This window comes from Tachysurus fulvidraco, chromosome 13 (assembly GCF_022655615.1).
Source record: "Tachysurus fulvidraco isolate hzauxx_2018 chromosome 13, HZAU_PFXX_2.0, whole genome shotgun sequence".
NCBI lineage: Eukaryota > Metazoa > Chordata > Actinopteri > Siluriformes > Bagridae > Tachysurus > Tachysurus fulvidraco.
The window spans coordinates 11,489,995-11,634,173 of NC_062530.1; the positions used below are offsets into that span (position 1 = coordinate 11,489,995).

Here is a 144,179-nt window from a genome sequence, read left to right on the forward strand (position 1 = left end):
GGGGCTACACGTGACGTCATGTGACGTGACCAGAATACCCGTGGGGCAGTTCCCCTCAATGTGCTGAGTGTTTTGATATGTCACATGTCCATGTTGTGCAAATTTTTGATTTCGCTGGTTTTGGGGGCGGGGCTATACGTGACGTCACGTGACGTGACTATAATACCCGTGGGGCAGTTCCCCTCATTGTGCTGAATGGAGTGTTTTGATATGTCACATGTCCATGTTGTGCAAGTTTTTGATTTCGCTTGTTTTGGGGGCGGGGCTACACGTGACGTCACGTGACATGACCAGAATACCCCTGGGGCAGTTCCCCTCATTGTGCTGAGTGTTTTGATATGTCATATGTCCATGTTGTGCAAATTTTTGATTTTGCTTGTTTTGGTAGCGGGGCTACACGTGACGTCACGTGGTGTCGAGTGACGTCACCAGAATACCCGGTGGGTTGCCAATACTTTTGGCAAAAAGTGGCTACTGAGGGTTTGGACATTTCATGTCAATACTGCAGTCATTATGGGATTCTACTTTTTATACTGCATAGAACAGTACATGCAATTCTTTATGTTGGATGTATTGTGTGTGAGAGCTTAGAGGACTTTTCAGAATTCCCCATTCAAGTCTATGGGATGTTCGACCGTTGACTATGGGAAAACCGAAAATTCCGTCGGAAGTCCGAAATAAAAAGTTCGTCCGGAGTAAGGTCCTAAAGAACCTGTCCGAGTTCGGTGTAAATCGCTCGAAAACTTGCCGAGTAATAAACCTCAAAATTTTATAATGGAAGTCTATGGGAAAAAAGGCCACTTTGAGCTTCTGTACCGGGAATGCCGGAATTCCGATCGCTTAGAAAAATAGAAGCAACAAACATCAGACCAGGGTCTACGACATATCCGAATTTGGTGCATGTGGCTCGATAATAATAAGCTTATAACGGAAATCAGAATGTTGAGTTCTACAAAGCCAACATAATAATAATAATAAGCTTATAACGGAAATCAGAATGTTGGCTTCTACAAAGCCAACATAATAAATAGTCACCCATACACTGCAACAACCTTCAACTGAAATTGGCAGGAAGTAGGGTCAACAGGGTCACAACAGCTGGCAGGAACCAGGGACAACAGCAGGAAGTGGGTTCACCACCAGCAGCAGGTCAACAGATATTCTGCAAAAAGAAGTGGAAAATAAATAACCAAACATTCATGCACATTCAGAGGTCCATTCTGTTGTCATTTTAGTTTGCCCCATTAGTTGGCTGTATATGGAGTTCATTTTGTGTGTTTGAAATAAATTAATAAAATTCACATGCAGAATATTATCATAAAAAATAAAAAATCACAAACATAAACAATAAGAATCAAATCAATATTATATTTAGTCTCTGCCTAATTACTTTTTGATGCTGGTTATGAAGACATTACTGTAGATTTTTTTTAAAAATAAAGGTCCACTAAAACATTGTTATAATAATGGCAAGAAATTATTACATTTGCTTGAATCTGATCTCAAATTCCATGAGCATGGGCCCATTATTATTATTATTATTATTATTATTATTATTATTATTATTATTATTATAATTATTATTATTGTTGTTGTTATTATTATATAACATTTAAACTTCTTCAGAAAATTATTAAACATTATTTTTTACACACTTATATTCAGTTTTTTTTCAGTTGTATACGGAATAGGTGTAATAGGGCACTTTATGGCGCCATCTACTGGCACAAGCTTGCTGGACCTATTAAGGTAGAACATGCAAATTTGCAAAAGATAAAAGGAAAGAAAAAAAAAACTCGTTCCTTGCAAATACATTATGGATCTCTTACAGGATGCATGTTGGCTTTGTTACATTGCTCCTTGATTGATGTATATATCAACTGCGCTAATATATCCCACCATATCCTGACAGAAATGATCCTAAATTAGCAGAATTTTTAAGTTAAAGATGGACTTGTTTGTGTGTGTTTCAACAAGGAATTATTTGGGGAATTATTAAAAAAAAATATACATAAATATTTTTATTATATATTTAATAACATAAAATTATTTACAACATTAATGCTGTCAGACAAATTTTCACAAGTCAGACATTCAGTTTTTAGAATTAAACTTTTCAGTGCTTTTTTGTTTTCAGTTGTGTTCCAAAAGATATACATACATATATACATACATATATACATACATACATACATACATACATACATACATACATACATACATACATACATACGTATGTATATGTATGTATATATATATAATATATATATATATATATATATATATATATATATATATATATATATTGTTTACATTTTAAAAATAAAAAGCATAAAAATATAAAACATATTAAAATAAATTATAAAAAATATAAAATAGAATATTTTAAAAAATATAATCAATTACATGATTTCTATTAAAAAACCCAGCTATTAGTTTATACAATAATACAATACAATAAAATAAATAAATAAAATACAATAAAATTTAAATACAGTATTGACACTTTATGTACACAACTGATCAGTCATATTCTATATTCATATTTAATCATTCTGTCTATATTGTATATCATCGTCTGCATCGTCTTGTATAGTATACTATAGTGTTATTTATGTCCGTACTTTTGAGAGTCACAAACAGCTGGAACCAAATTCCTTGTGCGTGTCAACAAACTTGATTCTGATTCTGATAAAGAAAACCTGCTTTTTTGCATAAATGTAGAATCATTAATTAAGAGAGTTCATTAAATGTAACATGGCACTCTGAAATTTGGTCAAGATTTCTTGGGTGAACTGGCAATTGACATTTTTGAAGAATGTCCGTATATGACATTAAATAGTCATTTGAATCAACTGCATTACTACAACAATCTGTTAATTTATCTAAGTATGATCAAACAATCTTTTTTAAAAAGTATGTCTTTGCTGTTCCATATGAAATAACTGTGTGGTGAGAAATTGTGCTTGTAGATTGTAGATAGCTTGTTTGTGAAAATTTACAAATTTTATAGGAATTCTGTCAAGAATTTTTTTTTTTTTTTACAAAATTTGTATTAAATATATCATTCAGAAATAAATATATAATTGAACATATATAATTAGTAAATATGTTTCAATTACTTTTCATACTTTTACTAAAATGTTCAACCATTTAATTAGTTTGTCAATAATTGTTTCAAATTCTAAGGCTTTGATCCCTTTTAGTGTAACAAATCAACTCTTTTTTAACATACATTATATATATATATATATATATATATATATATATATATATATATATATATATATATATATATATAATGTATGTTTGTGATCTTTCATATAAAACCTCTTGTGAATATTATGGTAATGCATGAAAGCAAACGTAATTAAAACGCCCAAACAAGTAAGTCCCGTGTTCACTGTTTGCTCATTAAAATATCATTAACAATTAAAGTAAAATAATTTTTAAGAAAGCGCCTATAGGAAGGTTATAGACCATCATATTACTGACATCCCAGTCATAATAACAGGCTTTAATAATAATAATAATTTTGTTTTAAGTTAAGATAAACATTTATATCGCTCGGTTTGTGTCGCATTTATATATTATAAAGTTGGATCCTGAAATTTCGCAACTTCTTCTTTTAGCACGGAACAGCGAAAAGCATTCTATTGGACAAGCATTGTGCTTCGTTTTCCTCGTTCGGTGGAAACAATACTCAGCAACGATTGTTCCGCCGTCATGTATAATATCTTACTACATGATCAAATATATACAGGATTCGTTTTTTAAAAACCTTTGACATTTTTGGTCTTCTGGGACACTTCTTTAAATCCATAATCAACATATAATATTGCATTAACACTGTAAAGTGTGTAAAATTGTCTACATAATGGTGACCTAAGTAGCATTCTATAATTAATTTCCTACAGCAATAAGAACAGTAACATCGTAACATGTCATACAGTAAATCTAAATATTTTCCAAATACAGAATTAACATCTTTGTAAAAGTAATTATGAAAAGATTATCACTAAACGGTAAGTAACATTTTACAATCTAATTCCCAGCTATGTGATTTTGCAGAATATTAGAATAGTGTTTAATAATTTATTTGCTTGTCTGTTATTGTGAGAAAGGGGTTCTGTACAGCCTCCTTACCCGGACATTTATGTGAAGTATATGAGAGATTGTTGTCATGTCATTAAAAAGCTTTGTTCTTGTCTTCTTGTGATTTTTTTGGTCCTTTTATTATTAAAGCCACTGTGGTGGCCCATTTTATTTTAAATGATGATGACGACGATGATATTAGATCTAATCAGATTCAGTGGTACAGCCAATTTGTGGAAATTCTATTGTACCCTTCTCCTGATCTGTACCTATTGCATCCAACATCTAAAAACATCAAACCACCTAGACTGTAAAGGCAACCAAATGACACCCTATCAACCAGCCAAGTATCTTTCAAACCATCTATCAAGCCAACATTAAACTTCATTCAGATCTATTAAGAAAACATTCAGCACACCATAACACAGTGGTGTCCAATCTTATCCACAAAGGGCCGATGTGGGTGATGGTTTTCATTCCAACCAAGCAGAAGCCACACTTGATTCCACCTATTTAATCAGTTGTTCTTGGCTTTTAACTGACTCTGGTGTGGCTTCTGCTTGATTGAAATGACAACCTGCACCCACAACGGCCCTTTCCGGATAAGATTCGACACTGCTGCCATAACACCACCTACACCAGCCTGGACTGTTAACACAAGGCAAGTCTTTGTGCTTCAGCAGAAACTGAGATTCGGTTCTTGGAAAAGTCAAGAGATAGGTGTGTGTGAAAATCCCAGGAGATCAGCTGTTAAAGATATGATCAAATCAGCCCATTTGGCACAAGCAATCATGCCACATTTCTCCCCATTATGATTATTGGCTCCGACTGCACTGCTGCCACATGACTGACTAATTGCATGACTGAAAAGGGGTACAGGTGTTCCTAATAAAATGTTCGGTTAGTATACCGAAATTCCATGGCCCATACTTTCGACTAAACTTAAACAGAGTAAAAAGTAGCCCATCGTTGCAGTGAAACAGGCAAAACCCGGCTGCCTTGTGAAACTGGCAGATCTGGTGACAAACCGCCTGATTTTTATTTTATTTTTATGGATACGGAATTAAAAGTACAAGTGACTATTAACGTCCTCTGTTGAATGAGTCGCTGTTGCGCCATTTTAGGCAACTAGTCCAACAGGAACTGACGTGTCTGAGACTAGGTGAGAAAATTTTCCGGCCTTAAGGAAATATCCAGCTCGGAAACCTCGGAAAGTTTGAAGGTGGGAGCCTTTATTCACTAATACGTAGGCAAACTAAAGACGCTTTGGCTTCGTCGTTTTTTGTTGGTCAAAATGTTTTCTGTTTTTTTTTTCTTCGAAAACATTGTAGAAAGGTCATGCAACCAATGTCCACAAGTTGTTATTTTTTGTCTTAGTTTGAAGTGGTTTAGATTAGTATCTGTTCCATGTGTTGATATATCTACATGTTCCATGTAATCTATCAACGTCTTATATTTGAGTGTTTTGCTGTTTGTTGGCTTGCTGTGGCATCGGTTTCAGAGGAACTTTTATTAGCTTTTCTCTTGCTCGTTAATCTAGAAACGATACGTTTCTGATTTATAGTCTACCTCGTTTTTAAATTATACCGGTTTTTAATTCTACTTGGTTTGATCTTCCTGAAGCGTTGTTGGAGATACATATAATAATGAATGGATTTTGAGTTACAGGTGGGGAAACGGCCAGTCTGCTAAAACTAACATTAGAGTTAAACTGTAGCGCAGTGTTGTATTCTTCTCTATTGTAACATTGTTCGCCTACCACTTAATGGTACCTTTCCGTTAGGTTCTTGTTGGGTTCAGATCTAGGAACAAAGACACACGTCCTTAAGGGTGGGGGATGGTGCGAGTAAGTTTTGCCCTCAGTTCTGCACTTTAAATTACTCTGTACAGTACTGAATTTCAGGTGTAGACGTTTGGTAAACTGAACCCTGCTAGACCTTCACAATAAGCCCATACGGGCCTCATTATGCATGTTGGTGCTCCTTTAAAGTGTGTTTTAGTTATATTGCACTATGCCATACTCGGCTTGAACCTAGGATTCTCTGTACAAGTTGTCCAGTTATGTAATTCTTTCTCTTTGTTTCCTCGGATTGTGTGTGCAGACGTGAAGAAGCTATGGCCTGGTAACATCAGCCTAATGACTGCTGTATGTAAGCTTTTGTAATATTAAGTACAAGACACTTTTTTTTTTTTATATCTAAATCATAAAGCAAGGTAAACACATTGTCACAAATATTGTGTACAGGTGTGCAGCAAACTGTTGTATAAAATTAGCGCTACTGTTTAAAATGAATAAAACACTCAAACTCTGGGTTTGTGCTGTTGTAGGGAAAATGAGCTACAGGGTTGTAGGTTATAATATCCTGTACTTAAAATACTTTGAGTAGAAAAGTTGTTGCATTTTAATTCTTGTATCGGGAGCCTGGATATACTAGTGCATCTCAATCAAATAGAATGTCGTGGAAAAGTTTCCATTTATTTCAGTAATTTAACTCAAATGGTGAAATATAACTCTTATATTTGAGTACATATATGTATGTACTCAAATATAAATTCAGTACACACAGATTGAAGTAATTTTTGAAGAAGTCTTTGCAGTCTTCCCCATGATTGTGTAGCCTAGTGAACCAAATTGAGAGACCATATTGATGGCTCAGGAAACATGTGCAGGTCTTTTGAGTTGATTAGCTGATTGGTGTGTCACCATAGTCTAATTTCAGAATTAGAATCAGAATCAGAGAGCGCTTTATTGCCAGGTACGTTTTCACATGTGAGGAATTTATTTTAGTGACAGAAGTTCCACTGTATAACACGGGGGTCTGCAACCTTAAACACTCAAAGAGCCATTTTGACCACAGAAAAAAAACCCAGGGAGCCACAAAACCCTTTTGACATCTAAAATGAAGATAACTGCATATATCGTTTTTAACCTTTATGGAAAGTAGAGAAAAAACTGTAGTGTTGCATTTATGAAATCAATGAACTGCTACCGAGTAAAGAATTTTATTTCTGCAGGCGAACATAAATATTTTGAACAGTTTGAACTAACCTTAAGTAAAAAGATGCTGGGTTGAAGGTTACTTTCAAATAAAATGTTCAATGTCTAATTGAGTCCTCTTCGGCTCTCAAGTTTTGAAGACAGGCAAGCGTGACATCTCCAACCCCCCCGCAACCCCAATTTTTTTCATTGGTTGTTGGGTTAAATCTTTCCCAGATATTGCTATTTTCTGATTGGCTATTGTGTAGCCTCTTTTTTTGATTGGCTGATAAGTGTCAGGCTCGACTAATAACTTCAGGGGAGATGCGCTTGATTCCTGCGCGGTTCCAGACAGCGGTGCGGACTGATACATTTTGTGTGCGCTGCAGCTTATTAAATATATGATTAAATAGTCAAAGATTAAATAGTCAAAGCATGATAAAAGACCCAAATGCGTGACTATCACTCTCAATACGTGACCCTTGACAGCCCTGCATGACATCAAAATTTTTTACTTGCCGGCTGCAGCAAACCAAAAATGAGTCTTCTGTGTGTCGGATTTCACAAGTCGGCAGTTATGACGCATATTTTGAGCGACAAAAAAATTAAACACGGTTTATTTTAATGTTACAAGGGCATCATAATCTTAGGATTTACAATTACTTTTTTTTAACTAACTAATTAAAATAAATTTAAATAAAATTTTTATTTTCCAAATCTACAGGGAGATGCAAGAGCCACTTGCGGCTCCAGAGCCGCGGGTTGCCGACCCCTGGTATAACAGAATGATATACAATATAGACAAATTGTATGTACAAGTGTGAAATATGCAAATGAAATTATACATAGTATGTGTTTTAAGTAAATAATGTGTAAGAATAGTGTTTGTTCCGTGTATGTTAAGTGTTCATTAGACGGGTTGACTGAGGGAAGAAACTGTTCCTGTGTGTGGTTGTTCTGGTGCTCAGGGCTCTGTAGCTTTGACAAGATGGCAACAGTTCAAAGAGGTAGTGTGCTGGATGTGAGGGGTCCAGAGTGATTGTCTTTGCCCTTTTGCTCACTCTGGAGAAGTACAGATCTTGGAGAGAGGTGAGAGGTGCCAATGGTTTGCTCAGCAGTCTGGACTACCCTCTGTAGTCTTCTGAGATCAGATTTGGTAGCTGAGCTGAACCAAACAGTAATTGAGGTGCTGGGAATGGATTCGGTGATGGCAGAGTAGAACTGTTTCAGCAGATTCTGAGGCAGGTTGAACTTCAACCTCAACAGGTTAAGGAAGTACAACCTCTGCTAGGCCTTTTTCACAATACTCTATGTGAATGTCCAACTTCAGGTCCTGGTAGATTGTGGTTCCCAGGAATCTGAATGACTCCAATGCTGTCCATGATTGCAAGTGGGGGTACAGCAGGGGGTTTCTCCTGAAATCCACGATCGTCTCCACTGTCCGGGAATTTTCCAGGCTGAAAACTTTCCATGGGAAATAAACTGAGAATTACAAAAAACCCAAAAATGCAGAGTTGCCTATAACAAGGAACTTGAATGTAGTATCTTGCAGCATAATTCTGTTTAAAACAACAAGATTTAATGCAATTTAAGTTCATACCTTGGTCACTTGCACACTGCTTACTGGAGGGCCATTGAGGCCACACCCCCTGCATGTACTTGCATTCTTCCATAACATGCACAGTAACACTATTTTAGGTTCATTTAACTAGTTGCTTATTAGCATGAAAATTAATAGAATATTGGCTATGTATTAGTACTTATTAAGCGCATATTAATGCCTTATTCTGCATTACCTTATTGTACATTCTTAATGGTACCCAATACCTAAATTTAATAACTACCTTACTAACTCTTAATAAGCAGTACATTAGGAATGTTACCACATGCATAGATAATTTGATGACCCTCCCCCACACACTCACTCCCCCCGAAATAAAAAAATGACCTCCGTATATCACTTAAGGGGGGATTCACCTCCATTTTCCAAGCCTTGACTACCACAGAAGCAGAGACCTAATAAGCTTGAGAAAAAATGCTTCATTTTACATTTTGATTGGGACTTTTTTTTAGAAGGGCAAGGGTGGGGATGCTTTCATTTTACAGCAATCATGGGAAAAGCCAAAAGTAGACGTTATTTGCATTGCTGATTGAATATAAATAAATTGTTTATTTGTATGTACTGTATATTTACACTATAGTTCAGTATGTATTTCTAAACCGTTAATGCAGTATTTGTTAAACCTCTTTCAATAACGGCATGATTTCTTCATTTAAAATTCATTGTGGTGGTATACAGAGTGGTGTTAATCTCGTCACCTATTTTTAATTTAGTCTTAGTCTTGGGCCAAATGTCCTTGTTAGTTTTAGTCATATTTAGTCATTCACATCTTTTTTTGTTAGTCAAGTTTTAGTCAACTAAAAGTCTTGTAATTTTAGTCTAGTTTTAGTCCAAAAATTGTAGTCCTTTTTAAAATAACACATTAATGCTGATTAATGAAAAGCCTAAGATCGAAACTGTGTTTTTTTATATATATATATATATATATATATATAATATAAAAAAACACACAGTTTCGATATATATATATATATAACACATACCATTATTGATGATATTTGGAGCAATATTACATGTAATTTTTAAACTTGATTTCCTTACATATACATTTTCTTTTAAGCCTAATTATTAATTTTGATTATGATGTGATTGTGACAGGGGCATGGGAAGAGGTTTCAGGTTGGGGGTGCTGAGTTTTTTCTGTTACCACTTTTGAATAAGAAACAATATCACTCAAAAACACTCAAACTTGACTGCACATCACACTTTTTACTTTATTGATACTGCTTTTAATCGTAATGTAAAGACCGGTCATCGGGACATAAGCTGTCATGTACAATAAAAGCGCCTGCGCAGCGATAGGAAATATAATTTAACACAAAAAGCCGCCTAGATGGTAGACTTGCGTTCAGGATTTTTTATTTTTGAGTGGCGTGTGGACGAATTCTTTCTACACAACACACTATTTTGTTTCTTGATAACAGACTGCTGCTAACTATAACACACCCTTGCCATGAAAAACAAAGCATTGCCATGGACACACAGGATTCTAACCGTAGAGACGGAGTGCACTATTTTCTTTAGCGGAACCAATACAATTGTTCAGCGGTTTTGTGTTGCAGCCACAGGCGTATGAGACCTGTAACTTGAGCAACAGCGCGAAGCCGCAAACTCTTTCTGCGTAACAGCTGATGAAAAAGCAGAGACAATTGTAGACGAAAATGAAGAGAGATTTTATCTTGGTTTTTATTTTATACAAAACATTTTCGTCTCGTCTTTTTTCGTCAACGATAATGCATGTTAATTTAGTCTTGGTCAGCGTTTTTGGACAGTGGTGCAGTCTTGTCATCGTCTCGTCTTGGTCACGAAAAAAAAGGTTTACGAACATATTTCGTCTTGTCTGACGAAATTAACACTAATACAGAGGCAAAATTTATCAGAATTGTCTGTTCAAATGGGGCCCGACTGTGTCACATTGTCGCTTTTAACCTTCCTATTTTCCCTGGGTCTTTTTGACCTGGCTGGAAGGTTTTAATGTGTCATTATATATATATATATATATATATATGTCAACTTGTTAACTTATAACACATTTGCCTGAAATTGACCAGGATTGTTCCAAATTATGAACTTTGCAAGTAAAATTAATTTTGTCTATTTTCTTTGAACTATGTGTTCAGACCTATATAATGAGTTTTGGATCAGCTTGGGTCATTTTGACCCGGGCATATTTAGTGGGGCAATAGGTCACACTTTTGCCCCTTTCAGCACAATGAACATGCATACAGACAAAATGTGCACACACAATGCCCACTTAACACACGCACCCAAAACACACACGCGCATATATTGGGCATTGCATTTCATTAGGCCTCGGGGTTTGGGGGGGGGGGGCATTTGTAAATAATTCACACTTTTGATATGCCTTCGCCTAGCAGAGGGCAAAATATGATCTACCGAAATGATGGCACACGCACACACACTGTTCAAAGTATTGGGCATTGCAATTCAGCTGGCCTCCAGACAAAACAAAAGAGACACAATTGTAAACATTTCACACATGCGCGCACACCATTGGGCATTGCATTTCATTAGCCCTCCAGGAAAAAAAAAGCTACACATTTGTAAATATTTCTCACTTTTGATGTACCTTTGCCTAGCAGAGGGCAAGATATGATGCTACTGTACACACACACAAACACTGGGCATAGCAATTCATTAGGCCTCCAGAAAAAACAAAGCTACTCATTTGTAAATATTTCATACTTGTTATATGCATTTGTCCAGCTGGGGGCAAAATATGATCTACCAACAAGCTACACAGACACACACACACACGCACACACACAAACACTGGGCATAGCAATTCATTTGGCCTCCAGAAAAAACAAAGCTACTCATTTGTAAATATTTCACACATGTTATATGCATTTGTTCAGCTGGGGACAATATCTTCTCTTCTACCAACAATCTTATACACACACGTTGTGTTTTCATATTGAAATCATATTTGTTTCCTCTTTTATAAATTTAGTTGCATCAGTCAGCTTTGGTCTGGAGATATGCTGAGTAATGTTTGACATTTATCAGTCAGTGGTTATCCAAAATAATATTTAATAATTTCTGCTTATTTTACTCAAGACAGGTTTATCATTCATAAATTAAGTATAATAAAGAGTTAAACGAAGTTTTATTCACATGAAATTATGGCATGTTTTTGTGCGTGTGTGTGTAGCCTGTTGGTTGATCAGATGACATCAGGTGGGCAAAATAGATATTACAAGTGCAAAATAGATGTTACACACAGAGTGGTGATCATTGTAGAGTTTTTGATTTATAAGCATTCTAGTCAATTTGACCTGGAAAAATACAGGTTTTATTATTTGCTGACATTAAAAATGGTCAAAATGGTTTCAAAACGATCTCCTGCCCTTGAAATATACCAGCCTGTAATTGTGCATCAACTATTGTGCCTCTTTAGTGAAAACAATTCAATTTTTTTTTTTTTTTTTTTTTACTAAAAATGAGGCATTTTTGTATATACTGTAAATAAGGGTTATTATACCAAATATAATTTTTTTTTTTTTTTTTTTGCAAAATATGTTTGTTGGAAACAAGTTAGACTAAAAAGGTGAAAAAGAAAAGGCTATCATGTATACTTAATTTTTTTCTAAGCAGTCAAAACAGACAAGGTCAAGTTGACTCAGCGCTCCTAATTTGTATAGGAGGACTAGGAGGGTTAAATGCAGTCCATTTTTATAATTTGCTTTATGTAAACTTTTCACACTCTCAATGTTCTTTTTTATCTTTTTTTTTGTATAACCATCCCTCTTATTACTTCTCTCTCTCTCTTTGTAGGCATTGTATCCAATAAGAATCGATCTATTTTAATTATCGTCCTTGTTCATGGCATAGCGACATTTACTATGGACCAGATGTCCAGTGGCAGTGGGTATGAGCCAGACAATACAGCCACTTCCCTAGAGGTTCGGCCCAAGACATTAGTGGGTAAGGATGAGGCTTTGCGCATGGAGGCAGATGCACTGAATAAAATGCAACATGAATGGAGACACAAAAGTCAAGTCTGTTCATCCCATATGAAGGCACACCATGATACACAAGCATCTGTAACATCTTTCAGCCAGCTGGAGAAAGATCTCATTGTCTTCCCTGAATCAGAACCCAAGAAGAAGTCTGAGAAGGACACATTTGCAGACATCAATGTGGAGACGTTGACAAATGAGGAGCTGGAGAAGGTGCTTTTGGATAATAATTTTGGCAGGCCCCCATCTCTGTTGCATCACAGCCTCAGTGCATCAAACACATGTGGACAAACTTTCAGCCCGTATCCGTTACATTTCGCATCCATGCTCTCCAATTCAAATTCCGCTATGCCTACTCTGACACACAGGCCAAGCCCAGTTTTTCCGTTCCAGGCTGTCCAACTCCCTGTCCAACAGAGCCACTTTTTCCCTTTTGTGTCAGTCCAGCCAGTCACTCCTCAGGTCTTTCATCAGCCAGTGATTAACCCAGAAATGGCAAGGCTCTTTGACAAGATTGCCAGCACTTCAGAATACTTAAAGAATGGCAGGTCTTTGATCATAGATGAAAACTCTGTTAGGGTCAAGTCCCTGGAGCCTGTACTCTACCCTACTGATTCTCCTAGCTTTAACTGCGTTGACTGGCTGGATTTGGACCCTCTTAGCAAGAGTCAAGTGGAGGTAGATGATGTTCCTGGTGCACTATGTGGACCTGTAATAGTGGAGTCTGTGTCTGCAAGTGACCCCTGGGATGCAGTGTTGCAAGAGGACACCGAAGTCATGACAATCAACAGTTCTTTAGCACAGGAAAAAGAGAAGTGCTCTATAACTCCTCAACCCAGAAGGGCATCAACTGGAATGGCAGTTACCAGGGAAAAAGTGCCTATAATCTCCTTCCTAAACAGCCAAAGTAAAGTAAGTAGAGAATGAGAACTACATCTACTACATCCTGTGCAATATTTGTTCAAATGTTAAATGACTAAAACTGCAGCATGCAGTATATAACAAATATTGATATGATTAATTTATCAAATACATAATAGATTTACTATAACACTTTATTATATTTTTAACTTTAAAACCATGCATAAAATTAAATGTAAAATATTTTAACCTAGATTCTCAGGCCAGTAAGAGTGTTCTTCACACCGTTTAGACATGCAAAACTGCTTGTGTTCTTGCTTGCTTGGAGTTGCTCTTTTTATGTTCCACAATATTTATTTGACTTTGACTTCCATAATGTTGCATTTTCTTAATTTTAATTGTTTTCTTAACCATCTAGACTTACTTGTGTGTACCTAGTGTCCTTGTCCTGCTTTGTGGCCCTTATGGTTAAGCTTCAGTTCATAGACAGATACCATGATAACTTGGTCTTTGCTGGGTCAGTACAGAATTTCAGTCCATCAATAATTGCAAGCCATTATGGACCCAAATCATAAAACTTGGCAAAACACTTAAGAAATGGTTTTCTAATCTCTACATTGATGTAGCAATAGAAATGACACCCAGAGAACGTTTGGTTTAAAATGAGAATTATTAAGTTTGGAAAAACACAAATACTGAATTCCAGCATAAGAACCTTATACCTTCTGTGAAACATGGTGGTAGTATCATGCATTGGGCCTGTATTGCTGCACCTGGGACAGCACAGCTTGCTATCATTTATAGAACAATGAATTCAGAATTATGCCGATGAACTCTAATTGGAAATTAGAGTTTCGAATGGCCAAGTCAATGTCCTGACTTGAATCCAAAAGGAAAAATTGTGGAAGTACTTGAAGCAAGCAATCTATGTGAGGACACCCATTAAAATCCAGTGTTTAAGCTCTTCTGAACTGCTGAATTCTTCTTGGCTGTGGTGCAGGACTGATCAAAAGTCACTGGAAACTTTACTTAGTTATTGCTGTACAAGGGCTTACAACAGATACTGAAAGCAAAGGTTCACATACTTTTGCAAGTCACATGTAATGCTGGATCATTTTTCTCATTAATTAGAAAAAAGTATAATATTTTTGACTTATTTGTGTTCACTTTGTTTACTTTTAAAACTTGTCTGAAAATCTGATTAGGTCATATTTGTAGAGAAATATAGCAATTTCTAAAGAGTTCATGAAATTTCAATTGACTGTGTGTATGTAAGTATGTTTGACCAGAACTACCCTGCCTATGTTTTACAGGTCACTCATAAAAGTGGGAAAGCACTAGGAATGAATACCATTTTACAAGAAAATTGGGACCAGAACCTAGAAATCTTAACATTCTGTGAAGACATTGCAAAGTAGGTCTGGTTGGAATATACAAGCTCTTGAAATAGTTTTAGCTTTTGTGATGTCATGAGTTATAGTGCTGTCTTACCATGTTAGCAATGTTGTACGTTGTGTTTTAAATCAAAGCCAAGATTTGATTTCTTTAAATGCTTATTCTAAGTATGCATCTGTCTATTCTTTTTACAGACTAAAATCAATGTTTGTGCATGATGATCATTCTACCAACCCTGGATATGTTTTGAACCCTGTGATCTCGCACAGGGATATAGTGGGAGACGGTAGTTGCAGTGTGAAAGTTTCCATTGAAATTTTGGATTCCCAGCAGCCTGTGACTTTCACATGTGATGGTAATTTTTTATCAACAATTCTTTTTGTTTCTCACAAGCAAGTAAGGTCTCTTGTGTTTTGATAGGGTTACAGTGTTGTCAATACCTTCATAGACCCAAATGTAACCTTTTTTTAATAATATTGTTTCAGTTAATTTTTCAAGAGAAATTAGTAAGATTTTTAGCTTCTTCAATTAGCTTTCTTGAGTTTTTGCATATGTTAAACATAAGTTTGCCCTCTGAATGACAGAGAGCTGAGCAGTCACATGCAATATTACTAATTATGTTACTGTATGTTGTAGACCTTGTTTTCATGTTGGGTGCAGCCATGACTTTGTTATTGCCATGCTCCCATCGTGGAAAGTTGGTCATGGAATATACAGCTTCCCAAGTTGTAATGTGTGGAGAATATCAAGTTCTTTCTCAATATTCTCCATCGTGGCTTCAATGTCAGTACTGTTTATGGCATAGGACATAAAAAAATCCTTATGTTGAGACAAAAATAATGTCAGCTAGTCTGTTTTAGCTGTGTGTTGCATGTGTGAACGTCAACAACCAGACATTTGCAGAACAAGATTCTGGCATCGGGTGGAAATATTGCTTTTAATAATGGCATTGTGAGTTTATTTAGAGCTTGACATGGTAGTAAAAATACATCAAGTGTGGGAAATCTGTCATATAACCATCCCTCTTATTCAGCACCAATGTTTCTGGGTCTGTAGTTAAGTTTCCTTTGTTAATTGCCCCAGATGAGGTCAAGAGCAAACTATATTTTGATTTAGTGTTTGGATGCAATTTGCATTTTACCTCATTGTACCTAGAATAGTCTCTGCTAACAAAAAGTGTCTGGTTTAACTTCAACATCTGTAATAGGTAAATTAATCTGGGAATTCTATTAATCCTAAGTATACAAATATTGCCCAGCCACATGGTTTGCTTGCTTCCCCTTTAAGCAACTTGTGTTCAATGTTTGCACAAATTGGACTATAGTTACATGTTTTTAGAGAGGTGCCAGTTTTTGGAAAACCTCTGACTGCAAAAAAAAAAAAAAAAAAAAAGATTGCGGCACTATGTTTATGCTTTATGTGGCCTGTAATCTCTTAATCCATAATCTGTTGCCACAAACTTGGAAGCACACAATTGTCTGTAATCGCTTCATATGGTATAGAATTAAGACTTCCATTCACTGGAATAGGGTCTAGCCCAAACCTGTTCTAGCATGTGGCAAACCTGTTTCAGCATTCCATACATTGGGTACAAGGCAAGGTCTGTGGTTTGCCAAGATGTGTGTATGGACAAAAGTAGCATTCACAGAGGTCCGACTTCAACCATACTGAAATCTTTTGGAATGAACTGGAATACTATCTTTGCACTAGCCTTTTTTTTTTGTCTGATTCCAATAAAGCTCTTTCAACTGTGTAAAAATGCATATCCAATGCATATTTTCCAGAGCAATGCCTTCTTTGAAGTGAGGTGATGCTTGCAGCTTAACAAATAAATGTTGTGTGCATGTACAGTATGTGTGTACACACATATACAGTATTCAAAATATTAGCAGTACAATGTGACTAACAGAATAACCTAGGTTTTTAGTATATATTTTTTGCTACATGGCAAACAAGTTACCAGTAGGTGCAGTAGATTCTCAGAAAACAAACAAGACCCAGCATTCATGATATGCACAGTCTTAAGGCTGTGCAATTGGGCAACTAGATTTGTAAAGTTCGTAAAATTCGCAAAGGCCGGTGCATTTTGGAAGCAAGTGGACATAAGGGTCAGTGTTACTTTTGGAGGCAAGAGACCGAAAGATTGTGAAAGCTAATGGACCGCTAGGGTGCCAATACTTTTGGAGGTGAGCAGACATGAGCATGTGGTGTGGCCAGAATACACATGAGGCAGTTCCCCTCATTGTGCTGAGTGTTTTGAGATATGACATGTCCATGTTGTGCTAATTTTTGATTTTGCTTATTCTGGGGGCGGGGCTACATGTGACATCACGTAATGTCACCAGAATACCCGGTTGGGTGCCAATACTTTTGGCCAAAAGTGGCTACTGAGGGTTTGGACATTTCATGTCAATACTGCAGTCATTATGGGATTCTACTTATTATACTGCATAGAACACCGAGAGAGAAGCAGTGCCTGATCTCTGCGCACGCTGCGTGTCTTAAGACAAAAGCTGCGGGACAAGTTACATGCCAAAAAAGTGTCCGGAAGAAGAAGAATGTGCTTTAGCAAGCACATTAATAATAATAATAATAATAATTATGCAGAATAACAATGATGCTTTGCAAGCGCCATTATTAATAATAATAATAAGCTTATAACGGAAAACAGAATGTTGGCTTCTACAAAGCCAACGTAATAACTAGATTTGTAAAGTTTGTCGCTTTGTTTTTGTTGGCTTTGACGAGGCAAGTATTCGCAAAGGTCGGTCCTTTTTGGAGGCGAGTGGACAGAAAGATAGGGTGCCAAAACATTTGGAGGCAAGTGGAGACGAGCATGTGACATCATCCGAATACTCCTGAGGATGTTCCCCTCATTGTGCTGAGTGTTTTGATGTGTCACATGTCCATGTTTTTTGATTTTGCATATTTTGGGGGCAGGGCTGTGGCACAACCGGAAGGCCAGTCAGTACACCAATTTAAAACTTTGTTCAGAGTATCACCCTAAAGGAGCTGGCTGAGTTTAGTGTAGACAGTTCGAAAACTTGCCGAGTTATAAACCTCCAAATTTTATAATGGGAGTCTATGGGCAAAAAAGGCCATTTTGAGACCCGGTACCAGAAGTAACGGTACTAGGATCACTTGGAAAAGTAACAGCAACAAACTTCAGACCAGGGTCTACAATATATGAGCATGTGGCTCGAAAGCCCTAGGCCGCATTAAATTTTATACATTTTTGTCTAAGCTGAAATAGGAAAACAGAATGTTGGCTTCTACAAAGCCACATAATAACTAGATTTGTAAGGTTTGTCGCAACAAACTTTGCGAATACTTGCACCGTCAAAGCCAACATCAAATACAAATCTAGTTATGTTGGCTTTGTAGAAGCCAACATTCTGTTTTCTGTTATAAGCTTATTATTATTATTATTATTATTAATGGTGCTTGCAAAGCATCATTATTGTTAATCTGCATAATTAATGTGCTTGCAAAGCACATTCTTATTCTCTTGCATACTTCTTCCGGACACTTTTTCAGCACATAACTTGTCCCGCAGCTTTTGTCCTAGACCCATAAATGAGGTGTCAAATCGACCGGCTCATTGAGGAGAGGTGTGCTATAGGTTTTATAAGCGATCAGAATTCCCAGTATGGAAGCTCAAAGGGGTGTTTTTTCCCCATAGACTTGAATGGGGAATCTCTCTGTAGATGTGCTAACATCCAAAAGAGGGCAGCAGACACCAGTGAATCTGTGTAAAGGTCTTTAAAGCTTGTTGCTATATTTCAGTGAGCTTCAGTTTCATTTCATATATACAGTTTTCATTTCATGATTTTCGTTTGATTCGTTAGGCCCTGGACTACAAATCTGATGGCTCAGTGTAGTTTTTTAAGCCTCCTAGGACAAGTGAGAGCCAAAAACAAAGGACATAAGTGAACTGCTGTGTGTTTTGGTCAGAAACGCGTTTTGGATTAAAGCGTTTTGGATTAAAAGGCTTACATATTCCAGTTCCTTCGACTCTTGGGGATCTTTTACAAGCATTTGTTTTGGAAAACATTACCCCAGTGACGAAAGGTAAGCGCCGCCTATTTCTGGTGACTATCAACTTGGATTAAATTAGTATGATGGCTATAAATCGCATTATGCTTTGTGTGTGGGCTTAATAAAATCCCGAGAGTCTAAGCTTTCAAACAATATAAAATTCAACCGTGTATTTAGAGGTTTAATGCTTAAAACTAGTGGTGGCGTGCCTTGGACAGCACGGTGGTCACATACGTTGTTGTTTCTGCCATTTGTATAACTTTGTTTTCAACTATCAGTGTAGTTTTTATAATTTATTTCAGTTTAAACTGTCCTTTTAAGAGCAGCAACGGCTCTTTTTAAGAGCCACCCATTAATTCAGCGCATTTTTTCTTTGTCTCCTCACATTACATAATTATTTTTAAACATATGACACGTATATCACAAAGAATGATAAGAATGACTTTAATATAATAAAGCTTGGGTACTGTTAGACTCGCTATTCTTCACATTAGTGAATTAATACATAAAACCGCAGAAACGTTCTTGTGTTCCTGAATGGCCTAGGGGATAGCGATTCTGTTTAGCATGCAAGAGTTTCACGGTTGGAATCCACCCTTGGACAGTATTTTTTTTTTTTTCTAACACCTTATAATAAAGGTTCATTAGTTGACATTAGTTACCACATTACTTAACATGAACTAATAATGAACTGCACTTCTACAGCATTTATTCATTTTCATGTTAATTTCAACATTTACTAATACATTATTAACACCGTGTTAACATTACTTAATATACTGTGAACTAACAAAGATTACTAAATACAACTAGAACGGTACATTTCCTAAAGAAAATGTGAATGTGCTTGCATGTGGCAAGTTCCCGTCATCGTGCTGAGTGTTTTGATGTGTCACATGTCCATGTTGTGCTAAATTTTTGATTTCGCTAATTTTGGGGGCAGGGCTACACGTGACGACAGTTCCCCTCAGCGTGCTGAGTGTTTTGATATATGACATGTCCATGTTGTGCAAATTTTTTTTTGATTTCGTTTGAATTTTAGGAATTTCCCATCTGCTGTGCGAACATCGTTGGTCGGATTACTTACAAAATACATAGCACACCTCTCCTCGATGAGGTTTGACACCTAATTTATGGGTCTAGGACAACAGCTGCGGGACAAGGTACGCATGGAAAAAGTGACCGGAGGAAGAAGAAGAAGAACTAGAACGGTACATTTCCTAAAGAAAATGTGAATGTGCTTGCACGTGACGTCAGTTCCCCTCATCATGCTGAGTGTTTTGATATATGACATGTCCATGTTGTGCTAAATTTTTCTTCTTCTTCTTCTACCGCTTATCCGGGGCCGGGTCGCGGGGGCAGCAGTCTAAGCAGGGATGCCCAGACTTCCCTCTTCCCAGACACTTCCTCCAGCTCTTCCGGGGGAATACTGAGGCGTTCCCAGGCCAGCTGAGAGACATGGTCCCTCCAGCGTGTCCTAGGTCTTCCCCGGGGCCTCCTCCCGGTTGGACATGCCCAGAACACCTCCCCAGGGAGGCGTCCAGGAGGCATCCAAAACAGATGCCCGAGCCACCTCAGCTGACTCCTCTCAATGTGGAGGAGCAGCGGCTCTACTCTGAGCTCCTCCCGAGTGACCGAGCTCCTCACCCTATCTCTAAGGGAGCACCCAGCCACCCTGCGGAGGAAACTCATTTCGGCCGCCTGTATCCGGGATCTCATCCTTTCGGTCATGACCCAAAGCTCATGACCATAGGTGAGGGTAGGAACTTGCGGCTCAGCTCTTTCTTCACCACAACAGCTCGGTATATCGACCGCATCACTGCAGAAGATACACCAATCCGCCTGTCGATCTCCCGCTCCATCCTTCCCTCACTCGTAAACGAGACCCCAAGATACTTAAACTCCTCCACTTGAGGCAGGAGCTCTCCACCAACCTGAAGGGGGCAAGCCACCCTTTTCCGACTGAGAACCATGTCCTCGGACTTGGAGGTGCTGATTCTCATCCCCGCCGCTTCACATTTGGCTGCAAACCGTCCCAGTGCACGCTGAAGGTCCTGGTTTGAGGAAGCCAACAGGACAACATCATCTGCAAAAAGCAGAGACGAAATCCTGTGGTCCCCAATCCAGACCCCCTCCGGCCCCATACTGAAATACATATAGAAATCCTGTCCATATAAGTAATGAACAGGACCGGTGACAAAGGGCAGCCCTGTCGGAGTCCAACATGCACCGGGAATAAGTCTGACTTACTGCCGGCAATGCGAAGCAAACTCCTGCTCCGGTTATATAGGGACCGGACAGCCCTTAACAGAGGGCCCCGGGCCCCATACTCCCAGAGCACCCCCCACAGGTCACCATGAGGGACACAGTCGAAAGCCTTCTCCAAATCCACAAAACACATGTAAACTGGTTGGGCAAACTCCCATCGACTATCGGCCGAATTCTCCTCTCCAGTACCCTGGCATAGACTTTCCCGTGGAGGCTGAGGACTGTGATCCCCCTATAGTTGGAACACACCCTCCGGTCCCCCTTCTTAAACAGAGGGACCACCACCCCAGTCTGCCAGTCCAGAGGCACTGTCCCCAACCTCCGTGCGATGTTGCAGGGGCGTGTCAACCAAGACAGCCCCACAACATCCAGAGACTTGAGGTACTCAGGGTGGATCTCATCTACCCCCGGTGCCTTGCCACTGAGGAGCTTCTCAACTACCTCAGTGACCTCAGCTTGGGGAATCAACGAGTCCACAACTGCTAAATTTTTGATTCCGCTTATTTTGCGGGGCGGGGCTACACGTGACATCAGTTCCCCTCATCGTGCTGAGTGTTTTATGTTGTGTAACTGAGATATGGCTTCTTTATATTGCAATACGGTTCGTACGGTGCACTACATGGTTGCTAGGGTATGGCTGCACAGTTACTATGGTTTTGTTGCAGGTGAGAAACTAGTCTGCAAATATAAGAGCACACCTGAAAATCCATTTATCTTTTCCTGAAACAAGCTCCATGAAGATCTTGAACTAAAGCATCAATCAGTGATTTTACTGGGGAAAAAATATAATCACGTTACAATAAGGATCATTAGTTCAAATGTAATGTATTAACTAACATTTACTAACCATGAGCAATAAATTATTGTATTTAGTAATCTTTGTTAAAATAAAGTTTATTCTTTGTTCATGTTAGTTCACAGTATATTATGTAATGTTAACACAGTGTTAATAATGTATTAGTAAATGTTGAAATTAACATGAACAAAATTAATAAATGCTGTAGAAGTGCAGTTCATTATTAGTTCATGTTAAGTAATGTGGTAACTAATGTCAACTAATGAACCTTTTATTATAAAGTTTTAGGAAAAAAAAAACTGTCCAAGGGTGGATTCGAACCCTGAATCTCTGCATGCTAAACGGATTCGCTATCCCCTAGGCCATCCAGGAACACGAGAAAGCCTTTGCGGTTTTATGTATTAATTCACTAATGTGAAGAATGGTGCGTCTAACAATACCCAAGCTTTATTAAAGTCATTCTTATCATTCTTTGTGATATACGTGTCATATGTCAAAAAATAATTATGTAATGTGAGGAGACAAAGAAAAAATGCGCTTAATTTTAATTAATGGGTGGCTCTTAAAAGAGCCGTTGCTGTTCTTAAAAGGACATTAGTTTAAACTGAAATAAAAAAATTATAAAAACTACACTGATAGTTGAAAACAACAAAAAGTTATACAAATGGCAGAAACAACAACATATGTGACCGCCGTGCTGTCCAAGGCACGCAACCACTAGTTTTAAGCATTAAATACACGGTTAAATGTTATATTGTTTGAAAGCTTAGACTCTCGGGATTTTATTAAGCCCACACACACAGCATAATATGATTTATAGCAATCATACTACTGTAATCCAAGTTGATAGTCACCGGAAATAGGAGACGCTTACCTTTCTTCACTTGGGTAATATTTTCCAAAACAAATGCTTGTAAAAAATCCCCAAGAGTCTAAGGAACTGGAATATGTAAGCCTTTTAATCCAAAACGCTTTAATCCAAAACGCGTTTCTGACCGAAAACTGTACTTCCTCCTTGATCTTTTTCTTCCAACATTGTGTGATCTGACAGATTCACTGGTGTCTGCTGCCCTCTTTTGGATGTTAGCACATCTACAGAGAGATTTTAAGAATTCCCCATTCAAGTCTATGGGGAAAAAACACCCCTTTGAGCTTCCATACTGGGAATTCTGGAATTCTGATCGCTTATAAAATCCATAGCACACCTCTCCTCAATGAGCCGGTCGATTTGACACCTCATTTATGGGTCTAGGACAAAAGCTGCGGGACAAGTTATGCGCCGAAAAAGTGTCCGGAAGAAGAAGAAGAATAAGTATGCAAGAGAATAAGAGTGTGCTTTGCAAGCACATTAATAATAAGCTTATAACGGAAATCAGAATGTTTGCTTCTACAAAGCCAACATAATTAGTTGAAGGGGGTGTGTTTAAAAAAAATCAGTGTTGCATTCAATCACTGAGGACATCAATTTTATGAAAAAACAGGTGTGAATCAGGTGGCCCGTATTTAAGGCTGAAGCCAGCACTTGTTGAACATGCATTTGAAAGAGTTAAATGGGCCGTTCAAGACATTGTTCAGAAGAACAGCTTACTTTGATTAAAAAGTTGATTGGAGAGGGGAAAACCTATAAAGAGGTGCAAAAAATTATAGGCTGTTCAGCTAAAATGATCTCCAATGCCTTAAAATAGAGAGCAAAACCAGAGAGACGTGGAAGAAAATGGAAGACAACCATCAAAATGGATCAAAGAATAACCAGAATGGCAAAGGCTCAGCCGATGATCAAAGATGGTCTGGAGTTACCTGTAAGTACTGTGACCGTTAGAAGACGTCTGTGTGAAGCTAATCTATTTTCAAGAATCCCCCACAAAGTCCCTCTGTTAAAAAAAAAAAAAAAAGGCATGTGCAGAAGAGGTTACAATTTGCCAAAGAATACATCAACTGGCCTAAGGAGAAATGGAGGAACGTTTTGTGGACTGATGAGAGCAAAATTGTTCTTTTTGGGTCCAAGGGCCACATGGTTTGTGAGACGACCCCCAAACTCTGAATTCAAGCCACAGTACACAGTGATGACAGTGAAGCATGGTGGTGCAAGTGTCATGATATGGGCATGTTTCTCCTACTATGGTGTTGGGCCTATTTATTGTATACCAGGGATCATGGATGAGTTTGCATATGTCAGAATACTTGAAGAGGTCATGTTGCCTTATGCTGAAGAGGACATGCCCTTGAAATGGTTATTTCAATAACACAATGACCCCAAACACTCTAGTAAACAAAGTCTTGGTTCCAAACCAACAAAATTAATGTTATGGAGTGGCCAGCCCAATCCCCAGACCTTAATCCAATCTAGAAATTGTGGGGTGATATCAAAAATGCTGTTTCTGAAGCAAAACCAAGAAATGTAAATGAATTGTGAAATGTTGTTAAAGAATCGTGGAGTGGAATAACAGCTGAGAAGTGCCACAAGTTGGTTGACTCCGTGCCACACAGATGTGAAGCAGTTTTAAAAAACTGTGGTCATACAACTAAATATTAGTTTAGTGATTCACAGGATTGCTAAATCCTAGAAACAAAAACGTTTGTACAAAATAGTTTTGAATTTGTACAGTCAACGGCAGACACTGCAATTTTTTTAACACACCCCTTTCAACTAATTGCCCAATTGCACAGCCTTAAGAGCGTGCATATCATGAATGCTGGGTCTTGTTTTTATTCTGAGAATCTACTGTACCTACTGGTAACTTGTTTGCCACATAGCAATAAAAAGTATACTAAAAACCTGGATTATTCTGGTTAGTCACATTGTACTGCTATTATTTTGTACAATACTTATATATATATATATATATATATAATCATAACTCTATGGTTCAAAGAGATTTGTACCTTTAACCATTTAAAATGGTACCATATTACTGTACAAAGAATGATTGTCTGAAAATGAAAAGAGAATGGATTTAGTTCAGGTTTAATATAGCCCTGTGGATAGCAAGTGTTAATAATTCTCTTGACTTTAAATTATAGTATAGAAAGAGTGACGAGAGATGCCAGACTATCGGTCTGTGCATAGGCCTGTTAAGATGTTAAATAATATAATTAGATAATTTGCTGTTTAATTAATGTAACCTTGATTACCCTACAATTTTGCTATTTACATGCCAGTCAAGTTGTTCCTGTCTTTTTTTTTTTTTTTTTAAACCTTTTAGTGAGTTCACCAGTTGAGTTGCTGATAATGCAGGCACTCTGCTGGGCCCATGATGATCTGAGCCAAGTGGACATCAGCAGCTATGTCTTGAAGGTTTGTGGCCAGGAGCAGGTCCTACAAAAGTGAGTGAGTTGTTATTTCTCTGGAAATAGTAAGGTTCCCCTTGGCTCTTTAATCTGAAAAATGCTTGTTTTTGATAGCATTTAGAGCAAGTTAGCACTTCTTTCGATTTCAAATTTTATTTCACATACACAGTATAATGTGAAAATCTATAAGAAGAAAAGGGAATAAAAATGTACAAAAATATGTATGAAAAGAATTACAATAAAGATATTATAGAATTTAACTATGCAGGTGGAAAAAACAAATATGAATGTTTATAAAAAAAATATAGTGAATGCAGATTGGTGGCAGAACAGGATGAGTACAGGATGTCCTGATGTATGAAATTATAGTGCAAAAAATATGCTTAGTGGCGGTAGTGTGTGTTGAGTAGCTAAATCCAAAAAAAAGTCCAGTTTCTATGTATTGTCCTTTTTGAGGGAAGAATGGCCTGTGGGAAGAAGACCCTCCTTATTCCCTCTCTGCTGTAGTCAGCACTTCTGCTTCTTGAACAAAGAGAAAGGTCCAATGTTTGGTTGGCTGAGGCCTTGGTTTAGCATCGTTTGCTGTAGATCAACTGCAGGTTAGGGAGCTCAGTGTGGATAGAGCACTCAGCTGATTAACCCACTCTATTTATAGCATTTTGCACAAGAATCATATACAGCTAAGTAGTTGAGAGGTTCAGCAAGGGCAGCTTGGTGATGCACGGATTTGAACTCAGAACCTTTAACATCAGTAGGCAAAGATCTTGACCACTGAGCTACCACTTTGCCTGATGGAGAAGACCGTGTTAGACATTCATGCAATAACAAAATCTAACTTGTAAAGTACTATTTTAAAAGTAAATTATGAATCTGACCGAGCCCTTATGTCCAGCTTCATACTGTTCCTGAATCAGGCAGTGATTCTTCTCATCAGGATGCATTCAGTGGTGCAGGTATAAAAGGTCTTTACCAACTTAAATGCTTGAGAGAATTTAAACCACCTTTTTAAGGTACTAAAGACACTGGGCCTTCCTCACCCGGGTGTTAATGTCAGGGCCATGACCGGTCCTCTATGATGTGGATACCAAAGAATTGTAAACTGTCCACAGGGGTCCCATTGACGCCAAGTAAACTTTGAACAACTTTGTCTTCTTTTTAATCTCCTAGTTTTAAGCCTTTTCATTGTCTGAGATTAAACCTAAGATTGTTTTATACATATGGCCAATTGTTAGGAAGCAGTCTGTTTATGGATTTGTGAATTGTCATCTGCCACTTTCAAATAAATCCTACAACCACTTCTGTATACACTGTCATTAGAGCTGTACCTGAACATCAAATTTGATATCCAGAACATTTTGAAAACTGTCCCCCCGTTTCAGCCTTTGTGTGGATCCAGGGTTCAGCTAGATGACAGAATAAATGTAACCTTTGGTGGGACAGGTGCACAGTTGTTTTAAGGCCTTGATAAATAAAGCATAGAAATGAAGGGTGGCGTTTGACAAAACCCCCCCCCCCCCCATGATTGTATATGCACATACTTCTAAAATGATTCTAAACTTGGCTCCAAGTCAACACATGTCTCCTGTAATTAATTTCACAGAGACACTACATTCATGTGGCTTCATCATGAAAAATGATACACAGACCACAGCTTCATCTGCCCCGCACTAATTTGCTCACTGTCTCACTCAATTGACAGCTGGTCACGCTTCATGGGTAAACATGGTTCCTTGTGATGGATGAGCATGGTACATAAAATAACCTGCCACAAGGCGGTTTCTTCCTCACTGTTGAGCTTTAAATGTATATCTGTTAGATCCCAAGAGTTGGTGCAGAACAATTAAAACAGGACATGAACTTGAAAACCATTCATGTGTTTATCAACTTCATACATAACTTAATACATCACCAATGTTCACCAAAAATAAGGTTATTGGGGTTGATTTTGCCCATATAACTTGCTAATTACAGACTTGTTTGCTTCTGTTGTTCTTGGTTGCCTTAAACAGTTAAGCTGTAGTGAATGTATGTGATGGACAAAAGTTATTTGGAAGTAAACTTTTCAGATGTTAATGAGACTACAAATAGCACAAACAGTACCAAGAAAATAATTTTCACCTTTTGCCTTCATGGAGCAGAAGTGCTTCCTTGACCGCAAGTCCGATGTTCAAACACTGAGCGAATTATGAGGGGCTTCTTCTCCCAGGCCATTTGGGCCCTCAACCATGAGAACATCTATAGCTTATAACTCTAGACTTCAAAAATTTGGTCTCATCACTCCAAAAGTCTCCGTTCCAAAATGTGTGAGGCTTGTCTAGGTGCTGTCTGTCTGGCATACTGGGTCTTTTTGTTGCATGAATGCAGCAATGTCTTTCTCCTGGCAACTCAACCATGCAGATAATTTGTGTTGTGTAGTATCTCCTTATTGTGCTCCTTGAGACAACACTTTTTTTTTTCTCAAGAGCAGCTTGTATTTTTATTGAAGTTGATAGTGTCCCGAATAATTCTTCTGGCAGTAGTGGGTGAAATCTTTCCTGGTCTACCTTTTTTTTTTTTGCTTTTTAGTTCAACTACCGTATTACACGGGTTCATTGGCAGTTATTTTGTCTTCCCCATGGTGCAGTATCCAGCCAAGTCAGTGCATCACCTCATGAGCTGAGAAATTCATTACCTATTTTCACACAGGCACTAATTACTATTACAGTGAGTCACAGGTGTGGAAACTTTCCTTTAGTAGCCAATAAAACCTCTGTCATCCTGTGTTTATAATGTGGCTGAACATTCAAGGATATGTAATCACTATTCTTAAAGAAAAAATATTTTGCATTATCAGCCATATTTTTCAAATAAATGCAATGTTTAATAATTTCTTTCAAGGTATGCAATGTTTTGAGCACTGTATTGCAAACTGTATTTATCTTTTCTAATAAAAATATAACAATATATACAAAAATTGAAATGCAAACTCTATTAATTACTTTACAATTAACAAACTAATTTATTTTGACGTTATTGATTAATTGCTGCATTTTGCTGCTGGCCTAAGCCTAATGTTTTTTTACATTTTTTTTTATTTTTTATTCTATAGTAAACACAACCTAGGCAGCCAGGAGTATGTGCAGAACTGCAGAAAATGGGAGACTGAGATAAAGCTGCAACTCCTCACACACAGTACCATGAAGAGAGACCTTGCCCGAACGGTAAGATCACGCTCCAATTGTTGTATCTTTGTTCTGACTCTGACTATTAGGCTTTGAGTGAGTAGACACCAGTATTAATGTCCTGTTGACCAGCATTGCTTTTCTTCTCATCTATTAAATAGTGATACAAATCAGACTCTAACCAGGATGGTGAGAGAGTGTGAGGGGTGTGTGGGGTCGTCCACAATGCCATTGGATTTACAGATGCAGCAAGTGTGTTAAATGTCCGTGATATAGGGAAGAGAGACCAGATGATCTCAGCTGCCCTCAGTTTGTTGCAGGGCCTTGTGGTCTGAGACCGTGCAGCTGCCCAAACTGATTCAGCTGCTCAGGATGCTCTCAAATATGCCTCTGCAAAATGAAGTCAATATGGGACAGTAGAGATTCTGGGCTTTATTTCTGATTGAGCTCAATATCAATACATTTGGTGCTTTTGATCATCTCCATGGATGAGCCATTAATTTTCTAACCCTAACCCTGAAGTAAACAAGCATCTTTATTTTTATTTATTTATTTATTTATTTATTTATTTATTTATTTATTTATTTATTTATTTATTTATTTATTTTATTCATTCATTCATTCATTTAAAAACATATTTTATTTATTTTTTTCTTCTTTTGTTCACATTCATAGGCAGGTTATTGACTTGTAGAATAGCTAGTGGATGTCTTCTTGGACATCTTCAACTTTTTTCTGAGTTGTGCCATTGTTTTTACATGCCTCAAGACAACCATCGTTCCCATGCTAAAGAAATATGCAGTGTCTTGCCTTAATGAACTCCATGAAGTATCTCTAGCACCACCACACTGAGCACTGGGGCCCCTAGGGCTGTGTGCTCAGTGCACTGCTGACTCATGACCATGTAGCAATGCACAGCTTGAACCACGTCAAGTTCACCAATGACATGACCGTAGTGGGTCTTTTCCTTCTTAACGATGAGTCAGCATACAGTGAGGAGGTTAACCCGCTAACAGCTTTTGACAACTAAAGTGATTGTTGTTGACTTCAGGAGAGTACCATGGAGAGTCACCATTCTCCAATAAACCTCAATGGATCCTCCATAAAAATCGTTAAAAGCAACAAATTTTTTGGTGTTCATCTGCCGGAGACCTTCACCTAGTCACTCAACACCATCACCAATAATGCCCAGTAGCCCCTTTACTTTCTGTGGGAAGAAATTCACTTCTTCCTCCCCTATCCTGAACACATTTTATAGTATACCATTGAGGGTATCCTGAGCAGCTGCATCACTTCCTTGTTTGGGAACTGCACTGTCTCAGATCGCAAGACCCTGTAGCATATAGTGAGGACCGCTGAGAAGATCATAGAAGGACATTCATAACACGTGCGTCTGCAAAGCTAGCTGCATTGTGGATAACCCCACACACCCCTCACACACAAGCAATCGGGCCCTCACAACCAGACTGTGCAATAGATTCTTCCCTTAAGCCATTAACAAACTGAACTGAAACATACCACCATATACACACATGCAACTCTCTGAACTGCACTACTCTCACTCAATTACTGTTTTTGCACACCACATTGCTGTTTAGCATACCACATTTTCAATACCTCATCAAACTTCTGCTATTACATATGTTTGAATGTTTACAATTGCTCTAGTTGCACAATGTACTTTATAATATACAGTGTGCACACTGGTCAGTGCTATTCTTTGTAGTTGTACTGTTTTGCATTGTCTTTTGCCTTGCAATGTTTGCATTAGTTTGCACATGTTGCACTTTATGTGAACTTGGTGTGGTTCGAGTGGTGCATTGCTTTTCAGCAAAGTAAACAGCAGTGGACTACGCACACAGCCGTTGAGGGGCTCCATTGCTCAGTTTGGTGGTGTTTGAGATGCTGCTCCTGATCTGCACTGCATATGGGTTCCCAGGCAGGAAGGCAAGGATCTAGTTGCACTGGGGGATATTCGGGACTCAGCAGACTCCACTTTTCTATCAGGTGCTAAGGGATCTTTGTGTTGAATCCTGAACTGATGTCTATGAACTGCATTTGGACATGTGTGTCCAGTTGTGGCAGTGGCATTTTCTGTAAAGTGATTTGGACTATATGCAAACTGCATGAGGTGGAGAGGGGGTCACAGCCCGGTTTGATATGCCCCTTGACAAATTTCTCAGTGCACTTCATGACAATGGGTGTGAATGTGCAGGCATGACGTTGAAGGCACTGGGACAGTGGTAGTGGTCTTGAGGCATGTTTGATATGTTGAAGATTTCAGTGAAGACATCTGCTATCTGGACCATAACAATTCCTGGGCACTCAGCCTGGGATGTTGTCTGGTCACCATTTGGGTGAACTGAAGGGTGAACTTTACTTTGTTTTGATCACAGCCTGCTCCAGTGGCTCCACTGCATGAAGGACTACAATTCACAGATCACATGTTGGTATCTGGCACTTTAGTTTTTTGTAAGTGAATACAGATGGTGCATGGCAGGTTACCTCTCCACCAGGGGAGGCTGACACAGCTGCAGGCCTGATGGTCTGTGGAAGATTGTGAGGGGGGTATGTGGCAGCAGGGGAATTGTTTGATCAACAGCTGTGGACTGAGAGGGAGGCAGGTTAAATTGGCAGATACCATTGTGCATGTCTTATTACTGCCAATTTACTTCTTTATGTTGCTTTGAGTTTTCAAGGACTCCCATAACCAGCAATCAATACAGCTGGTGGAGCAGTTCACACTTGAGCTGTCACTGTGTTTGGAAAAATTAAATAAATAAAAGGGTTTAAAAAAGTCCATTAACTTGTGCAGCGCTCTCTTGTTTTATTTATTTTACAATTTTACAAGTAAATGAAAACATTACTGCCACTTAGATGACCTGGGGTCATAAGTGTCTGTTCACTGCTTGCAGTTATCTTCCCTTTTTGTGTAATCATCTTAATTACCCGATGGGCCAAGAAGACATTCAAAATATTTAGGGCAACCGCTTCTGGATCAGAGGCTAAATAACAATTCGAAGCTATCTAATATGCTTAGTCTGCATATTAATCTTTGTATTAGCACATTATAGTTTGAATATGAATTTATCTTGTCATATTCAAGCGGATGTTGAACTATCAGTTAAAATGTGACCGCCCTAGCCCCCACACAAGCACACTCATGCACACAGACACATGATGTGAATAAATGGAAGCCCAGGGTGCTAAAATATTCTTGCCTCTCAAGTTTTCATCTGCACTGTGACACACCAGGTTCTACAACTACATAATACATTTTTAAATTGTTTAAGATGTTTGAGATCTTTGCTACAGGTGTTTAAGAAGTCACCTGTGTCCTAACTCATCCACAGATTTTTAAATAAGTAATGCCTTCATTATTAAACCACAATTTTGGCTTCCTTGAATTAGTGATCTTAGACATTTAATGCAAAAAAAATTAATTTATTCTGGGCATGTGTGCCAGCAGGAAGATGATTACTCTTCACCTATCAACTTGGAGAAGTACCTAGGCGATCTTGAGATGCCTTTTAAGAAAACAATCACAAGGTAGGAATATCTCTCTTTCTAACGCTGAAAAAGGCCAGATCACTCGGGGAACATTTTTGAATTTGGCTCATCCTGCTCATGTCTCTTTTCTTAGAGAGAGCCTTGCGGAACATTTAGAGGAATATCACAACCAAGTCAACATCTGCCTTCAGAAAGAGGTTCAAGACAAGACAGAAGGTCATATTAAATCAAAATAAGAGGATGAATTTTGACAGACTTTTAATTTCTGTGTCTCATTAGAGCACTGAGTACAAAGTAACTCGAGTAATCCAGGTGGTTAAATCTCTGTGTTATTTGCTCAACGAGGTGGAAACACCAGCCATAACTAAAGCTGTGCAAAAACTGAGACATTCAGTCAACCTTCCTAAAACCTGCTCATCAGAGGTCAGAGTATCTAATATTGATTTATTTTGTAAAATGTATTTACACAAAAGATGTACAACTAAAACAGTTTATTGATGGCAGACTCTTCTTAACAGGGTGATGCCAGATCAACATTTTCAACTAACGGTAAGTGCAATACCCTTGAATTAATGTAATTAGTGTCCTTTATAATGTGGCAATAAATTTCATAAAGAAACATGATTGATTAATGGGAATGAAAATTATAAAATTTAAAAAAAAACTTTTTTTTCATACAATATTTTTTTTCTGTTTTTTATTATTTAAGTAGTATGTTAAAATAGATTTTTACCAGTCAAATTATGACTCATGGTCCCTCTATGGTTTTAAAATTTCACAAGTATTTTCTTTCACTCCACCCCAGTTTGTAAGGGGAATAAAGAGGATTTTGACCCAGGCCATATCAGTGGGAGCTGAAAAGTTGAGATACTGTCAATGCCCAAAACACAAAGACCTACATGGCTTTGCTCTGATCCATAAATGCAGTAGTAACTGCACATTAACTTACATTTACAGCATTTGGCAGACGCCCTTATCCAGAGCGACGTACATAAGTGCTTAAATCTCTAACAATGAATACATTAATGCTGGTTCACTAGGTTACATACTTAAGATACCATGAGTTTAAAACATTTGTTCAAAGTTACAATGAAAGTGTCAAAGGTTTTTTTTTTTAAATGCAAAAGATAAGGAAAGAAGTGCTAGTTGAAGTGTTTCCTGAATAAGTAGGTCTTCAACCGCCGCTTGAAAATAGCCAGTCACTCCGGACCTCTAGGGGAAGTTCATTCCACCACCTTGGAGCCAGAACAGAGAAGAGTCTTGTAGTATACTTGCCTCTTACCCTGAGAGATGGTGGAACCAGTCGAGCAGTGCTGGTAGATTGGAGGTTGTGGGATGCAGTGTGAGGAATGATGAGGGCTTTGAAGTAAGAGGGAGCTGGTCCATTTTTGGCTTTGTAGGCCAGCATCAGTGTTTTGAATCTGATGCGTGCAGCTACCGGAAGCCAGTGGAGGGATCGCAGCAGTGGGGTGGTATGCGAGAACTTTGGCAGGTTGAAAACAAGCCGGGCAGGTGCATTTTGGATCATTTGCAGAGGACGGATTGCGTTCATAGGTAGACCTGCCAGCAGTGCATTGCAGTAATCCAGTCTAGAAATGACAAGAGACTGAACAAGTAAATGAGCAGCCTGTGTGGACAAAAATGGCTGAATCCTTCTAATGTTGTAGAGAAGAAACCAACATGAGCGAGTCACATTAGCAACATGAGAGGAAAAGTTGATTGTCCATGGTTACCCCAAGGTTGCGAGCTGTGGCTGAAGGTGAGTTCAGATCGTTGTGCAAGGATATAGCAAGATCATGACCTGGGGATGAATCACCTGTAATGAACAGCAGTTCAGTTTTGCTAGTTTTAAAAGTAGCTAGTTTTAGCTAGTTTGCTAGTTTTGCTAGTTCAGTTTTAACTGATGAGCAGTCATCCATGATGAAATTTCTGCCAGACATGCTATAATTATTATAGACTGTTTTGGAGATTTAAGCTGCTGCTTTTCTGTTTTCTACTTTAATTATATGCTGCTAGTTTATATTTTTTCTTCATATTCTTTATGGCGGACACATAAAGAATCATACACATCTGGGTTTTTCCAAACTGGTCCTGGCACATCCAAAACAAATGTATAGGATGTGTTTGTATGCTGTTGCCTTACCATTATGGTTTAAGTCAGTGTAAACAATTTCAAATTATATATATATATATATATATATATATATATATAATCTCTGAGGCTTTATTGGGATCATATGGGATTGTCTCCGGATCATTAAACACTGTTTACTGCCTCCACACACCCTTAAATTGCATTTTTGAAAGTATAGAAAAGTATGGGAACAGAAAACTAGGGTGGACAAATTTTGCTATATACTGTAAAGTGATATTTGTATATCACTATTTTTAGGTTATACAAGTGCAGTGGAGGAACAACTGAGTGCCCTTACAAGTGCAGTGTATGATTTGGTGAAGCTCTACCTGTGTTCATTCTGCCTGGACTTCCCTGTTCATGTCGACCAAAGACATCCAAAAAATCAAAGAGACAGCAGAGAGGCATCCAGCATCACTGAGCATGTACACTTTATGCTTTTTGCAGTACATGGAATTTCTGCTTCATGGGCTAGCAGGTAAGAGATGTGCAGTTCAGTTCAATATCAATTTCATTTTATTTTCCATATTAACCGACATTTGTTGTATCATAATCAAAAACAAAATTCAGACTCAGTCATTGAATATAGGTTTTATTTTAGTACTCGTGCACACACCTGAATAATTTATTGTTAAAATCTTTATTTTATAAAGTCCTACATTTAACACATCAGAACCTTTTATCATGCTTACAAATGACTGAAAAGTGAATGTATCCTGTTATGTTATTTCCACAGCTAATTTATTTCAACAGCTCTCACTCTGAGTGAGGTCATTAGTAGGGCACACATCATTGTAAGCAGTAAAATACCTTATTATACTGAATGTAAAACTTGCATTAGAATTAATATTATTCTAATGTATGGAAAGTTTCTTTCTTTTTTTTTCAGGATTTATTGCAGGGTTCCTACATGCTTTTAATAGAAAAAGAATTACAGTGGGGCTTGAAAGTTTTCGCACCCTAGGTAAAAATTTGTATAATGTGCATAAAGAAGCCAAGAAAACAGAAAATTCTCCAAAAGGAATCAAATTACAGATTAGACAGTCTTATGTCAAAAAAAATAATTTCCATCATTTACACTTTCAAAATAACAGAAAACAAAAATGGTGTCTGCAAAAGTTTGGGCACCCTGCAGAGTTTATAGCATGCAATGCCACCTTTGGAAAGCTGAGACCTGACAGTGTCATGGATTGCTCTCAATCATCATCTGGAAAGACCAGGTGATGTCAATTTCAAAGGTTTTACATGCCCAGACTCATCTGACCTTGCCCCAACAATCAGCACCATGGGTTCTTCTAAGCAGTTGTTTAGAAAACTGAAACTGAAAATAGTTGACGCTCACAAAGAAGGAGAAGTCTAGAAATCTAGAAGATAGAAAAGCGTTTTCAGATGCCAATATCCTCTGTTCGAAATCTAATTAAGAAATGGCAGTCATCAAGACCAAGAAAAATATCAGACAGAACAACTCGCAGGATTGTGAGAAAAGCAAGTCAAAACCCACGTTTGACTGCACGATCCCTCCAGAAATATCTGGCAAACACTGGAGTTGTGGTACACCATTCCACTATATAAAGAGATACTTGTACAAATATGGTCTTCATGAAAGAGTCATCAGAAGAAAACCTCTTCTACGTCCTCAACACACAAATCAGCGTTTGAAGTTTGCAAATGAACATATAGACAACCCTGATGCATTTTGTAAACAAGTTCTGTGGACCGATGAGGTTAAAATATAACTTTTTGGCCAGAATGAGCAAAGGTATGTTTGGAGAAGAAAGGGCACATAATTTAATGAAAAGAACATCTGTCCAACTGTTAAGCATGGGGCTGGATATACCATGCTTTGGGGTTGTATTGCAGTGGCACAGGGAACATTTCACGATTAGGAGGAAAATGGATTCAATAATATTTCACCGAATTTTGGACACTAACTTGATGTCATCTGTGAAGAAGCTGAAGTTACAGAGAGGATGGCTTCTACAAATGGATAATGATCCTAAACTCACCTCAAAATCCATGGTGGATTACATCAAGAGGCATAAACTGAAGGTTTTGCCATGGTCTTCACAATCTCATGACCTCAACATAATTTGAAAATCTATGGATATGCCTTAAAAGAGCAGTGTGTGACAGAGAGCCTAAAAATCTCAAAAAACTGGAAGACTTTTGTAAGGAAGAATGGGCAAAGATACCTCAAACAAGAATTGAAAGACACTTGGCTGGCTACAAAAAGCGTTTACAAGCTGTCACACTTGCCAAAGGGGGCAGTATAAGGTATTAACTCTGCAGGGTGCCCAAACTTTTGCAGACGTCATTTTCTTGTTTTCTGTTATTTTGAAAGCGTAAATGATGGAAATAAAATCAAACTTTTTTTTGACATATAAGAATGTCTAATCTGTAATTTGATGCCTTTTGGAGATTTTTCCATCTTTTCATGACTTCTATATGCACATTAATACGAATTTTTTCTTGGGTTGCCCAAACTTTCAAGCCCTACTCTGTGTGTGTAAAATATATATACATACATACATACATACACACACACACACACACACACACACACACACACTCACCGGCCACTTTATTAGGTACACCTGTCCAACTGCGTGTTAACGCAAATTTCTAATCAGCCAATCACATGGCAGCAACTCGATGCATTTAGGCATGTAGACATGGTCAAGACGATCTGCTGCAGTTTAAACCGAGCGTCAGAATGGGGAAGAAAGGTGATATAAGTGACTTTGAACATGGCATGGTTGTTGGTGCCAGACGGGCTGGTCTGAGCATTTCAGAAACTGCTGATCTACTGGGATTTTCACGCACAACCATTTGTAGAAGCCAACATTCTGTTAGGCTACTGGAGTTATTTTTCTTAGCCAACTTTTTATTAACTGCTACTTTGCCTAGAGCTTTCGAGCCACATGCACCAAATTCAGATATGTTGTAGATGCTGGACTGAAGTTTGTTGCGATTACTTTTCTAAGCGATCCAAATTCTGGTACTTCTGATACCAGGTCTCAAAATGGCCTTTTTCCCCCGTAGACTCCCATTATAAATTTTGGACGTTTCTAACTCTGCAAGCTTTTATCTACGCCAAGCCCGGCCAGCTCCTTTAGGGTGATACTCTGTACAAAGTTTTAAATTGGTGTACCAACTGACCTTTCGGTCGTCCCTGCAATATATGCAAAATCTTTTTACAACTTGGACATGACGAATCAAAACACTCAGCCCAATATGGGGAACTTCCTTAAGAGTATTCAGATGACATCACATGCTCATCTCCACTTACCTGTAAATGTTTTCTCACCCTAGCTTTCTGTCCATTTGCCTCCAAAATTAACACTAACCCATATGTCCATTGCCTCCAAAAAGCACCGGCCTTTGCGAATACTTTTTCAAAGCCAACATCAAAGTTTGTTGCGACAAACTTTACAAATCTAGTTATTATTAATGGTGCTTGCAAAGCATCATTACTGTTATTCTGCATACTTATTAATGGTGCTTGCAAAGCATCATTATTGTTATTCTGCATTTATTATTATTATTATTATTATTATTAATGGTGCTTGCAATACATCATTAGTTATTCTGCATACTTATTATTATTAATGGTGCTTGCAAAGCATCATTATTATTGTTATTCTGCATACTTATTAGAGGTCAAGCCCCGAAGGGGCGTAGACACCTATTGTTATTGTCAGTTTTCTTATTATTATTAGGGGTCAAGCCCCGAAGGGGCGTAGACACCTATTGTTATTGTCGGTTTTCTTCCTCTTCTTCTTCTTATTATTAGGGGTCAAGCCCCGAAGGGGCATAGACACCTATTGTTATTGTCGGTTTTCTTCTTCTTCTTCTTCCTCTTCTTCCATTGAAGTCAATGGCAGCCCATAGAACCGTATGTAGGAAAGTTATGTAATTTGGCACACATGTAGAGACCAGTCTTAGAAGTTATTCTAGCAACTTTGGTGTGTCTAGCTCAAACCCTTTAGCGCCACCAACAGTCCAAACATCCAATTATGTTCATGTTCATAACTGCTGACTGGTAAGGCCTAGTGACACAGTTCTTGCATATTTTGGATCCTTTGCTCATGCTGATTCGAATGCACCATATGACATCATTTCCGTCATGAATACCTTTCCGCCATTTTGAATCTTCTGTAAAACCTAATTTTTCGAATTCCTCCTAGACCGTTTGTCCGATTTGCATGTTCTTTGGTATCTAGCATCTAGAGACACGCAAGACAAAAAGTTATCAAAAGCTTTTTGAAATACCAATGCCTTCTCGTATACCATGGCAACATACATGGTGGCGAGCACGCCAAAACAGACGTTATACCGTATCATCGCAAAACTTATGCGTGTCGACACTAAACTTGGTATATGTCATTACAGTCATGACCTGAGGGTGTATGCAACGTTTCGTGAGAGTGCCATCTAGTGGTCACGAGATTTTAAAAACAGCTATTTTTGCTTATAACTATTGCAAAGGTGAGTCTAAAATCATGAAGGAGGTGTTGTTAGACTTCTTGAGGCATGCCGAGTCAAACGATACCAAACGGTTTTCGGACGGCCATTTTGTGTGGTGGCGAGCACGCCAAAACAGACGTGAGGCTGTATCTTCACAAAACTTATGCGTGTTGACACAAAACTTGGTGTATGTCATTATAGTCATGACCTGAGGGTGCATGCAACGTTTCGTGACAGCGCCACCTAGTGGTCACAAGATTTTAAAAACAGCTATTTTCGTTTATAAACAGACGTGAGGCTGTATGTTCGCAAAACTTATGCATGTTGACACAAAACTTGGGACATGTCATTATAGTCATGACCTGAGGGTGCATGCAACATTTTGTGACAGCGCCACCTAGTGGCAATGAGATTTTCAAAAACAATGCCATATCACTAAGAAACTTGGTATGGTTCATCAGCGACATGTTCTGAGTGCCTGTGATCGGCTTGACCCCGGAATGGCTGCTTGCAGCTATATTTAATATTATTATTATTATTATTATTATTATTATTATTATTATTATTATCATTAATGTGCTTGCTAAAGCACATTCATATTATTATTAATAAGTATGCAAGAGAATAAGAATGTGCTTTAGCAAACACATTAATAACTAGTTTTGTAAAGTTCGTTGCGAAAAACTTTGATGTTGGCTTTGACGGTGCAAGAATTCGCAAAGGCCGGTGCATTTTGGAGGCGAGTGGACAGAAAGATTGTGAAAGCTACTGGACCGCTAGGGTGCCAATACTTTTGGAGGTGAGCGGACATGAGCATGTGACGTGACCAGAATACCCGTGGGGCAGTTCCCCTCATTGTGCTGAGTGTTTTGATATTTCACATGTCCATGTTGTGCAAATTTTTAATTTTGCTTGTTTTTGGGGCGGGGCTACATGTGACATCACGTGACGTCATGTGCCGTGAACAGAATACCCGTGGGGCAGTTCCCCTCAATGTGCTGAGTGTTTTGATATGTCACATGTCCATTTTGTGCAAATTTTTGATTTTGCTTGTCTTGGGGGCGTGGCTACATGTGACGTCACGTGGTGTCGAGTGACGTCACCAGAATATCCGATGGGTTGCCAATACTTTTTGGCAAAAAGTGTTTACTGAGGGTTTGGACATTTCATGTCAATACTGCAGTCATTATGGGATTCTACTTATTATTATACTGTGTGGATTACAGAGAGAGAAGCCGTGCCTGAGCTCTGCACACGCTGTGTGTGAGAGAGCTTAGAGGAATTTTCGGAATTCCCTATTCAAGTCTATGGGATGTTCGATTGTCGACTACCGGAAAACCGAAAATTCCGTCGGAAGTCCGAAATAAAAACTTTGTCCGGAGTAAGGTCCTAAAGAACCTGTCAGAGTTCGGTGTAAATCGCTCGAAAACTTGCCGAGTTATAAACCTCAAAAGTTTATAATGGAAGTCTATGGGAAAAAGGCCACTTTGAGCTTCCGTACCGGGAATGCCGGAATTCCAATCTCTTAGAAAAATAGAAGCAACAAACTTCAGACCAGGGTCTACGACATATCCGAATTTGGTGCATGTGGCTCGAACGCCCTAGGCCGCATTTTTTAAAATAAATTTTTGTCTAAGAATAACAATAACAATAAATAATAATAATAATAATAATAATTATAACAATAATAATAATAATAATAATAATAATAATAATAAGCTTATAACGGATATCAGAATGTTGGCTTCTACGAAGCCAACATTCATCCATCCATCTTCTACCGCTTATCCGGGGCCAGGTCGCAGGGGCAGCAGTCTAAGCAGGGGTGCCCAGACTTCCCTCTCCCCAGACACTTCCTCCAGCTCTTCCGGGGGAATCAGCCGAGAGACATAGTTCCTCCAGTGTGTCCTAGGTCTTCCTCCTCCCGGTTGGACATGCCCGGATCACCTCTCCAGGGAGGCGTCCAGGAGGCATCCTAAACAGATGCTCAAGCCACCTCAGCTAACTCCTCTCGATGTGGCAGAGCAGCGGCTCTACTCTGAGCTCCTCCCGAGTGACCAAGCTCCTCACCCTAGCTCTAAGGGAGCGCCCAGCCACCCTGCGGAGGAAACTCATTTCGGCCGCCTGTATCCGGGATCTCGTCCTTTCGGTCATGACCCAAAGCTCATGACCATAGGTGAGGGTAGGAACGTAGACCGACCGGTAAATAGAGAGCTTCGCCTTGTGGCTCAGCTCTTTCTTCACCACAACAGATTGGTATATCGACCACATCACTGAAGAAGATATACCAATCCGCCTGTCGATCTCCCGCTCCATCCTTCCCTCACTCGTAAACGAGACCCCAAGATACTTAAACTCCTCCACTTGAGGCAGGAGCTCTCCACCAACCAAGCCACCCTTTTCCGACTGAGAACCATGTCCTCGGCCATGTCCGAGGCTATGAGCTTTGGGTCATGACCGAAAGGACAAGATCCCGGATACAGGCGGCCGAAATGAGTCCGCAGGGTGGCTGGGCGCTCCCTTAGAGATACCGTGAGGAGCTCGGTCACTCGGGAGGAACTCCGAGTAGAGCCGCTGCTCCTCCACATCGAGAGGAGTCAGCTGAGGTTGCTCGAGCATCCGTTCCGGATGCCTCCTGGCGCCTTCCTGGGCAGGTGTTCCGGGCATGTCCAACCGGGCGGAGGCCACGGGAAAGATCTAGGTCACGCTGGAGGGACTATGTCTCTCGGCTGGCCTGGGAACGCCTTTGCATTCCCCCGGAAGAGCTGGAGGAAGTGTCTGCGTACAGGGAAGTCCCCTGTGACCCGGTCCTGGATAAGCGGTAGAAAATGGATTGATGGATGGAATTTCGTAATGACTGCAGTTTTGACATGAAATGTCAACGCTTAATAGTCACTTTTGTCCAAAAGTATTTGCACCCCACCGGGTATTCACGTGATGTCACGTGTAGCCCCGCCCCCAAAGTAAGCGAAATCATAAAGTTAGCACAACATGGACATGTCGTATATCAAAACACTCAGCCCAATGAGGGGAAGTGCCTCACGTGTGTGTTGGTGGCGTCACGTGACATCACGTGTAGCCCCGCCCCCCAAATAAGTGAAATCATAAAGTTAGCACAACATGGACATGTCGTATATCAAAACACTCAGCACGATGAGGTGAACTTGCCACATGCAAGTACCATTCCATTTTCTTCAGGAAATTTACCATTCTAGTTATTGTTATTATTAATGTTGCTTGCAAAGCAACATTCTTACTATTGTGCATACTCTTCCGGACAAAACTTCGACGTGTAACTTGTCCCACAGCTTTTGTCCTAGACCCATGAGTGAGGTGTCAAATTGACCGGGTCTTTGAGGAGAGGTGTGCTATCTCTTTTATTAGTGATCTGAGTACCGGTTCTTCCGGTATCAGTTCTCAAAGTTGCCTTTTTTCCCATAGACTCCCATTATAAACTTTGGAGATTTATAACTCGGCAAGCTTTCGAACTATCTACACCAAGCTCGGCCAGCTACTTCAGGGTGATGCTCTGAACAAAGCTTTAAAATGGTGTACCAACTTGCCTTTCAGTTGTGCCACCCCCCCCACCCCCCCCCAAAAAAATTGCAAAATCAAAAAACTTTTTACAACATGGACATGTGACATATCAAAAGACTCAACACAATGAGGGGAACTTCCTCAAGAGTATTCACATGACGTCACATACTCGTCTGCACTAGCGTCCGAGATTTGCCACGTGCAAGCACCATTCACATTTTCTTCAGGAAATGTACGTTCTAGTTAATGGTGCTTGCTAAAGCAACATTCTTATTCTCTTGCATACTTCTTCCGTACACTTTTTTGGCGCGTGACTTGTCCCACAGCTTTTGTCCTAGACCCATGAATGAGGTGTCAAATTCGACCGGCTCATTGAGGAGAGGTGTGCTATGACTTTAATAAGCGATCGGAATTCCCGATACGGAAGCTCAGTTTTTTTTCCCCCATAGACTTGAATGGACTCCACACTATCAATCCAATGATTCCACAAGTATGGGCACCCAGTCAATACACTTTTGTCCAAAAGTATTGGCCACCGGGTATTCACGTGACATCATGTGTAGCTCCGCCCCCAAAGTAAGCAAAATAAAAAGTTAACGCAACATGGACATGTCATATATCAAAACACTCAGCACGATGAGGGGAGGTTGCCACATGCAAGCACCATTCACATTTTCTTCAGGAAATGTACCGTTCTAGTTATGTTGACTTTGTAGAAGCCAACATTCTGATTTCCATTCCAGCTGCTGCTTATTATTATTATTATTATTATTATTATTATTATTATTATTATTATTATTATGTTTGCTTTGTAGAATTCTGATTCTGATTTCCGTTATAAGCTTATTATTATTATTTATTATTATTATTATTATTTTTTTTTTCTTAGCCGACATTTTTAAACTAAAATGCGGCCACGGGTTTCGAGCCACATGCACCAAATTCGCATATGTTGTAGACCCTGGTCTGAAGCTGTTGCTATTACTTTTCTAGGCGATTGGAATTCCCGGTACGGAAGCTCAAATTGGCCTTTTTTCCCCCATCGACTTCCATTATAAACTTTTGGAGGTTTATAACTTTGCAAGTTTTCGAGCGATTTACACCGAACTCCGACAGGACCTTACTCCAGACGAAGTTTTATTTTGGGGTTCCGACGGGACTTTCGGTTTTCCCGTAGTCGACGATCGAGCATCCCATAGACTTGAATGGGGGAATTCCTTAAATTCCTCTAAGCTCTCACACATGCAACGTGTGCAGAGCTCAGGCATGGCTTCTCTCTCTGTGATCCACACAGTATAATAATAAGTAGAATTCCATAATGACTGCAGTATTGACATGAAATGTCCAAACCCTCAGTAACCACTTTACGCCACCGCGTATTTCGGTGACGGCACTCAACACCACGTGACGTCAAGTGTAGCCCCGCCCCCAAAATAAGCAAAATCAAAAATTAGCACGACATGTGACTTATCAAAACACTCAGCACAATGAGGGGAACTGCCTCACGGGTATTCGGATCACGTCACATGCTCATGTCCGCTTGCCTCCAAAAGTATTGGCACCCTAGCAGTCCAGTAGCTTTCACGATTTGTCAACTGGCCTTCAAAAGTAACACTGACCCTTATGTCCACTCGTTTCCAAAAAGCACCGGCCTTCGCGAATACTTGCACTGTCAAAGCCAACATCAACGTTTGTCGTCACGAACTTTACAAATCTAGTTTAACTTAAAATTCACATTTGGATCTTTTCCCATTCAGTAACATTTGAATGACTGTGTTAAAAGTTGTTCTACAGCCAACTGGAGGGCTTCAGACATTTTGCTTTTTTGAAATCTTTGTTCTGACATCCACCCATAAACTGTATCATCACTGTTGTGTACACACACACACACACACACACACACACACACACACACACACACACACACACACACACACAGATGGTCATACACTTGCACTCTCTCTATCCCCATCTATCTATTATGCAGCCAGATTATTGGAAGTTTTTGCTTCCCCTATTTTCTTAGTTGTTAATGTATACCTTACCATTTTACCAGGGGTGTGTATGGATTCTATATCCTCTGTGTTGCATACCAGTATCATATGTACAAATAGATTATAACATCATTTATTTGTGTATCACTCCATGATAAACTCAACCATGACATGACTGTTATATTGAAGGCATTAACATTTGTTCATTATATTTTATGATTTTACTCCGATTGTAGCTTGGTGTATTTTTCGGTTTTCTTTTTGTGTTCAGTAGTGTCATTTGTGCTTTTATTGTTCCTATAGTTATGAAAAATACTACATGATGTGCACTCTTATGCACAATGACAAGAATCTTTTGAAGCCTGTCAAGTCCAAAAACGTTGGGTTATACAAGAGCTTTTTCTATTACATCAAATGGGATGAGTTGTGAGTGATCTGAATTTATTTTAAAAAATATATTTTTGGCAACCTTTTCCAACTACAGGGTTGCAACATATAGAATTATACTACTGATTGGTGCCTTTTCATTGTTTAGGATAAACTTTCCCATCTCTGTTGCCTTGTTACCTCTGGAGACTGTTTTGAGCCTTTCTCTCTATGGAGTTCTCAACCAGAATTCTAGCAACTCTCCTGATTCCAACAAACAGCAGAAGGGGCCAGAACTGTTAGGCAAAGTCTCCATGCCTCTCTTTGACTTCAGGAGGTAAGGCATGAAGCAAGTCTTCTTGATTCTTTCATACTTGTTTATTGTGTGTAACATGTCTAAAAGATTAGTGTTATGGGTTCTCAGCAACATTTGTAAACAAATAACCTAAGGTGGCAACAGATTTCAAGGCATTTGTCTTAAAATAAACCAGGTGGGAAGGAATACTAATTAAAACTGTTGGACAATGAAACTGAAATGTCTGGTTTTAGATCATTGGGAATGACAAAAGTCCTGAACATTGGCCATAGGGATTTTTAGGCATTCTTTTTGCAGAAAGGTGGCCAGGTCACTATTTAATGCTGGTGGAGGAAAATGTTTACTAACTTGCTGCTCCAAAACACTTTGAAGAGGCTCAATAATATTAAGCTCTGGTGATGTTTAACATTACTTTCAATATCATCCTGATGCACTACATCGCCTTCAGGGGCAATGTTTGAACCATTATAGTAACAGTATAGGTGGTGATCTTCTGTGGGGCTTCTCCATGAGGTTTGGCTATAGCAGCCCGACCATGAATATTGGCCTTCCAGATGAACAGTACTGGTGGAAAGAGGAGAGTCAAGATGCATATTTACTTTTGTAGTGAGTTTGGCAGTTGGGGTTTTGTGATTATTTCCCGGACATCCCTTTCAGACAGCTTCCATTTGCAGTGACATTTACTCCTTTTGGATATGTTGTCCTGCTTTGTTGTATGCCATACTTACCTTATATAATCTGGCTCTCTGTACACTACAAGGACCTGCTCACAGATTCTCCAATGAGATGCGAACCAACAATTTTCCTCTTTCTGACTACCAAGTTTGACTACTTTTATTAAAGCAGAACATTTAATGGCTTTGTGTTCTGAATACTCAGGTGTTTGTCTATAGGTCAAGAGAAAAAGGACAGCATCCATGACCTACAGAGAGAGAACTACATCATGTTTATGTACAGGCCTCTAGAAAGGATAGCTTGAAAAGGCCCTTTCTCTTAAAAAAACCCATTGAGTTGCCCACTTAACAACTACAAAATTTCTGGAAAATATTATTTGTGCTGATGAGGCCGAGTTAAAAAATATTGGTCATTATGCTCAGTGCTTTGTTTGTAGACGCCAAACACTTCATACCAACTGAGTATTTGCGGGGTAAGTCGTGGCATAATGGTTAGAGAGTCTGACTCGTAATCCTAAGGTTGTGGGTTCGAGTCTCTGGCCGGCCACGACTGAGGTGCCCTTGAGCAAGGCACCAAACCCCCCAACTGCTCCCCGGGCGCCGCACCATAAATGGCTGCCCACTGCTTCGGGTGTGTGTTCACTGCTGTGTGTGTGTGCGCACTTTGGATGGGTTAAACACACAGAAGGAATTCTGAGTATGGTTCACCATACTTAGCCGTATGTGAAGTCACTTTCATACTTTCGTATTGTGGTGGAGATGATGATTTTGGCTTTAGCAGATACAGCACCTAGGACACTGTCATCCAGGCCATCTTCTAGCAGCTTAAACTGGGCTAAAATTAGGCCAAGCAACAGGACAATTATCCTAAGCACATGAGCAAATTGTAATCTTAATCTCAGTCCCATTGCTGTGCTTAAATGAATGCCCTCAAACACCAATGAACCATAGCAATTGGTTGGTTCACCTTTTTGGAAACAATGATTACTTACTGAAATCTTGTGTTTGTTGTCACCTACAGTTATTTGTTTTTAGAAGCTTGTGAGGACTACACAATTATGTAGGCCCAGAAAAATAAAAATGTAAAATTTCAGGAGGCTGTACTATGGTTTTCCCAAGACTGTATATTCTCTTTATTTATGTAGTATTCAATGTGTACTTTCTTTCTATATTTATCAACATTTTATCATCTTTTTTCCTTTTGTTTGAACACTGCCACTGTTAGATGTTTAATTAATGACTAAAATGCAGCCATTGGTATATTGTAGGATGTTTGCTAGAGGCAGAAAGCTGCTGAGTATCTGGGCATCTCCTCCTCTCCCCTTACCTGTAGGAAAGAGTAAGAACGTGGAAGAGAGAATCATATTGCAGGTATATGTAATTTTCCTTTATGGTATTTTATATTCTTCAATGAAATTTAAATTCAGTTAAAAATAATTTAAATACCATAATTATTTAACTTCTTCAGATAGAGTTACCCAGTCCACAGGTGGATGTACTGTACATGAGTCCCCCAGAGATGCTTTTCCCAGTCCTTCAGTCTGATGAAATGCCTGATCCAGACATTCGTAGGAGGCTTGAAAAGCTTTGTTTGCTGGCCGGTTCTTCAAGGTAAACTTGTTGGTATTTTGAGCATCAATATATAATGTAGGATTTGGGCCCAAGCTCCAAGAGTGTGACTGGTCCTAGCGTGCTATTTTTGTTATTATTCATTCTAACCTCTCTTGCGATTTTTGAGGTGCTAAAAACTCATGAAACTAAGCACATACTTTGTAAATGTTGATCAGGGTCTAGAAAAGATTGCATACATTAGTCAACCCTGGTTCTCAATAGTACCCAAAAATGGAGGCTGGGATTTTGTTCATTTTAACATGTACCAAACTGATGACAAGATTTTTTGCAGTAGACCAATACAAATTGGCACATAATTGTGAAGTGGAAAGAAAATGATAGTGTCAATTGTTTTTACAAATAAATGTCTGAAAAGTGACACTATGTGTATCTGTCTGAACCCTTCAAGCATGTGTGAGGAGACAGATGAATGGACTGTAAACAGCTCATGTTATATTAGCATAGTATCAGTTTTACAACCTGCTAAGTGCAGTTCTTAGCAAATTTGTGAGTCAAGTTTTTAATACCTTCATTTATATCCTGACAGCAATTCATCTTGCTATGTATAAAAGGTTTTAATAACTATTACTTAAATTTTATTACTCAGAACTACAAAGAGCAGCTATAATTTGATACAATTGCAAGAAAATGTTTTCACATCATTCCTTGCTTCACCATTTCAATCACCCAGTGTACAAACCAAATATATGCCCATGTTTGTCATTTTGTTAAATAGCTTTGTTTGAAAGGTGTGTGTATGTATGTGTGTATATATGTGTGTGTGTGTGTGTGTGTGTGTGTGTGTGTGTGTGTGTGTGTGTGTGTGTGTGTGTATATAATTTGTTGTTTGTCCTTGTTGTTATGTTTGTTGTTTATATTTTCTTGCAGACTGGCACAGGCAGACATGCAACTTCTCTGGGACCAGCGTTACTACTGTCACAGATATGAACACAGTCTTCCCAAGATCTTAGCCAGTGTATCCAGCTGGGACTGGACCAGCATACCAGAGATCTACAAGCTGCTACACAGCTGGCCCCCACTCTCTCCGGTTTATGCTCTAGAGTTGCTAGATTCAAAGTATGTACATCTTAGGGGTGTAACAAAATGTCATAATCTGTATTTGTGTATGTGTCTCTTTAGTGCTCAAAGCATTCCTATAACATTTTTGGATTTGCATTAAAATGGAATTGATCATTGTTTTTTAGTTAACTTTACCTCTGTGCCTTGAAAACTGCGAAATAAGTAGAAAAGGTGTAGTTACTGTAACTTGGTCCAGAAATGTGAAAGATATGAGAGATGTCAGATATTCCTGTTGTTCCTTTGTCAGTTTTGGAGGGATGTCTTGTATTAGGAAAGTCACTAAAATTGCAACCAAAAAACAAAGAGGAGTGTATAGACCACTATAGGTCCTTTCCAAATACCATACAGGGGCCCAAAAATGTTTCGAAACATACTAAGAAAGAAAGCCTTGAAAAATAAGGCTCCAAATGGAAGACAAAAAATATATGCTTTGCTAATGTTTATTGTTAGATATATGTATATTGTGTATTTGAGTCTTCAGACAATCACTTATTTGCCAACAGTTTGTTTGTTTATTTATTTATTTGTTTGTTTATTTATTTATTTGTTTAGATTTGCAGATACAGAAGTTCGGCGCATGGCTGTGATCTGGATTGAGATCTGCAGTGACGATGAGCTAATTGACTACTTGCCTCAGCTTGTACAGGTTTCTAATGACACCAAAATGTTTCCATACATTTATTCCATTTCCGCTTTTTTTTTTTTTTTTTTCTTTTTTCATCTGCAACAGAATATCTTTGCTATCTGTTTAATAATGCTGTTAAACATTTTTTTCCTACCCTCAAGGCTCTAAAATTTGAAAGCCATCTAAAGAATGCTTTGGTTATGTTCCTGTTTTCTCGAGCACAAGGAAATGTCAACATTGCACACCAACTTTACTGGTTAATACTCAATTGCTGAATTATACCCATTTATTAAATCTATTATTCATTAATGTAATTTTTTTTGAGCAAACGATTAATTCTCATTGGCCACAGGCTGCTGAGGGACGCAATACAGGAGCCTGTGTTTGGTCAGCGCTATAGCCATGTACTTGGAGCATTGCTTTGCATGTGTGGTGCTGGACTGAGAGCTGAATTTGAGAAGCAGACACGTCTGGTGAAATTGCTTGGAGCTCTGGCAGAAAATGTGCGCAAATCCAGCAGCTCTAACCGACAGGTAAAAAAAACAAAGGAGCTCACCAACTGCATGTGTTCATATACTGCTGGTGTAAATAGTGTGAGAACAGTATAGCTGACTGTCCAACAAGCCAACAGACCCTCACAATCTCTGATTCATACTGATACATAGGTTTTAAAACAGTACAAGACTGGTGTTCAACTTTAGAAGAACATTTATATGTCCTATCATGATCATTGAATTAATCTCTTCAAGTGCATCTGCAGAAATGTCATGAGAGTTTAAGGTTTCTCTTTCATAACATTTCTAGTCATTTATTATGAACATTAATACAATTGTCCATACAATTATTTCTACATAATTATATTATGTCTACTTTTTTCTATCTACTTTTTTCTGAAGATGGTGCTCCAGGAGGGCCTAGAAGAAGTGAAGTTTTTTTTCCAGAGGGACAACTGTAGAATTCCACTTAGTCCCAGTCTAGTGGCCAAGGACCTTAATATAAAGGTAAGTGCTCAGGATAGCCATAGTACTGCATATAACCCCACCCAATTTGGTGCACTGAGCTAGAAGTGTCCATGAAACAGAAAAGCTGAAATGTTGTTTCTCCTTGAGTGAGAGTAAAATGTTTACCAGTGCCAAAACAAATTAATCATATTTCAGCTTAATTTCTAAGCAGGCATTTACAGGAAAAAAAAAAATCAGTCTGTCTTTTTTTTTTTTTTTCACCAAGTGAAGGACAATGACCCCAAACATTCAGCCAGTGTCATTAAATTATAAAAGCTTCTTGACTTGTCTTCCAGGACTCCTTGCTGTTCTCTATGCTGATGATAGTTTTTAATAACATTGTGGCTGTATGTTTGGGCTCATTGTCTTAAGATGTTAATATATTGTCACATTTTAAATCAAGTAAGCCAACATTTAGAAACCAAGTAGGGGAAAATGATACAAAAAAGTACATCTGCTTTCAGTATGATTAAGAAAGTAATTATCAGGCAGGTATTACTAATGACATGTGAAATATCAATTAATCCTCAAGAGTTGTGACCTATCTAAATTAAATCTGGGCAATTTGGTGTTCTGTAACAATCTGTTGGATACCAAGCAATTGGAAGGCACCGAATGTTCCTATAGATACTGTTGGAGTATTGTTCACAAATTCAAAGTTAAAGTAACAGTGGTTACATTACCTGGATGGGGCAGAAAATGGAAGCTGTCAACATTTGCAACCACATTTCTTAGAAGGCAGGATAAGAACCAAAAAAAACCTTCAGAAGACCTGCTGCTAAAGTACATGGCAGCAGACACTGAGGAGTCAGTTTGCATAATAAGGCACATGCTAAATGAAGAAGGTTTCCATTCCAGAACTCGGATGTACACCACTACTGACCTATGAATACCTAAGTATATAATTGAATACCCAAACCTAAGAATATAATTCAACTGGAGGCCACTGCTCATGGGGAATGGTCTAAGATTCCTCAGTAACACTGGCAGAAGCTGGTGGATATTCATCTTGCTTTTAGCAGGTCATAACTGTGAAAATGTGCTGTACTAAATATAAAAGATGTTTGCTATGAAGGGGTTAAATAATTTTGAGACTGAATAATTCATTAGAAGTTGCTTAAATTTGGACAAACCACTTGAAGCATTTGTTGAGTTGTGATTCATCTACTTTTATTTGTTTATTGCAATTAGGGTTAGGGTCTCCAAAGTCTGTAAATTTAAATTGTGTGTGTAAAATTAAAAATTGACTATATTAACTTGTTCAAAAATTTAGGAGGTAGTGTTATGACTTTGGCTTGCATAGATGCTTTTTGAAAAGGCTCGCTAATCTGGATTTAGGTTGCATCCATGATTCATGCATTATGTGTATCTCTAATTCTTTGTTTTCTTTCTAGGCTTGCTCCTTTTTCAACTCCAATGCTGTTCCACTAAAGCTTGCCCTGGTCAATGCAGATAAGTTGGGAGAAGAAATTAATGTCATGTTTAAGGTGGGAATCAATAGGCATGCATGGATACATTCTTTGTGGGTATATTATCTTTTGATCATATTACTATGTCTTTATCTTTTGTTTAAAATGCCCATTTGTCATAATAGTTACCAAATTACAAGTAAGGACACCAAAATACTCAACCACCCATGCATGTGTTCTAACCATTAATTAAAGCAATTTTATTCAAAACCTACAAAACTCTTTTCAAAACTTATATTTTAAGGAAAACGGTCACATTTAAGCAGTGCAGCCTCCCTTTGCCAATTTAAAAAGCATTAAGTTGTAAAATCAGACTTGTGTTTTTAAACAAATAGTCATTTAAATTTGTTACATGTAAAATTATGAATTCCATATAGGTAGGAGAGGACTTGAGGCAAGATATGCTGGCACTACAGATGATTCGTATCATGGATCGGATATGGCTTCAGGAAGGGCTGGACCTGCGCATTGTCAATTTCAAATGCATATCAACAGGAAAAGATAAAGGTATATAAAAGTTTAATGATTTTGCCAAATTTGATTTGGGTAGTTATCTTACAAGTTTCCTTTGAAATTTTTTTAACAAACAATAAAACTCATATATTCAAATCTATTATTTTTTCCTCATTAATTGCAAAATGTATAAAAACAATTGGCAAATATAAAACCCCTAAAATTTAAACCAGCAAAATATATAAATGAGATGAAGGAAAGGAATAATGCATAAAAATATCTAGATCATATAGTAACAAACCATGCTTAATACCACATTTATGGTCTTAATTCCTCAGAATATGTGCATAACTCGGTTCTGAATAGGGCCCTCTTTCACACACATTAAAAGTATTTCGAAATCATAAAGAATATTCGGTTAATTTGTGACCTGTTTCTGTCTGCTTGTTCAGGCATGGTGGAATTGGTCCCATCCTCTGAAACGCTAAGGAAGATTCAGGTGGAGTATGGAGTCACAGGCTCCTTTAAGGACAAGCCTCTGGCTGAGTGGTTACGCAAATATAACCCTGCTGAAGATGAGTATGAGAAGGTGAATTAACACCAAATGGTCAATATGTATTAACTTGGTTATACAAACTCTTTATTGTAGAGCACTTTAAAACAATTTCAGGTTCGTAAAGATCTTAGCTGGTTATAAGTACGTTCCCTTGTTTGATGGTGTGTATGATTTTGTTAATCATAAACATTTATTGTAATTTAGTAATATGTTAAAAGCTTGATCCTTGTCAGGATCAAAGTTGAGTCTGTGCTTATCCAAGGACAATAAGGCACAGGCCAAGAAAACACCTTGAAAGAGATGCCAGTTTATCACGGGGCACAATGCACACTCACTTTCACGCTCTCATTTGCATCTCAGTGAAATTTAGCTGTAGATGTGTTTTTGGGAGGTGTGGGGGGAAACCAGAGAAAAGCCAGACCAAGCTTAGGACCAAAGTGGGGATGCAAGAGCTGTGTAGCAGTGACAATACTGCTGTACCAGTATGCCTGCAAATTCTGATGTTTGTAAAAGCCAGGAATCCGAAAGGCAAACTACAGGCATATGCACCATAGCTTATGTATATGCATTAATTATTCTGCATAATAAAATATTTTGCTCTTAATCAGTAAGCCATATAATGGAGTATTACAGACATAGTGCATCATGTATTTGTAGGAGCAGCTCTTTGGAACAGGAACCTTAAACCAAGAAGTTTAATATTCAAAGTTATGTCCTTGTGCTAAACAAGTAATGTTAAATTTGCTCTCACTTTACAAACAAGCCTAGCTATATATCGTTTTTTTTTTTTTTTTTTTTTAGCATTTTGCTTTTTAATTTAATTTTTTACTAAATTTTAATTGTTTACATTTGCCCTCCCATCATTTTTCAGGCTGCAGAAAACTTTGTCTATTCTTGTGCCGGGTGCTGTGTGGCTACCTATCTGCTTGGCATCTGTGACCGCCACAATGACAACATCATGCTTCGTACCACAGGACACATGTTTCACATAGATTTTGGCAAATTTCTTGGCCATGCCCAGATGATCGGAAGCTTCAAAAGGTTAAAGAAGTGTTATTATACTCCTTGCTCTTTGAATATTTGGTTAATTTAAGCTGAGCTCATTAGCATTGTTCTTTGCTTTGACTTTCCACCTACAGGGATCGAGCACCATTTGTCCTTACCTCTGATATGGCCTATGTCATCAATGGGGGTGAGAGACCCACAAGCCGCTTCCAGCTCTTTGTGGACCTGTGCTCTCAGGCTTACAATCTGATCCGCAAACATTCCAGCCTCTTCCTTAACCTGCTGTCTTTGGTAATGATCTAAAACATGGGTGGAAATAAAAATAAATTAAATGTACTTCATGTTTAATACAATCCTTTCTAAAATCGGAACAGCAAGGCCAATTTGTTTTTCTTTTGGGTTTGAGATAAAAAGTTAAATATGACCAAAGTTTTGAATTAATTCATTATTTTTATTTTATTTTTATGTAAATGTGCTAAACATAACTGACAGGTGTTTCTTGTTACCAGGTGTATCCTGTTAGAATGTTTGTTAAAATAAGAAATAGAAATGAGCATCAACATTTGGTTTTAGCCTTCTGTTTTAACTGAAGACCGCATATGCTGTTCAAGTCAACAGAAAGATTAACACTGTATGCCAAGAAAAAAAGGATTTTGAAAAGGGGAAAATCAGTCTGGGGCATGATCCAAACATAAGCTCACCTATGAAACATGCTCACTGATATTTATTAATGATGTAACTCATGATGAAAGCAGCAAAATTATTTCAGAAGTATAGGAATATTTTGTCGGCCAGTTTACAGAGAAATGCTTCCAAATTATCTGGAAGGAACTAAATCATGCAACATAAGTGATACAAAATAGACTAGTAGAAGGGAGAAACACAAGAAACAAGCAACAACTGAAAGATGTGGAAAAAGCCTAAAAAAAACAGAAAAGATGAAACCTTCAATTTGTTGTCAGTGAGTCATAGGATTTGTGTAGTTTTTGCAAGCAAGGTATATGCAAATTGTTGATACCAGGAAACAAACCTTATCCTAATTAATTTCATATCCATCTTTTTATCTTAAACTCAAGCATCTTCCAATATTTTAAAAGGGGACTGTATATTAAGCATGTATTTTTATGTGACTTCAACAGATGACACAGTCAGGCTTACCTGAGCTAACTGGAACCCAGGACTTGAAATATGTCTATGATGCTCTTCAGCCTCAGAGTACAGACACAGAAGCCACTGTTTTCTTTACCAGGTATAGCCTAGTTGTAAATTGTATTGCAGTTTTGAGCTTTAATTCTATTACATTAATCTTCTTGCCTTATCTCTTACTCAGGTTGATTGAGTCCAGTCTTGGCAGTGTAGCCACAAAGTTTAATTTTTTTATCCACAACCTAGCCCAGCTGCGTTTCTCCGGCTTACCATCTAATGATGAGCCCATCCTGTCTTTTTCTTCACGCACATACACACTAAAGCAGGAAGGCTGTATCAGAGATGCTTCCATCTTCTCTTTCCAGAAACGATACAACCCTGATAAGCACTATGTAAGTCTTTATTTATTGAAATTATAAATTACTTAATTAGAATTTTAGAATGTCTGTAATGTGTTTAAAAAGTTGCAGTGCATAGCCTTATTTGGCTAGAATGAATATTATTGTCAGTGGAGTTTGTGATACAGTATGACACACACATGACAGCAACCTAACCGGCTTTTAAACAGCTAGCTAGTTAAGACCAGGCAGAAAATTCTGATCAGTTAGAATAACATAATGACTCTTGTCTAATGATTCCTTTGTCACTTATTTTGTCATAGATATATGTTGTACGCATATTAAGGGAACACCAGAGTGAGCCCCAGTTTGTTTTCCGTACCTTTGATGAGTTCCAAGAGCTGCACAACAAGCTGACCATAATATTTCCTCTATGGAAGATTCCATGGTATGTTGCCCCTTACTGTCTACCATAAGCTTTGAAGCATTGCTTTAGTTTCACAGTAGATTTATGTTCTTTAATTACCTAGTGAACATTGTCTATTTCTAGTTTCCCCAACAAGCTTGTCCTGGGACGCAAACACATCAAGGATGTGGCATCCAAGAGAAAGTTGGAGCTGAATATTTATGTACATAACCTCATGAGGAGTTCAGCAGAAGTAGCCCAGGTCAGTAAATCAAAAAGGTACCACTTAGTTTAAATAGATTTTTTTTTCCCATCCATCCATCCATCCAATTTCTACCGCTTATCCGGGGCCGGGCTGCGGGGGCAGCAGTCTAAGCAGGGACGCCCAGACTTCCCTCTCCCCAGACACTTCCTCCAGCTCTTTTGGGGAATACCGTGGCGTTCCCAGGCCAGCCGAGAAACATAGTCCCTCCAGCGTGTCCTAGGTCTTCCCCGGGGCCTCCTTCTGGTTGGACATGCCCGGAACACCTCCTCAAGAAGGTCGCCCAGGAGGCATCCAGAACAGAAGCCCGAGCCACCTCAGCTGACTCCGCTCTACTCTGAGCTCCTACTGAGTGACCGAGATCCTCACCCTATCTCTAAGGGAGCGCCCAGCCACTCTGCAGAGGAAACTCATTTCGGCCGCCTGTATCCGGGATCTTGTCCTTTCGGTCATGACCCAAAGCTCATGACCATAGATGAGGGTAGGAACGTAGATCGACTGGTAAATAGAGAGCTTCACCTTGCGGCTCAGCTCTTTCTTCACCACAACAGACCGGTATATTGACCGCATCACTGCAGAAGATACACTGATCCACCTGTCGATCTCCCGCTCCATCCTTCCCTCATTCGTGAACAAGACCCCGAGATACTTAAACTCCTCCACTTGAGGCAGGAGCTCTCCACCAACCTGAAGGGGACAAGCCACTCTTTTCCGGCCGAGAACCATGGCCTCGGACTTGGAGGTGCTGATTCTCATCCCCGCCGCTTCACACTCGGATGAAGGTCTTGATTTGAGGAAGCCAACAGGACATCATCATCTGCAAAAAGCAGAGACGAAATCCCGTGGTCCCCAAACGGGACTCCCTCTGGCCCCCGTCTAGAAAGCCTGTCCATATAAATAATGAACAGGACCGGTGACAGAGGGCAGCCCTGCCGGAGTCCAACATGCACCGGGAACAAGTCTGACTTACTGCCGGCAATGCGAACCAAACTCCTTTACTCCCATACTCCCAGGGCACCCCCCCCAGGTCACCACGAGGGACACAGTCGAATGCCAAAGCACATGTGGACTGGTTGGGCAAACTCCCATGAACCCTCCAGCAACCTGGCGAGGGTATAGAGATGGTCTAATGTTCCATGACCAGGACGAAACCCTCGTTGTTCCTCCTGAATCCGAGGTTCGACTATCGGCCGAATTCTCCTCTCCAGTACCCTGGCATAGACTTTTCCGGGGAGGCTGAGGAGTGTGATCCCTGTAGTTGGAACACACCCTCTGGTCCCCCTTCTTAAACAGAGGGACCACCACCCCAGTCCTCCAGTCCGGAGGCACTGTCCCCAAATACCATGTGATGTTGCAGAGGCGTGTCAACCAAGACAGCCCCACAACATCCAGAGACTTGAGGTACTCAGGGCAGTGCCTTGCCACTGAGGAGCTTCTCAACTACCTCAGTGACCTCAGTTTGGGGATCAACGAGTCCACAAGTGAGTCCTCGGCCTCTGATTCCTCAGTGGGAGACATGTCGTTGGGGTTGTGGAGAACCTCGTAGTACTCCTTCCACCGTTCGAGAATGTCCCCAGTCGAAGTCAGCTCCTGTAAACAGTGTGATCAGGGCACTGATTCCCCCTCCTGAGGTGCCAGACGGTTTGCCAGAATTTCTTCGAGGCCGACCGATAGTCCTTCTCCATGGCCTCACTAAACTACTCCCAGACCCGAGTTTTTGCCTCCGCAACCACCCGGACTGAAGCTTGCTTGGCCCTCCGGTACCTCTCAGCTGCCTCCAGAGTCCCCCGAGCCAACCGGCTCGATAGGACTCCTTCTTCAGCTTGACGGCATCCCTTACATCCGGGGTCCACCAACGGGTTTGGGGATTGCCATGACAGGCTCCAGAGACCTTACGGCCACAGCTCCGAGCAGTTGTATCGACAATGGAAGTGGAGAACATGGTCCACACTGATTGAATGTCTCCAACCTCCCTCAGGATCTGGTTGAAGCTCTGCCGGAGGTGGGAGTTGAAGATCTCTCTGACAGGAGACTCTGCCAAACGTTCCCAGCAGACCCTCACAGTACGTTTGGGTCTTTCAAGTCTGTCCAACTTCCTCCAGTGCCATCAGATCCAACTCACCACCAGGTGGTGATCAGTTGACAGCTCTGCCCCTCTCTTCACCCGAGTGTCCAAGACATATGACTGGAGGTTGATCATCGACCTCCGACCTAGGGTGTCCTGGTGCCATGTGCACTGATGGACACCCTTATGCTTGAACATTGTGTTTGTTATGGACAAACTGTGACTAGCACAGAAGTCCAAAAACAGAACATCACTCTGGTTCAGGTCGGGGGGGCCGTTCCCTCCAATCACGCCCCTCCAGGTGTCACTGTCGCTGCCCACGTGAGCGTTGAAGTCCCCCAGTAGAGCGTTGAAGTCCCTGGTCAGAGCACTTTTCAGCATCCCTCCCAGAGACGCCAAGTAGGTCGGGTACTCTACACTGCCATTTGGCCCGTAAACGCAAATAACAGTGAGAGACCTATCCCCGACCCGAAGGTGCAGGGAAACGACCCTCTCGTTCACCGAGGTGAACTCCAACACATGGTGGTTGAGCAGGGGGGCTATGAGCAAGCCCACACCAGCCCGCCACCTCTTACCATGGGCAACTCTAGAGTAATAAAGAGTCCAGGCTCTCTCAAGGAGTTGGGTTCCAGAGCCCAAGCTGTGTGTGGAGGCATGCCCAACTATCTCTAGTCGGTATCTCTCAACCTCCCACACCAGCTCAGGCTCCTTCCCCCCCAGCATGGTGACATTCTATGTCCCTAGAGCCAGATTCCGTGTCTGGGGATGCACATTTTAATAAAAAAAAATTTCTAAATCCTCAAAGTATATTTTAAATTAATATTGTTGCACTCAACTCTTACTTTGCAAACCAAACTGAGTTAAAGTGCATGTGCGTGTGTATTCTTCCATAGTGCGATCTTATCTACACGTTCTTCCATCCACTTGCTAGAGATGACAAGACCGAGGGATTGGATGGACTCCTCAAAGTACCAGGTGTGCCCATCTAACTTTGAATCATAAGTGTGAGAGCAGTACCTTGATTCTCAAGCCTGTCTGTAACTGGCATTAATATTTATTTCATCATAATTCCAAAATACTTATCTGGAAATTAGCAATTATTTGCTTAACTGTTTAGAAGAGGAACAGAATAAAAGTGTGAACTGAATACACAATTGATAAAGAAACTGGGTAATGTACAGTACCCATATTTTCTTGCAATTACTTTTGCAATAATGTAAATAACAATAATACAGTGTGTAATGTATTTTGAAACAATACAGTCTTCCAAGTTTCAAGTATCCAAGTGGAAATGGAAAGATGTCATTTATATAATTGACATAAAAATTTACAGCTGGAATTTTTTTTTTTAATGACCTTGAATTATTTCTAAAAACCAAATCTGTAAACTAGAAGTTAATAAATATATAGTTACACTCTTTATTACATAGTTATTCTCCGGCCACGAAATGTAGTAATGCTTCAAAAACTTCAATTTGAGCAAATTTTCATAACATTGGGATTTTTGGTGGATCATTGTAACATTGGTGTCAAAGTATTTGGTAGGGACCAATATGCACTAATCAAAAACATTTGGGATATTTGGAAGCAATGTTTGTGAAATGGCAATCAATTTTAGCCACACAGAGCTTAACCATGCACCCCCAGACAAGAGGCGCACTCTAATTAAAACTGTTACTGTAACTGAAAGGATGTAACATGAGTATACATCACCCAAATGATCAAAAGTGATCTCTCAGCCATTCAGTTAAACAGAAGGAATCATGAACACTGTTGTGAAATATCTAGAAAATATGTTTATAAAAAAGGAACTGTTAATTTATCTGTAAGATAAGACTGATTGCTTTTTGTGTAGTTTGCCATTATAATAATTTGTTCAGCAGCTGATGTTTGTTTGTTGTAATCTATGGATGGAATGTAGAAAAAAGAACACGCATGATGAGTGCAGATGGTTTTGCTGTTGGCATGTTCGCTTGTTTTCTATAATACATCATATGCCTTTAGTAGCATCATGAGTATGTATCATTTGTTATGTTTAGCTATAGTGTTGTCTGAATGTGGTGTTGTGTTTTGTGATCGATGGAATGGAATGCGTATTTGTGAATATCAGAATCAGTCATCTTTGTCCATACAGTTTTAAGATAAATACACTAGGGATGCACCGATAATAGTTTTTCTCTTCCGATCCGATTCCGATACCAGCGTTTTCCTGTATCAGCCGATACCGATCAGATATCGGTGTTCCTTTCTACCTTTTAACTAAAGAATGTATACAACTCACTTGGTTAAGATTTGTTTCTGGAAAAGAAATACAAAAATGGCTATACTGGATGAAAAATGAAAACACAAGAAACCTTAAAGTATAAATGCAGTAGCAAACAGTACTTTTAACAGTTAGTGGTATAACAATCCAAACCATATATACTGCGATTATTAAATTAAATTATTTTCTGAAGAAAAGGCAATATTTTAAAGTGAATCTTAAATTAGAACTCTTGACACACAATGCAAAATGTATTAAACAGTAAATCTTGCACCCAAATGAGCGACATGTTTAATGCGCTGAGGTAAATGGAAAGGGTGCCTGCTAAACGTGCCTGTCTGTCGCAGGTGGTTGTGCAACATATTTCCCATAAAATTTATTTTATTTATTTTCATTAATGTAACTTAATATATGTGTGTTTTTCTTATAAGTTCAAGCAATAGTCTATGATGTTTGCTGTTCATTAATCAACCACCAATGGCATGGGCCTCGGAAGTAAATAAAAAGTGGGTGTGTCCTGTCACACCCACATATAATGGTTCCAATGCCCATGGATTTCAGGAAGCAGGAGCGTGGTCAATGCTGTAGGTAAAATGCGGAATGAAGTTTAATTTATTAGGGCATTCCTCAAGCAGAATGGATTCGACTGGCAGCGCTCTGAAGTCAGACTTGTGTATTGATGTAAACAATTAAATCTACCACAAATTAAAAAACCTAAAATCTTTTATTTTGAAACCAGCATATTCATTATACTTTCCTAACAGCAACAAACTGGTTTTTTTTAAGAGGCAGCAGCTGCTATCGCTGAAGCACAGGCTCTTGAAGCTGTTGAAACAGTGACCGACACAGTCAGTTGAACTTAACACCGTTGGAGAACACGCCACAATAAACAGTATTTTATTGACTGATCCATAAAAGACAAAATTGCAGTTATTTGATAATGGTGTCCTATCCAAACCCCAGCTATGGCATTTCACCTTCGCAACTCAAACCTGAGGCCAAATTTTTCTATCAAGACAAAAGCAATATTGCTACACATCATTGAATTCCGCAAAACACAATTGCATCTATGGTTGCAAAAATGTTCATTTGCCAAACATCAGTTCTAAAGCCAATCATTCTGCACCAAAGCACCATAGCAGACTTCAGCACCATAGCAGACTTCCTGCCAACCAGCTACTTACCCCAGCAAGGGGGGCTTGCTTGAAAATATCTTTCTGATATCATGTTTGTTGTGAAATTGTGGCTTGATGCTTACTTTAGTTTAATGACCAACTACAGCTAGAGAGAGCATGAAAACGCTCTTTCTGGACTGCAGTCAATAGCTAAAACCTGACTGTTAGTAAAGGTTAGTGTTAGTAAAGGACCTTACTGTTAGTACATTTATCTTCTGCTGAGGTGGCTTGGCAACAAATCTGCAGAGCATATGGAACAGATGAGAGCAATACACAATCAAGATGCATGACTAGCAATGACCTAGAATAGGCTTGAATTCATGTATAGCTCAACTAAAGTGACTGCGGTTGCCCTGTTCAAACGCATTTCCATGAATTACACACAGGAATCAAGCTAAACTCTCAAAATTGATTGACCTACTGATGGAACTAAATTCAGCTAAAGCCAAAGGAGACTTACCTGGCCTCTCATCTTTAGATAAAGCAAGATGCATTAACCCAGTAGTAAATAATTTCCTTTTCTTCTGCAACAGAAGTGGGCTGCAGTAAGTGCTACCTACAAACAACCAATTCATGTCCCTGTCCTTCAAAGCTCTGCTTTGCAGATGCTGATATGATCACAGAGAGTGAGCAACAACCCCCAAACTCTGTATTAATAATTCTCGGGGACTTTAATAAAGCGATTCTCTCACGTGAACTGCCAAAATACAGACAGCATGTTACCTGTCCCACCAGAGACAGTAACACACTGGATCACTGTTACACAACAATAAAGGATGCATATCAATCCGGGGCTCTCTGATCACTGTTTAGTTCATCTCGTACCGACCTACAGGCAGAAACTGAAATCAGCTAAACCTGTATTAAGGACTGTAAAAAGATGGACTAAGGAAGCTAAGCAGGGTTTACAAGCTTGTTCCTCTCTCACTGATTGGACTGCCTTTGAAGCTGCAGCCACCGACCTGGACAAGCTCACAGAGACTGTAGCGTCATATATCAGTGTCTGTGAGCATTTGTGCATTCCTACCAGGACTCACTTAACCTACAGCAATGACAAACCATGGTTTACTGCAAAACTCAGCCAGCTCGGTCAGACCAAAGTGGATGCTCACAGAAATGGGCATAGAGTCCTGTACAAACAGGCCAAATACACACTGGAAAAGGAGATCAGAGTGGCAAAAAGGAATTATTCCGAAAAGCTACAGATTCAGTTTTTCTCTAATGATTCAGCTTCAGTGTGGAAAGGTCTGAAAGCCATCACCAACTATCAACAACTTGCACATTTGTACATACAAATTGCCTATATTTGTATATGTATATTTCAACTGCACATTTCACACCTGTAAAAGCTTGGTGACAGCAGTGGAGTCATTCATGCCCCTTTTCCACCGAGGCAGTTCGAGTGCTGGTTCGGAGCCAGAGCCTAATTTAGAACCAGTTCTTTCTGTTTCGACCGCCAAAGCACCAGGAACCAGGAAAAGTGGTTCTTATGTAGCACCAAAACGTTGCTGGTCTAGACTTAAGAACAGCTTGCGTCAGGAGCTGGGGGCGGGGCTACTGTTAGCGCATTTAATAATGTACCTTAAGTATACTAAAGTTTAATACATTTTTAGTTTACCGCGATATGATACATTATCAGCACACATGATAGTAGGTAGCTACATGCTAAGGCTAAATTTTTTTCTGTCTTAACGATAAAATAACGTTATGTACTTTATCGATTACAACCTCCGTTTATACAGATTGCACGGAGCTGCACATACACGTTTTATTCGCGCGGTTGGATGCCAATGTAGGTTCGCAAAGCCATGAGCATTAACAGTAAAGCAACATCCGCCATTGTTGTTGTGTTTGTGTTTGCTGCTGCTGCACTAACGTTGCTGGGACACGTGACACGTATACAGTGATGTAACACTCTGTGCTGTGATGGCTCTCTAGCCGGTGGAAAGGCAAACCGGTTCTTAGAAGGTTCGCCAGTGGAACCAACTTGGAACCAGCACTAGTACTAGCTCTGAACCAGCACCCGGTTCTTTCCGGTGGAAAAGAGGCATCAGATTCCTGGGAACCACAATCTCCCAGGACCTGAAGTGGGACATTCACAGACGCCACTGTGAAAAAGGCCCAGCAGAGATTGTACTTCCTTCGCCAGCTGAGGAAGTTCAACCTGCCACAGGATCTGCTAAAACAGTTCTACACTGTCATAATTTAATCCATCCTCTGCACCTCAATTACTGTTTGGTTCAGCTCAGCTACCAAATCTGACCTCAGAAGACTACAGAGGGTAGTCCGGACTGCTGAGCGAACTACTGGCACAACTCTCCCCTCTCTCCAAGATCTGTACTTCTCAGGAGTGAGCAAATGGGCAAAGACACTCTCGACCCCTCACATCCAGCACACCCTCTTTGAACTGTTGCCATCTGGTCGACGCTACTGAGCCCTGAGCACCTGAACGACCAGACATAGGATGTTTCTTCCCTCAGGCAATCCATCTGATGAACACTTAACATACGCGGAACACACAACCATTCTTACACATTATTTACTTAAAGCACATACTATTTATATATCAATTGAACATCACACTTCATCCATCCATCCATCCATCTTCTACTGCTTATCTGGAGCCGGGTCACGGGGGCAGCAGTCTAAGCAGGGACGCCCAGACTTCCCTCTCCCCAGACACTTCCTCCAGCTCTTCTGGGGGAATACCGTGGCGTGCCCAGGCCAGCCGAGAGACATAGTACCACCAACGTGTACTAGGTCTTCACCGGGGCCTCCTCCCGGTTGGACATGCCCGGAAAACGTCCCCAGCGAGGCATCCAGGAAGCATCCGGAACGGATGCCTGACCCACCTCAGCTGACTCCTCTCGATGTGGAGGAGCAGCGGCTCTACTGTAAACTGTGCTGAATGCCAATGTGAAACACCTGCTCTTTACCATGTACCAGCACCCTGGATACTAGAGGTGGACCCTGCTCCAGAACTTGACAGAGAGGAGGATAAGGAGGAGAGTTGATTCGAATCTGATGTCAACAGCAAATGCACAGAAGTCTGTGGTGGAGACATAACAAACCGATCCAAAGTGGTCCTGGGATATATCCGCAATGAAAACCAGTGCTTTTATATTTGTTAGCACCCCAGTATTACTTATACAAGGGTTTTCGTGCCCACACCAGTGGTACTATGTGCCAACAGACCTGAACACTGCAGATCATGCATCAGGCTTTGTTGCTGCTAGACATCTAAAAGACACCGACTGGCTGAGTAGACTCCTGTATAAACCCTTGAGCCACACGGAAGCATCTATGAAGCTTGGATCTGAATGATTTTTAGTTTAAGTTTTTTCCTGGAAGTCACTTACCTGTGGTGTTGCTCTCCCCATCCATGTAGCTCACCTTTTCAAGACAACCCAAAGAGAGAACAGTGGATGTAAAGCGCAACACTATTGCAAAGTAGAAACTTCTGTGGAGAAAGCTTCAACCATCATCATCATAACAATACAAAAGGATGCCTATGGTGAAGAGATTAAGTGCATCAACAAAGAGAAGATGCATAAAACTAGTCCTCTCTAAAAATCTGGATCTCTTCATGGATGCACTGTGCCTGCTGAGAGTCAGAGACTGTCTCCAGCATTTAGCCCTCAACTAAAGTGACTAAAGCAATTATCAGTGCCAGGCTCTTCTCACTCAAAAGGCTAATGTGGTTCCTGTTCCTCCTGGGTAGACCTCTACAAGTCACAGTGGTGGCAAGTTCAGCACTTGTCCAACACCGTCTGTGACTGATAGCAGAGGCAGTTCCACCCAATTCTACAGCAACACAAGGTGTGGCAACCCAGTCATCCAAACATTAAACCTGGGACTGTTGTCATTTTAATTAATAGCAAAGCATAGAAAAATGAATGGGGTCTTGGACTAATAAAGACTTACCCTAGCAAAGATAGAAAATTGTGCCAGGTAAAAGTTAAACTAGGTGGGTCAAAACTGTTTATTAGGTCAGTTACTGAAACCGTGCTTCATCTACCTCCTGATGTTGGACAAATGTAGTGTATTGTAAGAAAATAAAACGATAATGGGAAGGATCTTAACGAAGGAGTTTATTCCAGTGTGACAGTGACAAAATACTTGAAGTACTTTGGGTTCATCGGAATCAAGAACACAGTTCTTGCACTCAAAACACATTTAAAGTGAAACCCCATTTAAACTAAAGGTGAGAAATAGCAGGATTTGTCCTGAGTGTCTCCCAAATGTGTGGGCCACACATTGTTGTCTAGCCAGATGTCTCTTAAATGTTAATCATGGTCACGTTAAGTGATGGTCTTTGATGTCCTGCTGCCGCACAATATTTTGTTTGGTTCAACACTTGAAGTATTTTGTATTGTCTGTCTGCACTGTTTGCACTAGGTTTCACTTTATGTGGCTAGTACAACTTACTTTCAATCAGTAGCTTTGTGGTGTTCTATGTGGCTCTGTTTTTGTTTTATGTAGCACCTTGGTCCTGGTGGAATATTGTTTCATTTCACTATGTACTGTCAGCTATTTACTGAATGACAAAGATTCTTGACTTGCCTTGATTAGAGTTCTAAACGTATTGCCTTATTATACCTGAGCCTTTTGGAATGAGCTCTTTCTGAAATGTATTTTGCTGTGGAATCTGGGTACATACAATCTGTAATTTCTTATAGTATAGTTAAATGTACTGTTTTTTAATCCTTTTTGTAATTCATTTTGTTTGCTATTATAATATCGAAATATAAAAATAATTGACATTTGTTATGGTCATGTCACTTCTGGAGTTTTGGGAGCTGTTCCACCAGTCGTGACGACCTATGGATGAAATGTAGAAAAAGACACACATGAGTACATGGGTTTTTCTGTCTGCATGATCTCAAGTTTGCTTGTTTGAATGTCTGTTATTTTATTGCTGTTATTTACAGTATTGTTCAAAGTAATAGCAGTACAATGTGACTAAACAGAATAATCCAGGTTTAGTATATTTTTTTATTGCTACGTGGCAAACAAGTTACCAGTACTTGCAGTAGATTCTCAGAAAACAAACAAGACCCAGCATTCATGATATGCACACTCTTAAGTCTGTGCAATTGGGCAATTAGTTGAAAGGGGTGTGTTGGCATTCAATCACTGAGGTCATCAATTTTGTGGAAAAACAGGTGTGAATCAGGTGGCCCCTATTTAAGGATGAAGCCAACTTTTGTTGAACATGCATTTGAAAGCCTGAGGAAAATGGGTTCAAGACATTGTTCAGAAGAACAGCTTACTTTGATTAAAAAGTTGATTGGAGAGGGGAAACCTATAAAGAGGTACAAAAAAATATAGGCTGTTCAGCTAAAATGATCTCCAATGCGTTAAAATGGAGAGCAAAGCCAGAGAGACGTGGAAGAAAATGGAAGACAGCCATCAAAATGGATCAAAGAATAACCAGAATGGCAATGGTTCAGCCAATGATCAGCTCCAGGATGATCAAAGACAGTCTGGAGTTACCTGTAAGTACTGTGACCGTTAGAAGAAGTCTGTGTGAAGCTAATCTATTTTCAAGAATCCCCCGCAAAGTCCCTCTGTTAAAAAAAAGGCATGTGCAGAAGAGGTTGCAATTTGCCAAAGAACACATGAACTGGCCTAAAGAGAAATGGAGGAACATTTTGTGGACTGATGAGAGTAAAATTGTTCTTTTTTGTGTTGAAGGGCCTCAGACAGTTTGTGAGACAACCCCCAAACTCTGAATTCAAGCCACAGTACACAGTGAAGACAGTGAAGCATGGTGGTGCAAGCATCATGATATGGGCATGTTTCCAAGAAATGTAAATGAATTGTGGAATGTTGTTAAAGAATCATGGAGTGGAATAACAGCTGAGAGGCACCACAAGTTGGTTGACTCCATGCCACACAAATGTGAAGCAGTTTTAAAAAACTGTGGTCATACAACTAAATATTAGTTTAGTGATTCACAGGATTGCTAAATCCTAGAAACAAAAACATTTGTACAAAATTGTTTTAATTTTGTACAGTCACCGGCAGACACTGCTATTTTTTTGAACACGCCTCTTTCAACTAATTGCCCAATTGCACAGCCTTAAGAGCGGCATATCACGAATGTTGGGTCTTGTTTTTTTTCTACTGCACCTACTGGTAACTTGTTTGCCACTGTAGCGTTTTGTACCAGTCATTTTAGATTTCATGTCCCAGGCACCCTAAATTTCAACATCTACTCCTCAATTAACCGATGAGCAACCCAGTTTTACACCCACACCTGGCTCCCAAATGTCTGGAGTCTCCACAAAGACCAGATAACCCCATGCGGCTCATTGGGGCCAGCAAACAGAACACACACACACACACACACGCACACACACACAACACGGAGACATTCCGTTTACTAATAAAACCCAAGATAAGGTACTCTAAGGTTCTCATATCAATCTTATAACCCTTTTTGTAATGTGTTTCTTCTTTTAAGGCTTGCCTGACTTAAAATTATTTGCTCCTTAATTTCCTGACAAGGGTGTATTTTATTCATGTGTCAGAAAACAACATTGTATTTTAAAATCCGTTATACTCTATCATCATATCTTACTGATCATGGCATGTTAATGTATACCTGTTCTAATGCCGTATGCCATTTTAAGGTCTGATGTCAGAATGTATACGAAGCTATCGTTTTCTTTTTACTTCCCTAATGAAAGTGCATCTTGTTTGTTTCATTTTTGTTTCTTTGCCTTTATCTTTGCCTTGATTAATGATCTATGTATGTAATGTACCGCTGCCTTCATACCGTCATTACCCTTCATGTTTAGTATCCAAATGACCAGAAAATTATCGGTTTCTCATTTTTCAAGCACTGGTGTATTTTATTTGAGCACGAAAGGCGCCATACCATCTTAATACACCCTGGATCAAACTGTAAAGTCATGTAAAAGTTTGATAGCTAAACCACGCCCACAGACACCTGAAACAAAGGGAGTTTTTCCCTTCAAAATCCTGACCGAAGTATTGGTCATCTTCCCAAAGATGGGTGGAGTTCGCGACCTTTAAATTGTCAGAAACACCACTAATCCGTGGTCAGACTTCAGGAACAGCTTCAAGACGACTCCATCTTCCTTCAAAGAAGTTCCAGCAAGCTTCACTTCCAAGAACGACAACTGCTCTGATCTTCAGGAGAACTTGGAAGAACGTCTGAACCCACCCTAACTGACTTTTCAGAGATTTCTCTGTTGCATCCGGACTCTTGTTCAGTAAGCCAATGCAAGTAATCGTTTCCTTTACCAACCAATTTAGATGCGTAATTTTAAGTAGGAATCTTTCATTGAATCTTAAGGTGAATTTAAGTTTCTGTGACGATTTCCCAGTTAGGATGTGATTTAATTTTGAAGTCTAAGCTTGCCATTCCTTTCCTTCCTTTCTCTAGTTTCTTCTTTCCAGTCTCTTCCTCCCTTTCCCCAATTTTAATTTCTTTTGTTTTATTTTATTTTCATTTCCGTTTTCCCTATTTCTTTTGTTTGTTTGTGTAGTTAGTTTTATGTTGTGTTTGTCTCATTCATTAAATGTCATAATTTTGAGCCACAGGTGATTTGTCTGAGTGTCGCTCACAAATTAAGGTACCTGCAATATGAGGTCTGAACTACATGCTCTATTAAGTTAATTTAATCTAAATTACGGTATACAGTAAAAGAAGAGCGAATCTTTCTTGGCCGGGAAGATACCGCCTTCATAGAATTAATAAAGGTTACACGGCCTGTTCGCCGGACGAACAGACCAAATAAGCGTAATGTTAATTCCAGTACCGTTAATTTCAACTTGGGTTAAAATATTTGGAAGTCACTATAACACGTTTTAGTTGCTTATAAATATTTACCTTGCTTCGCGAGCCAAAATCGCTACACCACATAGCAATAAAGAATATACTAAAAACCTGGATTATTCTGGTTAGTCACATTGTACTGCTATTATTTTGAACAATACTGTATCTTGAATGTCTACATACAGTCCTTCCTGTATAGACCCATTTCCTCAACAAAATGAAACATGCTGTGAGACAACCTGAGCATTCGGTGTTCTAAACAGAAGTTAAACACGGTAGGCTTTTATACTGGTGTGCGTGTTTTAGTGGATTCCAGACCATGTAGATGTCTTAATACTTTGACAACAATATTCGTCTGATGGCTGCATTATATATTTGTCAAAATGTTGAGATTTGTAAATATGGCTGCCACAGATAACTGATTCTCATAAACCATGAGCCTGAGCGAGCATTAAATGTGGCATACTACATCTTTATGCTAATTGTATCTAGATTTTTGATAATGAGCTGGTTACTTAAAAGAAAAAAAGCAATAATCTTGCAATGAATAAAGGATTTTTAATGGTTTCTTTGTTTGAAACCATAAAAATCTATTATGTATTACATTAATTACATATTTAATTATAATTTATATTTATAATACAGAATAATTTGTATAAACACCAAACCCTCTTTTCTGTGTCTAATTAAGCATTTTGACACAATGTTTTTTAAAACCAGGAATGCGAATTGCTGGCATCTTAATATGATTCAAAAACATTTTTATAAACCAGATAAATTTTTCACAGCCGAGATTGATTAATGTTCAAATAGCCGAAGATGTGTACAATAGTACATAATTAGTTCTATTTACTGTGATTAGGCTGCATACTGCAGTACCCACACATGGATTGTGCTATAAATGAAAGTCGTGCTTTAATGGTATGTTTTGTTTTTCAGAGGAGCCACCATTAAGTCCTGCTGCAGGCCGTGATGGGGGAGAGGTGAAGTTATCAGTGTCTTATCGAAATGGAACACTGTTTGTTATGGTTATGCACATCAAAGATCTTGTAAGTTTTGACACTTCTGAAATTTCTGAAATACTCAAACCATCTTTCTGTGCATGCACAAAATATCAAAACCTATGATTGCTGGGCTACAACAGCAGAACCCCACATCAAGTTCCACTCCAGTCACCCATGATAGGCTTGTCAAGTTTGGACAAGCCTATCAGGGGTGACTGGAGTGGAATTTGAATGGTGCAAACTTATATGTGGAAAATTCAGAAGATCAGAAGTTTTTAAAATACTGAAAGCATCCAATCAGGTACCAATATTCATTCCGTAGACAGGCCATAGAGATCACACTTTTTCTTTATATAGTACATTATCCAAATACTTTTTTTCTGCATATACAGTCCTGAGAAAATTAGGACACCCCATTAAATATTAAATTCTTTATTAAGAATATTCTACAGGTACAAATTAAAACAAGTTTAGAAATTGACATGTTGATATAAGTGATGTAATTGCTTGTAAACCTCAGCAACAACAAAAATTCACTTATTAAACAAAAGAACTCAACAAAAGTATTTCAACTGAGAAAAAAGTAAGGACACCCTATGCCCTAAATCTTTAGACCCATTTGTCCAAAGCACATTATTCCAGAAGTCTTGGCCTTTGTCTCTTTAGTTTTTCATTCATTTTTTTCTTATATAGCAGAGGTTTTCTCCTTGCACAAGTCCCATGATAACGTTGTACAGTCTGTTTCTGATTGTAGATTCAAGTACTTTGGCATCAACTGTATCAAGAGGTTGCTGTAGGTCTCTTGGTGATATTTTAGCATTTTGTTTAAAATTTGCTTGGGTGGCCTGACTTGGCCATGATGGTAGTTCTCCACTTGCAAGTGATTCCTGGACAGTGGAATGGCTGATTCTTTTGAGATGCTTTACCAGACTCCTAAGCATCAACAATCTTTCTGAAGCCCTCAGAGAGCTCTTTAGATCTCACCATGGTGATACCTCTCACTTCATCAATTAAGAGCAAACTAAACTAAATGTAAGGCAAGTCTTCTTTAAAATGCTTACCTTACTAAATGTTTAGTTTACCTCTCACTTCGTAAGGCAAGCCTTCTTTAAAATGTTCTGTAACAATGTTCTAATAATGTGATACACCTGTAGGTAAGTTTATCAATTTTTAGTACAAAAATGTGGGGGTGTTCTATAAAATAGTATAAATAAAATCTAATTTCTTGTGAGGGGGAAAAAGATCATTGTATTGTGTGTGTGTGTGTGTGTGTGTGTGTGTGTGTGTGTGTGTGTGTGTGTGTGTGTGTGTGTGTGTGTGTGTGTGTGTATTCTCCTCTAATATCTTTACAGGTGTCTGATGATGGAGCAGGCCCCAACCCATATGTTAAAATGTACCTGCTTCCAGACCCACACAAAACCTCAAAGCGCAAAACAAAGGTCTCCAGAAAAACTCGGAACCCCACTTATAATGAAATGGTAATTATTGTAGAATACATTAGTCAGCATTTTTCTGTATTCCTGTGTTCCTTTTTGTAAATGTTTCTCCTTTGAATGCAAATCCCCCTGGCCAAAGACAAAAATACAGAATTTCAACTTTCATTTATCGAAAATATCATTTAAATGTATTTATAGTTAAAACAATGCATCTTTGAATACTGGATTTGTTGTCAAAAAGGCAGCAGAGTCCTGTGGAATATCAAACTTCTTTATTCAATACACTTGCAAGTGTGAAGTCAGTCTGTCCCAACCTAAGTCTGAACAGAGTGAGTTACTTGGATGTAAGGCAGTTCTCCATTTATGCATGGAGCTATGTGTGTGTGTCTTCCACTGTGCATGACTTCCTCTAATCTTGTCTTTGCACAAGCAGTGCAACGGTCACTCCGTTAGTCCTCGTTATTTCCACACCTGCAGCCTGCAATGTTCTTGTCTCTTCAGCCTAGTGTGCAACTGGAAACAGTTCAGTTCCCCTTTGTTACTTTTTTGCTGTTCCTAGTTTTTGGTGTGAGAGTGTATTGGTACAGAATGTTCAATGTACATTTTTGTTATTAACAACATTTTCTATAACAATCCTCTGGTATGTGCAGAACCAGATGGCAAACAAGGTTGACTAAGATGATGAAAACAATAAATACCACTCTAGGCATCATAAGTTGGCATTTATTCCTGGAGCCTGGGCTATTAGTGTTTATTTTGTAATTGCACAACAGACAAGTAAGTTCAGTAGGTAAAATTTTAAAACAGTAACTTCTGTGAGTGGGCAGAACACACCAGAGACAGGGGAAAAAAGGTGCAGTTTGTTTACAGTGGTACAAGTAGAGGTGATTATCATCTTAGGGGAGACTGACTACTTAGTTCCACAGTATTGGCTAGCTGGTAAGGGCATCCCTCATCTACTGGAATGCCTGCTCCATCATGGTGGTCTGCTACACCTATTCTGGCTGGCACTTAATTCAGGTTCTTTTTGGTTAGTTCTAAGGGGAACTATTGAGTGATGTCCAAAAGTAATTTAATTTTTTCAGGCACCCCATGCAGGCCAAGGAGGGATAACCTGATATTGTCAGTGCCTGCTCTACTGTAGACTCTCTTTTCCTTGGGGCAGAGTGACTTGCCAGTATCCCATGTTATGGTTTAAAGTGGAGATAAATCAGGCTCTCCCAAGTCTCACTACCAGATCATCCACACGTGGAGGCTATCTGTCAGAAATCAAAACTGATGAGAAGACATCGGTGAACTGGTCCACCAAATCTGTCAGGTCTTGCTGCTGAGACAAAGTTAGATCAGCCTCTTTCTGAACCAAGGCATGCTCCATATGATCTGAGGGGTGACGGCAAATGTCAGTCTGGGGGGATGTTTTCAGGTGTTTTACCTGCAACAGACCACACAGATCAACCATGAAGCAAAAGGTATACCATGGTCGGTCCTGATGTATTTTGGTATTCCCACTTTGCTGAAAAGGAGCATTAGCTTGAACGCGATGCTGCTGGAGGAGGCTTTTAGAAAAGAGGGACCACAAGAGGGTAACAAGTGCCATAGTCGACAATGACAAGGATGTACACATGACCATAAGATTGTCAGCCATCTGAAAAGATCCATGCCAATTCTCTTGAAGGGGATGTTGATGATGGGGACTGAAATCTGTGGTGTTGGAGCAGGCTTCTTAGTGGCCCAAGCATATGGGCCATGTGCATCAGGAGCTGTGGTTTGGACCCGAGTACCAGAAGGAGGTGACATTGGTGCCACGCAGTTTGTAGCATGGTACAAAAGTCCCCCTCAGACCAAGATGTAGGTCTCGAAAGACTTTTTCAAAAGACTTTTCTCCTTTAGTCTCCCTCACCTGGCCCAAGCAGTGTTTCAGATGATTATCTCCCTTCTGCTCCCTGCTGTCAAGATAGGTCTTAATGAAACACAGAGGATACTGGGATATTACTTTTAATAGTCTCCCCTCAGACAGTGTCTGGGCATTCCCTATTTGCTGAGCCATATCCTCTGTGGACCAGCCAGGGGTGATGAGGCCTAGATGGAATGGATTGATAGTTGATAGTGGTTGATAGTCTGTACAGTTGGAGCCATTATTTTGTCATCCTCCTAAGAGCTTCCATTTGGTCCTGCCATTTATACTGCCACCACACTGATTGGGGAGTGGTCAAAGTGTATCAGTAGCCCACTTCAAGGCTTGTACAATGCCTCCACAGTGTTGTCGTAGTGCAGGTTTTTAGTATATTTTTTATTGCTACGTGGCAAGCAAGTTACCAGAAGGTGCAGTAGATTCTCAGAAAACAAACAAGACCCCGAATTCATGATATGCACGCTCTTAAGGCTGTGCAATTGGGCAATTCGTTGAAAGTATAAATATAATAAAAAGTATACTAAAAACCTGGATTATTCTGGTTAGTCACATTGTATTACTATTATTTTGAACATACTGCATCTCCAAGAAGGCATAGTAAATTAGATCCCAACCACTTTCAAGTTCTCTCAGAATTTTATGCCAGAAATGGTGAACTAAGTCACATTCCCAAATCATGTAGATAAGTACCCTCAACATACAACATTCATCAGTTCAACATTAATTATTTCAAGTTATCCCCATCCAGTGAAATCCAGATGTTAATAAATAAATAAATATGCAGTTCTCTTTGATTGCTTAGCATCAACATCCGAAGTAAACACTCTATTCTAACTTTGCCATGTGAAACATAGTAAGGCTGGCTATGCATCTATATATTTCAGATTGTTGCTTCTTCACATCCTCCGTGAATTCCCTCCCTTTTCTGGCTTTCTTGACATGTTGGGGAAGAAGTAAATCCTACATGCCTCCCATTCAAGCTTTCCTTTGGCTCCTTGGCTGAAAAACACAAACCTAATCAAAATTATTCTCAGTAGCATCAGGCCTGGGGATGAGAGCACGATGTGCCCTCTCAATCTCAAACTCTCCGTCCGAATCATTATCCAGTCCCTCCGTTAAGATTTCATACAGCTTTCACCTGCCTCCAGCCCCTCTTTTAGACTGACCATCTTCACGTTGTTTTCTAAATCTTTGATTTGTTTCCACCTTACTTCCAGGCTTTTATTGTGTCAATTTTAAGTTACAATCTGTTGGTTGGGGTAATGGTGACTCATACAAATTTGCTTATTGGTGGTGCATAACATCATGGGTGCTGAAAAGCAATGGTGCAGGATCTGCGATCATGTGATCTCCAGATTGACCAGCTCTCATTTCCTTTTTACAACAGTGTGCCCACTGTACAGCACAGTGACATACAGATAGATTTTTTTTGAGTACCAGTAACCAGTTGAACAATAGACTATTTACAGAGATTGAAAATATATTTGGTGTTCGTGTAATACATGAAACTTGCATGAGAAGACCTTGCAGTGTTTGTGAAGAGCGATCTCTTGTGGCTTGTTGTGGCGGTGTGTGAGCAGTCATTACAACAGAGTTAGAAAGGCATTAAAAAGAAACCATGTAAAAGATAATTGAGAAATATGTACAGAAAAACAGTTCATAAGCTGTGCATTCTGCAGTGTAAGTTTGCAATTAAATTAGTAAATGAACTATATTTAATCGCTCAGTTCCGAAATGTGATAACTGCTAATCACATAATAATCCAATCACAGTAGAAACAAATCAAATGCCAGAGAGCTTTATTTGTAATCTGCTTTACATGTCCAACAGTGAAAAACATCATTATATTGTGCTGTTTTAGTACATGTAGGTATTTAATTAGCTATTGGATATTTGTACATCTTTGTTAACATCAGCTCAAGAAAACAAAGTTTTGATCATTTTGAACAGTATAGATATTAGGATAAAATCCTTTATTTATCCCACAGTGGGGAAATTTGCATGGGGGATCCTATTCGCTAGTAGGAAGAATTACGTATGGATACCTTTTCTTCACTTCCCTGTCTATAAAATGTGAAGGTGTAAATTTTATAATCTTAGTCACTGTTGTGGAGTTTACCCATAGAACAAATAAAGCAATACATTAGTCAAAATATAATTTTATCACCGCATCTGCACTAAGAGATCATCACAAGCCATTTTGGACTAAATATGCCTCTGTGCCAGTGGATTTTGAATGTTACACCCCTTCTGATGATAATAACTGTGTGGCACATTCTCACCATGGAAATATGAAGAGAGTCCCAGTTGCCCTAGTTACTGCATTTTTTTTTTTTTTTTTTTTAAACTTAAATCAATGTGTTTAGCAGCTTTAGTAAATTATTAGCATATACATATAGAACATATTGACTATAGATTGAATTTATTCTGGAATTTACAGAACATTGATTGCACTTTTTTCATATCAGTGCTACATAGTACTTCAAAGTAAGTCTGTAGTATTTTCACATTTTCTTGATGATAACTTTGTAATGTTTGTTCCTTTTCCCCCCACAGCTAGTGTACAGTGGCTATAGTAAGGAGACACTGAAGCAAAGGGAGCTGCAGCTGAACGTGCTAAGTGCAGAATATTTGCGTGAGAACTGCTACTTGGGTGGAATCACCCTAAGCCTGAAAAACTTTGACCTTAGCCAAGAAACAGTCAAGTGGTACAGGCTTATAGCAGGCCCTTTCTAGACTTTCAGGACCAGATGCTCTCATCCAAGTCTTGTATGAGAAGACAATGATTTTTAATTGTAAATCTAAAATAAAACTCCATACAGAGATGGAGTATGTATGTTCTTCCCTGAACTTCAAGACACCTGCAATACATTTGCATTTGACTTCAAAAACTGATTTTTAGATGACCAAAATTCTTAGAGTTTATATTATATGTATATGGACATGTTTTTTTTAAAGGATCCTTGTTGCACCATATTTTACTATTAAGAAAATGAGGGGAAAAAGCAGGAAACATTAATAGTCTTTAATGGGTTTAAAATTAATTAGGCCCAGATTATGTGCCAAATGAAATGAATATTCATTTTAATCTGAAAAACACAAACTTAACCTATTTTTTTCTGCTACCAAGTAAGCTAAAAATGCTCAGTAATGTTTTAATAATGTATGTTTTTTGGGGAAAAAAAGTTTTGCCAACTAGCATCTCCAAAGTTCCCAATTTGAGTGTGTTAGGTAATTAGCTGTCTTTAAACAAAGTAGTGCGTATTTTAATCTTTTTCACCCCACATGGCAAATTAAATTTGTTTCAATAATGTATTGGATGCATTCTTTTTAATAGTGTCAGTTTATATTGTTTAAAATAGTTTGTTAGTGAAGTTTGATCTGCAAAACACCGGATTCAAATTGATCACTGACATATTCAATATTGGATAAGTGTTTCCTGGTGTTAGAAACCATCAAAACAGTCTCATTATACCAGGACCAGCATTTTCTTTCGTGCCTGTAGTCATCTGTAAACGACTGAGTCATGTGAGGCAAGTGGTACCTAACAGTTTATTTGAAACATGGCAAACATGTCTACAATTCAGAAAACAGGAACTTTTGATTTTTACTTGGCTTGTCTTACTATCATCTTTGAGTGGTGGCAAAAATTTTCAGCCCTTCCAGATTTTTTCAAACATATGATCAAAAGTGTCCTTAAATGAATTTGAATTTATGCATTTTATATACATTATCTGACTTGAAGAACCTTGTGCTATCTCTTTTGTTATCCCCACAATGATGGATGACAAAGGAATTGAAATGTGCGTTCACATAGACTGGGAGCAATGAAACATTGAATTATTAATCAGTCTGTAATTATTTATATAAAATATTTGTAGAAGTGTTTATTTTTGAATAAACATTAAAAATTTAGTTTTTATTTAAATGTTTGTTTGTTTGTTTGAGCCATTGTTTTTGTAATTGTTTGCTTTATCTTGAAGAATGTCAGTAGCCCTGGAATTGATTGTACTGGATATATCTCCAAATCAGACCTGTCCTTAATATGGAGTTGTATTAAAATCTTATTACAGCCTGCCAGAACAAACCGTATACATGCCTAAGAAATTTAGCCAATGTATTGTGTTTATTTTTGTTAAATCATTAGATTAGATTAGATTCAACTTTGTCATTACACATGTACAAGTACATGTATATGTACTATGAACATAATATACAGATGGCTATTATTATAAACAGTAATTTACAGCTGTGTATGTACTATGAACATAAAATACAGATGAATATATAAGTACTATGAACAGATGGCTATTACTATAAACTGAAATTTACAGAAGAATATGTGCTATAAACAAAATATATGGCTATTAGTATAAACAGAAATATACAGAAGGATATGTACTATGAACATAATATATTGCTGTTACCATAAACAGAAATCAGGTGGATATATACAATGGTAAGTTAGGCAATGGTAAGCAGCAATGCAAAAAAAAAAAAAAAATGGGCAAGTGTGCAAATGAGCATAGTTTTTTTTATTGTACCAGTCCATTAGTGCAATAATGAAGTGTGCGGTGAGAAATGAACAGACAGCGTTTCTTCAGGATGTCCTCCATGGATGGAAGTGGAGTCCCTGTGATGCGCTAGGTGGTTTTCACCACCCGCTGCAATGCCCTGCGCTCTGCAACAGAGCAGCTCCCATACCAGACTGTGACACAGCTGGTCAGGATGCTTTCTATTGTGCAGCAGTAGAAGTTCACCTGGATATCCGAGGAAAGCTGATTTTTCCTTAGTGTCCTCAGGAAAAAGAGGCACTGGTGAGCCTTCTTGACCAGGCTGGAGGTGTTGGTAGTCCAGGACGGAGGTGCATTTAAAGCAAGTAGGAACAGTTGCTTGGGCAAGAGACAGGTTGAAGATGTCAGTAAAGCCCCCAGTGAGCTGCTCAGCACATGCCCTGAGTACGCGTCCAGGGATGTTTTCTGGTCCAGCGGCTTTGTGTGCGCTGATCCGGCTCAGTCTGTTGCAGACAACTGTGGAAGAGAGTATGATTGAACATAACTTATTATACTACTTGTGGGGGTCTATAACAGCCCATACAGTGTTTCATACACTTAACAGGGTAATGCAGAGCAGGCAGTTATATCAATGCAAGGCAAACCAACGAGCAGGATTGGAAAGGCTTGAGTCTGGAGAATCTGCAGTAGGATGAATATGCAGGACTCTGGGGAGCTTTAGTCAGACTGCCACTGGTTTGAGCATCTTGTAGCTGGGGATAGCTTCTTGAGGAATTGAGTAGGGTCATACTTTAAAAGAGTCTTGTTGTATACTTGCCTCTGATCCTGAGAGATGGTGGAACCAGTTGAGCAGTGCTAGTAGATCTGAGGGTGCGGGGTGCAGTGATGAGGGCTTTGAGGTAAGAGGGAGCTGGTCCATTTTTACTTTGTAGGCAAGCATCAGTGTTTTTAATCTGATGCGTGCAGCTACTGGAAGCCAGTGGAGGGATTCCAGCAGTGGGGTGGTATGCAAGAACTTAGACAGGTAAAAAACAAGCAGTGCAGCTGCATTTTGGATCATTAGCAGGGTAAGAATTGCATTCATAGGTAGACCTGCCAGCAGTGCATTGCAGTAGTCCAGTCTTGAAATGACAAGAGATTGAAACAGTACCTGAGCAGCCTGTGTGGACAAAAATGGCCGAATCCTTCTAATGTTGTAGAGAAAGAACTGAAATGAGTGAGTCACATTAGCGACATGAGAGGAAAAGGACAGTTGATTGTCCATGGTTACCTCAAGGTTGTGAGCTGTGGCTGAAGGGGAGAGCAGATCATTATGCAGAGATTTTGCAAGATCATGACCTGGGGATGAATCACCTAGGATTTTCAGCAGTTCAGTTTTGCTAGAATTGATCTTTTAGTCATCCATGATTATATTTCTGCCAGACATGCTGAGATCTCATCAGAAGCTGTGGTATCTGATGGTGGGAAAGAGAAGATAAGTTGTGTATCATCAACATAGCAACATTCCAGTATTACTGGATGCAGTATTGTTAAACATACAGTTTTTACACTAGTTGGCACTGTTTCTGTCTCTTGTCTTTTGTGTATTGTCCTTTTTGTATTGTCTTGTAATTTTTTGTCCTGCACTGTCTTGTCTGTCTTGCCCTGCTTTGTTTGCACCAGGTTGCATGGTTGCACTTTATGTGGCTGACTTGCTAAGTCCTTAGCTCTGTCTTTGCTTTTATGTAGTGTCAGGTTATTACATATTAGTGTGTGTTACAACATCCACTCATTAAGGGGTCTCAGAGAGTAATAGTGGGCAGAGACAAATGAGACGAGGAGAGAGTTTTCAGAGACCAAGCACATGTTCAATGTTGGGTTATATGTACGTGTTCCTAATAAAAGAACCAAAAAGGTTAATGCCTCCTAGTGGATGTGGCGACAGAGATTCTCATGTTACAGGACCGCTACAAAACTGAGTAAAGAGGATAAAGAGGTACAGATATTACAGTATATCTTATATATATTATATATTATAATATGTACAATTTATAATATGTATATTACATACAATTTGGAAAACATTTTCAAATCGTTTACATTTGCGGAGAGAGAAAGTATTACGTGACTGTTCTTGGAAAGTTTGACAAATATTTCATGCCAAAAAGAAATGTTATACACGGACAGGCTTGTTTCCATAAAAGAGTACAAAAGCTTGGGGAAAATGCAGAGTGCTACATCAGAGCGCTTTACGAGCTTAGTGAGTACTGCATATTTGGTGCAACCCGAGACAAACACATGAGACAGACTCGTAATAGGAACTAGAACGGTGCATTTCCTGAAGAAAATGTGAATGTGCTTGCACGTGGCAAGTTCCCCTCATCGTGCTGAGTGTTTTGATATGTCACATGTCCATGTTGTGCTAAATTTTTGATTTCGCTAATTTTGGGGGGTGGGGCTACACGTGACATCAGTTCCCCTCATCGTGCTGAGTGTTTTATGTTGTGTAACTGAGATATGGCTTCTTTATATTGCAATATGGTCCGTAAGGTGCATTACATGGTTGCTAGGGTATGGCTGCACAGTTACTATGGTTATATTTACAGACTAGTTTCTCACCTGCAACAAAAGAGCACACCTGAAAATCCATTTATCTTTTCCTGAAACAAGCGCCATGAAGATCTTGAACTAAAGCATTAATCAGTGATTTTACTGGGAAAAAATATAATCACGTTACAATAAGGATCATTAGTTCAAATGTAATGTATTCACTAACATTTACTAACCGTGAGCAATAAATTATTGTATTTAGTAATCTTTGTTAAAATAAAGTTTATTCTTTGTTCATGTTAGTTCACAGTATATTAAGTAATGTTAACACGGTGTTAATAATGTATTAATAAATGTTGAGTCTATGTCGAATCCACCCTTGGGCAGTTTTTTTTTCTAAAACAAAAAACTGCCCAAGGGTGGATTCGAACCCCGAATGTCCGCATGCTAAACGGATTCGCTATCCACTAGGCCGGGGGTGGATCATGATCTCAAAATGATCTACTGCCCACTAAAAATGCAAAACACATTATTTATAAATATATTGAGAATTATTTTTATATAGTATATGCTGGTGTACCTTGCATTACTGCATCAACCTATATTGCACAATACAACTCTGTACATTTTTTTTTGTCATTACCTTACTCTGATGACTTGCACTGAATGGAATCAGCCAGGGATGCATAGTCCGGACAGTAGCTGCTGATAGCCAGCCTCAAGCAGACTTCCAGATGCTCATTAGTCATGGTGGAACGGTACTTGGACTTAATGATCTTCATGTGGGAAAAGGCTGACTCTCATAAATAAGTGGAGCCAAATAATGCAGTCAAGAAGGTAGCACATTTCCTGATGTTGGGGTACTTGTCCTCTGTGAGTAAGTTCCAGAATTGTCCATGAGCTCTGGCCTTCAGCTGAATGTCGGCTTGAAGTGTCAGAATCTCATCCTCCACTGCAGAAGAGTTCAGGTGAAACAGTGTTGCAACTTTTGATGCCAGTGAAACAACCTCAGCATCTTCCTGGAAAGGGTAGCACATGAATGTAGCTACTGGCTCGAGTACAGCAAAGTCTTGAAAGCGTCTGTCGAACTCTGACAGACAACTGTCAATTTGCTTTGTGTAGCGTGCACTGTCAAGCTGCGCACATGACTGCTCTTGTGTCTCCAGCTCTGCCGCGAGGTTCTGGAAGTTTGCCAAGCATGGCGGTGGAGCTTTGAGGAGAGATGTTGCATTTTGCGTTTGAAAGCATTAACTGAGCTGATCATATTGATCACAGTTTTGTCCTTTCCTTGCAGGTCTAGATTAAGGTCATTCAGCATGTTGGTCAGATCGGTTAAAAATGTCCAGCAGCCACTGATGGTCATTTAGTTGGTTATAATCTGCATGTTTACCTTCACGGAAAAACTCCTTGATCTCCGTGAGCTGTGTGAAAAATGACTGCTGTCCGGACAGCTGGGATTTTAGTTCCTTCACCTTTCTCCTTCTCAGCTCGCTTTTCGGAGGGAATTCGGTGTCATAGTTTTTATGAACAGTCCGAAAGTGGCGCTCCACATTTCCCTTCTTCGGTAAAGCAATTGTAGACTGACAGATGAGGCAAACGCACTTCGAAAATGACATTGTGAAAAAGAAGTCCTCCTCCCACTCCGTATGGTAGTGGTAGGTCTTCGGCTTTTTACTTGGTCCAGCTTTTCCACTCATTTTTATCCCCTTTCTTACTCGCTAGCTTGCTAGAATTTTGCAGCACTTAGCGCAGTTGTATGCGCATGCGCAGTGACGCGTGTGTCAGAGAAAGGTCAGGTCAGATGTCATTGTGAGAACTGATGATAGGCTGGCGCCAACTTTTTTTTTCGATACCATGCAATCTACCCACAATGCCTTTGCGATCGACCAGTCGATCGCGATCGACGTAATGGGCACCCCTGCACTAGGCCATCCAGGAAGACGAGGAAGCCTTTGCGGTTTTATGTATTAATTCACTAATGTGAAGAATGGCGCGACTAACAATACCCAAGCTTTATTATATTAAAGTCATTCTTATCATTCTTTATGATATACCTGTCATATGTTTAAAAAATAATTATGTAATGTGAGGAGACAGAAAAAATGCGCTTAATTTTAATTAATGGGTGGCTCTTAAAAGAGCCGTTGCTGCTCTTAAAAGGACATTAGTTTAAAGTGAAATAAAAAATTATAAAAACTACACTGATAGTTGAAAACAACAAAAAGTTATACAAATGGCAGAAACAACAACATATGTGACCGCCGTGCTGTCCAAGGCACGCCACCAAGTAGTTTTAAGCATTAAATACACGGTTAAATGTTATAGTGTTTGAAAGCTTAGACTCTCGGGATTTTATTAAGCCCACACACAAAGCATAATATGATTTATAGCCATCATACTAATTTAATCCAAGTTGATAGTCACCAGAAATAGGCGGCGCTTACCTTTCTTCACTTGGGTAATATTTTCCAAAACAAATGCTTGTAAAAAATCCCCAAGAGTCTAAGGAACTGGAATATGTAAGCCTTTTAATCCAAAACGCTTTAATCCAAAACGCGTTTCTGACAGAAATGTGTAAACAACAATCCATGTCCGTCCTTTGTTTTCGGCTCTCACTTTATTTTCCAAAACAAATGCTTGTAAAAAATCTCCAAGAGTCTAAGGAACTGGAATATGTAAGCCTTTTAATCCAAAACGCTTTAATCCAAAACGCGTTTCTGACCGAAAAATGTACTTCCGTCCTTGATCTTTTTCTTCCAACGTTGTGTGATCTGACAGATTCACTGGTGTCTGCTGCCATCTTTTGGATGTTAGCACATCTACAGAGAGATTCCCCATTCAAGTCTATGGGGAAAAAACACCCCTTTGAACTTCCATACTGGGAATTCTGGAATTCTGATCGCTTACAAAATAGATAGCACGCCTCTCCTCAATGAGCTGGTCGATTTGACACCTCATCTATGGGTCTAGGACAAAAGCTGCGGGACAAGTTACGCGCCGAAAAAGTGTCCGGAAGAAGAAGAATAATAATAACTAGAACGGTACATTTCCTAAAGAAAATGTGAATGTGCTTGCACGTGACGTCAGTTCCCCTCATCGTGCTGAGTGTTTTGATATATGACATGTCCATGTTGTGCAAAATTTTTGATTTCGCTTATTTTGGGGGCGGGGCTACACGTGACATCAGTTCCCCTCATCGTGCTGAGTGTTTTATGTTGTGTAACTGAGATATGGCTTCTTTATATTGCAATATGGTTCATAAGGTGCACTACATGGTTGCTAGGGTATGGCTGCACAGTTACTATGGTTATATTTGCAGACTAGTTTCTCACCTGCAACAAAAGAGCACACCTGAAAATCCATTTATCTTTTCCTGAAAAAAGCTCCATGAAGATCTTGAACTAAAGCATCAATCAGTGATTTTACTGGGAAAAAATATAATCACGTTACAATAAGGATCATTAGTTCAAATGTAATGTATTAACTAACATTTACTAACCATGAGCAATAAATTATTGTATTTAGTAATCTTTGTTAAAATAAAGTTTATTCTTTGTTCATGTTAGTTCACAGTGTATTAAGTAATGTTAACACGGTGTTAATAATGTATTAGTAAATGTTGAAATTAACATGAACAAAATGAATAAATGCTGTAGAAGTGCAGTTCATTATTAGTTCATGTTAAGTAATGTGGTAACTAATGTCAACTAATGAACCTTTATTATAAAGTTTTAGAAAAAAAAAACTGTCCGAGGGTGGATTCGAACCCCGAATGTCTGCATGCTAAACGGATTCGCTATCGGATTTGCGGTTTTATATATTAATTCACTAATGTGAAGAATGGCGCGTCTAACAATACCCAAGCTTTATTATATTAAAGTCATTCTTATCATTCTTTGTGATATACGTGTCATATGTTTAAAAAATAATTATGTAATGTGAGGAGACAAAGAAAAAATGCGCTTAATTTTAATTAATGGGTGGCTCTTAAAAGAGCCGTTGCTGTTCTTAAAAGGACATTAGTTTAAAGTGAAATAAAAAATTATAAAAACTACACTGATAGTTGAAAACAACAAAAAGTTATACAAATGGCAGAAACAACAACATATGTGACCGCCGTGCTGTCCAAGGCACCCCAGCACGAGGTTTAAGCATTAAATACACGGTTAAATGTTATAGTGTTTGAAAGCTTAGACTCTTGGGATTTTATTAAGCCCACACACAAAGCATAATATGATTTATAGCCATCTTACTAATTTAATCCAAGTTGATAGTCACCGGAAATAGGCGGCGCTTACCTTTCTTCACTGGGGTAATATTTTCCAAAACAAATGCTTGTAAAAAATCCCCAAGAGTCTAAGGAACTGGAATACGTAAGCGTTTCTGACCGAAAAATGTACTTCCGTCCTTGATCTTTTTCTTCCAACGTTGTGTGATCTGACAGATTCACTGGTGTCTGCTGCCCTCTATTGGATGTTAGCACATCTACAGAGAGATTCCCCATTCAAGTCTATGGGGAAAAAACACCCCTTTGAGCTTCCATACTGGGAATTCTGGAATTCTGATCGCTTACAAAATAGATAGCACACCTCTGCTCAATGAGCCGGTCGATTTGACACCTCATTTATGGGTCTAGGACAAAAGCTGCGGGACAAGTTACGCGCCGAAAAAGTGTCTGGAAGAAGAAGAAGAAGAAGAAGTATGCAAGAGAATAAGAATGTGCTTTAGCAAGCACATTAATAATAATAATAAGTATGCAAGAGAATAAGAATGTGCTTTGCAAGCACATTAATAATAAGTATGCAAGAGAATAAGAATGTGCTTTGCAAGCACATTAATTAAGGATAAAGAACTTTCTAGAAGAAACGGCCCAGGAAACGGCGGTGCAGATGACACGGCAGGCCGAGGATCAAAGCAGATCAGCCAGCAGCAGGAGGGCCAGTCAACATGCAAGAGGTGACCTCCAAACAGTCAACGAAGGCAGCAAATAGGCCCTGGACAAGAGAGAAATACAAAAGAGGTAGTGAGAACAGAAAAGAAGATAGAGTGTGGCCGGTGTGGTAAAACAGGACACAAAGATATCTGAAAATGTTCAGCAGCAAGCTCTGAATGCAGAAAAAGCAAAAGAAAAGGACACTGGGCAAGAATGTGTAAATCAAAAACTGTGAGACAAGTGACAGCAAAAGATGAGAGCGATGAGAGCTTTTACCTGGGCACAGGGAGTTACAAAAATGACAATGAAGAAAGTGATAGGACATACGGCTAAGTTCGGTGACCCATACTCAGAATTTGTTCTCTGCATTTGACCCATCCAAAGTACACACACACAGCAGTGAACACCCACCCGGAACAGTGGGCATCCATTTATGCTGCGGTGCCCGGGGAGCAGTTGGGGGGTATGTGCCTTGCTTGTGGGCACCTCAGTCGTGGCCAGCCCGAGACTCGAACCCACAACCTTAGGATTACGAGTCAGACTCTCTAACCATTAGGCCACAACTTGCCCCAAGAAGCTAAATGGACTGTGTTGCTTAAGATAGACACACGGGCTGATGTTAATGTAATGAATACAGAGACATTTAAAAACCTTCAGCCAACCACCCAGCTCCAGCACTCAAACATAATACTAGATAGCCCAGGGGGACCACTGAAGTGCACAGGACAGTTTACTTCAAAAGCTGAACACAAAGGCAGAAAGTATGACATTACTGTGTACGTGATCGCAGGAGAAACTGTCGGTAACCTTCTGAGTAGAGAAACTGCTGCTGAAATGAGACTGGTTAAAGGAATAGAGCAAATAAGCACAGTTTTTGAGGGAGACAGCACTATGAAAACAGAGCCTGTGAAAATTCACATGAAAGAAGGGGCTGAGCCATATGCAATTCACACTGCAAGAAGGGTGCCATTACCCCTAATGCCTGAAGTTAAAGCAGAACTGAAGAGAATGGAGGAACAAGGCATAGTGTAGAGCGTCACCCAGCCTACAGATACGTGTGCACCCATGGTACCAGTTCTAATAACCAATGGGGCAGTAAGAATTTGTGTGGGACAGAAAGCAGAGTTGAGTTTACTGGGGCACATAGTGTATGCACAGGGTGTCAGGGCAGACCCAGAAAAGGTACATGCAATAAGAGATTTGCAAGAGCCTAAAAGGAGAGCGTTAGGCCTTATAAAATATATGGGCAAATATATTCCAAACCTGTCAACGGAAGGGGTTCCCTTGTATGAACTGCTCAAGAAAAGTAGTGTGTGGACTGGGGCTCATTCACAGAAAAGTGCATTCAGCAACTTCAAGAGCACACTCATTAAAACTCCAGTTCTAGCACACTATTGCCCCTTTTCCACCGAGGCAGTTTGAGTGCTGGTTCGGAGCCAGAGCCTAATTTAGAACCAGTTCTTTCTGTTTCGACCGCCAAAGCACCGGCTCTGAACCAGGAAAAGTGGTTCTTAATCAGCAACAAAACGTTGCTAGTCTAGACTTAAGAACCGCTTGTGTATGGGGCTGTGGGTGGGGCTACTGTTGGCGCATTTGATAATGTACCTTAAGTATACTTATGTTTAATACAATTTTACTTTACCGCAATATAATCACTTATCAGCACACATGATAGTAGGTAGCTACCTGCTAAGGCTAACTTTTTATGTACTTTATCGATTACAACCTCCGTTTATACAGATTACATGGAGCTGCACGTACACGTTTTATTTGCCACGTTTGGATGCCAATGTATGTTCACAAAGCCATGAGCATTAACAGTAAAGCAAAACCCGCCATTGTTGATGTTGTGTTTGTGTTTGCCGCTGCTGTGCTAAAGTTGCTGGGACACGTGACACATATACAGTGTCATCACACTCGGCGCTGTGATGGCTCTCTAGCCGGTGGAAAGGCAAACCGGTTCTTAGAAGGTTCACCAATGGAACCAACTTTGAACCAGCACCAGCGCTAGCTCTGAACCAGCACCCGGTTCTTTTTGGTGGAAAAGAGGCATATGATCCTGGAAAAGAAACAGTGGTATCAGCAGACACTAGCAGTTATGGGGTCGGTGGCATGTTACTGCAAAAGGACAATAACAACTGGAATCTGGTTGCATATTGTTCCAGAAGACTCATGAGTTCAGAAACAAGGTAAGCTCAAATTGAGAAGGAATGCCTTGCAAGCATATGGGCATGCGAAAAGTTCTACAAATACCTAGTTGGTATGGACACATTCAAACTGATCACCGATCATAAGCCACTAATACCACTAATCAATAGTAAAGACTTGCACGCAGTACCAGTAAGATGTCAAAGACTTCTGATGAGACTCATGAGGTTTAATGTAAAAGCAGAGTAAGCTCCTGGCAAAACCTTGGTCGTTGCGGACGCACAATCATGCAGTTTATTCAATGTCACAGAGGACTTCTTGACAGCCGACATGAGTTGTCATGTGAATGCAGTCATTAAAGGTTTGCCGGTATCACAGCAGAAGATGAAACAGACTGTATGGTGGCCTGGGATTTCTGAAGATCTTAGGAAAAGGATAGAAACATTCAAATTTTGCATTGAGAATAAAGGTACACAACACAAAGAACCACCACAGCCTACTCCACTGCCAGAAAGGTCATGGCAGCAAATAGCCATAGACTTGTGTATTCATCAAGGAAAACAATACCTAGTGGTGTCTGACTATTATTCACGTTACTTAGAAATCATTCTGTTACATACCACAACATCAGAGCACATTGTACAGAAACCTAAAGCTTTTTGTTTGCGAGGTTTGGCATACCCGAACAAATTGTTAGTGACAATGGACCACAGTTCACCAGTGAAGTTTGGAGAAACTTTTGTGTTATGTATGACATCCAGCACATTACTTCAAACCCACACAATCCACAAGGAAACAGACATGTGGAATGGGCAGTACAGACAGCAAAACGCATACAAAAGCAGAATGACCTGCTGTTAGCACTAATTACGTTTAGAGCTACCCCTGCCACATCTACAGGTGTAAGCCCAGCGGAATTGCTAATGGGAAGAAAAATCCCCACAACGCTACCTACCCTACAGAAAAACCTCAAACCAAAGTGGCCAAACAAAACTAAGGTAAAAGAGAATGACAAAACAGCAACAACAAAAAACAAGCATACTATTTTTACAGGCAACACAGTGTGAAAGACTTACCTGTTCTGAAACCTGGGGATTCCGTGATGTTAAAGTTGGATGATAAATCTAAATGGAAAGGACCAGCAACAGTAATAGCAGAGAGCACCACTCTGAGATCTCACGTGGTCTTTAACGAGAAAGAGGGGGAGAAAAAGAGAAACCGCAGGTATATTCAGTTATTGCCTGAAGAAGTTCCAGAAAAGACTAAAACATTGACAAGTTCAGAACAGTACACACAAAATGCCTCACCGTTTAGACTCAGAATTACCTGTTGAAAATGTAGAAACAAATACTTTTGTCACAAGGTCAGGCAGAGTAAGCAAACCTGCAGTTTGTCTTGACTTATAAGAAAGTCAATGGTTAAAACATTCTCAGGGGGCAATGTTTACAATGTGTTGAATGTTTACTTTTGCAAAGTGGGTTAAAATATAAATATGGTAAGACATTACCAAATTTTGATGTGTAGCCACAGTATCAGGTATCGTTTTGTGGTGATGTCATTTATGGTTTAAAAGAAACACGTACGAGTTATTAATAGTACAAATATTGTGTTGTAAAGTTACTGAAAACAAAAGAGAAAAGAATATGACTGATGTTGAGTTCATATTGTTAACAGAAATATGTCGCTGAAGTATTTGACTAAAAGGGGGTGCTGTCAGGATATTATGTATTAGTGTGTGTTACAACATCCACCCCTTAGGAGGCCTCAGAGAGTGATAGTGGGCAGAGACGAACGAGACGAGGGAGAGAGTTTTTGGAGACCAAGCACATGTTCAATGTTGTGTTATAAGTATGTGTTCCATGAGCCTAATAAAAGAACCAAACAGGTTAATGCCTCCATGTGGATATACACAGGACATGTAGCACCATGGTCCAGGAGAAACATTGTCTTACTTCACTGTGTACTGCAACAGCTATATGTGGTTGTAATGACAATAAAAAGCTTCTTGACTTGACTTGGTAAGAGAACCCATGCGAGGAAATAACTTCATCAAGAAAGTGAGTATACAGGGAGAAAGAGTACTGAGCCCTGTGGGACACCAGTGGAAAGTCTGCATGGAGCAGATGTCACTCCCCTCCATATTACCAGAGCGTCCCTCCAGGTAGGAAGCAAACCATTCCAAAGCTGTTTCGCAAATCCCGAGACTCCTGAGGGTGGACGAGAGAGTCTTGTGGTTGACTGTATCAAATGCTGCTGAAAGGTCTAGGAGGATAAAGACGGATGATCTAGCAACATGTAGTTTCTCAGAGACATCCAACAGGGCTGTCTCTGTGGAATGAGATACTTTAAAGCCAGACTGGTTGGGATCTTAGAGGTTGTGGGAGATAGACAGACAGTTGATTATAAACAATGCGTTCAAGAATTTTTGATAAAGAAATGAAACAAGAGAAGTGATACCGGTCTGTAGTTAGTGATATCTGATGGATCCAGAGCAGGTTTCTTTAGGATGGGAATAGCCCTTGCTCTCTTGAAAGTAGTTGGTACCTGGCCAGATGCTATGAATCTATTGATGATAGTGGTAATGAAGGGCAGAAGGTCTTGTGAGATGGTCTGGTGCATAGTGGAAGGGAGTGAATCCAATGGGCCAGTGGTAGGATTGCAGGACTGGAGGAGTTGTAAAATCATTTCTGCTGCTACAGTTGAGAAATGCAACAGTGAAGGAGTAGGGGAATCCAGACTATGAGACCCTAGTGTAGTTGGGGCAGAAGTGAAGATCCTGCAGATTTCCTCAATCTTCTCATAGTAGAAAGAAGCAAAGTCTTCTGCAGTCAGAGAGGATGAAACTGGTGGAGCTAGGGGTTTGAGTAGAGAAGAGATGATGATGTGGAGCTTTCGAGGGTCTTGTGCCAAAGGTTCAAGCTTTTCATTGTAGAAGGAAGTTTTGTCAGAAGTCACATAACAGAGCACAGAGCGACCACTCTCCGATGAACATCGATGGATCATCGGTAGAGATCGTCAAGAGCACCAAATTTCTTTGTGTTCATCTAGCGTAGAACCTCACCTGGTCACTCAACACCACTCCATCACCAAGAAAGCCCAGCACCGTCTCTACTTTCTATGAAGGCTGAGAAAGGCACCCCCCCCCCTTCCTGACTACTTTTTACAGAGGGACCATTGAGAGCATCTTGAGCAGGTGCATCACTGTCTGGTTTGGGAACTGTACCATCTCGGAACGCAAGACCCAGTAGCGGATAGTTAGGACAGCTGAGAAGATCATTGGAGTCTCTCTTCACTCTATCATGGACACGTACACATGCTGCAACAGCATTGTGGATGAACCCACACACACCTCACACACACTTCACCCTCCTGCCATCTGGAAAAAAGTACTGAAGCATTTGGGCCCTCACGACCAGACTGTGTAACAGTTTTTTCACCACAAACCATCAGACTTCTCAATAACTGAACTGTACTGAGCACAACATACACATGCATATCATCTGTATGGACTGCACAGACCTACACAAAATACACACACTTCCAATATACATCCATCAACCTGTTCACATGCTGCTTACATCCATCAAACTGTTTACATGCTGTTTTCCACACTTTTTGACTTTTTTGCTCTTTGCATACACTGTCTAATCATTTCCATTGTTTTGCACATACTGTACAATATTTCGGTCATTTGCCATTTTTGCACAAATCCTATACATTATCTCAGAGACCTGCTGCTAAGGAACTGTGTTCACTCTAGTATTACTGCACGCAATATTGTCTGAACATACAGTATTTACACTGGTCAGCGCTGTTTCTGTTTATTGTCTTTTGTGTATTGTCTTTTTTGTATTGTCTTGTAACTTTTCGTCTGCACTGTCCTGTCTGTCTTGTTGTCTTGTCCTGCACTGTTTGCACCCGGTTGCACAGTTGTACTTTATGTGGCTATGACTTACTTTCTTTGTATATATATATAATATATATATATATATATATATACACACACACACACACTATATATATGTATAAGTTTGTTTAAAATATATATTGGACAATGACATTTGCCATCACACTGTAATATACACATGTGCACAAATAACATTACACAATATAACCTTTACAACACACATTTTTGGTCTTAGCTTCCGCTCTCTCTTTTCGCGAATAACAAGTAGTATGTGGTGGCGATGACCATGCTTTTTTTAAGAGGTGCTACCCGGAGTCGTTTGCCTTTAGACAACTTCAGCTCTATGTCTTCTTTATTCTTTGAAAAATTATAGAAACAAAATAAGAAAAAACTCTCTCACTCATTTGTTTATATTGTGCAGTGAACGAGTTATGATAAAACAGCTACTGCTTAAGTAGCTTTAAGCATTAGTATTTGTGCCCTGAAGAAGTCTTGCTTCCATCGTACCCAATAAACCTGAGTTTGGTCAAGCATGTCGTAGTTAAAGTCCTTAATTTTGCTAGTTAAAACAACTGCCTTGCAGCCGTCATCCAGGTACCTCACGTATACAAACATTCTGATTCCCAGTGATCAGCAGATTCGTTGTGTAGAAGCGGAAGCTTTTTATTTACCACAAAACAAAATCCTAATTACGGTGGCAAAAACATGATGATCTGGAACACGTGCACTTACACTAATTTCGATAAACACATTTTAAGTCATTGTTTTATTTCCTTTTAGTTCTAGCATATTTCTGTGGATCATTTAAAAGCCCAATCAACTTACAAGGCTAGTTCAATTCAAACTTTACATTAGTCTTTGTGGTCCCTGTATCTCATTAATAGGAAAGGAAAGAGTCAATGGTAACTCAGGATATCATCTGTCCTTTGTGACATATGTCCCATTGTTTAATTTGGCAATGGGGTTCAAGGTCTGAGTCAAGAAGGAAAGCCAAACATTAGAGGTGAATTTGTTTCTATGATAATAAAGGGGTCTGTGAAAGACTATGTTAATGAGATTAAGGGTGGGTGAAAGTCCAGGATCTGGTGTGGGGCTGTTCCATCCTTTCACGCTTTGATTGTCACCTGAGTGTTTTGTTTCTATCTGATGGGACTGCCCCCTAAAATGTACATATTTACAATGTAATACAACTTTAAGTCAGACTTGATGACTGCAGCGCCCGTGCCAGTACGCTCTGACTTGCAGACTCGTTTCATCGTGTATCTACAATAAAGACTACTGCACAAGGATATCCAAGTCTCCTGGTCTTCTCTGGAAGAAGTTTACAACAAAGGTATATAATGTAGTCGAAAACATTGCGAGATTTATTTTTGGAAAGTGCAGGAACTACATTTACCTTTGTGAACATAGTTGCTTTAAAGGTTTCATAGCAATGCTGATGCTGCTGATCTCTTCACGCTTTACTAAAAAAACAGAAGCCATCATTCTCTATGATTTATATGCTGCTTCCCTCATGGAGCCCAGGAAGTCAACATTTGTTGGTATTACTATATTTAATTTGTGTAGACACTTTAATCCCTAACGAACGATTTTTAAATGTTTTTATTCTTTGTTATTCAAAGCTTTTTTGTGCTTTGTTATTTCAGTTCTTTATTCAAAAGAGGGAGCAAAAAAACACACTTAAAAAAACACACTTATAATGAAATATATTTTGTTTTAATATTATATTAATGTGTTACATAGAAACATACACAAGCAAAAATAGAGGTTGTTCCCATAAAGCTCATTCCAGCAAGATCATACTGGTTAACCAGCTACACCAGCCCCGTATTCCTTGATAACACCATGACTATGCTGGCCACCAATCTATACCAGCATTATACCAGCACTATACCAGCATGAACCAGTAAAAACCAGCCTGGACCAGCATGGAATTCATGCTGGTTTATGCTGGATTTTTCAGCAGGGGAGGTAACTGAAATGGCATAGAATTCAAAAGAGGAGATGGTTAAATGAGATAAGAGGAGAGGTAAAACACCATCGCCTTGACAACAATAAACCTGTACCACCACTCATGCCTGTTTCTTATAGTGAGTGAGCAAAAGTAGAGGCAGAGGATTAAGCAGCTGGTGTAGCAGTGTTCTGTGGGGTTATCCAGGTCTCTGTTAGTGCAAGAAAAGCAAAAGAGTAGTGGGAAGCTAAAGCAGAGATAAAAAGCTTTCTTTACAGCAGACTGGCAATTCCAAAGCCCACCTACCCCTACTGTTTGAGACTTACACAACAGAGGAGGGTAGATGAGGTTACTGGAAATATGGCCTTTGCTCTGTAGGCGAGAGCATCTGTGACAGTAGGAGTTGAGTAAAGAGATAGGTTTGAGGCACATATCTGCAGTCAACCAATAGTGATATTTAAGATGTGGTGAGGTAGAATATATCAAACTGTACTAGACACTCATTTACAATGTTTAAGAGGGATACTTACAAACGTCCACAGAGAACACTAGAACAAAGTGAGTTAAGCAGATAGTACACAAATGTCAGAAACCTACTTTACCAGAAGATAATATATTCAAGTAAAGAGAGTTAAAGCACACCGGAGAGTGGGCTGGTAACCAGGAGCTTTTGAGCAACTTATAAGTCAGTGTAATTTCATTAAATTTTTAATTTCATATACCACCAATTAATGACACTCCATTTAGAAATCAGGATTAGGTAGGTTCATAAAGAATATGCAGACACACTGCTTATGAAACACTGAGAACTGGGAGAAGGAAAGAGAGACAAAATATTGGGTTTGCTTCTGATCATGTAATGTTTAAAGTACATTGTGGGCTTGAATGCAGGCAACTAAACTAGCTTTGACAGAATAACTAAAAGGAAGAGCCAGATGGTAGTGTTAATTTCGTCAGACAAGACAAGACAAAATATGTTCAACAACTTTTTTCATGACTAAGATGAGACGATGACAAGACTGCACCGCTGTCCAAAAACGCTGACTAAGACTAAATTAAAATACATTATTGTTGACGAAAAAAGACGAGGCGAAAATGTTTTGTATAAAATAAAAACTAAGATAAAATCTCTCTTCATTTTTGTCTACAATTGTATCTGCTTTTTCATCAGCTGTTACGCCTTTAGAATATTCAGAATGAGTTCACGGCTTCGAGCTGTTTAGTGTGTGCGTAGAAAGAATTCGTCCACACGCCGCTCAATAATAAATAAATAAATAAATCCTGAGCGCAAGTCCCGTCTAGGCTTTTTGTGTTAAATTACATTTCCTGTCACTGCGCAAGCTCTTTTATTGTACGACAGCTTATGTCCCGGTGACCGGTCTTTGCGTTAAGATTAAAAGCAGTATCAATAAAGTAAAAAATGTGATGTGCAGTCAAGTTCGAGTGTATGCACTGTCTAGACGAATGTTCTCAACTTCTCATTGATACTTTTGTGATTCGCGGACTGTAAATAGGTTGTATTTTAGGCCCACAGTAAAGTAGGCCTATTCTTTTCAGTTTTTCTGAGTATATTTATTTTATTTCTGATATGAACAGAAACATAAGACACAAGGCAACCAAAACAGTTTTAAAACCCTTTGTAACTTAAGTAGTCAGTCGGAGTCTGTTGGGCCCCAGCTTTTGAATTGTGTTGGTTAAAATAAAATACTCTTCAGAACAGGTTAATCCTGTAAAAAAGTTTAACATTTGCATTCAAAAAAAACATTCAACAAGTGTATTTTGTCAGGTAATTATGACATTTAACCAATGTTTGAGATATGTGAAACACTTTTTTTTACTGAAATGTTTATCAGTAATAATCTCAGTAATAATGTGTTATTTTAAAAAAAAGACTACAATTTTTTGACTAAAACTAGACTAAAATTAAAAGACTTTTAGTCAACTAAAACTTGACTCAGATACCTTGAGTTTTCTTTTGTCTAAAATTAGACTAAAATGACGAGACTTTTAGTCGACTAAAACTTGACTAACAAAAAAAGATATGTGAATGACTAAATATGACTAAAACTAACAAGGACAATTGGCACAAGACTAAGACTATGACTAAATTAAAAATAGGTGACGAAATTAACACTACCAGATGGTGACATATTTTTAGCTTTTTTGTGACATAAGCCACTCCCCTTCAACAAACATGAGTGAACATGTGTGTTAGTCGCTGACAGCATCCAAATATCCTAGTTCACAAAACACTTTATACCCATGAAGCTTCAATATCTGATCCTTTACCTAAGAAAAAAAATATTCATAAAATGCTTGACTAAACAAAAGTGTTTCCAACTAAAATGCTGAGACTGTCTGAGTCCCAAACACTAATTGGAAGGCTGTTACATAACTGCAGGGCTGTGTAAGAAAAAGGATCTGACCATGCTGCAGTCTTTAGTACAGAAAGGCCATTCAAATAACTAAATTCAGAAAACTTACTTCTTTAAGTTTGGTGTTTCAGAAACTTACAGAACTTTGTGAAGCATCGTACATAAACCTAATATGAACAGAGAAGTTACCATTTACATGTCCAAACTAACAAACAGTCAAATAAGACCTGAGAAGGAGATGGCTGTGCTCTTAACATCAGCAACATTTTTTAGCCTATAAATAATGAAGTCAGAAGCTGCACTAATGTCAAACAACACCAGAAACCATGATTCAAAAGTCAGTAGTATGCAATTTACATATTATTTCATGAAATGTTATTCCTCTGTAGATATAAATCTTATTCCTCTGTAGCATAATTGGTGTCAATCTTTTTTATGGTCTTGGAGATAGAGGAGGTTTGATATTAGCTTATAGCTGGACAGCTGACATACTGTAAGTAAATGTTTTATTAATGAGGGCGTCCAAAGTCTGACCCAGGGGCCAATTGCGGCCCGTGTTCAATTTTCTATTGGCCCGCAGGCTTTGGCATAAACACTTTGTATCCCATTTCTAAAATAGCGACTGTAATGAAGGAAAGGAAAATTGACTGTGAGGGCCGTCCCTTCCAGGACAAGTGGAAATTGGCATATTTTTTCACTGAAATACGAAACTACTGTGTCTGCCTGATTTGCCAAGAGACTGTGTCTGTTGTCATGGATGTCAATATCTAGAGGCACTACCAGATGAAACATGCTAACTATGACAAGCTAACTGTGAACAAGCTTCATGAAAAAAATAAAGCAACTGGAAGCTGTTTTAACAGAACAACAGCGTTTTTTTTTTTTTACACAAGCCCATGAGTCAAATGAAAATGCAAAAAGGTGAGCTATGAGGTGGCAAAGCTGATTGCCAAGCACTGCAAACCGTTTTTGGAGGGCGAATTTATTTAAGACTGCATGATGAATATGGTCGAGCACATTTGTCCTGAGAAGAAGCAAGAGTTTGCCAATATTTGCCTGGCTCGGAACACAGTTGTACGGAGAATTGAAGACGTTTTATCGGATATTAAGAGGCAATTTGAGGCAAAAGCAGTGAAGTTTTACTTTTTTCCGTTAGCCTGCGATGAAAGCACGGACACATCGGGCACTGCCCAGTTACTGATTTTTTTTTTTGAGAGGAGTGGACAATGAAATGATCATGAGTGAAGAGCTACTTGACCACCAGAGCCTTAAGGACCAAACAAAAGGAACAGATTTATTTGCTTCTGTTTGTTCTGCCATAGATGACATGAAACTATTGCAGAATAAAGTCAATCAAGCATCGCGTTAGTTCAGGCAGGCCAAGCAGTAAGCTGCATCAGCTACTAATCAGCTGTCAATGAGGCGCTCCAATCCGGCACGACTTCCGTAATTTCCCTCCTTTAAATCTTCGAGCACTCCTACGCATTGCCGCTGCTGCGATCCAACACCCTCCTCCGTCCCCGACTCCCCCAGCCAGACCCGTCGCCAGCACCGATTAAATTCTTCACCTAAAAAATTCGCTCCTCGCTCAATTTCGGTTCTGATTCTGAGCTGCAGGGTGTGTGTGTGGGGGTGGTGGTGGTGGTGTCTATTCTTTCCCCATGCTGCCTCCCTGCCCCGCATGGGAAAAATTCTCCCAGAACAGAAGCATCCCGCCAACACTAACTGTATGCTTGCTATTACCTTCAATTACGAAGTGGTCCTGACTGAACTGGGATTATTACGAATGGTGCACCTGCCTTGGCTGGCACAAGGTCTGTAACAAGGTCAATGAAGAAGGAGGTAAAGCTATAAAATTCCACTGCTTTATTCACTAAGAAGTTCTCTGTGCTAAATATCTGAAATATGATCATGTATAAAAAAAACAGTGATAAAGACTATTAATTACACATTCACACCGCCAGTTTCAACAGTTTCTACTCGACATCCAGGCTAAATATGGAGATGTTGTGCATCACAACGATGTAAGATGGCTAGTCGGGGGTCTGCACTGCAGCGCTTCTACTGTCTTAGGAAGGAAATTTGGCAAAAAAGGATAACCAATGCCAGAACTACTGTATCTGATCCCGTTTGGTTGGCTGATTTTGGATTTTTTAGTTGATATAATATGACAACTGAACAGTCTAAACACGAGCCTTCAGGGGCAAAATGTCGTGATAAGCCAACTCTATTCACACATCAAAGCATTTGGGATCAAGCTGCAACTTTTCCAAAAGCACCTGTTACAAACGCAGCCCAATACTACACATCAATAACGATACCTACCATTTCCGGGTTGCCTGAATTGTTGTTGTGTTTTCGGATTTGTTAATGTGTTTTTGGATTTGTTAATGTTTTCAGATTTGTTAATTTGTTTTCAGATTTTTTAATGTGTTTTGCACTTCTCGGCCACCATACTTTTGCAATAAAAAAACATTATATAGTTAATTTGCATTTAATATTAATGCTTCAAAGAATGCCAGGCTGAATGGTCGGCCCCCACGCATTTTCACCTCACCAAATCTGGCCCCAAAAGTTTGGACACCCCTGCTTTAAAGATTTAGGCAAATATCCAGTACTGCTCAGATATAGTAAGATTATACAGTACAGGATTAGTTACCACATTGTCTGGTTTCAAATTAAGTCAGATTTTTTTCCTGATAATTTGATAATTTTGCCATTGAAATAATTCATTTAGCCATTGCTGCTGCATATTGAAGGGGTGCATTTTCCTGTATAGGTTTTATTTCTAATTAATTTTATTTCGGGATTAATTGAAAAAATTAGGGTTATTTTTGATTTATTATTTTTTAGGGTTATCTTCAATGAGGCTGGAGAGATCTCTTAGTGAGCCAGTAGCACTAATAGATTTTCTGTAGCTCGAGAGGCTCTCCTTCCATGATACTTGTAATACTACCAATTTAGTTTGACACCATTTATGTTCCAAAATGCTAGTTTGCTGTCTCTGTGGTCATTAGGGTGCTAACTTCTTCAAGGGTCCTAGTTTTTAATAATTTTTCATGGGCAAGAGTAAAAAGGTTCACAATTTATTTGTACTGCTCTGCAACAGGATCCAACGCTCCTCAGAGAGCTTGGGCCTCGGTCATTCATTACAATGAGATTTTATTTACATTACCTAATTCGAACAAAGAAAACATTTAGCGAGAAAAACAGGTCTGCCTAAAGTTGTTTGAGCCTAAATCTCACCAATTCTTCTCCATCTGATATTATACACAATCAATCTCTGGTAGTAATATATTTTAGTCACAAACACAAAAGGTCAGACCTTTACAAACAACTTCTCAGTAAAATTTCCCATCACAATTTCCTCCTTTTGCCCCTGGAACAATACACAAAATTATTAATCATTATTCAGTACCAAAGATTGAAGATTTAAGGATTCAAGTTTGATTTAAAAGCCTCTATATTATTTACAGTATACTTAATTAATCACAGTATAGTTAATTAATCAAGCAGTGATACATGTACATTCATATGGCTAAGCTTGATCACTTGCAATCTCAAATCAATGTATCACTTTCTGTACTGTTCTCTATATACGTCCTCTGTATACTTTAACAGCAAGCTAAACTCCTCTTCATCAACTTCACAGACACGGAATGTCCTTTTTTGTACTTTAATGAGGGTAGGGTAAAACTTAAAATAAGAAGAAAATAATAAACAATGTGCAGTACAGTTATCAAGAAATGGAAATACACTTCCATATGATCAATTTCAGAGATGCATCCAAACAATACATGAATGAATAAATGAATGCAGATTGATATGGATTCTAGTTTTCGTCATAACAAGAACAGCAAGCATGAAAAGCACTAACTTCCTTGTTAGTCATCTGCTCAATCACGTGACAATGATGATAAAACGTTATCCTTAGAACATCCAGTAGGGGGAGACAAACTACCAACTAATAATTTACATTAGTAACTTAACTTTGACAGTGACTGTAACAGAAAACTCCCCGCCTGGCGTGATTGAACGCCACCACTAAATTACTGCTTGTTGGCGCATCACTTTGCATTGGATTTAGAAGGAAGGAGCATGACAATCTCTGTGCCATCTTGTTTGAGAACCTTTATTTCCACCTTCCGAACTTTCCCGTCTTTGCTTGGAAAGACCTGCGTAATAATTCCCATTGGCCAGTCATTTCTTTTGGCTTGGCTATCTTTGAGGAGCACAATGCTACCTGGATCAACATTAGGTCGTTCAGATTGCCACTTCCTACGTGTCTGTAATGAACACAGATACTGTTTCCTCCATCTATCCCAGAATGTGTTAGCTAGATGTTGGACTTGTCGCCATTGACGTTGGAAAAGATCTTTGGTTCCAAAGTCACCAGCAGGAGTGACAGGGATGCCCATTTTCTGTGTGAGGAGAATGGAAGCTGTGAGGAGAAATGGATCACTGGGATCAGTAGACACTGGCACTAGGGGTCTATTGTTGATGATGGTGGTTACTTCTGCCATGAAAGTAGAGAGCACTTCATGAGTTAGTTTGGTGTGCCCTAGTTGAAGGAACATAGAGTCTAGTATCTTCCTTGCCATCCCTATCATTCTTTCCCAGGAGCCACCCATATGAGAAGCATGAGGAGGATTGAATGTCCAAGAGCAACCATATTCTGCCAAGTATTTCTGAACACTCTTTTCATCAGTTTGATGGGATTTGAAGCTCCTTACAGGCACCAATGAAATTTGTCCCACAATCTGAACGAATTTGTTTTGCTGGACCTCGGAGAGCAAAAAAGGGCCTGAGGGCATTGATGAAACTGGATGTGTCTAACGACTCAATTACTTCAATGTGGACTGCTCTGATACTAAGACAAGTGAAGATCACCGCCCATCTTTTGTCTTGTGCAGGACCTCCCCTTGTCCGACGTGCATAGATGGACCATGGGCCAAATACATCTAGGCCTACATTGGTGAACGGAGGATCTGTACATATCCTGTCTGATTGAAGAGAAACCATCTTCTGAGATTGGGGGTGGCCACAAAGTTTTCGACAAAGGATACAATGGTACAGGAGGTTATTTACAAGTCTCTTGCCTCCAATGATCCACAAACCAGCCGCACGGATAGCTCCTTCAGTGAGCAAGCGTCCCTGATGCTGGGTTTGTTGGTGGTATTGCCTTACCAATAAGGTTCCAACATGGTGCTTGCCAGGAACAATTAAGGGATTCTTTTCATCCTGATTCAGTTTTGCTTCTGAAATGCGGCCTCCAACTCTCAGAAGACCCTGATCATCAATGAATGGATTCAGTGAAATTAGTGGACTATTTTTCTGAAGATTCTTTCTATTCTTGATGCATGAAATTTCTGTTGCATAGGTTTCTACCTGTACGGCATGAAGGATTACAATCTTAGCCTTTGAGAGGTTCTCTACTGAGCAAGCCGTTGGACAATAATGCCAGTTTCTGCAGCATGAGGATTCATCATTTGCTGGTTTATGAAAAACATTGGCAATGTGAATGAGCCGTCCAATTGAACGGATAAGTGATTGCCAATCAGAGAACCTAGAGAAGCATTGTGTACCCAATTCCTTGCTCACAGTTGTGGTACTCATATTGGATACTTCTGGTCGTACATCCACATCAAGTGCAGGATTTATGAGTTGGAATGTTTCCTTCTCTGGAGGGTTAGAAGAATCTGCAAGGAATGCTGGGCTCAAAAGCCACGGACTGTTTGCAAGGCACGCTGCAGGTATGGACCTTGTGGCTATATCTGCTGGATTTTGGTCAGTACGTACATAATACCACTGTTCGGGCTGACTAGATCTTCTTATCCTTAAGACTCGGTTGTTGACATAGACGTAGAAGCGTCTAGTCTGATTGTGTATATATCCCAGTACTACCTTGCTGTCAGTGAAGAAAGTAATAGCATCGAGATCAATGTCAATTTCAGATGAGATGAGATCAGCTAATTCTACTTCCAAGACTGCAGCACACAGTTCCAACCTTGGAATTGTATGTTCAGGAAGTGGAGCAAGTTTTGCCTTACCCATCACAAAGCTTACATGACTGCATTTGTCAGCATAAGAGAGCTTAAGATAAGCAACTGCTGCAACAGCTTTGGTGGAAGCATCTGAAAACACGCACAACTCTCTGCATGCATCTTCTGAGGGTGACCGTTCTGAGTAGGTTCTAGCTATTAGAAGATGTCTTAGTTCTTGCAGGGAATTGCGCCATGTATCCCATGTCTCCTTCATGTTCTGTGGCAGTGGAGAGTCCCAATCAGTGTTCCCTAAGCTTAACTCTCGCAAAATAGATTTGCCTTGGATGGTTACTGGGGCCGCAAATCCTAAAGGGTCAAACAGACTATTAATCGTTGACAAGACTCCTCGACCTGTGAAGGGCTTCATTCCCTCAGGTACTTGAAAAATGAAGTGGCCTGTCTTAAGGTCCCAGTTTAAGCCAAGACTGCGTTGTATGGGAAGATTATCTGTGTCAATATTCAGATCTTTTAGGTCGTTTGCATAATCTTGTAATGGAAAGGCTTCCATGACCTCTCTCCTATTAGAGGCAATCTTGTGCAGCCTCACATTTGATCTGGCCAGAACATTTTGTGTCCGCTTTAGCAAACTCACTGCTGTTTCTACAGTTGGCAGGGACTTTAACCCATCATCTACATAGAAATCACGTTCTATGAACTGTTGCACTTCAGAATCCTGCTCTTGTCCTTGCAGGTGGACAGATTTTCTGAGACCATAGATGGCTACAGCTGGCATGGGACTATTTCCAAAGACATGTACCTTCATACGGTACTCTATAATGTCTTTGCTGAGGTCATTGTCTCGGAACCATAAAAATCTCAAAGTTCCTGTCTTCTTCTCTAACAAGAAAACAATAAAACATCTGTTGGATGTCTGCGGTTATGGCAACTGACTCTTTACGAAATCGAATAAGCACACCTAAGAGAGAGCTATTGAGGTCAGGGCCTGTTAACAGCATATCGTTAAGAGAGACACCATTACAACGTGCACTAGAATCAAATACTACATGGATTTGACCAGGTTTCTTTGGATGATATCCCCAAAGATGGGGAGATACCACCGTTCCTCTGCATCTTTGAGAGGTGGAGCCACCTCTGCATGCCCATTCTCAAAGATCTCCATAAATAAATCAAAGTGTTCTTTCATCTGTGGTTTCCTTTCAAAGTTGCGTAACAGTGCTGAGAGGCGCTTAAGCGCTTGTGTCCTATTGTCAGGAAGACGCTGTCTTGGGTTTTTAAATGGCAGTGGTGCTACCCAACTGTTGTTTTCACCTTTCTTAAACCCCTTTTCCATGATACCAAGAAAGTAGTCATCTTCAATGGACAGAGCCACTTTATCATCATCTTTTGTACGTTGAAACACAGCGTCACCTAAGTGATCTGATTGGTGTGTCAGTTGACCACTGCAGCATGCCATATGGCAACCACCGTATCTGTCTTTCACCTGCAGGAGGTTAGGGCATGATTCAAAGAGTGAAGGTCCCCCATTCTCCAATGTATTGGTGTACAGGGTGTTAACTGTGACTGGCTTATGAACGTTACCTAGGCAGACATTGCCTACAATGACCCATCCCAGATCGAGTCTTTGTGCAAATGGCAAGTCACGTGGGCCATTGATCACTTTGCAAACCTTATGCATTCTGAGAACGTCTCTTCCGAGAAGAAGTAAGATGTGAACATCTGGGTCTATTTCCGGGATGAGATGTGCCACTGATTTGAGGTGTGGATAATGAAGAGCAGCAGAAGGTGAAGGAATCTCTGATCGGTTATTAGGAATCTCATTACACTCAATCAGATCTGGAAGTGGAAGACTAATCTCTCCATCCATGGATTCAATTTGGAATCCGCTAGCTCGTCTTCCCGATGTCTCCAAAATGCCAGCACAGGACTTTAGTGAATACGGTGAACTAGGACTTTGGATGCCGAACATATCAAACAACTCAGAACGAGCCATTGATCTGTTACTTTGATCGTCAATTATTGCATAAAGCTTCACTGCTTTATCACGGCTACCGCTAGGATAAACCTTGGCAAGACAGATTTTTGAGCATGATCTGTTGGTTAGATCACCACCACAGACTTGAGTGCAGTGTGATGAGATGCCAGATGATGGTACAAGATCTCCCTCCCCGCCATGCTCTGGATAGGGGCTCGAGTCATCAGAGATGTGAGTTGATTCTTGGTGGAGGGCAGTGTCATGTCTCTCACTACCACAATCTGCGCATTTAACACAGGCTTTGCAATTTTTTGCTATGTGCAGTGAAGACCTGCAACATCTGAAGCAGATTCCGTTTTCTTTCAGGAATGCTTTGCGCTCTTCAAAAGGTTTATCTCGAAAGACACGGCACTTGCGTAAACGATGTGCCTTTTTGTGTATGAGACATAGCTTTTCACAGTCACTGTTAAAGAATTTGTCTTTGGTGAAAGAGACAGTAGGTGACACGTCTGTTTTGTGGACTGAAATCTCTCTCTGTTTAAGCTGCTTCCATGAATTAGGCTTAGTAAGAGACTACACGAGACGTAAAACTGAAACTTGGGTCATTTCTGATCCTTGCTTGTCGCCTAATAAATTCAACAAATACATCAAAGGGAGGAAATGGGACATTGTACTTCAGCTTATAGTTGGAACCTACAGATAACCACCTATCCTGAAGTCCGAAAGGAAGTTTTTCAACAATAGGATTTATGCCACGAGCAGTGTCAAGAACTGCAAGTCCAGGTAAGTCTCTCAGTAAATCACTCAGCTCTCTTAGTCTCGCATAATCTTTGTTTGTTAATTTGGGAAAACTCTCCAGGTGTCTGAACAGTGAATTCTCTATCACCTCAGGGGAGCCATAACATTCCTCCAGCCTGGCCCAAATCATATTCAACCCTCTCTCAGGGTTATTCATGTTTACGGCTCGAATCCGACTCACGTGGTCTACAGACTCCTTCCCAAGCCACTTGACAAGAAGGTCGATTTCTTCACTAAATGCTAAGTTTAAATCTCTGATGGCATTCTTAAATGAACATCGCCAGGCTTTGTAATTTTCTGGTTGATCATTGAATTTCAACAGCCCTGTAGAGACCAGTTCACGGAGAGCCAGGTAACGCACAAAGTCATTCATACTGGAATTTTTATGAACATTTGCAGCGTTGGATGCAAACCCTGAAGAGGCGTTGCCCTCTCGATGTAGCACTGATGTGTTGAGTGATTGCGTTTCATGAACCTGACCTATTTGGTCATCAGAAAAAGGCTCTAAACCAGGCATTGTGGAAGATGGACTGTTTGTCTTTAATTGCTGCATGACATAATCTTTAGTACACTGTGCTTTGTCTTCTGGACTATGATCTTGCAAAACAGCACAACTTAACCTTTCGCTGTGCTGATCAACAGCAGCTTTGAGTGCATCAGCCTTAGCTAGCGCTGCAGCAGTTTCTTTCTCTTGTTTTAACAGGTCCATAGAGGCTTCTATATGAGCTTTTTCTGTCTTCATTTTCATCTCTTTCTCAGCAAATGATAGATGTGCTTTTGCAGCCTCCGCTTCTGCCCGTGCTAATACTGCAGTATTAGTATTCAATTAAGTATTGAATGTTGTGTGGAGACACGAGACCTGGTCTTATATGATGAAAGGCTTTTCTTCGACATCGTTTGATGATCAGATTACTTGCTTGTTGCTGAGTAGAATCAGATTGAACTGCGATGTCCTGTCTGACAGAGCCGTCGTTTTACTGTACTGTTCTCTATATACGTCCTCTGTATACTTTAACAGCAAGCTAAACTCCTTCTCATCAACTTCACAGACACGGAATGTCCTTTTTTGTACTTTAATGAGGGTAGGGTAAAACTTAAAATAATTAGAAAATAATAAACAATGTGAAGTACAGTTATCAAGAAATGGAAATACACAACTTCCATATGATCAATTTCAGAGATGCATCCAAACAATACAAATTACAAATACTTGAAATAATCATATAAAATTGAGCGTAATATGATCAATAACAATTTATCATACAGACAAAGCTACCAAAGACCAAAGATGAATGCAGATTGATATGGATTCTAGTTTTCGTCATAACAAGAACAGCAAGCATGAAAGGCACTAACTTCCTTGTTAGTCATCTGCTCAATCACGTGACAATGATGATAATATAAAACGTTATCCTCAGAACATCCAGTAGGGGGAGACAAACTACCAACTAATAATTTACATTAGTCACTTAACTTTGACAGTGACTTTAACAGAACACTTTCCCTCGCAGGGGTTCAATAAACACTTAATAAAATACATGATCTTCAGTAGACAATATGCTATTTTTGTGGGGACAGGACACATACACATAATATGTAGATAAAAGGCAAAGCATTAATCTGATTATAACTTCTTCACAAGTCACAGTCTATCCTGTCTGTAGTTACCTTTGTCTAGTTCTGAATCAGTCTTAGTAAACTCAGAGAAAACGTAATCTTCAAACTCCACTCGTTGTCAGTGTCACCCAGTTTCACAAGTTGTTTGGTCATTAGATTAGACATTATGATGTAATGCATGCATTTATGAAATATGAAAGTCCCAAACAAACATTGTAAGATTAATACTACACTGGAATTATCATTGATAGATATGCAGTCCACTGTCCAAACAGTGTATACCACAGTCCCCAACTATGTGTTCTGTGTTCGTCTAATCTCATTTGTCATGTCATGCTACTTTGTGCATGTCACGCAGTGCATCAGAAATGGACCCATGGTCATCATCATCAGAGGGAATCGTGGTGCAGCACTGATCTATCATGGTGCATACACCTCCGTACTTAGCTGGTAAAATATATCTATTTTATTTACTTATATAAAAGTTAATCTATTCTGTCCTGTAGTTAATCAAGCTCCGAGTTCTTGTTTAATACTTTTGGCTGCCCTTGTAGTGGAATTAATATAGGTGGCAAGCCGATAGTGTGTTACTTCTTGTTGATTCCATACCTGAGTCATCCCAAGTTTACTTTTTAGTTTATGTTCTGGTGGAGGAAAGTCATCATCGGAAACATCTCTTTTGGGTCGCTTTGTCTGTGAATGTGAGTGAATTATGACCACACCAGTGTATTGGATCATTCTTCCCTGTATGTGCTTCACACCTACAGATGGCAATAGATTTTGGAAGTAGGATTGCATTCAGGAGTTCAGAAATCAGGCCATTATGCATGATTGCTTTACCTGAAGAAGTCATGAAAATGTTTCCAAAATGTGCCAAAATCATGCACTAAACTAATTGCATATCTGCTGTCCGTATAAATGGACACTTTTTCATGTTGTGTGACTACTGCATACCCTATGCACCAGTGGCCTGTTTTCTGGTCTCTGAGTGTTGATCCATCCACAAAAGGTTCAAGATCTGGATTCTGCAACACCATCTCCTGCAAGTCAAACATTGGGCTGCAATTTAATTTACAACTGCTACACAACTGCATGGTTCTCTATCTGCTTCTGTGCAGTTTAGTACAGTACAAAAGTTTCACTTTGACATTTGGCATTTCAAGTAAGATAGTAAAATATCTCAGCCATCACACTGCAGACATACAGTATGTGCTGTAGTGTGACATGGCATGTGACACGGCATATCATACAGGGATGTGGTAGCTTAGTGCTTAAGGTGTTTGACTACTGATTGGAAGATCATTGGTTCGAATCCCAGGTCCACCAAGTTGTCACTGCAGGGCCCCTGAGCAAGGCCCTTAACCCTCAATTGCTCATGTGTATAAACAAATAAAAAAATGTAAGTCACTCTGGATAAGAGTGTCTGCTAAATGCTGTAAATGTAAATATCCCTAGAAGCATTAACTTAGAGCTGCTACAGCTCTTAAACACATAGGCAACTCTGCTGCCACTGGGTTCAGTTTCCCACCATGGTCTTGTAACAATACTGATACACCTTGTAACAATACTGATACACCTGTTTTTTTGCTTTTTTATCAACTGTTTGCTGAAGTTGGATTCGGTATTTGGATCCGGTAACCCTAATGTTGGGGTAGATTACTGAACCAATTTCAAGTTTGCAAAGGCTTTTTTCAAGTTCGCCTCAGATGTCTAAGTAAGTGATCTGTTGGCCTCTAGACTCTTTCCATGAACACATGCCTAAAAATGACATCAATTGTTTCTTTGTGTCAGGCTTTGGAATGTTTTGTATAGCTGTAACTCATAAATGCAACTGATTAATAGTTTTGTCATGCTCTAATATCAGGTGTCCTAAGAATTTCACTTGTTGTACAAACTGCAGTTTTGATAAGCTTGCTTTCTGACTTCCCTTTGCTAGATGACAAAGTAACACAATGGTGTCTCTTTCACACTGGTCCCTAGATGGCACTGAAATCATACAATCATCCATGTATTGAAGGACCGTTGAACCTGGGGTCAGCCTCAGAGATTCTAGACTGTTTTTGAGAGCTTCATTGTACTGTAAATAGTTGGAGATATACAATATCCATAAAATAATCTTGTAAAAGTGTATGTTTTTCATTGAAGGAAAATGCAAACTGGCTATACGAGTGAAATGGTACACTGAAAGATGCACCATCCAAGTCTATTTCAGAGAACCACTTGCTTCCTTGGTGGAATTTGGGACAATATTGTGTAGGGGGTTGGCATATATGGATCTCTTGATATTATGGAATCATTCACTACTTGCAAATCTTGAATGAAGCGCCACTCTTCTGGCTCACCCAGGGGCTTAATGTTTCTCACAGGAGAGCTTTCACATGGCACAATTACACCAGCTTTAAGCAAGGTTAAATACTGGCATAATACCCTTAATAGCCTCTGGTTTTAAAGAGTGCTGTGTCTTACAGGGCCTGTAATCTGATTTAGGGGTTATCTGCACCTGTGCACAATTTTTAATTAGACCCTCATAATACTTTCCTGTTGCCCAAAGTTGGGGGATCTTTCCCAGAAATGTGTACCATCTGCTGTATTGTTTTTAGTACATCTGTGTCTGTTTGCGGCATTATCTCAACTGTTCTGTCAGCTTAAGCTATCCAGTTCAGGGGCATACAATAGGCTTTATTTTTCTCACTATAAAGTGCTGTGGGATCAGAACTCGGTTTACAATCATCAGTTTTCACACATTTCAATATCTACTCTACTTAACCTTCCCAATTCTCTTTTTCATCTTTTGATAGAGATACATGTGGGTGTAAATTTTCCCTGGTGAATGGGTAGGTCTTCTCTGGCCTTACATGTATTTTAGAAAGGCTCATTACTACAGTATATCTGTAATCATCTCTATAAAAATTCAACACCACCACATCAGCTTCTTTCTGTAACTCCTGATCATAATGTACATCTGGTCCCATATGTATTTGAGCTGTGCAGTTTAGATCATGTGTTTTTATTGTGTGCGCACGGTTAGTAAAAGTGCAGGCCTTATATATGAGCACTTGATTACTCAATTCACGGCCTAGGTGCTGAGTTTCCACTCATGCACATACAGAAGAAGTCTGGATTAAAACTTAAGGCCCTGAAATTCAAAAGGCTGATTTCTACACACTTTCAATCCATTTAGGGTGCTAATTAAGCTTATTCCCTATCTTTTCTCATGAGATTAATCAGGATAACATTCAGACAGCAGAAAGGAAATTTTTTCATGATTGTTGATGATTCCCAGCACACCTTATGTGTGCAGGAAATTTTTCTCTCATGATAATCCCAGATGCTGCTAATAGATTCAGAAATCTACCACTCATTTTTGGCACCTGTTTAAATTCATTATTTTTGAACCAGAATCTTCTAAAAACACATTGTTTTTTCTTCTACATTTATTGTGCATATTGTCATGTGCTTATAGGCATCTAAACTGTATTTTGCATACATGCCATGTGGAGAATGTTTCATTTCTAGGAAATCAATAGCATTCAAAACTTTAGCAATTAAGTCAGAATCAGGGGTTAGCTGAAGCATTTCTTCATTGTAAAAGCATTAAAGTTTTTGACTCAACCATCCCTTCAGGACTGGCTCCCTCTGCCTGAGGCTCTGATGATCACGCATGTCCTTTGTCACTCTTTTGCATCATTATGAGTTGAGCTTTGTGTTCTTTTTTATTTCCTGCTGCTGCTTACTTTGTGTTATTTCTGCAGCTATTCCACATAAAGAGCATGCTGCTCGATGAAGCTCAGTTTTCTGCCATCCCAAGTGATGTATAGGTTTTTCACTTTGTCCTATATTTCTGGAATCTGTACATTCATGAAGCATTTTCTCAAGTGTGACTCGTACACTGTTACCGTAAATTTGGAGGAACAGGGAGAAGAAGGATGAAGGCATGGAATTTACTAAAGTGAATATGGAATCCAGGAGTGGAAGTGGTTTAAACTGAAGGAGGAAGAGAACATAACCGTGACTGTGTATGAGTTCCAGGATAAGTGGATTGACAAAACCCTGGTGATGCAGCTCTACAAAGCATAGTGTGACTAAGAGGAAATGAAAAAGACATTAAATTTAAATGTTTTGTTGTGTTAATTCCATAAAATCAAGCACTTAATTATATTTCTAGGTGTTTGAGGGCTCCCTCTAGTGGCTATTTAATATTGCAGGTATTGTATTTTGTTTCATTTCTCTTGCCATACACAGAAATCTGCCACTGGTATGTACAGTTGTTTTCTCTCAAACTAATTAATGAATTAATTGTAATTATAAATAAGACTCATTTTGACACAGAAGCTAGCATACATGTATTTGAACATGCACTATATTTTCAAAAGTTTTGGTACATCTGCCTTTACATGCATATGAACTACAATGACATCCCTTTCTTAATCTGTACTGTTTAATATGGAGTTGGCCCACTCATTGCAGCTATAATGGTGTCAAATCTCATTGCATGAAAAGCCAGATTTTTGTCCTTGTGAATAAGAATTCCTTACAGTACTTGGGCGCTCGTCCGGGATACCAGTACTCGGGTAAGTGCTGATTTGGTATCTTGTCATACCGGTTAAAGTGTAGGCACTTACCTCATGTACTGGTATCTATATTGGGGATATCAGTAATCAGGTATGTTTGCTGATATCCATGTATTTGTATAGCTAAATCGATATTATCGAACATATACATGATGTGTAACGGAAGTCGTCACTAGTTACTGAACCAGTGTAATAGCGTGCAAAAAAACATCTCTAGGATTAGAGGTAATACATTTATTTGATCACCCTCTCTGTCTCGGTCGCTGGTCTCCAATTGTGTTGTGTTAACTGTGTTGTGTTGATTGTGTTGTGTTGTTTGTGTGTAATAATATTAGCTGTACCTATAGTTGGACATGGGTAATTCAGGAACGAAATATCTTAATCCAGACCACGAGGAAACTCCTCGTGACTGGATGAACCGTTGTGGTCTAAGTTGTTATACTACCCCCTGGCTAGATAATTTAGCAGGGTGACTGAATCACAACCTCAGTTTTTGACATATCCTCGCAGTGGTACTTTTAAACCTGAATATTTGGCATCTGCTTACATTCAAATATATGACAGCTTTGGTGACCCTGATTGGCATTATCAGTACATGACAGACGGTTATAAGAAATGGCTAGAAATTAAATTATTAAATTAAGAAATAATAAATTAAATATTTTTTTTTCGATTTATAAGTCATGATTAATCGAAAAAAAAGGAAAAGAAAAGCGAAGAATTTAACTGCAGTCATAATATTAAAAATCCCTCGTAAAGATGAAGAAATCTCATCAGCTGTGGGGACGAAGAAATCTCCCCATAGTTCGATTAAAGATTGATTTGAGCGTGTTCCTCTTATCATCTTTTAAGGCCTTGTATTTGTATCGCTGTTGAAGTCATTGCGTGTTCCAATTTCGTTCAACTAGACGATAGCACTCCTTTAGGTTTAACGATCAGAGTAGCTAACTGATTCGTGCAGATCCAATCATAAAGATACTAATGACCAGTTGTTGATTGGTATGTAAAAGGAGTCCCAAACCTTGATCAAGTAACGAATAAGAACAGCGAAGAAACCCTGTTCTTTTGTTTATTTATTTATTTGGGGGGCAGTGAAGAGAACCTGACCCACCCACTGTGTGCCATTGAGTGGCACAAACTGTAGAATTTGTGGAAAGGAGAAACCTTCCCTCAGTTGTTAAACTGTGATTTGAGTAGTGTAACTCTATCAGCTAACTCTTAAGACCTAATTTTACATATCAACAGCGAATCAACTCTGTTTTAGAGGTAGCGAATAAAGCCTGCTTCCTTAATTTGAACCGGTCGAAATAAGGTCACATGACATGTAGGGTCGAGAATAATCTTACCCCAAACGTTATCAATCACACCCATTAGTGAAGTGATTTAGGGCACCACACTTCCAGATAAACACCAGGGGACAGGTTGATAAGTAACTAGTACCTTTACAAGCACCCCCACTTTTAACCCCTAACTTCAGTGTGTGTGTGAACTAACTATCTCTCTCTCTCTCTCTCTCTCTCTCTCTCTCTCTCTCTCTCTCTCTCTCTCTCTTTCTCTCTCTCTCCCTCTCTCTCCCCCTCTCTCTCTCTCTCTCTCTGTGCCACCTGGTTTTTTGGTTTGTCCCTTCAATTTTATTTCATTTTTATTTTTGTATATTTGTTATTATTGTTTTGTTATAATTATTATTAATTTTGTTTTATTGTTTCCCTTTTTATTATTATCAATTTTGTTTGTTTTTTTTGGTCATGTTTTGTTTTATTACTATTAGTAGTAATTTTTTTTTCTGAATTTCTATTTTGATGTTTTGTTATCTGTGTTTATTTGTTTTTATTATTATTATCATTATTTGCATTTTTCTCTTTTCTCCCTTCTCATTTATTTTCTTCCCACTTCCCCTCACTTATTTTGAATTAAACTTTAAACAGAGGGTGAAGCTAAATTTAAAATACAGTTTCAGCTGTTTAGTTTCAACTTTATAACCCAAAGGTGCTCTATCACCTTTGTGTTGTGAGTTGATCTTTCTATGTTCATTCTATTTAGTTGAGGTGTAAGGTAAAGACCTAACTGGGAAATCATCACAGAAAACTTAGCAATTTAAAGTAGCCAAATCTTAGTAGCAGAGGGAGCCAGTCCTGAAGGGATGGTTGAGTCAAAAACTTTAATGCTTTTATGATCCATTAGGCAAATTGAGTGGACAGCACATTCTCGCCTATTAGCATAGGCCTCCAATATTGTAAGAACTTGCATTGGCCCTTGTCTCAGTCTCTCTTTGCCAGTGAGCCAGCATGTCCAGACCATCCAGCCCTGAGGCACACTGGGATCAGCTAGAGACCTGGTTGAACACCATGACGGGTACCCACCTACCCGAAACTGCTGTTGATCTGCAACACCTGAGCTGGGAACAGCTTGATGACAACCTGAGTGCGGTGATGTCTCATAACCCAACACAGGACTATAGCCACAAGGAGCTGGCCAGACAAAAATGGAGGAAGAAAAAAATTCTCGTCTGCAACAGGAATCGTTGTCATTCCAGATCAAAGCTGAGGAGGCTCGGAGGAATCTGGCACAGGCTCACGACTCAAGTCCAGGCAGGGACTCAAAGCCAACGAGAAACGGCAGATGAAGAGGACACAGAACTGCAGGAGAAAGTAAAAGGACTACAACAGGCCCTGACTGATCTCCGCACGGACATGGCACGCAGAGAACAGCAGGAAAAAGACACTCAGGAGGAACTCCGACAAGCCAAGGCCCTTCTGATAAGAGCACTAAACTTAAGGACAGAGGAGCCAAAGCTAAGGCATACGAAAGGCATCTGCAAAGTGCCCGGGAAGAAATCAATGCCCTGTGTCAAGAAAGAACTCACTTAAAAGACGAAGTTGACACAACTCACAGGGAACTAAAACACGCATATAGATTACAAAGGGACCCTGAAAAGGAAATGCCCAATGTGGAGTTTCCCTTAACCAGTGGACTCAAACCCCCAAAACAAGAATCAACATTTCAAAAGGGGGGTGAGAAATCCTGACTCGAGACCCAGGGTGGGAGACTTTTCAAGAAACCCCGTGTTCCAGTCACAGGCTCGCCCCTAAGGAATTGGACAAACTGGCTAGAAACATCCCTACTTTCATGCCAGACCCTGCAGGAGGCTATGACATACATGCCTACCTGCAAGACATTGACTTTCATTTACAGACTGTAGCCAACGTTACTACACAAGGCCAACTCTATCTCCTCAGGATCACCTCCAGCCGCGAGGTACGGAGCTTCCTGGAATGGCAACCAGACAAGATCAAAGAGGATTACCAGCAGCTTCAAGAGGCCCTGATTAAGGAGTTCTCTGACCCAGAGTCAGAGCAAGGACTGTTCACTGCTCTGGACCTAAAACAGAGCAGACACAAAACCACACAAGCTTATTACAACAGGCTCCGACAGGCCTACTTTGGAGCCCAAAATGAGCCAGGAATGGAGGAGGACTTCAACTTCAAATGTTTGTCCTCAGAAACCTTCACCATACTGTAAGTCACCACCTGGGGGTCCTGGTCTGCCCACGGGAAATGTCCATCTATCAGCTTCGAGACTTAACCCAAAGAGCCTATACCAAGGAAAGGACTGTGACCGAAAAAACTGTAAAAGGGGAGCAATCTATTCTGTCCCCAAACAATGGTCAGAACTGGCACTAGAGGGCACCCAGCAACGCTATCGTGACAAACCTGTCTAGCAAGTGCCATGATGCTTTGCAATTAACCCTCTGGGGTCTGATCATTTTGGGACACTGGCAGAGGTTCTGACATGCTCTTACATTTGTTTTTTTTTTCAGTTATTTCAAAACATATTAATGGCTAATATCACATAACATTGTATTCAGCACAAACTGTGCTACAATATTATGTAAGTAAAATGTATGTACATGTTTGTATTTTTAAGTAAATGATGTTTATGCTTGGGTAGTAAAAAAAAGAAAAAGATGCTGAAATAAGGCCAAGAAACACATACTAAACATTTGTTCACACACAATAAACAAATGTGTATGAATTTGTATGATTACACGAGTGAATGAATCTGTTAAAACTTTGTGCTTCTTATAGCATTGTTTGGGGGCGTTGATCTTGTTTGCATAGCCCACTCAGGTCATTTTCATATGAATGGTGCGCACGCGGTAGGTGGGATCACATTAAGCGCTAATGAGGTCGAGCCAGAAAAACTGTACCTCTCTTTACTTACATACAGATTACACAAAAAGACAATATTTGCTTTCGATTTTAATTACCTCATTTAAAAGTAGACATTTCAGGCTTTCATTAGACATATGTATCATGTTCGTGTGATAAGTATTGGCGAAGTTATCAGTTCATGTTTGTAACGTGTTTCAGGAAGATGGTCAAGGAGACAGAGATGTCTGAATGCACACCCTGGTTATTTTCTTTATTTGCCAAAAGCACAGCATTTTGTTGTTATTATGAAAGCAGTCAAATAAAAGTAGACACTTCACAGTTTCGAATGATGTATTACATGTGTGTGTATGATTATGAATGACGGAGTATTTTAAGTGGATTTCACGTTGAAGAGGAAAAAAGCGCCAAAAAAGCGCCGGTGAGCCCGTGGACCCCAGAGGGTTAACACAGAACCACAGGGGTCACGGCGGCACCCATCCCAAATACCAAGCTGGACGCCCTGGGAGATCCTGGGACAGACCCACCCCCACGATTCACCTGCCTTTGACCATCATAATCTACTTACCAGCCGACCTTCATAACTGTTGGATGACGAAGTTTCCCTTCATCAGAAACTTCGGCACCCAAAAGGGGAGATATGTAGCTTCTTGTACGGGTCATTTAGATCATTCCACAGTGTCACACACATTATGTCATACTAAAACTAGACTAAAATGATGAGACTTTTAGTCGACTAAAACTTTAACAAACAAAGATATGTGAATGACTAAATATGTCTAAAACTAACAAGGACATTTGGCACAAGACTAAGACTAAGCCTAAATTAAAAACAGGTGACAAAATTAACACTAGCTTGTTGGAACTTTTATTTTTTAGCTTGTAATTTAACGGTGCTTGTAATAATTCTAGCTTTGCCCGCCACTTCAACATTCAACGTAATTCCTGTAAATTATAGGACAATATTCTACCAGACCTTATGGCCTAAATGACACAAGAATTGATTAAACCCAAGACCATGACCTGATTAGGGTTAACTGCAGTAGGTGTGATGGTCCCAGGGGTGAGCATATTGATGGTCAAGTCTTGGGGCTACAGGGAGACCCTCCCCACAGTAACATGTCCAAATGACAAATGTGCCTAAATACTGCCCCTTGAGTTTGAAGCACCTTAATTGTAGTTTAGCATTGATAAACTGCCTCATAAAGCAGGTATTATCAGGTCCCAATACTCAGAGCAGGTGGAATACACAGTAGTGGACACAGGAAGACTTACCAAGCCAATGTAGGCTCAGGCACCTTGAGGATCACAGGAGCACCAAAGACTTCGTACTGTCAAAACAATCATGAGGTTGCAGGCATTGTCCAGGATCAATGGCCCAAGAAGCTAAACCTACAGTACGCCTCACTGCCCAATGTAGTAACACCAAGTGTTCTACTAACAATTAGCCCACTATCATATTAGATGATGTTGTAGCACATACTCTTTAAAAAAAAGCAGACCAAGGGGCAGAGGATGTAAGATATGGAATATATGAAGTAAAAATTAGTTAATACAGAATAAAAGTACATCTAAGCACAATATTATCAACACACCCACATGTTATATGCTCAATAAATATTATATCAGTGTTTGAATTGGTTGCCGTGAGTTTTTGTGCCAGTCGCATGTGTTTGCTAGGCTGAGTATTTTAATTCAGTTTTGGATTTTTTTTCAGTATTTGAGTTTATAGTTTAACTCCTTACTTTTTACACAGATTGAACACACCGGCAATAACAACAGCATCTTAAGAGTAAAATAATTGCTCAAAATATTTTTTGATATCACTAACATTTTATTTGTTTTCCTATTGGCGGCATGGTGGCTTAGTGACTTAGTGGTTAGCACGTTCGCCTCACACCTCCAGGGTTGGGGTTCGATTCCCGCCTCCGCCTTGTGTGTGTGGAGTTTGCATGTTCTCCCCGTGCCTTGGAGGTTTCCTCTGGGTACTCCGGTTTCCTCCCCCGGTCCAAAGACATGCATGGTAGGTTGATTGGCATCTCTGGAAAATTGTCCATAGTGTGTGATTGTATGAGTGACTGAGAGCGTGTGTGTGCCTTGTGATAGGTTGGCACTCCATTCAGGGTGTATCCTGCATTGATGCCCAATGACGCCTGAGATAGGCACAGGCTCCCCGTGACCCAAGGTAGTTCGGATAAGCGGTAGAAAATGAGTGAGTGAGTGAGTCTTTGTCAGATATTTGCTGTGTTTTCCTAGTGTCCACTTCCAGCTGGTTAGCATCAGTAGCCTGTTAGCCCGGTTACTGCTAGTTCTCTACACCTTCTCACACCAATTATCTCTGTTGTACTTGCCCTATAGCACCATCTCGCTTGTGTGTCTGCCTTTGAGTGCAGGTGAGCTGCACTCTGTGGAACTGGAGCTGGAGGCCATGGAGAAGCTGATTCGTACTAGTACTCAGATTAGTACTCCCACCACCTCTACTTCGTGTGTTTATCTGTCCATGCCCAGTGCACCCAGGAAGCAACCTGCCCAGGTGTTGTTTACTTCGGCACCAGGGAACTGTAATTAGACCAGATGAATGCCAAAGAAACAAACAAAAAGTTTGGGCTTCTGAACATTAGATCAATTGCACCCAAAGCACTTACTGTAAATGAAATCATCAAAGAAAATAGCCTTACTGCACTATGCCTTACTGAAACTTAGATTAAACCATTTAGATCGGTCTAAATGAGTCTACTCCATCAGTATTTCTATAAGCATGAGCCTCGTCAGACTGGTCGTGGAGGTGGTGTTGCCACTATCTTTAGTGATTTCATTACTGTTACTCAGAGAACATGGTATAGATTCAATTCTATTGAAGTGCTTGTTCTTAATGTTGCACACTCGCACATGCACACGAAAAAATCCCTGATATCTCTTGCTCTAGCAACCGCGTGCAGACACCCAGGGCCCTACACTGATTTTCTTAGAGAATTTGCAGGTTTTCTTTCTAGCCTATTGGTTAATTTTGATAAAGCATTAATTGTAGGAGACTTTAACATTCACGTTGACAATACAAACAATGCTTTAGGACTCACATTTATGGACCTACTTATTTGGGCTTAAACAAAACATCACTAGAGCAACTCATCACATGGAATAGATGTCACTGATATAGATATCATACCTCAAAGTGATGACATCACAGACCATTACCTCATACTGTACACACTACCTATAGAACAGACTAACTGTGCCTCATCACGTTATCGACTCGTTAGAATTATTATTCTGACCACTAAAGACAGATTCACAAATAACCTGCCTGATCTGTCTGGACTTCTTAGTGTACCCTTAAACATAAATGATCTAGATGTAATGACCAACAGCATAGGCGCTATATTCACTAGCACATTAGACACTGTTGCCCCCATCCGATTAAAGAAAGTTAGAGACAAAACATCTGCACTGTAGTATAATAGTCATACTCACAGCCTCAAGAGAGAAACCCGTAAACTTGAGCAAAAGAAAATAGAAAATAACCAAAACAATCCCAGGTTTTTATTTAGCACAGTGGCTAGATTAACAAAAAACAGAAATCTGAATATACCATTCCATCACAGTTCAGTAGTGAGGACTTTGAGATTCTTCACTGATATAATTGAAAGCATCAGGAACAAAATAGTTGATGTTCAACATATGAGAGCACCTTGTGACCCAGTCTCACCTACAGCTCTACACTCAAAACTACAGCACTTTACAACTACAGGACAGGAAGAGTTAGATAAGCTTATCACTACAGCTAAATCAACATATTGTTCTCTAGACCCCATTCCAACTAAATTACTGAAATAAGTGTTACTTAAAGCTAGTAAGCCTCTTCTTAATGTTATTAACTCCTCGCTATCTTTAGGTTACGTCCTTAAATCTTTCAGTTTGGCAGTTATTAAGCCACTCATTAAGAAACAGAATTTAGATCCTAATGAAATATCAAATTGCAGACCTATTTCACATCTGCCGTTTATGTCTGAAATACTAGAAAAGGTTGTGTCTGTTTAACTGAGCTCTTTTTTACAGGAGAACAATATCTTTGAAGAGTTTCAGTCAGGTTTCAGGCCCCATCATAGTACAGGTTTTAAGGTTTAGATCCTACCTGTCTGATCGATAGTATTTCGTAGAATTAAATGGTGAATCCTCCAGTTTATTGCCAGTTAATTATGGGGTCCCTCAAGGATCAGTCCTAGGACCTCTGCTTTTCTTTATATACATGCTTCCATTAGGGAACATTATTAGAAGACATGGGATTAGTTTCCACTGTTATGCTGATGATACACAGTTATATATCTCATCAAAACCAGACTAAATAGCTAAATTTTCCAAATTAACTGATTGTGTTGGAGAGATAAATGGATGAGCTATAATTTTCTGTTGTTAAACTTTGATAAGACAGAAATATTACGTATCGGTCCAAAAGCAGTAACCGAAACTCTCACAATTCAACTTCAATTTAGAGGGATGTACTGTTACTAGTAGCTCAGCAGTGAAAGACCTGAGTGTTATATTATACAGCATCTTGTCTTTTGAAAATCATATCAACCATACTACAAAAACATCTCTCTGAGATCACAAAACCCAGGACTTCTGGTAGTTCCCAGAATATCTAAGTCTACTAAAGCTTGCTAAATTGTGAAGGGATTTTTGATATCTCGAACGGGGCTGCCATGGCGAGGCGACTAAATTATGGCACATTCAGAGAAACAGGAAGTGTCTTCTATCTAAGCCAAAAAATGTCTTATTGTGATGACACGCGGTGTGTATGTTCGCCCAAGGATTCTGATTGCATCGATGTGCTTATTGTGAGTCCCGGGTATAGCGCCACCAACAGGCCCCAGGAAGTGTGTCAGTCACAAAGGTGGATTTTTTCACAGTTGGATGCAATGAACTTTTAAATCGTCCTCCTAGGGAATTCATGCGATTGACATCAAACATGGTGAACATGATGCAGAGACATTGCACTTGCTAAATTCCAAAGGGATTTTTGATATCTCGAACGGTGCTATCATGGCGAGGTGACTAAGTTATGGCGAATTCAGAGAAACAGGAAATGTCTAATATCTATTTAAAAAAATGTCTTATTGGGATGACACGCAGTGTGTATGTTTGGCCAAGAATTCCGATCGCATCGATGTGCCTATTGTGAATCTCGAACATAGCGCCACCAACAGGCGCCAGGAAGTGTGTCAGTCACAACAGTTGCATGTGGTGAACTTTTAAATACTCCTCCTAGGACATTCATGCTATTGACACCAAAAGTGGTCAACATGATACCGAGACATTGCACTTGCTAAATTCCGAAGGGATTTTTGATATCTCGAACGGTGCTGCCATGGCGAGGCGACTAAGTTATGGCGAATTCAGAGAAAAAGGAAATGTCTAATATCTAAAGCAAAAAATGTCTTATTGGGATGACAGGCGGTGTGTATGTTCGGCCAAGGATTCCGATCGCATCGATGTGCTTCGATGTGTCTATTGTGAGTCCCAGGTATAGTGCCACCAACAGGCCCCAGGAAGTGTGTCAGTCATAAAGGTGGATTTTTTCACAGTTGCATGCAATGAACTTTTAAATACTCCTCCTAGAGGATTCATGCAATTGAATCTAATGTGAAATTGTGAAGGGATTTTTGATATCTCAAACACCATTGCAATGGCATTGTGTCAAAATATACTTTTATTTCAGGCATATTTAAGGCTTTTGGCATGCTTAGATTAACTTGAAATTTGACACATACATCACCTTTGTCGGCTGTTAAGTGTGGACAAAAAGGTCAGACAAAGGTGTGTCTCTTAAGTGGCTCACTAGCATCCCCGTTTGTCTACAATGTGGGGTTTCATTTACCTACAGTCCCCAAATGGGTCAGTAACAACATAAAATAGTCCACTGATATTTACCCACTTCATGCACTTGCCCACCGTGCATTGTTTTCTGGGAGGCACCGTATAGCGATAAAAAAAACGTGCGAGGGTCCGACATCGCTGCTTGCAGCATTCTTTCATTCATTCATTCATTTTCTACCTCTTATCCGAACTTCTCGGGTCACGGGGAGCCTGTGCCTATCCCAGGCGTCATCGGGCATCAAGGCACCCTGGACGGAGTGCCAACCCATCGCTGGGCACACACACACTCTCTGCTTGCAGCATATTTATTATAATTAGGGCCTGAGCACTGACTTGTGCGAAACTCTTGAAATTTGGCATACACTTCAGAGTCGGGAAGCAGGAAGAGGAAACAGGAAGAGGAAGCAGGAAGCAGCAGGCTTGGAGCAGACTTGGAGCTCGGAGCTCTCGCATCTTCCAATTTATATGCTTGGCTGAGTATTTTTTATTGAATTTCGAGTTATCTTGAGTTTACACTTTAACCTACTTACATCTTACTTCTTGACATCGTATTTACTTGTCTCGCAGCGTCCACTTCTAGCCAGCTAGCATAACTAGCCTGTTAGCTCGGCTACCGCTAGTACAAGCTCTCACATCTTCCACATTTTCATTTCACAGACTGGAGTGAGAGACAGGGAGTTGACCTGCTCAGTCCAGTGGCTTGCTCCCACCCTGCTCTCCTTCACATCCTTTCTCATCTTTTAGAAGCAAATGATATACAATAAATAAATAAATAGGTTAAATAGTCTGCTTCTAGCGGGCTAGCACAACTAGCCTCATAGCTCAGCTACCGCTAGTGCAATCTGTTGTACTTGCTCTGTAACATCATGTCGCTTATGTCTCTGCCTTTGAGGGCAGGTGAGGATGCATTGGAGCTGCACTCAGTGGAACTGGAGCTGGAGGCTGTGGAGAAGCAGATCCGCGAGCTACAGGTGAAGCAGGCTGAGCTGCGGGAGCGGAACGCCGCGCTGGAAGCTCCCCAGTCGGTCGCTCACCTGTCTCAGGTAAACTCCCGGGATGTAATTACCACTCCCTCCACCTCTACCCCGTGTGTTTCTCTGTCCAGGCCCAACACATCCATGAAGTGGCCTGCCCAGGCGCTGTTCACTCCGGCGCCAGGGCACCACGGGCCCTGGGTGCAGTAGCGGAGGATGCATGCCGGTCCCTGGTCAAGGACCTCCCCCTCCCCACCTCTGCAAGTCTTTGAGATCCCCACCCGGAATCGCTTCGCCCCCCTTTGCGAGACGGACTGCGACAACGTGATCATCAGAGACTCCATCGTCCACCACATCCCTGCTACTGTGGCTAAAGGTAAGGCTCACAATCACTGCTTGCCCGGTGCTCGTGTTCTTGATGTCTCTGCACAGGTACCTAGAGTCATGAGCAGAAACACCAGAGCTTTGGTTCTTCATGTCGGCTCGATGACACCAGCCTGAGGAAGTTGGAGATCCTGAAGAGGGACTTCAACACCCTGGTGGAGATGGTTCGCAGCAGAGCGCCCATGGCGAGGATCATCGTGTCTGGACTGCTTCCAACGTACCAGGGAGGAATTGAAAGGTTCAGTAGACTTTTCGCTTTAAATATATGGTTACAGTCATGGTGTCAGGCTCAGAAACTACTCTTTATTGATAATTGGAATGTTTTCTGGGAGCCTCATAGGCTATTCCATGCTGACGGTCTGCACCCCAGCAGAGTTGGAGTGGAGATCCTCTCGGACCACATCTCCAGGGAGCTGAACACCTTCTGACTGGTAAACTACTCTTTAAATTTAAATAGCCATCCTTCACCACAGCACATTGACACACAAAATGCACACATAGCTCACCCTATAGAAACTGAGTCTGTTCCCCGAGCAGTGAGCTCAAAAAGTAAATACGTGAGAAGTTCTCGCAATAATCTTAGTGTAATTAGACCAGAAAAATCTCAAAGAAACAAACAAAAACAGTTCTTAAGGTTTGGCCTTCTGAACATTAGATCACTTGCACCCAAAGCACTTATTGTGAATGAAATCATCTCAGAAAATAGCCTTACTGCACTCTGCCTTACAGAAACTTGGATTAAACCAAATGAATACATCAGTCTAAATGAGTCTACACCATCAGGATATATCTATAAGCACAAGCCTCGTCAGACTGGTCGTGGAGGTTGTGTTGCCGCTATCTTTAGTGATTTCCTTACTGTTACCCAGAGAACACAGCATAGATTCAATTCTTTTGAAGTGCTTGTCCTTAATGTTACACTATCACACATGCACTCGAAAAAATCCCTGATGTCTCTTGCTCTAGCTACCGTGTACAGACCCCCAGGGCCCTACACAGTTTTTCTTAGAGAATTCACAGATTTTCTCTCAGACCTACTGGTTAACTTTGACAAAGCATTAATTGTAGGAGACTTTAACATTCATGTTGACGACACAAATGACACTTTAGGACTCACATTTATGGACTTACTAAACTCACTTGGGCTTAAACAAAACATCACTAAAGCAACTCATCGTCGTAATCACACACTAGATTTAATAATATCACACAGAATAGATGTCACTGATATAGATATCATACCTCAAAGTGATGACATCACAGACCATTAACTCATAATGTACACACTACCCGTAGAACAGACTAACTATGTCTCTCCACGTTATCAACTAGGTAGAACTATTATTCCGACCACTAAAGACAGATTCACAAATAACCTGTGTGATCTGTCTGAACTTCTTACTGTATCCTTAAACACAAACGACCTAGATGTAATGACTAACAGCATAGATGCTATATTCACTAGCACATTAGCCCCAGTCAGATTACAGAAGATTAGAGATAAAACACTTGCACCGTGGTATAATAGTCATACTCACACCCTCAAGAGGGAGACCCGTAACCTCGAGCGTAAATGGAGAAAAACTAAATTAGAGGTTTTTAGAATTGCGTATAAGGACAGTATGTCCAGCTACAGACAAGCCCTAAAAACTGCTAGGGCTGAGCACCTGAGCAAACTCATAGAAAATAACCAGAACAATCCCAGGTTCTTATTTAGCACAGTGGCTAGCTTAACAAAAAACAGAAATCTGAACACACTATTCCATCACAGTTCAGTAGTGAAGATTTTATGATATTCTTCACTGATAAAATCGAAACTATCAGGAATAAAATAGGTGACGCTCAACATACGAGAGCAACTAGTGACACAATCTCACCTAAGGCTTTACAGAGCTTTACAAGTACAAGACAGGAAGAGTTAGATAAACTTATTACTACAGCTAAATCAACAACATGTTCACTAGACCCCATCCCAACTAAACTACTGAAAGAAGTATTACATAAAGCTGGTGAGCCTCTTCTTAATATCAATAACTCCTCATTATCTTTAGGTTATGTCCCGAAGTCTTTCAAGTTGGCAGTTATTAGGCCACTCATCAAAAAACCTAACTTAGATCCAAATGAACTACCAAATTACAGACCTATCTCACACCTTCCGTTTATGTCTAAAATACTTGAAAAGGTTGTGTCTGTTCAACTGAGCTCTTTCTTACAGGAAAGAAACATCCTTGAAGAGTTTCAGTCCCCACCACAGCACAGAAACAGCACTTGTTAAAGTTTCAAATGACTTGTTCTTAGCTTCGGACCAAAACTGTATGTCCTTATTAGTTCTACTTGACCTTAGTGCTGCATTCGACACTATAGACCACAACATCCTTCTAGATCGCTTACAAACTTACACAGGTGTTCATGGACAGGCTTTAAGTTGGTTTAGATCCTACCTGTCTGACCGATACCATTTTGTAGAATTAAATGGTGAATCCTACAGTTTATTACCAGTTAATTATGGGGTCCCTCAAGGATCAGTTCTAGGACCTCTGCTTTTCTCGATATACATGCTTCCATTAGGGAACATTATTAGAAGACATGGGATTAGTTTCCATTGCTATACTGACGACACACAGTTATATATCTCATCAAAACCAGATGAAATAGCCACAGACTCCAAATTAACTCAATGCCATAGAGAGATAAAAGACTGGATGAACTGCAATTTTCTGTTGTTAAACTCCGATAAGACAGAAATACTACTTATAGGTCCAAAAGCCAGTGCACAGAAACTCTCACAACTTAACTTCCATTTAGAGGGTTGTACTGTTACTAGTAGCTCGACAGTGAAAAACCTGTTTGTTATATTAGACAGCAACTTGTCTTTTAAAAATCATATCGCCCATACTACAAAAACAGCCTTCTTCCACCTTAGAAATATTGCCAAGCTGAGAAACATCCTGTCTGTCTCTGATGCTGAGAAGCTAGTTCATGTATTCATGACCTCTAGACTGGACTATTGTAATGCATTACTAGGTGGTTGTCCTGCATCTTTAATAAATAGGTTACAGTTAGTACAAAATGCAGCTGCCAGAGTTCTCACTAGGACAAGAAAGTCTCACCATATAACCTCAATTTTATCATCTCTACACTGGCTACCTGTTAAGTTTAGAATTTATTACAAACTGCTGCTACTTATGTACAAGGCTCTTAATGGTTTAGCTCCCATGTATCAAACTAGTCTTCTAACACGTTACATTCCTTCACACCCTCTGAGATCACAAAACTCAGGACTTCTGGTAGTTCCCAGAATATCTAAGTCTACTTGTAACGAGTCTGTCTGTGTTTTCCCTTGTTTCTGTCTGCTGTCATTCCCTGATGTTAATTTTTGACCCCGCCCACTTATTTGTTACCATGGACATTAACTGCACACATTCTCTTCCCCAGGTGTTTTGTCTTAGTCTGTGATTGTCTCCGTCTTGTGATTAGTTCTTGTTCCCTATATCCACTCTGTTTGTTCATTTTGCTGTTGTGAGTCGTTGTTAGTGTGTGCTGTTCTGTTTGGTGTATTATGTTGTCTGTTCCTCTTCCCTGTTCTGCTCAGTGTTCCATCCTGTTTTGCCTGCTTATCTGTTGTTTGTTTATCTGTTGTTTGTTTCTTGTTTTTGTTATTAAATCGTAAACTGCATTTGGATCCTCATTTGCCTCTGTGACTCCTCGTGACACAACTAAAGGTGGTAGAGCATTTTCTTATTTAGCTCCCAAACCTTGGAATAGTCTTCCTGATAGTGTTCAGGGCTCAGACACACTTTCCTAGTTTAAATGTAGATTAAAAACTCATCTCTTTAGTCAGGAATACACATAATACATCCTATAATATCATGCACCAGTACATCAGACCTGCACATTTTTATGAACAGCAGATATGTTAATCCCTCTCCATTGCTTCTCTCTTTGTACCCATCCTGAGGCATCCAGACATTGTACCAGCCCCCAATGTCCTCTGCGGGACGAAGCCTTTGGACGTCCACTGAGCCGAGGCCGACTCTAAGAATCCTGAAACATCTCTAGTTAGACTCTGTGATACTAAGGAGATCTGAAGTCCATGATCCTTACACCAATACAACATTTGTTGACTGTATATTACAATCACACCCCCAGTGTCACCCATATGAGGATGGGTCTGTCACGATGTGACATGGTGAGGCAAAGGCAAGTGAGGATCCAATAGCAGTTTTACTATTTAATGAACAAAACAAGAAACAGGCAGGCAAAACAGGTCAGAACACTGAACAGAACAGGACAGGGAACAGGAACAGACAACAGAATACACCAAACAACGACTCACCACCAGGGAAGTGAACAGACAGAGTAAATGTAGTAAACAGGAACCAATCACAAAGCAGAGACAATCAGAAACAAAGACACCTGGGGAAGAGATGGAATGCAATTAGTGTCTATGGTAAGGAATGAGTGGGTGGAGCAAACAATTAACAGGGCAAGGCAGCAGACAGACAAAAAGGAAAACACAGATGGACTCATTACAGGGTCCCCCTTGAGTCCGGTTCCTCTCAAGGTTTCTTCCTTTACCAATTTAACTGCTGCCTGAGTCACCTCAGACTTGCTCATAGGGGGATAAATACATACAGATTGTGATGGGTTTCGAACCCCAGGTCCACCAAGCTGCCACTGCTGGGCCCCTGAGCAAAGCCCTTAACCCTCAATTGCTCAGTTGTAAGTCACTCTGGATAAGGGTGTCTGCTAAATGCCATAAATGTAATCTTGAATTTTTTCTTTTATTATTTGTTATTTCTTTTATTATTCCTATATTTACCTTCTGCTCTATGTTTATGTTCTGTAAAGCTGCTTTGAGACAATGTCTATTGTAAAAAGCGCTATACAAATAAACTTGAATTGAAAACTTGAATTGAATTGAACGCTAGGCTTGGGCAAAGGCTGGAATACAGGTGTGGCAGGGGGTTTCTGTAGCACCCCCTGTAATGCAAAAACAAACATTTGTGCACAGATCGGGCAATTATGTACGCACATGTAGGAGAGTTGGTACGCATATAGATCTCATCGACCCGAACAACTTTCGCGCTCTAAACTATGAGCTCCGCCCAACAGGAAGTCAGCCATTTTGGATTATTTCATAATTGCATGCGGTGAACTTTTAAATAGTTCTCCTAGGGAATTCATGCGATTGACATCAAACGTGGTGAGCCATTGCACTTGCTAAATTCCGAAGGGATTTTTGATATCTCGAACGGTGCTGCCATGGTGAGGTGACTAATTTATGGCAAATTCAGAGAAACAGAAAGTGTCTAATATCTATAGCAAAAATGTCTTATTGGGATGACACGCGGTGTGTATGTTCGGCCAAGGATTCCGATCACATTGATGTGCCTATTGTGAATCTCGGTAGTCTCATAGTGCCACCAACAGGCGCCAGGAAGTGTGTCAGTCACAAAGGTGGATTTTTTCACAGTTGCATGTGGTGAACTTTTAAATACTCCTCTTAGAGGATTCATGCGATTGAATCTAATGCGAAATTGCAAACGAATTTTTGATATCTCAAACACTGTTGCCATGGCATCGTGTCAAAGTATACTTTTATTTCAGGCATATTTAAGGCTTTTGGCATGCTTAGATTAACTTGAAATTTGACACATACATCACATTTGTCGGCTGTTAAGTGTGGACAAAAAGGTCAGAAAAAGGTGTGTTTCTTAAGTGGCTCACTAGCGCCCCTGTTTGTCTAAAATGTGGGGTTTCATTTACCTACAGTCCCCAAATGGGTCAGTAACAACATAAAATAGTCCACTGATATTTACCCACTTCATGCACTTGCCCACTGTGCATTGTTGTCTTGGAGGCACCGTATAGCAATAAAAAAATGTGCGAGGGCACGCCATTGCTGCTTGCAGCTATATTATTAATCTTTTGTATTCTATTAATCTTTGTATTATTCTTTATATTAAACTTTCTGCAGCCCTACTAGCTACTTATTATGTTACTTTTACATGTCTTAAGATGGGATATTTATACATTAATTAATCACTTTGATCCCTCCCACTTTAAAAACACAGCTTTAATGCCCAAACACATCCCAAAACAAGGCAGAAAAAAACATTGTAGGCTTGAATGCTTTTAAGATAAGATAAGATACACCTTTATTCGTCCCACAATGGGGAAATTTCTCTGTTACAGCAGCAAAAATATATAAAAAGAATAAAGCCATAATATAATATACAGTATATACAAAAACAAAAATGTATAAGAAGAGTAGTGGTTGCACCGAAGACATATTGCACATAGGTAATATTGCACATTTTTAAAAATTTCTGTTATTGCACATGCTTAAAATACTTTGTTATTGTTTATTATTGCAGTGAAACAGTAATAACAGTGTGTATTATGGTGACTGGGTAACTGGGAGCAGCTTTGTGTGTTAAGGTCTAATAGCAGCAGGGAGAAAGGACCGTCTGTATTGCTCCTTCAGACACTTAGGATGTAACAGTCTGTCATTGAAGGAGCTGCTCAAAGCTGAAACCATTTCATACAGGGGGTGAGAGTCATTCTCCAGCAATGATGATAGTTTTGCTACCATCCTCCTTTCTCCCACCTCCTGTACAGTGTCCAGAGGAATCCCCAGGACTGAGCTGTCCTTCCTGATCAGCTTGCACAGTGTCTTCCTTTCTGGCCACCACAGAGCCAAAATAGGTCTTCAGTAGCTCTCCCTGCACTCCAAAAGACCTTAGTCTCCTCAGCAAAAAGAGTCTGCTCTGCCCTTTCTTGTAGATTGCCTCAGTATTGTCTGTCCAGTCCAATTTGCTGTTCAGATGAACACCCAGGTATTTGTAAGAGTCCACTCTCACAATGTCCTTTCCCTGAATCATCACTGGTAGTAATAATGGATTTTGTTTGTGCCTATGGAAATCCCCCACCAGTTCTTTGGTTTTCCCCGCATTTAACTGGAGGCAGCTCCGTTGGCACTAGTCCACAAAGTTCTGGATCAGTCCTCTGTACTCCATGTCCTCATAATCCGTGATCAGACTGATGATGGCAGAGTCATCAGAGAACTTCTGTAGGTGACAGGTTAGTGAGCTGAACATGAAGTCTGCAGTGGAGATGGTGAAGAGCAACGGGCCCAGAACTGTTACCTGCGGGGCTCCAGTGTTGCAGACAACCATGTCAGACTCACAGTCATGAGTCCTCACATATTGTGGATGGTCTGTGAGGTAGTCCAATATCCAAGCACACAGATGATGGTCCACTACAATGTACACCATCTTATCCCTCAGGAGCACAGGTTGGTTGGTGTTAAAAACACCGGAGAAATAAAAAAAACATGACTCACTCTGTGCTCCCAGCCTTTTCTATGTGCGAAATAGCCCGTTTCAGGAGGAAGATGCTTTTTCCACTCCAATGCCAGGTTGGTAGGCAAACTGAAGTGGATCCATTGATGGGCTCACCAGAGGCCGCAGATGAGTTAGCACCAGCCTCTCCAATGTCTTCATCAGATGCGAGGTCAGTGCTACTGGTCTGTAGTCCCCAAGGTCTATTGGGCGTGACATCTTTGGTATCGCAGGATGTTTTCCATAGCTGTGGCACCTTCCCCAGCTTCAGGCTCAGGTCACATGTACAGCAGTATGCCACACATCTGGTCTGCACAGGTCTTAAGGAGCCTGGAGCTGATGCCGTCTGGACCCGCAGTCTTCCTCGCTTTGATCTTCCTGAGCTCCCTTCTCACCTGGGCTTCTGTAAGGGGCAGTGTGTATTGGTTGGAGTGGGGGCTGGAGGGAATTGGCAGGGAGGGGGAGTTAGGTGTGTTGTGTGTAGGCTGTGAGCTGATACTGTAGCAGTGCAGACAGAGGTGGGGCTGGAGCAGCTTGCTGTGGAAGCAGAGGAGGGGGGTTGTAGCAGAGGGGACTGGATGGGGCAGGGGATCAAATCTGTTAAAGAATAGATTTAGATCATTCACCCACTTCTGGTCACCCTCAGCCTGAGAGCTGGGCTCCTTATGACCAGTGATGGTTTTGAGCCCCTTCCACACACCACTGCCATTGTTCTGCTACAACTGATCCTCCATCTTCCTCCTGTAGCATGCTTTTCCTTCCCTGATCTTCTTTCTTAGTTCTCTATGGACAGTTTTCAGCTCTTCCTTGTTTCCCGATTTAGAAAACATCTTCGTTTTAAGGAGAGTCTTTATATCAGGATTGATCCATGGTTTGTTGTTGGGAGGTACAGTATTCTCCACACAGAAGTTGATATAGTCCGTAATACAGTCTGTTAGATTGTCAATATCTTCCCCATGAGGATTACACAATTCCTTCCACATAGTTGTTTCAGATCCAAAAAAATTACACTAATTCATTGCTCTCATGTTTCACACCTCATCTAATAATTCAATGAACTCTGTCCACAGAAGCTACTGTTGAGATACCATTGACCCTGTTCTATCCTGATGCCTACATCTGGTTGGAGTTCTTACCACTGGAAGCTGGTCAATGCTGCCAAGGTATGCCTGTCCTAGACAGACTGGAGATACATGTGATTGCTGTTGATTATACCACCATAAAGATGGCTTAGTCTGCAGTTGCCACAAAGGTTATCGGGCCTTCCTGCTCTTCTGGGTTTGCAATGTTCACTTCCATGTCAGCAGCCATCTTGGGAGTAGTACTTTCCATGTATCAGTCATTTTATAGTTTCCTGCACTATTTAAGCATGCTGCTGACAAGCGTTTTTGCCAGGTTGTCATCTTAGTCTGCCTTGCACTCCTGTTAAGTCACCCCCCCTTTGTTTCTGTTCCTGCTCTGCCTTGTTTGACCCTGCCTATTTTCCCCATTTACCTGTGTTTCAGATTACTAAACAGTTTATGGCTTTGTTTTCTGCCTGCGTTGCATTTCACTGTTTGCCTGTGCGAAGGATTATTGGACTGTTTATTCCCCTGTTTACCTGTGTATCAGATTATTAAGCTTTATTCCTTTATTATTAAAATTATTAAATTATTATTATTCCTGTTATATTAAACTATGCTTTCATGGATTCATGCCTGCTCTAGTTCATAGATTCATGCCTGCAAAAATAGTTTTGCAGTCAATTCTTCAATACAATACAATTCAAATTTATTTGTATAGTGCATTTAACAATTGACATTGTCTCAAAGCAGCTTTACAGAGCATAAACATAAAAAAAAGTTAATATAAAGATTAATATAATAAAAAAAATTAAGATTAATATTGGATACATTTAAATATATTTGTATGTATCCCCAATGAGCAAGCCTGAGGTGACTCTGTGAACTAAATAGGAAAATGCCCTAACACCTTTTGTAGACTTTGATAGTCTGGAAACTACCAGAAGTCCTGAGTTTTGTGATGTTAGAGAGCATGTAGGATTGTAACGTGTTAGAAGACAATTTAGATACATAGGAGCTAAACCATTAGGAGCCTTGTATGTAAGTAGCAGCAGTTTGTAATCAATTCTAAACTTAACAGGTAGCCAGTGTAAAGATGATAAAATAGGGCTTATATGATTATATTTTCGGACTAACTGTAGCCTATTAAAGATGCAGAACAACCACCTAGTAATGCATTACAATAGTCCAGTCTAGAGGTCATGAATGCATGAACTAGCTTCTAAGCATCAGATACAGATAGGATGCTAATTAGCTTGGCAATATTTCTAATGTTGTCCCCTACTGGAAGAATGTATATAGAGAAAAGCAGGATCCTTGAAGGACCCCAAAATTAACTGGCAATCAACTAGAGGATTCACCATTTAAGTCTAGAAAACTGTATAATCAAACAACTTAACACCTGTCCCTGAATAACTGTGTAATTTTATAAGGGATCTAGGAGAATATTGTGATCTATAGGGTTGAATGCAGCACTAAGGTCAAGTAGTGACATGCAGTCTTGTTTGGAAGCTATGAACAAGTAATTTGTAACTTTAACAAGTGCAGTTTCAGTGCTATGATTTGCTGTGAAACCTGACCGAAACTCCTCAAAGATATAGTATTCTTGTAAGAAGGAGCAAAGTTGAACAGACAACATTACCTAGTATTTTTGACATAAACAAAAGGTTTGAAATAGGTCTGTAATTTGATAGTTCATTAGGATCTAAATTAGGTTTTTAATGAAGGGTCTAATAACTGCCAGCATAAAGGATTTAGGGACATGACATTAAGATAATGAGGAGTTAATAATATTAAGAGGAGGCTCACCAGCTTTATGTAACACTTCCTTCAGTAATTTTGTTGAAATAGGATCTAACATGCATGTTGATGATGTAGCTGTAGTAATACATTTATCTAGCTCTTTGTGTCCTGTACTTGTAAAGCATTGTAGTTGTGAATATAGAGCTTCATGTGAGACTTTGTCATGAGATGCTGTCACGGGTTGAACATCAATATATTGTTCCTGATGCTTTCAATTTTGTCAGAGGAGAATCTCATAAAGTCCTCACTACTGAACTGTGAAGGAATAGTGTTTTCAAATATCAGATTTTGATTTTTGATAATCTAGCCACTGTGCTAAATAAAAACCTGGGATTGTTTTGGTTCTATGAGTTTGCTAAGTTGCTCAACTTTTAGAGCCTGTCTATAGCTGGACAGACTGTCCTTATACGCAATTCTAAAAACCTCTAAGGCAGTTTTTCTCCTCTTTCGCTCAATGTTACAGGTTGCTTTCTAATGGGTGTGAATATGACTATCATACCGTGGTTCAGGTGTTTTGTCTGTAACATTCTTTAATCGCATGGGGGCAACAGTGTCTAATGTGCTAGTGAAGATAGTGCATATGTTGTAAGTCATTTCATCTAGATTGTTTGAGTTTGAGGGTATAGTAAGAAGTTAAGACAGATCAGGCAGGTTATTTGTAAATCTGTCTTTAGTGGTCAGAATAATAGTTCTACCAAGACAATAACATGGTGAGACATGGTTAGTCTGTTCTACAGGCAGTGTGTAGAGTTTGAGGTAATGGTCTGTGATGTCATAATTTTGAGGTATGATATGTTTATCAGTGACATTGATTCCATGTGATATTATTAAAGCTAGCGTATGATTAAGATGATGTGTTGGTCTAGTGATGTTTTATGTAAGCCCAAATGGGTTTAGCAGGTCCATAAATGTGAGTCCTATAGCATTGTATTGTCAACATGAATGTTAGAATCTCTTACCATTAACGCTTTATCAAAATTATCCAATAGGTCTGAAAGAAAACCTGCTATCCCTCTTCACAAGTTATCCCAGTCTCCTGGTTACACAATTAAATTTTGACCATATAATATAGTTATAGGTGTCACCCAGGTGAAAATGCGTTCCCTTCTGAGTCCTCTTGAGGTTGTGGTTCCTCTTGAGGTTTCTTTCTAATATTGGCTCAGGGAAATTTTCATTGCCATGGTCACCTCTGGGTTGCTCATGAGGGATAAATGTCAATTAAAATGTTTACAGTAAATTTTGTCCTGAATTTATATATTTCTGTAAAGTTGTTTTGCAACAATGCCCGATGCCCATAAAAGTGCTATTCAAAACATTTGAAATTGAATTGTAGCTCATGCATTAAATCATCAGCTTAGGTCATCACTAAGCTCCTGGACAGTCTTAGGTGCAACCTAGTGGCATCAGGACTGTAACATAATGTCCCAGAGGTGTTCTGTTGGATTTAGGTTAGGCGAACATGGGGGCCAGTCAGTTTTATCAATTGTTTAAAGCTCCACAAACTGCCTGCATGCACTCACCATATAGGAACCCATGACCCACTGCACCAGCATAGGTGTGACAATGGGTACAAGGATTTCATTCCCGTGCATAATAGCATTTAGAGGTCTGTGTGTCCCTCCATGGATATGCTTTCCCAGACCATCACTGACCTACCACCAAACTGGTCATGCTGAACAATGATACAGGCAGCATAACATTCTCCAGAGCTTCTCCAGACCTCTGTCACAGGGTGAACCTTCTCTCATCTGTGATAAGCACAGGGTGCTAATGGCGGACCTGCTAATTCAAACATTAATTGAGCTATATGGTACCAAGACGTCTGGCTCTCAGGCAACCCTGCTGAAGTCTGTTTCTGATTGTTTGGTTGGAGACATTCACACCAGTGGTCTGCTGGAGATGAATTTGTAGGATTATGGCAGTACACATCCTATTCCTCCTTGCACAAAAACGCAAATACTGGTCCAGCTGATGGGTTAAGGTTCTTCCATGGCCCTGTGCAGCTCTCCTAGAGTAACTGCCTGTCTCCTGTTTTGTATGTCATCTCATTTTTGTCCCTCTAGTGCACATGTTGTTAATTTCATTAACACCAAAGGAGCTGAAACTGATTAACAACCCCTGCTGCTACTTAACGGATCAATATTCCAGTAGTTTAACTAACTTGATGCTATACTCCGATTAAAAGGTCTTCCTTTAATTTTGCGAGGAAGGTAGGGGGAGCAATTCACACAGCGAGACAGGTAGCGGGAGCAAGGCACTCGGCAAGGCAAGTGGGGGGAGCAAGGCACACGGCACACAAAAGCAATGTCCACAGCCGAGCAGAAAGGCCGAGCAATGGCCACAGGCATACAGACGGCCCGAGCGACGTCCACAGCCGAACAGAAGGGCCAAGTGATGTCCATAGCCAAGCAGAAGGGCTGAGCGACGTCCACAGCTGAGCAGATGGGCCGAGCACAACTCCCGACACACTGTGGCCGGACCCACGTCTCAAAAACCAGAAAGGGGGGAGGGTGGGAAAAAATCCTCTGCAACAGAGGCAAAAAAAATGACAAAAATATCCCTGGGGCAAACCCCCGTGGACAGGAAGTGAGGCGGCGTCCTCCATGGAAAACTAGAAAGTGAAGCGCCATCCCCCACAGACAGGTGCGGGGCGATGTCGCAGGGCACAGAGACAAACAAAACAAAACCGGGCTGGTGATCATCTGTCAACAAAAAGTGAGGTAACGTCCTCTACAGGAAACCGGAAGTGGAGCGGCATCCCTCACCGGAACAAATGCAGAGCAATGTTACCCAAAAAACACAAAATAAAAAAGCAAAAATCCAGGGAAAAACAGGGCAAACAAAAACAACAGCAACAAAAAAGCTCCTACAGCAAGCCGGTCCAGGCTAAGGCTAATCGGCTTGGTCTGAGTGTAACAGAATACTTCTGTCAGCAATGCAGGTATAAAACAGACCCAAATAAAAGGGTTTAGTAAATAAAAAACACAAAACAGGGACAAAGACACATGTCACAGTTAAATGATTTACAACTCTTAACCCTGCCACAATTCTTCCCACAGAGCATGATGGGTAGCCTCATGATTGTGTGAGTGTGAATAATGAAATTTGTAGACCAAGACTTGATTTACGGGAGACACCGCTGACCAACCCTGATCTGGAATTATTTGTGGAATGATCAGCATCCAGGAACTCAGAATATATGTGTATACTGATAGCAAGTACACTTTCGGCATTACACATGACTTGGGCATACTGTGGAAACATCAGGGTTTTTGACCTTAAATCTCACTAAATTACAGGGAATGAGTGATCCTGAGGAGAAACAACACTAGACAAAGGTGGAAAGTGTACAAAAACAAGATCTTTGGAATGGTCCCTCAGGGAAAGCGTATTTACCAAAAAGATTATTTCCTTTTTATGCTAAGTTGACACATGGTAAAGACAATGTGTCAAAATGAGGGATAATAACAGAAATAAGGAAATCTACTCCCACCGCTGTGAAAATAGAGAGAGAGAGAGAGAGAGAGAGAGAGAGAGAGAGAGAGAGAGAGAGAGCAACATGGATCCACGGTAATCACTGCAAACACGTACCACTGCCAGGCCAGGAATAAAAGAACAAATCAGTTAACGCACCGTTACCAATAATAATGAACTCCTGAGACCATCTGCATTTCTGTCCAGTTCAGTGAGAGGCTGAGTTACCGCACTCATGAAACAGCCTAGACTGGTAGTGTTCCTAATCCTCGGTTCCTAAGCCTGTGTCAGATTAGGGAGAGAGAGAGAACAGGAGACCAAGTCCCTGCCATAAACATTCCATGTGTTAAAAGGATGGGAACTAAGAGAAGAGTGGGTGCACGTGCTTGATAAGATCTAACCTTACTGAGGTGAGGGTCTAAGGGAAAAGGGGAAAAGGGTAAGGTCACATAAACACAAGCACAAGGGTAAGGTCACATAAACACAAGCACACACATACCACCACACACATACCAGGCTACACAAGCACACACCTAGGATATAAAAGGGAGAGCTGAGTCACTAAACTTTGCCTCTTCACTGTGTAGACTTAGCAGTCTGCACTGTATGGAAGACGCCTTTTGCTGCAGCAAAATTAATGCCATCTTTACCTCTTTGATATTACCACCAACTCTAAGTCTGACTGTGTTTTTTTAATATGTAGATCAAAAATGCCATCACAGTACTTATTTAAAGCACCTTTGGCAGCTGTTACAGCCTTGAGATTTTTTGGGTATGATGCAACAAGGTTTGGAATGGGGGATTTTTTGCCATTCTTCTTTGTTTACACTTTGACTCACACCTGAGTCAAAGTGTAAACAAGAAAAAAAGTTTATTGTAATCCTAAACTTACTAAAAGTAACCAGACGCAGTGCTATCAGGCCTAGTCAGTCTGAGCTGTCTGATCAACAATGTGTGAGGAAGTGAAAGTAAAAAGTTCAGCTGAAATAGGGAGTAGGGCGAGACAGCTGAATCAGGCGACCAGCTGGACGGACCTGCTGAATCTGAGATTGAGGGTCTAAGGGAAAAGGGGAACCTGACCTTTAGTAGAAATAGAGAAACTAAGGCTTGAAATATGCATGTGCAAGTTCTGTCTGGAAAGTGACAGACTGAGATCATAACAATGTTAAGCAGAAACAGCAATACAGCATAACCAATATAATCAAGAACTTTTATCATAATTCAAACTCATAAAGATAACATATAATCAATCAATTATATCATATAAATATAATCAGTAGAAATCATATACAGTATAGAATAGCAAGAAATGAAATGATGAAACTTACTCATTGTAGCTGTAAAAGAAGATTAATCCAAAAGATGTCTGTGTTATGGAAGATTGAGTGGCAAATAACTCAAGAATATGGAGTGACAAGAAGATCTCTGGAGCACATTTTTAACAACGAAGCATGTTTTTTTAATAACAATGCAGAAGTAGGTCAGAAACAACAGGAAATTGAAAAGGCAGACTTTGTTTTTCTGGGAAATAAGGGGAAGTCTTATTGTGTAATCTGCAAAGTAAGGGGAATTTAGAAAGGTCATGTAAATTACGAAATAAGGAGGAATTACCTGAATGTATAGAAGGCACCTAGAGGTGCCAGGGTATATATTGAGGAGATTTCCTGGGGAGAGGGCTTGCTGGCTTGCTTTTTGTGTTCTGGGTTGCAGGGGGCTGCTCGCTTGGGTTTTTCATTTGATTGCTTTTGACAGAAATTTTTCCTTGAGCTCAATGGAATTGTTGGCTGATTGGCTGCAATAAAGAAGTAGTCAATAGTTAATATTTGGCTAAAAGTCTAAAAGTTCAGTTCACCCTGCAATATGTCCACTTGGAGGCGGGCTCTGAGTTCCAACAACATGTCTTCACAGGTGAAACCTGTTATTCATACTCAGAGTAGTGATGGCCGGTTCGTGAATGAATCGTTCTTTTGAACCGGTTCTTTTTAGTGAACTGGATGAACCAGTTCACCAAATCGGACTGATTCGTTCTAAGCAGTTCACGACTTGAGTCCGTGCTGATCCACAAGTTACTAAAGTTACTCATTTTCGGTCATGCCTGACAGCCCCTCTGACTCAAAATAAACTAATATCCCGGAGTATATGTAACTCCTGTACACTGAAATGAGATATGTTGCGCTGAGAGAACTGTGAGCTCGAGCTGTTGAAACACTGAGAACCGATGAGCTGTTAATCAGAGAACCGATGAGCTGTTAATACTGCGCATGCTTGAATAACTGAACCGATACAGTGAATCATCAGTACACTGAACTGAGAACTGGTTCTGTCGGACGCGTCCGACATACTGAGAACCGATGAGCTGTTGTTACTGCACATGCGTAAATCACTGAACTGATACAGCAACAAATGGAAATGGTTATGATTTAATGTCTTATCAATGAAGGATGAAGGAATTTACATTATGATGTCATTGTGAATTACGCCATTACGTCAGGATGTAAAAGAACTGGTGAACTGGATTATTGAACTGGTTCATTAAAACAAACTGTCCAAAAGAACCGGTTCGCAGAAAAGAACCGAACTTCCCATCACTAACTCAGAGTACACATTCAGAGCTATTCATTCTTTAACAAAACATCTTATATGGCAAGAACCATTTCAGGATAAGAGTCTCTGCAGGAGGTGTGACATCAGATTGGCATAAACTTGAGGTGGGGATAATCACAGGCTGCACCATATCAGTGATCCTATTTGCGGTGGGAATGATTGTCAAATCGGCAGAGCTTGAGTGTCGAGGGCCCCAAAGTAGAGGAGGGGTCCGCCAACCACCAATTAGAGCATTTATGCATGACTTGACAGTTACCACAGAGTCAATGTCAGGAGGCAGGTGGATACTACAAGGGCTGGAGAAGCTCACCCGGTGGGCTTGGATGGAGTTTAAACCAACCAAGTCCCATTCACTAGTGCTGAAGAAGGGCAAGGTCTCAGAAAGGTTCCAGTTCAGCATCAAAGGGGAATCTGTCCAGTCAACCTACCAGGAGCTGGGCAGCTGGTTAAGGTCAATAGACCGTTCTGGCCTCCCCGGCAAGTTTAATGCATGGATCTACCAACATGGTATCCTGCCAAGAATACTCTGGCTGCTACTTTTGTATGAGGTTTCCATTTCTAAGGTGGAGACCAGCAGCTATCTCAGGAGATGGTCAGCAGCTATCTCAGGAGATGGTTAGGGTTGCCCAGGAGCCTCAGCAACAGTGCCCTCTATGGGAACACCACAATGCTCCGGTTGCCTCTGAAATCCTTGGAAGAGGAGTTTAAAGTGACTTGGGCACACGAGGTGCTGATGTATAGAGACTCAACCAACGACCCAAAGGTGGCCCAGGCAGGAGTGCTGGTGAAGACAGGGGGAAAGTGGAGCGCTCAAGCCACTGTGCTGGATGCACAGGCTCGATTGCGGCACAAAGAGAGTGTGGGAGTGGTGGCCCGAGGCAGAGCTGGCTTGGGGATGTTCTCAACACTTCCTTGACATAAAGAGCTGAAGGGGGAGGATAAACGCAGCCGAATACAGGAAGAGGTCAGAGCGGCTGTGGAGGAAGGAAGGACGAGTAGAGCTGTTAGAATGGGGCAACAGGGGGCCTGGACCAGGTGGGAGCAGGCCATGGACTGCAAGGTCACCTGGATGGCGCTCTGGCAAAGCGAACCGCACCGCATAACCTTCCTGATTCGGGCAGTGTACGACATCCTGCCTAGCCCAGCAAACCTCTGTTTGTGGGGAAAAGCAGACACAACGACTAGCCATTTGTGCCCAGCTCGTGGAACGCTGAAGCACATTTTGAGTTCCTGCCCAACAGCGCTCGGCCAGGGTCGGTACACTTGGTGTCACAACCAGGTGCTGAAATCTATTGCATACACCATCAGCAAAGAGATCAGCAAAGGCTCATTTTAGTCTCAGAGAGCACCAAGAATATAATCATCATGGAGCCTTAAAAGCAGAGTGATATGCCTTAAGGGGATTATGATTGGAGTCATAAGACACATGGGAATAAACTCCAGATGTTGTAATAATCTTAAGGTAACATATAACTAGAGAATAAAATAACCACACTTGAGTCAGAGGTTGGATAAAAGAGGAAATGTTTATTATAAGAATTTAGTAAACGGGGGTAGTAGGAGTATAATCTGGATATCCAGGGCCAGAATCGGAGGAAGAAGATGCCAAGGTGGGAGAGAGGGGACAAATATAGGCATAAGGAGGAACTGAGGGAAGAGGAGGAGAGACGGGAGTTCCGAGCTCAGGGGAGCAAGGTTTAGCATGAGGACAGCCATCAGTTTGAGTTCTCTTGTCCATGAGGTTAACCAGAGGGGTTTGAGAGGAGGAAATGCAAGCAGGAGGATTTCTCACAATATGGGACAGCAGATAAGGATGCTCAGGAAGTTCAGGAGAACTGAGCTGTTCCAGAAACGTAGTGAGCTCATAGGTGATATGAAGCAGTTGGAAGTGGCGATAGCCTGCCATGACGTCAGCAGGCACTGGCCTTGGATAGGGGGAAGGACGAGGGATCCGGATGGTGTGACCAGGAGGAATTGGTTGACCCTGAGGCAAAGGATCTAGGGGGAGAAAAGGGGAATAACTTAGTAGAGATAGAGGAACTGAAGCTTGAGATATGTAAGCAAGCCCAGCCTGGAAAAAGACAGGCTGAGGTCATAAAAAATTCAGGCGGTTAGCAGGCTTGAGGAGTCATCAAAGAACTCCATTTGTACACATGCAACATTACAGCAGTTATAGCTTAGCAATAGTAACCGTATAAGATAACGAATAGGTAAGAGCTTTTAACATAGTAACTTGTGACATGAATCAGACTCATAGAGTGACTTATAATCAGTAAAAATCATGTATAGAAGTAGATAGCAAAAGAGAAACTTACTCATTGTAGTTGAATGAAGGATTAATCCTCAGGACGTCTGTCATAAAAGACTGAGAGGCAAATGTGACTTTGACCAGGAAGTAAAGCTCTTTTGAGCACATTTGTAATAACAAATGCAAAATTGTTATGTAGAATGGAGAAGACCATGGTTCCCAGACCAAATCTCATAAATTGTTATGTAGAATGAAGAAGACCATGGTTCCCAGATCTTAGCTCATAACTTGTTATGTAGAATGAAGAAGAGCTTGGTTCCGAGAGCTTAGCTCATAAATTGTTATGTAGAATGAAGAAGACCATGGTTCCCAGACCTTAGCTCATAACTTGTTATGTAGAATGAAGAAGACCTTGGTTCCCCGACCTTAGCTCATAAATTGTTATGTAGAATGAAGAAGACCTTGGTTCTCAGACCTAGGTCCTGGGAACTAAGGGGAGGAAAATCCATAAATGGGAATATGGGTAAAAGGTGCTGGGAAATAAGGGGAAATTAGTGAACAGGATGTTAGTGTATTAGTAGTGTATTTAGAACATAGCAGGTGATGCCGTTAAATAAGGTGATATGAGGAACGTCACCAGGGGGAACTTCACTGTGGGACTCTAAGAAATACTGGGAACCAAAGAGGAAGCACCTGGGAGCGCCAGGGTATATATTGAGGAGATTTTCTGAGGGTCGGGTGTGTGTAAAAACGTCTCTAGGTTACGACCGTAACCCTAGTTCCACGAGGAACGAGACGCTGCGTCGAAACGCTATGGGGACGCCCTCTGCGTGACCACGCTCTGAACCACGTGTGTAATCTGACCAATAGGCATTGGGACATGACGTCATCGGCGGGTGACGTCGCGTAAACAGGAAGCTACAAATGGCTGCGAGATGGACAAGACGCTAGCTCCTGTGAGAGAAGGTAAGCGCCGCAGGGATGCAGGGAGTGTGGCATGGAGATGCAGTGTCTCGTTCCTCAGGGAACTAGGGTTACGGTCGTAACCTAGAGACGTTCCCTTTCGGAACTCGAGCTGCGTCAAAACGCTTTGGGAACGAGTGTCCAATCACGCCACACTGACCAGACCCTGCATAGAGAGTGAGGGCCTCGGCACCTGCACGTAGGACAGAGGAGCCCGGGGTGGCTCTGAGGTCAAGGTCATAGAACCTGACAAAGGTCAGCGGGGTGGACCAACCCACAGCGTCACAGATGTCTTGGAGTGCCACTCCAGCGTACCAGGCCGTAGAGGGTGCCACACTCCGGGTGGAGTGAGCTCGGACCCCGAACGGTGCGGGGAAGCCAGAGGGCTTGTGAGCCGACAATCGCATCCACTACCCATCTGCTCAACGTCTGCATGGCGGCCAGGAAACCCTTCCTGTCAGGGCCGAAGCAGACGAGCAGCTGCACCGATTCTCTCCACGGACTCGTCCTGCGGAGGCAAGTGACCAGTGCTTGCACTGGACACAGTCGGTTCTGTCGCTTCTGTTCGGGGGCTGTAAATGGAGGAAGCTCTGGAGCGGAGAAGGGTCTCTCCTACCTCGGTAGAGAGACCAGCCGCTATGAACTGTGCCCCCTCAGGGGCCACAGCCTCCACAGCTCTGGGCGGGGGTGCATCAGGGTTCTGCCCACCTGTGAGAGGAGATCCCTCCTGGGAGGAATTTCCCACGGAGGGCCCTCGAGTAGGGACACCAGATCCGCAAACCATGACTTACCCGGCCATCGAGGACTCCATCCTGGCGAACTCTCTCCAGAACTCCAGGGAGCAGTGCAATCGGAGGAAAGGCGTACAGGCGTAGCCTCGGCCACGATTGTACCATGACATCCAGACCTAACGGGGCTGGGTGAGAGAGAGAGAACCAGAGGGGACAGTGCGAGGATTCCTGGGTCGCAAACAGATCCACCTGGGCTCTGTAGAACCTCCGCCATATGAACTCCACCACCACGGGGTGGAGACGCCATTCCCCAGGCCTCGGCCCCTGCCTCGACAGGTCATCTGCTTTGACATTCAACCGTCCTGGGATATAAATGGCCCTCAAAGAGAGGAGTCTGTCCCGAGACCACAAGAGGACCGCTCATGCTAACTTGTACATAGGGCAGATCGGAGGCCCCCTTGGTGGTTGATGTAGGAGACCACCACAATATTGTCCATGCGGACCAATACATGGCGATCTCTCAGGTCCGGGAGGAAGTGTTTTAACCCCAAAAACACCGCCATCATCTCCAGGCAATTTATGTGCCACGAAAGACGTGGGCCGCTCCACAGACCTTGGGCAGAGTGGCCACTCATGACCGCACCCCACCCCGTGAGGGAGGCGTCCGTCGTTAGCGTCACGCAGCGACAAGGAGCCCCCATCACGGGGCCTTGGAACAGAAACGTTCGGTCTTTCCAAACATCCAAGGCTCGAAGGGCACGCCGCGAGACCTTGATGGAACGATATGGGTTTCCCCTGAGAGAAAACCCCCTGCCCCGGAGCCACCACTGGAGGGGCCTCAGGTGCCGAGTGGGATTACGCTGGACGCCGCAGCCATGAGCCCTAGTAGCCTCTGGAACTGCTTCACAGTGAGTGGCTGGCCTTCCCGCACTCTCCTGACTGAGGTGAGGATGACTTCGACCTGAGCAGGTGACAACTGTGCCTGCATCCTGGCCGAGTCCCATACCATGCCCAAAAAGGTGGTTCTCTGTGCTGGAGAGAGCACGCTTTTGCTGGCGTTTAGCCGAAACCCAAGCACCTTCATGCAGGCGAGGATGACATCTCGATGACGCAATGCCTGGCACTCTGACTGAGCCAGAATCAACCAGTCGTCGAGGTAGTTTAAAATGCGGATGCCCTGGAGCCGCAGAGGGGTCAGGGCCGTGTCGGCGCATTTCATGAAGGTGCGGGGCGAGAGGGCTAGGCTGAATGGGAGGACCCATATTGGTAAGGTTCGCCCCCGAAAGCAAACCTCGGGAACCTCCTGTATGCAGGAAGGATGGAAATGTGAAAGTGCGCGTCTTCCAGATCTATTGTGACGAACCAGTCCCCTGACCTGATCTGAGTCACGACCTCCCTGATGGTGAGCATCCTGAACCTGAGCCTCCTGAGAGAGCGGTTCAAGGAGCGTAGATCTAGAATGGGACGCAACCCACCATCCTTCTTCGGAATGACGAAGTACGGGCTGTAAAAGCCTGACTCTTGAACCGAGGGGGGACCACCTCGATGGCTCCTTTTCTCAGGAGTGTGTGCACTTCTTGTTCCAGGACCAGAGCCTGCTCGGGTCCCACCAGGGTGGGACACATCCCGTTGAAACGGGGAGGAGAGGACGCAAACTGAACCGTGTAGCCGTCCTCTGTGGTCTGCAGGACCCACTGGGAGACTCCTGGCAGCTCCTCCCAAGCTGTCAGAAAGTTCCTCAGGGGAACCAGCCCCTCAGGCTGAAGCACATCTTGTGGCAGGGCAGACAGACCGGCCTCCATGACCCGAACGGCCGGAGCCACGTACTGCGGCCGTTGAGACCTCCTGAGAGGCGGCGGGCCTCCCCCATCCATACAGAGACTTTGGACGGAAGTGGAGGGAGGTGCCCGCTGGAGGGGGCCGTGCTCTGAAGCACATCCTGTGGCAGAGCCAACAGAGCCTAGCGCCCCGGTGGTGCAGGGGAGGGATGGGCACCGTCACGTGAGGTGTGCCCCATCCCCCCAACCGTAGATCATCAGGATCTACGCACCACTGCCCGTTTGTCGGAGGCCCTTCCTGGGCCTAGAGCGTCGCCTTGAGCCCTTAGGCCCCGCCCGCGGAGATTGGGTG

General features: G+C 40.3%; 1 protein-coding gene and 1 pseudogene across 4 annotated transcripts; both read left to right on the top strand.

Moving 5' to 3' along the window:
* Positions 1-5,035: 5,035 nt before the first annotated feature.
* On the top strand, positions 5,036-77,030 carry pik3c2a (phosphatidylinositol-4-phosphate 3-kinase, catalytic subunit type 2 alpha). Of its 4 annotated transcripts, XM_027174814.2 has the most exons (34): positions 5,051-5,317; positions 6,198-6,241; positions 12,492-13,588; positions 14,851-14,951; positions 15,127-15,287; positions 25,238-25,358; positions 28,411-28,522; positions 31,950-32,032; positions 32,127-32,190; positions 32,273-32,416; positions 32,512-32,542; positions 34,386-34,605; positions 44,429-44,551; positions 44,661-44,828; positions 46,750-46,852; positions 46,950-47,092; positions 47,981-48,169; positions 48,725-48,818; positions 48,959-49,053; positions 49,150-49,330; positions 49,694-49,798; positions 51,193-51,285; positions 51,645-51,774; positions 52,173-52,309; positions 53,148-53,317; positions 53,416-53,572; positions 54,421-54,530; positions 54,612-54,819; positions 55,089-55,213; positions 55,316-55,433; positions 58,392-58,473; positions 69,686-69,795; positions 71,103-71,228; positions 75,655-77,030. In XM_027174814.2, exons 3-34 carry the CDS (start codon positions 12,560-12,562, stop codon positions 75,832-75,834), a joined length of 5,013 nt encoding a protein of 1,670 aa, XP_027030615.2. In that variant the 5' UTR covers positions 5,051-5,317; positions 6,198-6,241; positions 12,492-12,559; the 3' UTR covers positions 75,835-77,030. The 4 variants fall into 4 exon arrangements, with proteins under 4 accessions (XP_027030614.2, XP_027030617.2, XP_027030615.2 ...); XM_027174813.2 differs by lacking the exon at positions 6,198-6,241 and having other exon boundaries at positions 5,036-5,317; XM_027174816.2 differs by lacking the exon at positions 6,198-6,241 and having other exon boundaries at positions 5,036-5,317; positions 31,953-32,032.
* A 60,333-nt stretch (positions 77,031-137,363) lies between these two features.
* LOC113660898 lies at positions 137,364-140,306 on the top strand (annotated as a pseudogene).
* The last annotated feature ends 3,873 nt before the right edge of the window (positions 140,307-144,179 follow it).

Excerpts from the sequence above, each read along its gene's own strand:
- pik3c2a (XM_027174813.2), top strand. The coding sequence starts at position 12,560 with ATGGACCAGATGTCCAGTGGCAGTGGGTATGAGCCAGACAATACAGCC. Across the intron at positions 15,288-25,237 it reads TGTGACTTTCACATGTGATG|TGAGTTCACCAGTTGAGTTG; the intron begins GTAATTTTTTAT and ends TAAACCTTTTAG. Across the intron at positions 53,573-54,420 it reads TCCTTAACCTGCTGTCTTTG|ATGACACAGTCAGGCTTACC; the intron begins GTAATGATCTAA and ends TGACTTCAACAG.